The following is a 143,602-nucleotide window of genomic DNA, read 5'->3' as shown; positions in this document are numbered from 1 at the left end:
CTTCTCAGTACAGGAAGCCATGCTCTGTGTGTGGAGTTGTTAGTTTTTGCACCATCTGATGGGCAGGAATAGGCTGAGCGGACAGTATGGAAGTCAGGGTGGAAACTGGAGCAGACATAACATAAGATCTGAGCAGCCCTGAGTCAGAAATGAGAGAAGCCTTGGAAAGCAGAAGGCCTTGGTTTCCGTCTCTCCAACCAGCCCTTGCTAAGGACTAGACTTGGGTTGGGATGGGGAGAGGGATGGCTACACAGAAATGTGGTAATTGTGTTAGGGGTACCACTGACTGAAACTGCCCGCCCCAGCCGGCGCCATAGTAACCACTTGCACCAGTTATCTTACAACAGGAGGTCCTGGTAACGAATGAGGAATTGACAAGCTACCACCAACCAGAAGAATTTGGGAAAGATCAAAAGGAGAAAGGAGACACCAGTCCAAATGTCCTCCTAGAATCCTCCTCGCTGAGGAGGAGCCATTATGGCTGAGTGATGCATGTGCCACCAGGAAGGACCCTGAGTCGCAGTGACTGGCCAGAGACAACCCAGAAACTCACCCCATCACCATAAAACCCAAGACTTCGAGCCACACGGCAGAGCAGTCCTCCTGAGTTCCCTTACCTGCTGCTCTCCACCCGGGCGCCCCTTCCCAGTAAAGTCTCTTACTTTGTCAGCAAGTGTCAGCAATTCCAAGTCCTTGGACAATGCATTTCTGAATGAAAGGCAAGAGCTCACTCTTGGGCCCTGGAAGGGGTCCCCCTTTCTGCAACAATCATTCCAATCCCTCCAATGACTCAGTATTGTGCCCATTTCCCCTGAGGACATGAGGGTTTATGAAGGCGAAAGAGACAGGTCCAAGGTCACAGAATTGGTGGCTGAGTGAGGAACAGAATCTAGGCTCTCGCTCTCATAATGGGAGGAGCTGGCATACTGATGTGAGAGGAAATTCAGAGAAGAAACTTGTTTCCCTGGAGGAGGGAGTGGCTGATCTCAAAGTTAGGAGAAAGAATAGAATCAGTATTGTTGGTGATTTTAGGTTCACGCTACCTAGAGAGAGAAAGAGATGGATGAAGAAAAGGGAGAAAGCCAATGGCATATGTGGGTGCTTCACAAGGATGGGGACTTTGCCAGTTTCATTTACTACTGGCCTTAGAGGAGGGCTGGGCACACAGATCTTCAATAAAAAGTGGCTGAATGAACACTAAAGGAATTCTTGCAACAACTGAAGGCTGAAGGAAGAACACGATAGGAGTTTAACCATGTGGATTTAGGGTCTCAGTAAAGACTAAAACATCACATAATAAGAGCTGTGAAGGACTGCCCAAGATTTATCCAAATAGATCCCATGCAAGCTTTGGGAGGAATCCAGGCTAAGATACTTAAGGTCTGATGCATTTATGAAATTAAGCTTGCATTATAAGTCACTTCTATGTTCTTTCCTTTTATTCATAAGAATCTGACTGATGAATGGTTACAACACCAAAACTCAGTATCTTGGGACTTGCCACGTGCTCCAGTGGCTAAGACTCTGAGCTCCCAACGCAGGGGGCCTGGGTTTGATCCCTGGTCAGAGAACTAGATCCCATGTGCTGCAACTAAGAATTCGCATGCCGCAACTGAAAGATCTCATGTACCACAACTAAGACCTGGCACAGCCAAATAAATAATTAATATTTAAAACCTCAATATCTTCCCAAACTCCTCCCCAGCCCTCCGGCAAGGCGCTGCCATCCACTTTGCGGCTCTATCATTGTTTACCCCGACTTGCTTCTGCAGAGGAACGTTCTCAGTATCATTACATAGAGCGATGATCCTGCAGCCAGGGAAATTAGTGCTAGTTTATTGTTGGCAGATAGTTTTCTGTGGGACTTTGACATTTCTGGCTGTCTTACAAGCTAAGACCTCTCTGCTTGTTCCAGACGGTTGTTTTTCAATGATGTTTACGAAGTGAACAGCTTTAGAAGATAGAGATTGTGTTTCTGTCTGGAGCAAAGGGCAGGCATGTTTACTGACCATTAAAAGATGCTCAGGTTCCCTAAGTTCGGGGTTCCTGTCTGTAAATGCAGGTGTTACTTTCTGTCACCTTGAACTTTTTACATCACCCTGTAGAAGCAAAAAAAAAACCCAAAACCAAACAAACAAAAGCCCCCGCTATCTCTCTGGCTATTGTTAATACCATGAGTCCCCAAGTCCTTTCTCTGACCCAGGAGATTTGTGGTCTTCTGCCACCATCAGTAGAACTCTGACAGGATATCGTAGTAGCTTGCAAGATTTTACTATGAATTTGTGCTTGCTTTAAATGAATACAACAGATTTGATTTATATATATATACTTTTTTATTCACAGGATATTGCTGATTAGGAAATAATTTGTTTTTAAAGTGATTCTTTGTGGGAATTCCCTGGTGGTCCAGTGGTTAGGACTCAGCATTTTTCACTGCCTGGGTGAGGGATCAGTCCCTGGTCATGAAACTAAGATTCCACAAGCTGTATGGCATGAGCAAAAAACTTTTTAAATAAATAGATTCTTTGTGCTTTCAAAGTCACAATGTTAATGGCTTTTTGAACATTCCCATTATAAAATAAAGATTTTAAGAAATCTAAATTTAGCTTTATAGATGTGTGTGTTTACTGGATTCTTTTTGTATCTAAATTAAAGGCATGTGAACACATACTTCAGTTAGTGAACAAAATGCATGGACATTTGTTTTATCAAGTCTTTAGAGGACATGAACAAAGATGTTTAGTATGTGAGTGCATGCTCTGCTCAGTCATGTCTGACTCTTTTTGACCCCCAAGGACTGTAGCCTGCCAGGCTCCTCTGTCCATGGAGTTTATCAGGCAAGAAGGCTGGAGTGTGCTGCCATTTCCCTCTTCAGGGAATCTTCCTCACCCAGGGATCCAACCAGCATCTCCTGCATTAACAGGCAGATTCTTTACCTTCTGAGCCACAAAGGAAGCCCCAATGTTTAATACAGTGTTGTTTCAAGTGACCAAGGGTTGGAGGGCATCAAGGTGTCCATCCCTGGCAGAATTAAAAGGTGGTAGGGGCAGATGAACATCACGGAATGTTCTATAGCAGTTACAATCAAAAGATCAGTGGTTCAGATAACTACATAAATAGATCTTAGAAACATAGTGCTGAGTGAAAATAAGCAAGAAACAATGGGATTTATAACATAACACCAATAACAGCACTTAAAAATACATATCTACTGGGACTTCCTTGGTGGTCCAGTAGTTAAGAATCTGCCTTCCAATGCAGGGGACGCAGGTTCAATCCCTGGTTGGGGAACTAAGACTCCATATTCCATGAAGCAGCTAGAGAAACCCTCAAGAGATCTCTTAAGTTGCAACTAAGACCCAACGCAGCCAAATACATAAATATTTTAAAAATTGTTCTGTATCTGGTTTAAAAAAGCATATCTACCAAGCAGCGCACATTTACAGGAACACATACATATAAACCAATACACGTTAAATATATTAGAATGGTCTCCTGTGGGGAAGAAGGTAATGAGAGTGGAGAATGGGGATAAAAAGGGAGTAAAAGGAAAAAAAGACTATTTTATAATAATTTTCCCATTTCTTTTTCCTTTATGTGTACTTCGTATTTAAATTGTGCTTTTCCCCCTTCTAAATCAGGAAAAAAGCTTCCCACCCACACTATTCTAGGGAGAGAGATGAATATTCACCATCTAACTTTTGAAATTGACATTTATTTTGTGATTCAAGAAGAAAAGGTGGTGGGAATAAATAACCGGAGAATTTAATCCATAAAACTGGGAAAACAGGTTTTATTAATAAAATCTGATCTGGGTACATTCATCAGTTGGGGGGATTTATTTAGTTGATGATCTTAATTTGGATGGGGAGAGATTTTCATTAGTAACTTTGCTCACTTTTATGGGAATTAAGTTTTTTTTTTTCGTGTACTGTGGGTATACCTTCACCACTGGATGCAAAACCTGTTGCTCAGACATGATATTTGTGTTTGGTGGTGATTTTTGCATGCCAGTAGCAAAGGAACCCGAGTTTCCCTGGTGGCTCAGACCATAAAGAATCCACCTGCAATGCAGGAGACCTGGGTTTGAGCCCCGGATCGGGAAGATCTCCTGGAGAAGGGAATGGCAATCCACTCCACCATTCTTGCCCGGAGAATCCCATGGACAGAGGAGCCTGGCGAGCTACAGTCCATGGGGTCACTAAGAGTTGGACATGACTGAGAGACTAACACTTTCACAGCGATGGAACCCAAGGAGCAATCCTACAGAACTCTGAGCTCCAATACTGTTTTCTGCTTCTCCTGGGATTGGCCCTGTGATTTCAGCAGCCTCTGTGGCTTTTCTGAGCTGGTTCTAAGACAAGATTGTGAGCAGCACCTGGGTTCAGCTGAGCCTCCTGAAGAGGTGAGGCCTCTAGCTCCGATGGGTTTGGGGAGAGATCTCGAGCTGGCCTATGACTCAGGGCTCCCTGTGGTCTCTTTCTGCCAGGCCCTCAGAATTGGGCATCCCATTCTTGCTCTCTGGTGAGAGGTCAGTAGTCCAGAGAAAGGCAGGGAATTCACCATGAGACAGGCTAGAACCCGGGACCCTTCACTGCAATGCTTGTAAACACAAAGAAACTATATTGGACTAAAAATAACTGTGTGCATGAGCAATTGGGGCAGACTCTGGACCTAAAGCTACAAAGAGACCAAAAGACCCAACTGCCACTTTTGAAGCATGTATAAAGTCACTTCAGTTGTGTCCGACTTTTTGCGACACCATGGACTGTAGCCCACCAGACTCCTCTGTCCATAGGATTCTCCAGGCAAGAATACTAGAGTGGATTGCCATGCCCGCCTCCAGGGGATCTTTAAGACCCAGGGATTGAAGAGCCTGGAGCAAAAGCAGGGTGGGCAAAGCACCTAAGCCACCCCTTTGGCCCAACCTCTGGACCCACCCTTACCCTCACCCCATAAAAGGAACATCCTCACCAGCCCCTCAGGGAGCAAGCAAAGGAACCTACTGTTTGTTCTCACTCCCCTCTGCTGCATCAGGGACCCCAGTAAAGTCTCCTCTCCTGAATCTTTTGTCTGACCTCTATCAATCTCTACTGATTGGGGAAGGCCAAGAACCCTGGTGGGTAATGACCACAGGGCTTGCTGAGACCTTCTGTGGCATCTCTGGGCAGCGCTGCAAGGCTGCACCATCAGACCTGCTGCTAGAAGGCCCAGGGGGCCTTTCAGCAGGAGGATGCCCTTCCAGAGGGGATGCACTTACTTCTCAGACTTGCAGTGGTGGCTGCCCTAATGCACCACTTCCTCCAACTAGCAGCTGAGTGTCTCTGGGTAATCACCCCCTCGACTTACAGAGTCAGTACATTTCAGGAGCTGCAAAGATGCATACGGCAAGTGAGTGTGCAAGGTCTTAAGTGCTAGTTCAGTTACCTATTGAGGTGTAACTCCCCAAAACTTAGTGGCTTCAAACGACAACCATTTTCATTTGCTTGAGGTTCTGAGGATCAGGAATTCAGACAGAGCACAAGTCCTTCTGCTCAAGGACCATCCTGGCATGGGTGACTGGGCTGAATAGGAAGGTCCTAAAAGGCCTCACTCACCTGTCCAGGTGGTTTGTCTCTCTCTCCATGTGTTGGTTTCTTCATCTGATATCTCTCCAGAGGATGGCTTGGACTTCCGTATGGCACTGCAACTGGGTAAGAAAAAGCAGGAGACAAAAGCATTTACTTATCAAGCCTCTGTTTGCATCACACTTGCTGGTGTCCCATTGGCTAAAGCAAGTCATGGAACCAAGCTCAGAATCAATGTGGGAAGAGACCACACCAGGATATGAGTACAGTAAGTCCCGTACATAGGAACCTTCAAGTTGCAGGCTTTCAAGGATGCAAATGCACCCAGAGAAAGGGCAAAGAGAGACAAGAGGAAGAAGAAGTAGCTGAAGAACCGAAGAGATTCATGAAACAGGAAATGGCAGGGGGATTTTCTTTACTTGAGGAGGCACTGTTAGCTTTTGAGACACAAGACCCAAATGTGGAACAGTACATGAAGGTTGCAATAGCTGTTCATAATGCAATCCAGCACTACCGTGTCATCTATGATGAGGAGAAAAAAAAAAAGAGCGACCACCTAGACATCACTGAATCATTTTTTCAAGAGGGTAGAGAAAATTGTCTCCAATAAGGAACCAGTGCCATCAACATCAGGCATGAGTGACACCTCAACTTGTCCTCTGTCTCCTATTGCTGATGACCCTTCAGCTCTACCAACTCCTACCTCCTCCATCAGTAACTCTTCTTGCCTGTTCACTCGATACCGTCCCCTGTGTGCCAGCTGTTATACTATGCTACTTTACTTTTCAAGGATGTACCATGAGATTAAAAATGTTTTCTTTATTTTCTGTGTTTGATTTTTATGTATTATTTATGTGAAAAATGCAAGGAGATCAAACCAGTCAACCCTAAAGAAAATAATCCCTGAATATTCATTGGAAGGACTGATGCTGAAGCTGAAACACCAATACTTTGACCATCTGGTATGAAGAGCCAACTCACTGGAAAAGACCTGGATGCTAGGAAAGATTGAAGGCAAAAGGAGAAGGGAGCAAGAGAGGATGAGATGGTTGGATGGCGTTACTGACTCAACAGACCTGAGTTTGCACAAACTCCAAGAGATACTGGAGGACAGAGGAGCCTGGCATGCTGTAGTCCATGGGGTTGCAATCAGACATGACTTAGTGACTGAACAATATGTGAAAAATATTATAAACCTACTACAATACAGTACTATATAGCCAAATGTGTTACTTGGGCACCCAGATTAACTTTGTTGGACTTAGAAACAAATTGGACTTATGAACACGCTCTAGGGCTGGAAACTCTTTGATATTTAGGGGACTAAATACTAGGAGGCATAGATCTTTGGCAGTCACCAAAGCATCAGTCTACCACAAGGTCTAATTACAGCTCTTACAGCCAGGCAGGACAGCCTACGGGTACAAGCAGAGGGAACTGTTTGTCATTCTAGAAAAGTCTAGAGTTTCATCAGCTGCTAAAGAGCTCAGCCAGGTTGTGGCATGTGGCTCCAGAGTAACCAGCAGTAAGGCCTCTCTAGCCAATAAGAAACCTCTAGAACTGGGAGTGAATGAAGCTGTCCTGAACAAGCCCCAAAAGGAATTCAATCACCAGTTCCATGAGTCTGGGATGGGATCTAGGCAGGAGAGTAGGAAATGGGAGGATGAATATACCAGCTTCCTGGCCCCTTCAGGAGAGCTCCACACTACCTCCCAGAAGTCCCTGGCAAGACTGAGCTCTGGTTGCCACAATGTCATCTGTTCATTTAATAGTTCCCATCCCTTTCCTGTTTTGCTTCTCCACTTATCTATCAGGGTTTCCACCCAAATAAGCCACTGATGCTCAAACTGGGCCTCAGGATCTGCTTCTGGGGAATTTCAGGTTAAGACATTGAGGGTTGTGGACCACTGTGTGATCTCAAGTCATTTCCAGCTGGAAAAGTCTATGATGCGATCAGTGATGTGGAGGTGTGGACTTGGTATCAGACAGTCATGGGCGTGAGCCCCCGCACCCCTGCTCACCAATTCTGTATAGAGAGCTTTCCTTCTCCAAGATGGCCACCAACAAGGCTTCTCATCCCTGTGTCCACACGCCATTCCTCTCAGCAAGAGATGAAGTCTGTTTCTCCTCTCCTTGATTCTAGGCTGGCCCTATGCCTTGCTTTGACCTGGAGGGAGAAAAAAGTGATATTCCAGGACCTCTGAGCCCAGACCTTAAAAAGCCTGTAGCTTCTACTCTTTGGCCCTTTTGGAAGCTACCTGTCATGTAAAAAGCCCTGCCACCCCGCACGAAAAGCTGACATGGAGAAAGAGGGGCCCAGTCAGTTCCCAGTTATTTCCAGGGGGTGGGTACTGGGAGCTTCTGAGATGTCCAGTTGAAAATGTCAAAAAGACAATTAAGATATAATTAACACTTCTGTATTTCTCTGAAGAAGAACCAGGGCCTTGCCTGGCACTTTGGCTTGGGCAAAAAGCTGCGTTGTGCCATCGGAAGAGCTCACAATTGTAAACGGGCAAGGCTGTACGCGTGTACGGGTACGCGCGCGTGTGTGGTGTGTGGGCTGAGTGTTTGAAACAGGCTGTTCATTTTCCCGTGCCCTCACAGGCTCCCTCCTACAGACCAGGCCTCAGCCACACCTGCCCCCGCGATGTCCAGACTGCGAAACCATCAAGCCTCCAGCATCGCCAGGACCTCCCTCTGCCAGCAGCTAATGTAACACTTGAGACCGGCGCGGGAAGCCTTTGGAACCATCCCAGGGTGCTAGCTTCTCCTCTAATGCGACCGCGGCTCTCCTGGAGGATGCCCTTCCCCGAGTCCCATGGAGGGGTCGCTGCTCAACCTTGCACACATACCCCCCATCTCAAGGTCTGGAGCTTGAGTCACTATGCTCCGTGGCTTAGCATCCTCTGCTTCATCACACCACCGGGCCCAGGACAGATAACCTGAAGTGGTGAGCCTAAGCCAATCACAGAGTTTCTGGTCTCTTGCTAGTGATTGGTATAGGAGTGAGCATGTGACTCAATTCTGGCCAATGAGATATGAGGGCAAGTCTGCTCAGGAGGTTCTGGGAAAGGATTCTTCGCTCTTTCTGGAAAGGAGACCCTGAAAGCTTTGGCTTATCTTTACTAATGACGGCTGGTGGGCCTGGCTGATTTGTGGAGCTTCTTGCTGCCAGCATCTTAGAATTATGAGGGACAACAATGACTAGAGGAAGCTGAGGCAGAGAGCTAGGAGGAAGCTTGATAATATGATTATATTACTGAGTCCTATTAACCTGGAAGTGGAAAGGCCTTACCTGCCTCCTGAGAAACCTGTACTCAGGTCAAGAAGCAACACTTAAAACCAGACATGGAACAATGCTAAGTCACTTCAGTGTCCGACTCTTTGCAGCCCTATGGACTCAGAGCCCACCAGGCTCCTCTCCATGGGATTCTCCAGGCAAGGATACTGGAGTGGGTTGCCATGCCCTTCTCCCAGCCCAGGGATGGAACCTGTCTCTTATGTCTCCTGCATCGGCAGGCAAGTTTTTTACCACTGGCATCACCAATCAGTTCCGTTCAGTTCTGTCACAAGTCGTGTCGGACTCTTTGCGACCCCATGGACTGCAGCACACCAGGCTTCACTGTCCATCACCAACTCCCAAAACTTGCTCAAATTCATGTCCATCGAGTCGGTGATGTCATCTAACCATCTCATCCTCTGTTGTCACCTTCGCCCACCTTCAATGTTTCCCAGCATCGGGGTCTTTTCCAATGAGTCAGTTCTTCTCATCAGGTGCCAAAGTATTGGAGTTTTCAGCTTCAGCATCAGTCCTTCCAATGAATATTTAGGACTGATTTCCTTTAGGATTTACTGTATCGATCTCCTTGCAGTCCAAGGGACTCTCAAGGGTCTTCTCCAACACAACAGTTCAAAAGCGTCAATTCTGCGCTCAGCTTTCTTTATAGTCCAACTCTCACATCCATATATGACTACTGGAAAAAATATAGCTTTGACTAGATGGACTTTTTTTGGCAAAGTAATGTCTCCACTTTTTAATATGCTGTCTAGGTTGATCATAGCTTTTCTTCCAAATAGTAATTTCACGGCTGCAGTCACCATCTGCAGTGATTTTGGAGCCCAAAAAATATTCTCTCACTGTTTCCATTATTTCCCCATCTATTTGCCACAATGGACTGGTTCAAAATTGGGAAAGAAGTACATCAAGGGTGTATATTGTTACCCTGCTTATTTAACTTTTGCCAGCAGAAATATCAACAACTTCAGATATGCAGATGATACCACTCTAAGGGCAGAAAGCAAAGAGGAACTAAAGAGCCTTGATGAGGGTGAAAGAGGAGAGTGAAAAGGCTGGCTTATAACTCAACATTCAAAAAACTAAGACCATGGCATCCAGTCCCATCACTTCATGGCAAATAGATGGGGAAATAGTGGAAATGGTGACAGATTTTCTTTTGTTAGGCTCTTGAATCACCGCAGATGGTGACTTCAACCATGAAATTAGAAAACACTTGCTCCTTGGAAGGAAAGCTATCACAAACCTAGGCAACATATTAAATAGCAAAGCTATCACTTTGTCGACAAAGGTGTGTATAGCAAAGCTATGGTTTTTCCAATAGTCATGTATAGATGTGAGCGTTGTACCATAAAGGAAGGCTGAGTGCTGAAGAATTGACGCTTTTGAACTGTAGAACTGGAGAAAACTCTTGAGAGTCCCTTGGACAGCGAGGAGATCCAATCAGTCAATCCTGAAGGAAATCAACCCTGAATATTCATTGGAAGGACTGATGCTGAAGCTGAAACTCCAATACTTTGGCCACCTGATGCAAGCAGCCAACTCACTACTAAAGACCCTGATACTGGAAAAGACTGAGGGCAGGAGGAGAAGGGGCGACAGAGGATGAGATGGTTGGATGGCATCAGTGGCTCAATGGACATGAGTTTGAGCAAACTTCGGGAGATGGTGAAGGACAAGGAAGCCTGGCATGCTGCAGTCCATGGGGTTGAAAAGAGTAAGACATGACTTAGCAAGTGAACAGTGAAAAACAACATTAACCTGGAAGCTCTTTTACTTCTGGATGTATAACATGAGGGTGTGCTGTTTGTTACCTCTAGTCACCCTAGTGAGGCAGCCCTGAGCTTCTTTCCCACCTCCAAGGGCTGCTTCCCTGGAGGCCTCCCCTGTGCACTCAGCCACCTGTGTCAATCCAGAGGGTCAGTCCCCCTGGGTGTGCTACTGCCAAAATCTGCCTGCCAGGTTGAATATACACGGCAGAACAGGTGTGGGTTCAGGTTTTGGCATCACCCCTTCCTCACTGTACTGCCCTGACTTGTCTATCATCATCCTCTCTGAGCTTCAGTTTGTCTGTCTATAGAATGGGGGCAACACCTCTCCCACAGGGTTGGTAGGAGAATCAAATGAGAGAGGCTTTATACACGGTCCAGGGTAGGAGACTGTGCTCCTCTCCTTCCGCCATGATAGCCGCAGGTTCTCTATCATCATTACAGTCCCTATCTTCCTGGAAGTCCCAGAGCCTGACTGTTCCATTGCCCCATGGACACACTGCGGGGGGGGGGGGGGGGGGGGGCGGGCACCAGTGTTTAGAATGGGCACCTCACAGTGCTATGAGATTCCTGCCTAAGCTCGGCTCTCTTGTCCTCTCTGTCCAATTCCGACCTGACAGACCAGTGAGAGCTATCTGTTTGATCCTGTCAACAACCAAAACAGAAACCCCAATCCAGCGACCCTGGATACAGCTTGTCACTGTCTTTAGAAGACACACATAGTGATGGGCTTGCTTCAGATTCTCTCTAGTAAAGGAAGGCGTCTCAGAAGCTAGATGTTGAGTCCCTTCATCCAGGTGTGTGGTGGCAGAAGGAGGCATGATAATAAACTGGGGGATGGGTGGAATGCCCCCTTTGCCATACAGAAAGCTGTTTGCTAGTCGTACCTGTACTGCACTCCAGCACATTTTGCTCAGATTAATGGGAGCCATCATTTAAGAAAAATCTGCTCGGGGACTTCCCTGTTGGTCCAGTGCTTGGGAGTCCCCCTTCCAGTGCAGGAGACAGGGTTCAGTCCCTGGTCAGGGAACTAAGAGCCCACAAGGGGCAGGGCGACTAGGCCAACTCACCGCAACTACTGAAGCACCACAACAGACCCTTCATGCTGCAACTGGGACCTGATGCAGCCAAGGAAATAAACATTTTTTTTTAAGTGCTAGGACGGCACATCCAACACTGCCAGTGCTCAAAGCTACTCTGCGAAGCCAAGACTGTCGTGTTCCTTTTATGGATGAGGAAACAGAAGCTGCAGAGAGGGTTAATAGTTTGTCCAAAGTCACTCAGCTGCAGAGGGCCCGCCCCAAGCTTAGCTCACAACACCATACTGTCTCCACCTCAGTGATGGACAGTTCCCATCCCTGCCTCCTGTCCCTGGCCTCCCTGGGTTCTGGCAGGCACAGCTGGTTAAAGTGAAAGTCACTCAGTCATGTCCAACTCTTTGTGACCCCCATGGACTGTAGTCTGCCAGGCTCCTCTGTCTATGGAATTCTCCAGGCAGGAATACTGGAGTGTTCTTTCCACTGCCATTCCCTTTTCCAGGGGATCTTCCCAACCTAGAGATCAAACTGGCATCTTCTGCATTGCAGGCAGATTGTTTACTGTCTGAACCACCAGGAAAGCCCAAGAATACTGGAGTGGGTAGCCTATCCCTTCTCCAGGAGATCTTCCCAACCCAGGAATTGAATCAGGGGCTCCTGCGGTATAGGCAGATTCTTTACCAGCTGAGCTACCAGGGAAGCCCTGACCCCTTTGAGACTCATCGTTGTTAAACAGACTCAGGGAACAATGCGCCAAGTGTTCCCAGGGGCCCCTATGTCTGTGTTGACTGAGTCCCCACCTTGATGCCTACTTCTTAGTCTGACCTTTGCCCTGCTAAAAAAAAAAATCAGAAAGCGTCTGGGACACACAAGCAGAGTCTGCCCCAGGCCACCTGTTGATCTCCATCAGCCAGTCACCATCTCTCAAGCCTTCTAACTGGCCTGTGCTTCCAATCACACTGCCACAAGGATGGCGTCCAGCACTGGGGCATGGACTACTCCACTGTTTGGACCCTGGAGCTCAGGCAGCCCTTCTGTCTTGTTTAAAGTCCCAGAATTCTGTTACCAGAAGTCCCCTTGAGAGTATCCTGCCTTTACTGACGTTTCTCTGTTGATAACCAGCCTCCAAGTATAAAGGCAGGAACCATCGCTCTGCAAGAAATGATACTCACCTAGATTGCTGATGGAAGAATGGTCTTTACCCATCTTGCCCACTCCTACACTGCAGAGAGGAGACCTAGGCCCAGAAAGGGGAAGAAGCACAGGGTCTCCTTGACCCAGAGTAAAATCTAGAACCCAAATCAGGTGGCAGCTAATCGATTATCAGGACATCTATTTGTGATTAGCAACTGGAACGGTTTACAGAAGCTAATGCTATAAAAATGTGGGGCTAGAGCACTATGGCCAGAATGGGACTATATAGGTTTTTCACCGCCTAAAAAAAGTACCCCTTCTTCAGTCAGACCTAGCTCCTCACAAGGCAAAGGCCCAGCAAGCAGACCAAGGACCAGATTTCAGGTCCTGCTTGCCCTTTCAGCTGAGCATATTTGTGCAGTGAAGCACCTGAACAACTGTACATGGCAGTCCTGCATATAGAACATTGAAGTTATTTGCTTAAGAGTCTGTTTCTTTTACCAGAATGAGGGCTTGAGAGGGGAATTCTGTTTCATTAATCTCTGTATTGGTCCCCCTCTTGGCAAAAAGTCTGGCACACAGGGGCTCGTGGAAGCTTGCTGAATTGATGAATGCATGAAAAACAAAAACAAAAATGAGTGGATAAATAAATGATTCACTCTCCCAACTTCACTACTTCCCTTCTTAAATATTCACTTAAGCAACTCGCATCTACATCTTAGTTAACTTTCTATAAGTTTTAATAACATTCTCTGTATCAGGGTACCCATGCAACAGGGAAGCACCAACTTCTGCTTGCTGTCCTTCTGACAGGAGTGCTGAGAAGATGGTTGGAAGTAACAACAGTTTTCTTATCTCCTTGGAGAAGGATCCAAGCTATTACTGGATTATTATAGATGAGATCCCCACTGTTCTCCATAAACTCATGTTTTGGAGCTTCTGTCTCCCTGGTTCTGCATTGCTGACTGGCTGAGGTTATTCTGGGCATTTCTTCAAGTGTCACCGGTAACTTAGAACTCACCAATGACAAGCTGGCAGATTCACTTACAGAATGCAGCTCTTGAAAACGACTAATGATGCTGCGAAGAGACAGGAGGCAGGAACCAGCAGTATTTGGTCTTCGGTTTAAGGCATAAATATCTGAAAATGAGAAATTCCTTGGAGCCAGCCTCCCAGACGGAACATTTAGTACTTGGGTTACATAAAGAGCCACAGAAGTCGAGAGGTCAGGGCACAGATGCAGTAAGGTGGGGATGGGGGTGGGGGGGTGGGGGTGATGGGCCCCCAGAGGAATGAGCATCGCAGGCGGGGGGGGGGGTGGTGGAGGGGGTTGAGGGCATGACCCAGTTGACTGTGAGTGGTGAGTGCTGAAATTCCTTCCATGCACTGTCCTGTAACCTTGCTGAGGTCAGAGCACAGTGCCAGGCACTGCAGGGAGGAGGTGGGGAGGGTGGAGGGGACTTTGAATGTGGCAGAATTTAAAAAATGAGCAAATCAGTGGTACTTTATGACACTGCAGGGCTTCCCTGGTGACTCAGAAGGTAAAGAATCCACCTACAATGCAGGTTCGACACCTGGGTTGGGAAGATTCCCTGGAGAAGGGAATGGCAATCCACCCTAGTATTCTTGCCTGGAGAAACCCATTGACCGAGGATCCTGGCTGACCACAGTCCAAAGGATCACAGAGTCAGATACGACTGAAGTGATTGAGCACCATGATACTGCAGATTCATTTGAAAGAGAAAGCCTCATAAAGCAGTATGAGAGGAATCTCCTTTTTCCTCTCCTAAGAGCCAGCAGGGCTCTCTTTGAGGTCTGCCCTAGGGCAATAGGGAGAGGCTTTTAATTTTTCAGAGCCAGACTAGGCTCTGGGCGTGTACAGATGTGAGAGTTGGAGCATAAAGGAGGCTGAGCACCAAAGAACTGATGCTGTCAAACTGTGATGCTAGAGAAGATTCTTGAGAGTCCCCTGGACAGCAGGGAGATCAAACCAGTCAATCCTAAAGGAAATCAACCCTTAATATTCATTGGAAAGACTGATGGCTGAGGCTGAAGCTCCAATACTTTGGCCACCTTATGTCAAGAGCTGACTCATTGGAAAAGACCCTGATGCTGGGAAAGATTGAGGGTAGGAGGGGAAGGGGTCAACAAAAGATAAGATGGTTGGATGGTATCACCGACTCAATGGATATGAGTTTCAGCAAACTCTGGGAGATAGTGAAGGACATGGAAGCCTGCTGTGCTGTTGTCCGTGGGGTTGCAAAGAGTTGGACATGACTGAGTGACTGAACAACAACAACATATTTTGTTAGACTTACACCTGAGTGTATGGGCTTCCCTGATGGCTCAGTGGGTACAGAATCCGTCAGCAAAGCCGGAGATGCAGGTTTGACCCCTGGGCTGGGAAGATTCCCCTGGAGCAGGAAATGGCAACCCAATCCAGGATTCTTGCCTGGAAAATCCCATGACAGAGGAGCTTGGCAGGCTACAGTCCAAAGTGTCGCAAAGAGTCGGGCACAACTGAGCACAGAGGTGTATATATACATATATATATATTTATGTATATACACCTAAGTGTGACCTGTCTACTCAACTGGGCTAAGGGATGCTCAGATGGCCTGGGTGTGTCTGTGATGGTGTTTCTGGAAGAGATCAGCATTTGAATCAGTAGACGAAGCAAAGAGCATAGAGTGCCCTCAGAAATGCTGATGGGTATCATCCATCTGTAGAGGTCATGAATACAACAGAAAGGTAGAGGAAAGGTGAATTTGCCCTCTGTCTGAGCTTGGACATCTATCTTCTCTGCCCTTGGACATTGGTTCTTAGGCCTTCAGAATCAGACAGGGTCTTACACTGTTAGCTCCGTTGGTCCTCAGGGTTTGAATTCAGACTAAATTCTACCAGCAGCTTTCTTGGTTCTCCAGACTAATACACTAAGCCTTTCTCTCTCTCTCTTTTTTTTTTTTTGGCAATAGTAAATGACACTATTTTTAATCTTGTTTTTCATGTATTATTGCAATTTTATAGAAATGCAATTAATTTTTGCATATTGATCTTGTAACCTGTGACCTTGATGTACTCATTTATTAGTTCTAAGATTTTTTTCTCTTTGTAGATTCCTTGGGATAGTCCATGAGACCATCAAGTCATCTGCAAATAGGTTTAGTTTTATTTTTACCTTTCTGACCTATATCCATTCTATTTCCTTTTCTTGCCTTTGAGCTATGTAGGACTTCCAGTACTATATTGAATTGTTCAAGTAAGAATTACTGCCAGTTCTGCCACTTCCCTGGTGGTTCAGTGGTTAAGACTTCATCTTCCAATGCAGGGGGTGCGGGTCTGATCCCTGGTTGGGGATCCCACATACCTCTCGGCAAAAAAACAAAACAAAACAAAATGTAGAACAGAAGTAATATTGTAACTAGTTCAATAAAGACTTTTAAAAAATTAATGCCAGGTCTATACAATCTCTTCCAGAAAAGAGAACACTTTCTAACTCATTTTCTAAGACCAAAATTACCCTTATACCAAAATCAGACAAATACAGTTAAAAGAATGAAAACTACATGTCTCCTTCATGAATAAGTGCAAAAATTCTTAAAATATTAACAACTAATATTCAGCAATATATAAAAATAATAAAGGGTTTCTTTTAGTGATGCAAGGTAGGTTCAGTATTTGAAAGTCAATCAACCATATTAACAACCTATCATATGAATAATCCATCACATTAACATGCTAAGGAGAAAAATCATTAAAAATTCACATTTTAATATCAACCAATACCCCAAAAGCACTCATTTTAATGTATATTTTCCTTTATGACTCACCCACCTACTGGAGAATGGTCAATAAAGAAACCCAGAGACTTTGATTTTGAGATGTCAGAATCCTTTGACCCACTTAGGTGACCTTGGGGAAGGGTAAACACTCTGCTAAAGACAAGATGGGTGGTGGGAAGATCCTTACATTCTGGACATAAGAACCCAGTGCCATTTTGGACTTGAGTCCCAGTGTCCATAAAGCTTGGGGGAAAGTGTTAGTTCCAAGAAGGAGCACAAAGCTCCCCTTTGCTCCTCAGTGCTCAGAATTGCTGTAATTCAGTCCCCTGCAAGAGAAAGTCCATGCTTTTATTTAGGAAGCCATGTACCAAAATTCACACCAGGAAACATCAATAGAATTGGAAGGGTTTGGACAGTCTGAAGCAAAAGTCTCTTATTTCCCACATGGACCTGCGACCAGTGAACTGGCTGGTTGAAGACTGAGAGGTCCCAAGTCATAGGCAAACATCAACCCACCATGGCTAAGAAAAAACCCCTAGCAGATTCAACCTTCTTCTCTGACAGATGGCAGACATCAACCAGTGACCCAGAAAAAAAAATATGAATGGCCCCAAAGCTCAGACTTTGTTTTGATATGACTCTGGGTTCTGCCCTCAGGTTCATGCACAAAATGGCCTTTTGTGTACCTCTGTCATATCTGTCATCCACGGCAGACAGAGAATCCCTCTGTGAGCCTCAGAAATCCCATCCCAGGGACCAAGAGTGTTTTTTTTCCACAATGTGTCACACCCACTAGATGTGAGGGAGGGACACAGCAGGGCAGCAGTCAGCACCTGCTGCAGAAACTCTGTGGAAACCCTGAAGTTGCTGTGTTTGGATGTGACCTGCCACACACTGGCATGTAAGTCATTCCAGGCAGTCAGTTCCCCTTTCTGAGCCCGCATTTCTTTACCTGTCGAGTAAGGTTGGCAGGAAGAGGGATTCCCCAAGAAAGCCTGCCTCTTCAACAAGGGATGGTTCCAGCTTTTTTAATACTTAATTTCTAATTTTTAAAATTTATTTACTTGGCTGTGCCATATCTTAGTCGAGGCATGCAGGATCTAGTTCCCTAACCAGGAATTGAACCCAGGCCCCCTGCATTGGAAGCTCGGAGTCTTAGCTGCTGGACCACGAGGGAAGTCCCCAGGGATGGCTCCAGTTTGAGCCACACATGGCACATACAGAAGGCAAAGCCATTCACATCCCTGGTGCTGAAACAACTCTGGAAACAGAAGACAAATGTCTACTGTGTTCTAGCCATAACCTTTTAGATTCATTTGTGATAGAGCTCAGTCTATACCAACTTAGACTCTGAAGCTGACCTGGGGATTCATTTTCAGTGCCTCTGGGTCATGAAAAAAAGGCTCCTCTTTCTTGCCCATGTATCCCAGTAATTGTACAAAGTGTAAGGTTTGATATATACACTACTATGTATAAAACAGATAACTTGGGACTTCCATGGTGGTCCAGTGGCTGAGACTCTGTGTTGCTAATGCAACCCTTGGTTCAGTCCCTGGTCAAGGAACTAGATCCCACGTGCCACAACTAAAAGATCCTGCATGCTGCAACTAAGACTCAGTGCAGTCAAAATAAATATAATATTTTTTAAAAAACAGATGATTAATAAGAACCTACTGTAGAGCACAGGGAATGCTCAATGCTCTACTCAGTGCACTGGGGTGACCTAAATGGGAAGGAAGCCCAAAAAAGAGGGGGGTATATATATATATATACAGACAGCTGATTCACTTTGCTGTGCGGCAGAGACTAACGCAACATTGTGAAGCAATAAACATTAATTTAAAAAATATTTTTTAAAAGTGCAAGATTTGGAAGGGTGGAGACATCCTAAAAAGTTATCAGATGATTATCCAATTTGGTCGCCTCAGCTATAATGAGAAATTCCCTCCTTGGTTTTTCTTTCTTTATTTAAAATACAGAAGAGTCTGATGATACTAGATTGATTTTTAGATCCATCTGAATTCCACGTCTTAATATCCTCTCTTATTTTGGACTCTGCACAAAGAGACCCCCAAAAATCTATATGTAACCTTGGGACAACAATTCTTCATCTAATAACTCAGTATAATCTCTCCTCCAGAACATTCTAGAACTGTGCCACACAAATAGATAAACTCTCTAAGTAGCTGAAGATTTGTCTCCTCTTTTAAGCACCACATGGTTTTTACTGAAGCCATCTCTCAAACTTTTTGCATGTCCCTGTCTTATTTCTTTAGTAGGGTAACTTTTTTATTACAAAAAGTAGAAAATTCAGATTTAAAAAAAAGAATACTGAAGGAAAATGGAATCAAAATGAGGAGCAGAGCACATATGCCTCTTCCCCTCCCACTCCCCTAAAATGATTCAAAAGATCAGATTAACTGGGCCTGATTCCAATGAAGGGGGTGGGAAATCTTTGACTTACTGTTCCTATTCCTCCACTGTCCATGGAATTCTCCAGCAAGAATGCTGAAGTGGGTCCACCATTCCCTTCTCCAGGGTATGTTCCTGACCTGGTGGCTCAGACAGTAAAGAAACTGCATGCAATGCAGGAGACTTGATTTCGATTCTTGGGCTGGGAATATCCCCTGTGGAATATTAGAAGGGAATGGCTACCCACTGCAGTATTCTTGTCTAGAGAATTTCGTGGATAGAGACACTTGGCAGGATACAGTCTGTGGGACACGGCTGAGCAGCCAGCACTTTCCCATTACTTTTCCACACTTTCCTATTCCTCTGTGGTCATGAGTAAATCCTAGCCCTCTGTATGCCACAAAATTTATCGAGTTGCTAGATATTTGTCAAACTCCATACGCTGTGAACAGAGCATGTATCTTCTTTCCCAGAAGCCTCAGAACAATCACTAAATCGACCACATGCAGGGCATGATGATGAGGGCCAGATTTCAAAATAGCTGGTAAAGCAGTGAGAAACAGAAATCACTGGGATAAGAACAGACCGGGGAGGGTGGGACTAACTGAGTACCAGTGACGCACACACACTGCCCTTGTGTAGATAGATGGTTAGGACAGCACAAGGAGCCCGGCTCTGTGCTCTGTGATGACCTAGGGGGTGGGATGGGAGGCCAGGAAAGGGTGTCCAAGGAGGGGGCATACGTACACACAACTGATTCACTTTGCTGCACAGCAGAAACTAATACTATATTGTAAGGCAACTATATCACAATTAAAAAAAAATAAGGACAGACAGAACAATAGGACAAAAAGCAGCATCTTGAAATAGTCCTAAATATTGACAAGAATTTGATCGCTGATAAAGATGCTACTCCTCATCAGTGGTAGAATTTGGGTTATTCAATCAAGGGTATTGGGACAACTTGCCAGCTCTTTGGGAAAAATAAACAATAAGCAAGACCCCAGTCTCACTCTTAATGAACTAAAAGCATAAGTGAAAAAAATAAAATTGAAAAAATGAAGGAGAAAATATGGGCACATATGTTTCAATCTTGAAAGAACTGGCACAAGAGGGCAGGAGATCTAAAATAAGAAACCATAACGAAAAAGATATATTTATCTGCACCCAAATTTTAAAATTTCTTACAACCCAAATAAAGACATATAAAATATATAGTTGTGAATGCATGCTCAGTCACCTCAGTTGTGTCTGACTCTTTGTGACCCCATGGACTATAACCCCCAGGCTCCTCTGTCCATAGGATTCTCCAGGAAAGAATACTGGAGTGTGTTGCCATGCTCTCCTCCAGGGAATCTTCCAGACCCAGGGATCAAACCCACATCTCCTGCATTGCAGGCAGATTCTTATCACTGAGCTACTGGGGAAATCCCTACAATATATAGATACATAGCATTAAAGATAGGCAACAAACTGTGGAGATTATTTGCAACACAGATTAAAACTGATGGTTAGTATCAATATCCAGGACTGACAAATAGATGGAGAAATGAATGCTCTCATCTCTGTGGACAGCCATGTCAAGAATAAAAGCTCTCTTTGGAAATCTATTAATAGGTATTAATGTTTCAAATGGATGTTTCATTAACCTAGAAATTTCAGTTTTTCGCTTAAGGGAGGGAAATGTATATACAAATATACTAATTGCATCATTATTCCAAAAGCTTAGAGAAGGGCATGGCAGTCCACTCCAGTATTCTTGCCTGGAGAATCCCATGGACCGAGGAGCCTGGAGGGTTACAGTCCATGGGGTCACAAAAGAGTCAGACACGAATGAAGTGACTTGGCACGGCACAGCACAGCACAGTATTCCAAAAGCTGTGACTTGAAGATAACCCAAATGCCAAATCATAAAGAATCTGTTGATTAAAATTTGCGGTAATATTGAGACAAACCTGGAACCCTTTGCTGCAGTGCTTGCACCTGGACACACCTCTCCTCCAGCAACAAAATACAAAGAAACTGTATGGAACTAACAATAACTGCATGCAGGTGTAGTTGGGGCAAATTCTGGACCAAAAGAGACCAAAACCCCCAACTGCCACGTTTGAGGAGCCCGGAGCAAAAGCAGGATACTGCACATGCCCCCTGCACACAGCACCACCTAAGGGTGGACAGACCACCTAAGCCACCCCTCCAGCCCAACTCCTGGACACAGCCCTACCCTCACCCCATATAAGGAACCAGCTTGTCCCCCAACCCATGCCAGGGAGCAAGCAAGGGAACCTGTTGTTTGTTCTCACTCCCCGCTCTCTCCCACTGCAGCAGGGACCTCGATAAAGCCTCGCCTGAATCACTTGTCTGGCCTCTGATCAATTTCTATTGATTAAGAAGGCCAAGAACCCTAGTCCATAATGATATGAAAATATGTCCTCACATACTGTTAAGTAAAGAGAGATGATAAAACAGCATGTGTTTCAGAATCTCATTTTGGTAAATATGTTAGCAACGAGGAAAGTCAAGGACATTAAATAGAAAAGAAGAAAATCAATGGAGGAGTAATCTCTTTATTTTCTACATTGCCTTAATACTTTACAAAACGCCTGCATTACATTTACAGTCCGACAGTATAATAAGGCTATTTTCACTGGTCAGAAAGCAAAAGTATAAACCCCTCACATCTACATATGGATCCTGGAGCAAAGCTAACAACCGAGCCCAAAGTTGGAGGAATGAATCCCCATTGGCAAAGCCTCTGTTTCCAAAACTCCTCTGACTCAACATATTAAATTCTTCACTTTTTTAGGTGATGTGAAAAGTACATTTTTCTTTTGGAGTATGGTGCCAAAAGACCAAAGTTTCTCTAAATGTTACACCTACACCACACATGCACCTCTCATGTGTACATCACACCACACTTACACACACACACACACACACACCCAAAGACTCCCTCTTCCCAGGGCCTAAAGGCAGGTCAGACTCACACAACTCCCAGGTCAACAAATGCCCAAGCTGAGCACTCTTCTGAAGCCCCACAGAAATCTCCCCATAAAGACTTATTAGGATTTTGGACTAAGCAATGTCCATGTCACTAGCTAGTCATTTCTAAATGCAGATCTCAAACCCACCAAAATACTCCTTAATTCTCCTATTGTTTCCTTATCTGCAGAGACCTCAGCCCAGAGAGCTGGAAGTTGGGAGACCCAGAGAGCAAGTCCTCTGTGATGAGCTGTAGTTGAGCAGTCAGGATCCCCATCACAGCGCCACCCTACAAGATTCTTTGCAAATGTTGCTTCCACTCTCCAGCCTCAGTTTCTCCATCTGTGAAATGGGGTTATTAACCATTGTCCAAAAGCCTTATGGAGAGGATGGAATGAAACAAGGCAAAGCCCAGATGCACTTGTGAGGTCTGGTGGGCATCTTTTCCACCTTCGGAGAAGAGCTGGTCTCTGGCCTGGTAGACAGCATACGCCATAGCTAGACATGCCCATCTCTGCCTGCTATGGCAGGACATGCCTACCTGCTCCCTGGCACCCCCACCCCAACCCAAACTGCAGCTGATGTCTCCTTAAGCAACTCCTCTGAGTACGTTCCAGTGGTCCTGAACTCTGGCTGGAGACCAGGGGGATGACCAGAGGGCCCCTTCACAGGCTCTGCTCAGGTTTCTGCCAATGGAGATTAGAGAGAAAGCAGTGTGTTTGCCGCTCAGATGGACATAATTAAAGTCCTAGGGCTGCTGTCACTTCCTCTATCCCACATGAATACTTTGAGCCACATCCAACCTTTCAGTGTGGCCTGACCCACAAGGAATTCCTGCAGTTCCCAGCAGGAACTCCAAAACCAGCCAGAGGGGGCCATGTGGCCTCCCCAGTGCCAGCTGTGGAGAGCGAGGAGGTTGAGAGGGGATTTTCTTCATCCAAGCTTTAGATTGATGCTTCTCAGCCTTGGCTATGCATCTGAATCAACCGGGGAGCTTTCCAAGTACTGATGCCCAAGTCCCACACTCAGAGGCTCCAATTTAACCAGCCTGGGGTGCAGCCTGAGCACAGAGATTTAAACAATCTCTCCGGAAGCTCTAAGCCCACCAGAGTTGAGGCCCACTGCAGTGCATTCAGCCCTTGTCTTGATTTTCACCTCTTCCCCAGAACCATAAGATGGTTTTCCTCCTGCCTTCCTAGAGAGAAGGAACTCCTGGGCTGGTCTAAGCTCCAGGAAGCAGGAACTGTGTTTTGTTTATCACCATGTCCCCAGTGGCCCAGCCTCAGCCCTGACACAGACTAGGGGCTCAGTGAACACTGGTGGGATGAGGTGCATGTGACTGAATGAATGAAATGATGAACAAATCCTATCCCTTTCACCTTTTGGGTACCTGAAATTCTCGAAAGTGTGGTCTGCAGACCAGCACCGTCATATCAGCTGGGAGCTTGTTAAAAATGCAGATTCTCAGTCCAAGGCCCAGCCCAATCCCAGGTGGTTCATGGGCAACAACTATATTACTGGTTCTACCATTTATTAGTGGTTCTCCCACTTTGCTGCACATTAAAATCACCAGTGAAAGTATATTACCTGCCTGTGGCCTTTTGGGTCCCCAGGTGATGGCTAACTGTCCCCAAGTGATTCCAGTGTGCTGTCCAGGTTTGGAACTCCAGTACCATAAGTCTCTCTGGCCACAACAGCCTCTAAGCAGACCCGATCTTTTTCTTTTCTTTTTTTTTAACCAGAGTATAGTTGCTTTTGAATGTTGTGTTAGTTCAAAGTTTCAATGTTAGTTTCACTTTGTGGCTGTATCACAAAGTGAATCAGTCATAGGTATACGTATACATATATCCCCTCCTCCCTGAACCTTCTTTCTATCCCCTTCCCATCCCACCCTTCTTGACCATCACAGAGCACTGAGCTGAGCTCCCTGTGCTAAGCAGCAGCTTCCCTCTAGCTATCTGTTTTACACACAGTAGTGTATATATGTCAACTCCAATCTCCCAGTTAATCCCCCCTCCCCTTCCCCCACTGTTTCCACATGTCAAGCAGACCCACTCTTGGCTCTGGCCCACATGAGAGAGGCCCCCTTTTAGGATAAAGGCCAAACCCTCTGCAACACAGCAACCAGTCATTCAACTCTACATAGCCAGTGGGGAGAGACCACCAAGTTCAAATCCTGCCCCTGCCACTTTCTAGCTGAGTGACTCTGAACAAGTCACTCAACCACCCCAGGCCTCCATTTCCCCCTTCTGTAGCATGGAGCTGATGAGGGGAGAGGGGAGGGGATGGACACTACTCCTAGAGCTGTGTGACAATTAGATGGCTTAGTCAATCTGAAGCACTTAGAACTGAGGCTGAAATTTCCTTGGCCTCTGCATCAGGCTTCCTAAGAGAAGAGTTTAGAGGAAGAGAGACTGGATTAAGAAACTCACTTCTGGAAACTCTGCTTTCACAAAGAGGGCAGAAGAGAAGTAAAGGTGGTCACAAGTGCAGGGACCCTCTTGGGAAAATCGAGACTAAATGAAGAGTTTTAGCCATCACCCTTCTTTGCTTTCATTATTCGTGAAGAAAAATCCTTAGAGAGAGTTCCCAAGCCCAAGCGTGGGAGCTGAGAGGCAAGAGTAAGGCTAACTCGGTCAGTTCCTCCCTCAGAATGGTCCCCATCTTAAAAAGGCAGGCTTTCGCCATTGTGCCCAGGACCGGGGCTGTTTCAACTTAGGCACGGTCGGGTGTCTCTCCGTGGATTTCCCGGGGCCTTCCCAGAGCTTATTCCCAGGCCCTTCCCTCGCTCCAGACCAGGGTGAGTGGGTGTGGGGTGTGAGTGTGGGAGTGGGGGGGGGGGGCGGGGCGGGGTATGTGCATGTGTCTGTGTGTTGCGCGTGCGAGGGAGGGAGGTGGGGTGCCAGCAGATTCTGTACTGAAAAATGGTGCCCTTCCTTCCTTCCTCCCGAAGGCTGCGCTCCCGCCTGTCCCCGCTGCAAACAGACCAGGCCGGGCTGGGGGGCGCCGCTCCCGGCCTGAGCGGGGCCGCCCTCTGCGGCAGACGACGGTGCGCGATTCCAGCTCCAGCGCCCCGGTTGCCCGGCGGCCAGCGCGCCCTCCCGGTGCAGCAGGCGGGCGCTGTGACGTTCCCGGATAAATGCCGTGTAACTGTGTAGGCGAATGCGAGCTAAAAATAAGAACGGAAAATCTATCATTAAGGTATCATTGCGCCAGCGCAGCTATTTGAAGGCTCCCATGGTCCCTGGCGCCTGCGTTTGAAGCCCGCCTTCAGGCTTTGGAGGGTATTTGCAGAAAACTGCCAGCAGCGGCTCGCTAGCCAGACCTCGGGGCGCAGGGGTGGCGCCCATAATTATGGCAACACTCAAAATAAATTAAAATAAATGCTCACTTCCCCCCTCCATATCTCCGCCTGTATTGTCCTCAGGTCGCTGGGGAAGCCACGAGAAGTAGGGTTGGATGCTGAAATGATGTGACCTGGCCGGTTAGGCAAATATTAGAACTGAAAGCTCTTTCAGGTCCATTTCGCCATCCACCTTCCTCCATGCACCTCGGAAAAGAAAAATAAAAGTACCAGGAGGAAGCCTCTGGAGGAGAAAATGACAAATGGGACTTAACCCCAGGTCTACAGTGCGCTGCGGCGGGGCGCAAAGACGCCAGCTCCCAGGATGGCGAGCCTCTGTTGTTCCTTGGGTTAAACGAAAATTGATCTGGTTTGTTAACACCCAAAGAGGAGAAGAGGAGATCGGGGGAGGGAGGACAGGATTTGTGTTTGTGCGTGTGCGCGTGTGTCCGGGGAGAAGGAGGAGGCGCCAAGGTGCAGCCTGCGCGCGGCTCTGCGCCTCGGCGGGCTGCGTGCGTGTGTCCCTGTCCGCGCTGCTGAAACGGGCTCTTCGAGGGATCAGCGTCACATGACTCCGCCTGCCCCTCTCCAGCGCGCAGCTCGCCAGTCCCTCCGTTTGCCCGGCGCCGGGGGAGGGTCGGGAGGCATCTCCAGGGCCCGGGGGCTCTGCGGAGCTGAGAAGAGGTTCTGGAGGGGAATGGTACATCTGGATTCCAGCAGCCGCGGCTCGGCGCCAGATCCCGGACTGTAGAGATTTGGTGGGGGGAGGGGAGAGCGCGAAGGAGCGAGCGACAGAGAGAGAGCGCGCAGCGCGCACGGACCGGGGCTGCCGGGTTCCGCGCGGAGAAGATGTAAGCGCGTGGAGTCGAGCTGGCCTCCGAGCACCATGCAGAAGGGGATCCGGCTGAACGATGGCCACGTCGCGTCCCTGGGGCTGCTGGCGCGCAAGGACGGAACGCGCAAAGGCTACCTGAGCAAGCGGAGTTCGGACAACACAAAATGGCAAACCAAGTGGTTCGCGCTGCTGCAGAACCTGCTCTTCTACTTCGAGAGCGACTCGAGCTCGCGGCCCTCAGGGCTGTACCTGCTGGAGGGCTGCGTCTGCGACCGCGCGCCCTCCCCCAAACCTACGCTCTCCGCCAAGGAGCCGCTGGAGAAACAGGTGAGGCCAGCCCCGGGGTTCCGGGCCTTTTGCCGGCCGAAGGCGCCCGAACTTTATTCCCTCTACTTTCAGCGCCCTCGGAGAGATGGGAGGGTTGGCCTAAGCGGGCTGTAACCCGCGGTGGCCAGAGGGGGCCGGGACTGCAGGCAGGGAGCGGGTGTGGGCTGCGGCTGTCCTGCACCCGGCGAGCTCGGCAGGAGGCGGGCACACAGCGGGCGAGACGCGGAGGTGCGGAGGGAGACGCGGTTTGGAGGGAGCTGGGGTTTCTCGGGACAGACAGAAACAATGAATGTAGAAGCACATCTAGCCAAAAATGGTGCTCCCACCCCGGAGAGCCCCGGACAAGGTAGCTGAATTTCCCCGCGCTTAGGCCCAGAAAGAGTGAGACCGAGACGTCCGAGCGCCGCGGCCCCTACCTCACCGCGGCGGGAGCGAAGACGAGCCAAGTTAGGGACTGCGCGCAGGGGTCGGTTCGGTACCATCGACCGGTGGTGAATTCCCAGCCGTCTCCAAGACCAAGCAACAAACCGAAGGGTTCCGGGGACCCTTCTGACGCGCTGGGGCCGGGTCTGGGGCCGGGGCCGCTGCGGAGGCCGCGGGACAAGTGGGCACATCTCTCACCCCCGCCCCCTGCGCCGCCGCCGCCGCCGCCGCAGTCGCGCCTCTAGCGCTGCCCTGGGGTTTCCGGAGTTGCGAGGCTGAAAGTCGAGGCCTGGATGGACCGGGGACCAGGGTGCCTTGGAGGTGAGCCTTTGCCGTGGGGGTATGGAGTAGGACCTGCGGCCGCCGAGTGAGAGCCGCAGACAGCCGGAGAACGATTTTTATGCTTGCTGCGGTCTCCAAAGGCATCCATCCCGATGCCTCGGGGAAGGTAAAGTCAAAGATAGCTGATGCTAAAATGTCACCGCTGCGAGGGACCTGCGATCCGACGACGGGACCTAACCAGCTGGTTACTGCGTGGATGAAGACCAGAGGCCAAAAGAGAGAAATTTGCTTGCCCAGTGTCATCCCAGGAGTTAAGGCCACCTTAAGGTTCTGAGAAGAGAACTGAGGGCTCGAAAGCCATTACTGCAGGCAGACTGGCAGCGATTGAATTGAATTAAATAAAAGCATCCTTGAAGTCGCCCTGCTGATGGTCCAAGACAGAGCTCTGAGCTCAGACCCTGCAGCATGTCTCTCCCTGCCCTGCCCACAGCCCATAGGTGTTGGGAGATGAATTGGGAGGCTGGGAAAGGTGGACAGGAGTATTTGAGGATGGATCTCTGAGAATGATGTGCTGCCTGGCAGATAGGGGCCCTCAGAAGGCAAAGTGATGCAAAGAACGGGCAGCTCCTTAAGCTCAAGGCAAAAATGGGGCCTGGAAGACTCCCCTGGGAGAGGCACACCCAGCCTGGGCCAGAGATGCTCTCACAGCCCTTGACAACCTGCTCTTTGCTGGCCTTCCAGAACAGTACCAACACTTGCCGGCCAAAGTTCACCCATGGCCTAGAGCCCCAGGGGCGCCCATCCTCAACCTCTTATACCAGAGCACAGAGCTGAGCTCCCAGGCAGGCAGGGAGAAAGGGCTGGAGGAAACTGAGCTGCTATTGGGCTCACAGTGTCTGCTGTCAGCCCCGTGGACCAGGGACAGGCCTGAGATGATTCGCAGCTCTGCAACTTCCTGTCTGTGTGACCTCGGTTAACGCACTAAACTTCTCTGAGCCTCTGTTTTGTAATCTACAAAGTGGAGGTAATAACATTTATCTTTTGGGGGTTTTGAGAACACGTATAATGTGTATGCAAGGATGCTCACAGTCCATTTTAGTTTGATGTTTTAGTTTGAATCTGAATGATACCCACCTGGCCAGGGAGTAGAGGCCTCACATAAAATGTTGAAGCTGAAAGGAACCTCGGAGAGATCATGGGACGCACTCCTCCCATTTTACAGACAGGGAACCCTGGAGAGCAGATTGGGAAGAGCATTATCTACCTTATTCAGATTGAGTGGCAGAATTAAGACCTAGAATTCATCCAGTGTCTAAGAATTCCTAAAAATGCCCTCTTACATAGATTCTAAATCATTCACCTTTGGGCTCAGGTGTTGAATCATGCTAGCAGTGGATTATGGGAGGGATGAGTGCAAAGCCAATTGGTGGTGTCCTCACGTGATCCAAGCCATTTTCCCAGAAGAGCAATGGTCAAGAGATCCTCCAGTATGGTCATGAGAGTAGCCTTCCTGGCACAGGAGAACAGAAGAGGGTTGAGAATAGTAGGTGGCCATCTGGTACTGCCCAGCTCAGGTGCAGATTTCTGTTAAAGACGTGTGCTTTGTCTTATACACTTCTGTAGATGGTCCATTTGACTCCAGGCCAAATATGGCTGCTCCTTTGCACTGCATGTGTCTATAAAAATTTATAGCTTTTTGTTTTCTAAATCTTTGAGTAAAATTGATGGTGCCAGCAGCAGATCAGTGTTTCTCCTTGAACTGGAGTCCCTGTGGCACCCACGGTGCACCAGCATGAGAGGCCCAGCTCCAAGCCATTCTGTGACTAGATTTGCCTTGCAAACCACAGGAAACCTTGATTCAAAACCAGCTGGGCATGTGGCAGAGAACCCACATGTGAGGGGCCACAAAAAGGCTATGAGTTTGACTGGACTGGCCAGTATCTAGTGAAGACTCGATTTTAGCAGAATGTCATTTTTATCCAGGTCTAAGCAGGCAGTGGAGAAGGACATGGCAACCCACTCCAGTACTCCTGCCTGGAAAATCCCATGGACAGAGGGGCCTGATAGGCTACAGTCCCTGGAGTCTCGAAGAGTTGGACACGACTGAGCGACTTCACTTTCACGTTTCACTTTCATGCATTGGAGCAGGAATTGGCAACCCACTCCAGTATTCTTGCCTGGAGAATCCCAGGGACAGAGGAGCCTGGTGGGCTGCTGTCTATGGGGTCACACGGAGTCAGACACGACTGATGCGACTTAGCAGCGGCAGCAGCAAGCAGGCAGCATGTCCACCTGGGAGGATCAGGGTTAGTTTCTCTAGAAATAAAAACCAAGTCTTGGCTGGAAACTACCCCAGTGACAGGGATGCGTGAGGAATGAAGCACACAGTAGGTGCTCAGGAGGTACTTATGAAGCTGAACTTATTGGTGTGTCCTTGTTAATTCCACACTCCATGTCCTCAATACTGATTGTACAGCAGTCCAGGCCCTGAGCTGTGCCATAGGCCCAGGAAGCTTGGGTGTCATAGTCCCCAACCCCCCAGGCCACCCTAACATGATGTACTGTCTTCTGGCTGCTTCTGTGCTGGTCTGACTGCCTCTGGTGCAGCCCTAAAGTCTTCCCTGACTTGGGATCCCAAAGCCTCATAAAGTCACAGGGGCTCAGCCATGCTCCCCTGCCAACCGGCAGTTGCGAGCACTCCCTACACACTGGCCTGAGCCCTGCTTGTTCAGTCCTGACCCCCTCCCCTCTGATCCTATGGACCACACACTGACGACCAGGAGGGCTCTGAAAGGAAAATTTGGGTTCAGAAATTGACCCTGGATGTTCTTTTTTTAAGATTTTTTTTTATGTGGGCCATTTTTAAAGTCTTCATTGAATTTGTTCCAATACCGCTTCTGTTTTATGTTTTGGTCTTGTGGCCACAAGGCATGTGGGAATCTTAGTTCCCTAACCAGGGATCGAATCCATACTCTTTGCATTGGAAAGTGAAGGCTTAACCACTGGACCACCAGGGAAGTCCCAACCGTGGGTGTTGTTGCTCTGCTTTGGCATGGAGGCACCCCACACTGGCTTTTTCTACTGTCATTCCCAGCTCTCTGAAACAGAGCTGCCAGCCCCAACTTCTCAACAGAGCTGCCAGCCCCAACTTCTCAGGCGTGGACTTGACCAAACCAACCCAGGACTCCCTTATCACCCCACCAGGGAGGGTCAAAATGTAGACCCCAGGCTCTTCCTGATCTCTTCATCCAGAACCTCATCACTGGTATGGGCAGAGGGTCCAGAAGCTGGGGGCCCACAGTACCTGTTGTCCACCCATGGGTGCCTTTCCCTGGAGACCAGATGAAGGCCCTCTCCTGGTCCTTTTTTCTGGGTGGCCTGGTGTCTCCATGTTAAAGACAGCCGTAAGTCTATGAGCATTCCCGCTTTGCAGATGAGGAAACAATCTCATCCGCACCACCGAGCAAGGTAGTGGCCGAAATGCTCTCTGGCTTTCTCTGCAGCAGCACTGTCTTCACCACAAAGCCTGCCCTCCAATTGCTATAGCTCATCCTGCCTCTTGGCCAATCAGAAAAGCACAAACCTGGATGCAGGGAAATAAGCTTACTCTAAAAGCAACACCCCTCAGACACAGGGACGTTACACACACACACACACACACACACACACACACACACGTGGGGCTGGCAGCTCAGCCTGCCATACTTGCACCTCTGGAAGGACCAGCAGGGCTGTCCCCTTCTCCGGTTTCAGACCAGGGCCGGGCCAGGAGATGTGGGACCCCAGGGTTCACTGTGGAGGGGACTCATGTCCCCATCCCAGCCCCCAGATATTTCTAGCACTGACACGAGGTTGAAGAGCCTCAATAATTACACCTTGTGTGTGTGTGTGTGTGTGTGTGTGTGTGCGCACGCGTATTCAGTTGTGTCCAACTCTGCGACCCCATGGATTACAGCCCACCAGGCTTCTCTGTCCATGAGATTTACCAGGCAAGAGTCTAGAGTGGATTACCATTTCCTCCTCCAGGGAACCTTCCTGACCCAGGATCGAAGCTGAGTCTCCTGTACCTCCGGCACTGGCAGGCGGGTTCTCTACCAGCTTAGCCAGTGGGGAAGCGCTAGTGACACCTTAGTTGGGATGTTTATTTGCGCAGTACACAATTTGGCTCTCAGTGTCAGGCCGATACACGGTCCTGTGGATACAGAAAAAAATGAAATTGATTCCCTGTCTTTAAAGAGCTCACCATGGAGTAAAGCACACCGTAAATGCCAAGTGCCAGAATTCTCCATACTCAGGAGTCCAGACTCTCTTCCCACCCCTGCCTTGGGTCAGGAGCTCACAATGTCAGGCTTGATATGTTGGACTCGCTCACATGGTCCCTCCTTGCCCCACATGAGTCCCTGGCCACATGGCAATCCTTGGGACTGAGCTTCTAGAGGATAAACGTGACTATGTTCTAGGTCCCTGAGCATGTCACTGTCTTCCATTGCCTTTGGGAAAAAATGCAGGTTCTCCAGCATCACCCAGAGCACCCAGCAGGCTCCAGCTTCCACCTGCCCTGCCAACCCTGCCCCATCCCCCCCCAGCCCTCCTTCCTCACCTGATCCTGCCTCCTCTTCCCCACCTGACCCTGCCTCCTCTTCCCCACCTCAAGGCCTCTGCAGAAGCCGCTCCCTATGCCTGGAATGATCCCCCCATCCCCAGGTTTAGTGACCAACTTCTCCTCCTTCAAAGACCTCCTTTTAGGTCTTAGCCTAAAAGTCATCTCCTGAGCCCCCCCACCACCACCCTGTGGGAGCTAGAGGAGCCCCAGATCCCCCATCGCAGGCTTGCACAGCCCTCTCTCCTTAATCCACATGGCTTATCAGGCTAGGCTTATTTGATGTATTTAGCTGGTGGTTTGTGAAGGGTCTTCCTTCTCCCTATAGAATGTAAAGGCTGGAGGGCACGTCTTACATCCAGTCCCTTCCCCTCATTGTCTTGACAGCCCCATGAGGTTATCCCTGATAACCATTTTTGAGGTGACAAAACTGAGGCTCAGAGACGGTCAGTAACTTGTCCAAGATTACAGAGCACATACTTGGCAAAGCTAGCCTGTGAACCCAAGTCCGTGCATGTGTGCAGTTATGTCCAACTCTTTGTGACCCCATGCACTGTAGCCTGCCAGGCTCCTCTGTCCATTGGATTTCTCAGGCAAGAATTACTGTAGTGGGTTGCCATGCCCTCCTCCAGGGGATCTTGCTGATCAGGAATTGAACCCAAGTCTCCTGCATTGCAGGTGGATTCTTTACAGCTGAGCCACCGGGGAAGCCCGAACGCAGGTCCATGTGACTCTAAAACCTGCGCTTTCCAACCACAAGCATAGCATAGAGACGGGCTGAGGGACTGATTGAGTTTAGCATCCTCTGCCAAGAGAAATGAAGAGAGAGAGAGAGAATTAACAGCAAGCAAAAGGATGGTGCTGTCTCTCTGGTGACACCTGGGAAGCAGCTTTTGTTTCTGCTTGGGTGGGAGACTTGCAGCCTGAGTCCCTGGAGTTGGGGATAAGCCCCCCAAGGCAGGCATCCATACCCCATGGGCTGTCTGGCATCTGTGGGAGCCTGGAGCCAGTGCCTGCATGCACAGAGCCAAGAACAGGACTCAGCCCCCTGGTGTTTATGCAGGAGAGTCGGTGACGCGTGCACTTAAGGGGGGCCCAGAACACTGCCAACGCCTAGACGCCTCCGGGAGGGCCCCTGTCGTGCTGGGAGCAGCTGTGAGCCTCGGACACCCCCGCTGCCCATCCCCTCCCCAGGTCGGAGAGGAAGGCGCAGCCCCCAAGCACATGGCTTCAACTCCCGGCTCATTCACTGAGGGGTTTGTCCACCCCCAGCAGTGACGTGGAATTGGGTAAAAGCCACATGGACTGACTTTGGATTCTGGCTCTGCCAGCTCCCAGCTTGGGAAGGTCTGCAAGCTCTCTGAGCCTCAGCATCCCCATCTGTGAGATGGAGTCTGTAACTCGGCCTGCCCCTCCACTTGTTCTGAGTGTCCTACTGGGTGCTGTTTGTAAAGCCCTTGCTTAGTATAGTTGCTGTTGTTTAGTTGTTCAGTCATGTCTGACTCTTTGTGGCCCCATGGACTGTAGCCCACCAGGCTCCTCTGTCTGTGGGATTTTTCAGACAAGGATGCTGGAGTGGGTTGCCATTTCCTTCTGCAGGCGATCTTCCTTATCCAGGGATTGAACCCAGGTCTCCTGCGTTGCAGATGGATTCCTTACCACTGAGTCACCGAGAAGCCCCCCCATAGCACAGTAGGTCCAATCAATACATTATAACTATTGTGGCTTCCCTGGTGGCTCAGACTGTAAAGAATCCGCCTGCAACACAGGAGACCCAGGTTTGATCCCTGGGTTGGGAAGATTGCCTTGCAGAAGGAAATGGCAACCCACTCCAGTATTCCTGCCTGGAGAATCCCATGGACAGAGGAGCCTGGCAGGCTACAGTCCATGGGGTCACAGAGAGTCAGTCACGACTGAGCAACTAACCCTTTTGCTTTCATTGTGGCTTCACCTTTCATCGTTATGACAAGGCTCTTCCTCCACAAAGCAAAGACCCAGATTCCCTGTGTCTCTGGAAGGTTTGAAGTGAGCCAACACAGGCCCATTACCCTGGATATAAAGATAGGATGGGAAATCTTAACTCAAAGAACCTATGGGTTTCTGAGAAGGTATGAGTGATCATGCCCCTGAAAGAGGGAAAGTGGCTGTAGGAGCTTCCTTCATCCACACCATCACCCAGCCCTGTGGATTTCACCTCCTAAATCTCTCCCAGACCATCCTCTCTGGTCCCTCTCTTCCTCCAGTGCTCCAGTCCAGGCCACCGTCATCCCGTCTGGACTTAGGTGCAGGCCTCCTAACGAGTGTACTAGTCAGCATGGGTGATGTCATGCTGCAATAACAAGCAAGCCCCCAATCTCCAGGAACACGACAGAGGCTTATTTCCTGCTCGGGCTTTAGGTCCCATATGGTTGGCAGGATGGCACTGCTCACTGTGACTGCTCAGGGACACAGCCTGACATAGATTCATCCTGACGCCTGCCTCCACAGTCACCTCCACCAAGGGCAGATATGTGGCCAATCTCTCCCTGGTTCTTAAAGCTTCCCCCCACACCCAGAAGTGGACCACTCTGGCCACAGTTCAGGGTGACAAGGCAGGTCACGTGGCTTCAGTTCAGAGGTGGTAGGGACATGCAGACCTACCATGAAAGCCGGGCTCTAGAGGTGTTGGGAGAACCATCTCCATACATTCACCGCATCCTGCCACGTATGTGCCTCTTTGCCGCCAGAGCACTTTCCAAAACGCAGATCTAGTCATCACACACACACACACACACACACACACACACACACGAGTAGCTGAGAGAAAAGCAGAAGCGCCGTCGTGATGGGTGTAAAGACAGGAAGCAGAGATTGTGCCCAGCAATGTGTGCTCACACCTACAGGGCATCTCTTCCCAGCCTGGGGGCATCAGAGAGACTCCACCCAGAAAGGGGCAAGTAGGACGGTGAATGAGGCTTGCAGGGAAGGCAGAGCTGGCCCCTAAAGCCCATGTGCAGGTTACAGAGCACAGTGAGGAGCTGGCACAGGTCTCGATGTTAGAACGGACTGCTGTCAGCTCCAGGCTGGAGAGATCGAGAAAGGGGGAGGAGAGAGAGGAGGAAAACCCATCGGGAGGCAGGAGGTCAGGTCGGAGAAGGCTGTCGAACGGAGCCATCACAAAGGCCTGAATTTGGGGAGTGTGAGAGCACTGAAGATTCCACCCTCTCTATTAGGCGTCACCCTGCACTGTGTCCCTGAAACCATCCCTGGCTCCCACATGCCCTGGACTGCACAACCTCTGGATCTTCCTACCTCCTGGGCTCGGTAGTGAGCCCGTGCAAGCTCCAGGTGGTCTCCATACCTTCTCCTCCAGCCACCACTCGGATAGAGCACCTTTGCAGCTGACAGCTTACAAAGTTCTTTCCATGCCTGGCGTTTCGTGCAACACCAAGGTAACCCTGCTGCTCCTGCAGTTGTACATGGGAAGAGCTCACCCTTGCTCGGAAGAAGCTCAGATAGATGGAGCTCATCTCTCCACAGACACCTAGGTGTCTGTGTCAAGCCAGACCCCGAGCCCTCGCTGCTAATAAATGTCAGGCCTCCTGGTTCTGGTTGTTAAGAGCAGAGGGCATCCAGGCCTCTGTTGTTAAATTCAGCAGTTTATACCACATCTTACCAAACGAGCAAGGCTAATGCAGTTTCTTTCCCCTGAAAAAGAGAGAATTATTTTCGAGAAGATAATTCCCAGTTGAATTTTGATTTATTTTTCAAATTGGAAAATCTAACTAAGACCTTAAAATGAAATTAATTTTAGAAGTGTGAATAAATGAATTTTTAGCCACTGTAGCTGGCATTCCAAAAACACGTCTGGAAATTCAGACAGACTTGATTGACTTTTCCTCTCTCAGACTATATGAGTGAAATATAACCAGCTTTGTGGAATTTCCTCTTAGACTCTTAGCCAAACTCAAGGAGTTAGTGAAATAGCTTGGAAACACTAGTCAATCATGCAGCATTCTCTGTGTGCCTGTTAACCTTACCCCTAGCCTGCTGCTGCCCGTCTACCCTTTCCCCAACAGTGGGTCTTCCCTGCCCTCTAGCTACACTGGTTGTCGCCTGGACTACCCTCACCTCTCTGTCAGATCCACAGACTTTGGGGAGCTTGGGGGAAGGACTGGTGTTCTGGATGGAGAGCCCATACAGTGTGGGCACAGGTGAGGAGAGGCAGGCGCGTAATTACATCTGAGAGCTTCCTGGTAGCCTGGGCACAAAGGGAAACCAGCCAATTATGGAACACCCATTGCCTCCCAGAAAGTCACAGTGCAGTTCATCCAGTAGGAGCACTTGTATACCCCCAGGGGCTTACATATGGGAGACCACTGGGGAGTGATGAGGACTTCAGGGGCGGAGTCACTGCAGAAACAGAGGTTCACCCCCCATCAGTGGCTCCCACTGGCTCTCAGGGCAGGCTGAGTGTGCTCACTGAAGATCACACTCCTTGAGGCTACAATGCTGAGGTCCAAAAGATAGTGTCCTGGTGACTGGACAATGCAGGGGGCAGCTTGGAGAACCTGGGAAGTGGATGGTCAGTTAGGCACTCTCAAACAGCCACTGCCTTTTATTTTAAAATTTTAGAATTGGTAATATAGTCCCATGGTTTGACATTCAGAAGTTACAAAGACATATACAGTGACAATGCTGCTTCCCACTGCTAACCCTGGCAATCTAGTTCTCCACAGAGGATTTTAATGTTACCAGTTGCTTATGCATTCTTCCAGAGAGATTGTACATGCAAATATATGCAAAGGTATATAGATGTATGGCCATATATATGCATGTCTGTATAATTATATAAATGGCAACATACTGCAAGCACTATTCTACACGTTTTTCTCACTATATTGTGGAGATAGTTCTCTATATTGATTGTCTTCATCCTTTTTTATAGCTGCATAGAAGGAATTTTTGCTTTGCTGAAAGAAGGAAAGAATTCCAATCTGGCTAGGTCTGTCTTTCACCTTCTGTCAAAAACCCAGTTAGAAATGACCTATGTACAAAGGTGTTTACTAATTTCAGGTATGTTTATAAGAAAAAAGACTATAAATTACCCAAATGTCCCTCAAGAGGAGATTAGCTAAATAAACTGCAGCACATCCACACAGTGGAATACTATGCAGCTATAAAAAAAAGGTGAGGGCAGTAAATATACTTATAGAGAACTATCTCCACAATATAGTCAGAAAAACACATGTAGAATAGTGTTTGCAGTTTGTTACCCTTTGTATAATTATACAGACATGCACATATATGGCCATGTATCTATATATCTTTGTATATATAATCTTTCTGGTGTGGTAACCAGGCCCTAGGAGGACCATGACTTGAGAACTCAGAGGCAGAGGTCAGTGAAATGTGGCCACTCACAGCAGGGTAGGTGGGAGGGCAGGTAGGGAGAAAGTCATGAAGTGGCTTCCAGACTCCAAGTGGAGTCATGTCAAGTGAGGTGGAGGGTGTGAGTAGGCAGGGTCCTTTCTGGGTTGGTGTGAGAGTACCAGTGGGGCTGGTCGAGGCCAGTACTTCTGTTGAGTAGGACCATTTGGAACACACTGTACCCAGGGACACCCCTCTGTATGCCCCAGACAGAAGGGTGGTGCAGCCAGGGCAGGGAGGAAGCAGCCTGAAGAGCCATTCACTGTGCTACAGACACTGTGAGACAGGGCAATGTGCAAGCGTCTGAGGGGGCCTGGCCTGAGTCAGCAGGACCTCTTCTGCGAAATCCAGAGAGCAGACGTACTTCCCCTGGGATCTCAACGGTGAGAGGTGGAAAGGGACCTCAGCTGATGGGGAGCCTGAGTGGGTGGCCCCTTATGGAGGGAGAGGTGGACTTCAGGCAGAGCACTGCACATACACACACACATATATATACACATGCCAATGAGGCCCCTTCAGGTCCTCTCTAGCACAGTCCTGTTTGCACTGGGACCTCCGCAGCATCAGGCAGAGAGGGCTGACTGAGGGACAGGGCCAACTGGGACCATGGTCCCAAAGATGGACCAGGAGGGAGGAGCCAGGGCCCGTGGGAGAGAAGCTGACTGTATCTAACCAGGCCACTGGAGTGGACCTACCAAGAGGAAGGGGTGGGGCTGACCAAGAGTGATGGCCTCCATCCTGCCGCTGACCCCAGCCCACTTCCCTCTTGGAGGAGACAGCGAGCAGAGGCCCAGACAGGACAATGGGTCTGGTTTCTGGTCAAGGAGCATGAATCAGAGGGGATAAGACCAGGGGCAGGGAGACCAGAGGGAATGGTTTACCCAGTTGGAAGATGAGGAAACTTGGAAGCAGGCACAGCGGTGAGGATGGGAGAACACACAGTGCCAGAGATATCCAAAGCGGAGAACTTGGTGGCCCATTGAATATCAGAAATGAGGAAGAAACAGGAGCTGAAGGTGTTGGAAACAACACCCCAAATGGCTGATTCAGAGTAATCCTTTGAAGCTCTGACGCTTCAGTTTCTAAGCCTCTCCCGTGCCTCTTGTGTGTGTACCTGTGCATGTGTATTGTTTATTTAAGGAGGGTTAGTTTACAACAACAGCAGTGTATTCCCTCATAGCTCCAGAGGCTAGAGGTCTGAGACCAAGATGCCTGCGGGGCCATGGTCCCTTTGCAGTCTCTGGGGAAAGAGTCTTTCCTTTCTTCTGCTGGCTCCTGATGGCTGCCAGCAATCCTTGGTAGTCCTTGATGTGTAGATTCGTCTCTCCAGTCTCTGCCTCCCTCTTCACACGACTTCCTTCCCTGTGTGTCTGTCCAGATTTCTCTCTTTTTATTAAAGCCTCTTCTTGTTAATCCAGTATTATTATTATATTATAATTATATTATATTATAATCTTCATCTTCCCTTGCTTACATCTGTAAAGATCCTATTTTCAAATAAGGTCTTTTTTAAAAAAATTTTATTGGAGTAGAGTTGATTTACAATGTTATGTTAGTTTTAGGTGTACAGCAAAGTGAATCAGCTGTACATATACATATATCCCCTTTTTTAGATTCTTTTCTCGTATAGGCCATTACCGAGTATTGAATAGAGTTCTCATTAGTCATCTATTTTACATAGAGTAGTTAGTATATATCAATCCCAAACTCCCAATTTATCCCTACCTCACCTTTCCCTGTTGTAACCATAAGTTTGTTTTCTACATCTGTGACTCTATTTCTGTTTTGTCAATCAGTTCCTTTGTACCATTTTTTTTTACATAACACATATTTGCAAATAAGTTCTTAGTCACAGATTCTGATGGACATGAATGTTAGGAGGGCACAATTTGTACCCAGCATGTATATGCACAAGTGTGTGGTTTTTCTAGTAATTGGTCACTGACTAGTTGTTTTGCTGGGGCTTCCCAGGTGGCTCAGTGGTAAAAAATTCCTCCTGCCAATGCAGGAAACTCTTCCATGGATCAAGAAGATCCGCTGGAGGAGAAAATGGCAACCCCCTCCAGTATTCCTGCCTGCAAAATCCCATGGACAGAGGAGCCTGGCAGGCTACTGTCCATGGGGTCACAAAGAGTCAGACATGACTGAGTGACTGAGCACACAGCTTGTTTAGACCCATCACTTGGACCTGGCAAATGATTCGTGTGGTTTAAAAACCATTATTGAGCACTTTTATGAACCAGGAGCTTTCATAGCATCATATATTTTGCACAACCCTGTGAGATTTGTAATATCCTCCCCTTTTTGTGAAAGAGAAAACAGGTCCACAGAAATGAAGAGACATATTGAAGACACCAAGGCTAATAATATGTAATAAATTTAAACCCAAGTGACTCCAAAGCCTAGCATGTGCCACAGCTCCAGGGTCCCAGAACACTGGTTTTATGGAATGTTGATAGATCTTCCAAAAAATGGAAAGTGTTCCATGGTGAGATAAGTTCTGGAAGAAATTCCTTCAGGGACTTCCCTGGTGCTCCAGTGGCTAAGACACTGCACTTCCAATGCAGGGGCCTGGATTTCAATCCCTGGTCAGGGAACTCTATCCTGCATGCCACAACTAAGACCTAATGCAGCCAAAAAAATAAATATTTTTAAACAACATGCATCAATAAACATATTTAAGAAAAGAAGTCCCTTCATTGCACGACTGCTCAAGGCCTTTGTGAAGTGAGCGGGCCTCCTCTCCCTAAAGAGACATAAGCCTCGTTAATGGAAAGCCATGGCCCACACCTTTCCAGACAACTCACCCACCTGAGAAGTAAATGCAATGCCACCTGCTTTGTGGCGTTTGCTGTGCATCAATTAGTGATCTGGGCTCCCGTGCCGTGGTGACACATGCATTCAGTCACCCATTCAGCAAACGAAGGCCATTCCAAACCATTCCAAACCCAGGCCAAGGCATAGTGCCAGGCTCTGGGGACATTCTTGGTCAGGAATCATTTGTTTGAAAGGAGCAGGAGCCCATTCAAAGCAGCTTAAGCAAAAAGGACTGCTCTTGGAATGGTTACTGTGGTAATTAATGGAACCCATGGAGCAAACCTGTGTCCGGGTCTCCAAGGCCTGGACCAGAAATATCTCTCTCTGCCCTGTCTTCCCCACCCCCACTCTAGTTCCATGCTCTGTCTCCGCTTCTCTCTGAGACGTTTCTGCCTCCTCCTTTGTTGTTGGTACTTCAAGTTCAACACACATTGCTCATTAATTTGGTCTCTCCCTGTCACTGTTCCAAATAACTGAAAATTCCTGAATGGATGGCATGTGTCTATGGCTGCTCCAGGACGAGGGGCTCCAGGAGAATGTGGGGGGATGAGTAGGGAAAAGAGGTGCTTCTTCTGCAGACACTGCTCCCTGTTAGGGGTTCACAGCACTGGATGAACACTGGGACCAACAGGAAGGCTTTGAAAAACACCAGTGCCTGAAACCTATCCCCTCCCTATTCTCTGCTCCCACGTTCTGGTTTAATGTGCCTAAAAACGGCTCGAGCATCCATGTCAGCTTAGATTCTCAGGTATCTCTACTGGGAGGCCCAGATCGAGACTCTCTGCTCTACAGCAAGTCCCCTACATACCAACCTTCAAGTTGTGAACTTTCAAAGATGTAAACGTGTGTTCGCATGTCCAGTCACATGAGTTAGTTCACGTGTCTGGCGTACCTTGTCACGTGCGTGCATCCTCTCCAAACGGTTGTGCTTCTGTGCACTTTACTGTCCAGTACTATGTAGAATACAATAGTGCAGTGTCTTTTTTGCAAGCCCAGGATGTCTGGAAGCAAGTGTAAAAGCAGCGGTGATGTGGCTGGTACTACTGTGCTTTTCAAGGTACTGCATTGTTAAGACTAAAACTGTTTAATTTTTGTGTTTGTTTTTTATGTATTGCTAGTGGGAAAAGTATTCTACACCTATCACAGTACAGTACTATGTAGCCAATCATGTCAGTTGGGTACTTAGACTTATTTTGTTGGACTCATGAACAAATTGAACTTACGATCGTGCTCTTGGAACAGGACTTGTTTGTATATAAGGGACTTACTGTGATACGAAAGACAGTAAAAAGTCATCACAAGAGGACAATGGCTTTGATGGAGAAGCATAGGGGCTGGCACGCCGGACAGCCCAGAGGGAGCAGGAAAGAGATCCGTTAAGGCCTGAGGGTGAGATGTGCCTGCACCTTGCAGAAAGCACTAGGCTTCGCAGGCTTCCACGTTTGTCATTGATTACTACCATGAGATGGACAGTGTATGGGTTTACAGTGGGGACAAAGAACATAGGCTGAATTCACAAAGGAGAAGTCACTCAGGTAGATAGTTACAGGAGGAGAGACCTTGACTTTGCATGACTGAGCCACTCATGCGTATTGACCAGGCGGGTGTCAGAGTCATGCCCACTTGCCAGGAAGCTTCCCAACTGGCTCAGATGGTAAAGAATCTGCCTGCATGCAGGAGACCCAGGTTCAATCCCTGGGTCAGGAAGATCCCCTGGAGAAGGGAATGGCAGCCCACTCCAGTATTCTTGCCTGGAGAATCCCATGGCTAAAGGAACCTGGCGGGCCCACACTCCATGGGGTGGCAGAGTTGGACACGACTGAGTGACTAACACTTTCACTTTCCACTTGCCAGGGGGAGAGGCAGAGGCAGCCCAGAGTCCCTGGTTCTGAGTCGCACAGCCAAGCATGGACCCCACTGTTGGGACTTCCACCTGCTCCACCTTTTGTAGGGTGACCAGGGGTCCTGGTGTGCTCAGGACTATCTTGGTTTTAGCTCCAGAAGTCCAGTGCTCACAGAAGTGCCTCAGTTCAGTTCAGTTCAGTCACTCAGTCATGTCCAACTCTTTGTGACCCCATGGACTGCAGCACGCCAGACATCCCTGTCCATCACCAATTCCCAGAGCTTGCTCAAATTCATGTCCATTGAGTCGGTGATGCCATCCAACCATCTCATCCTCTGTTGCTCTGTTGTTCCCTTCTCCTCCTGCCTTTGATCTTTCCCAGCATCAGTCTTTTCCAATGAGTCAGTTCTTTGCATCAGGTGGCCAAAATATTGCAGTTTCAGCTTCAGCATCAGTCCTTCCGATGAATATTCAGGACTTATTTCCTTTAGGATGGACTGGTTGAATCTCCTTATAGTCCAAGGAACTCTGAAGAGTTTTCTCCAACATCACAAATCAAAAGCATCAATTCTTCAGCACTCAACTTTCTTTATAGTCCAACGCTCACATCCATACATGACTACTGGAAAAGCCATAGCTTTGACTAGATGGACCTTTGTTGGCAAAGTAATATCTCTGCTTTTTAGTATGCTGTCTAGGTTGGTCATAGCTTTTCTTTCAAGGAGCAAGCATCTTTTAATTTCATGGCTGCAGTCACCATCTGCCATGATTTTGGAGCCCAAGAAAGTAAAGTCTGTCACTGTTTCCATTGTTTCCCCCGTATTTGCCGTGAAGTAATGGGACTGGGTGCCATGATCTTAGTTTTTTTAATGTTGAGTTTTAAGCCAATTTTTTCACTCTCCTCTTTCATTTTCATCAAGAGGCTGTTTAGTTCCTCTTCACTTTCAGCCATAAGGGTGGTGTCATCTGTGTAACTGAAGTTACTGATATTTCTCCCAGCAATCCTGATTCTAGCTTGTGCTTTGTCCAGCCCAGCATTTCACATGATGTACTCTGCATATAAGTTAAATAAGCAGGGTGACAATATACAGCCTTTGATGTACTCCCTTCCCAGTTTGGAACCAGTCTGTTGTTCCATGTCTGGTTCCATGTCTGGTTTCTTGACCTGCATACAGATTTCTCGGGAGCCTGGTAAGGTGGTCTGGTATTCCCATCTCTTGAAGAATTTTCCACAGTTTGTTGTGACATATAGTCCCAGGCCAACTGGGATGTTTGGTCACCGCATCTGTCAGTGGTTCCCCCATGTTCTGCACCCTGTGGAGGTGCGGAAGCCCCCCAGCCAGTTGGGATAGGCAGGAGGCGAGGGGGAGGCCAAGCACAACCAGGGTCGCTGGTCATCCCTAGAAAAGATGGATACTGATAGCGTTTACCCAGAACGCACAGAGACGCCCCATCTACCTTCTGGACTACAAGCCTGTGAGATCCTCAGGCGGTCGCTGGCGGTGGAGCACTCTCTGGTTCGCTATGGTAGTTACAGAGCTCCAGGGAGCTGGGCTGGCCAAAAAGAGGCCTTGACCCCAGGATCTGGAACCAAAGCAGGCCATTGGGTCCCCTATTCCTGCCTAAGCCCAGGCCCCTGTCACAGGTCATAATTCTCTGGCATCTAGAAAGTCTGTCCCCAAACACCCAAACCAACTAGAAAGGAGTTTAGAAAGGGGAGAGTGTGTGGGGGCCCAAGGACGTGTGTCTGGGCTTCCCAGACAGGGTAGAGAAAGAAAGAGGAGCCCCTAACCCTGGAAGCAGCCAGTCACCAGCCTGAGCAAGAGGAGCCTGAGCAACTCAAGGAAGACAAGGGCCCCATATTTGGGCTGTTTTCTGCAGCTGGTGATGCAGCTGTGGCCAGGTGATCTCACCTGCCATGTGGACAGAGGCTGGGAGAAGGGGCAGAGGGACTTGGAGGGATAGAGAGGAGAGAGGCAGCGAGAGAGATACAAGGGGAAAGGGACAGAGAGGTGCAGAGGTTCAAAAGGAGCCAAGAGACAGAGAACAATGGAAATAACAAGATTAGGTGACTTTCCTGGTGGTCCAGTGGTTAAGACTCTGCCTCCAGTGTAGAGGGTGCGGGTTCCATCCCTGGTTAGGGAATTAAGATCCTACATGCCTCATGATGGTTTAGTTGCGAAGTCATGTCTGACTCTTGTGACCCCATGGACTATAGCCCCCCAGGCTCCTCTGTCCACGGGATTTCCCAGACAAGAATACTGGAGTGGGTTGCCATTTCCTCCTTCAGGGGATTTTCCCAACCAAGGGATTGAACCAGAGTCTCCTGCATCTCTGGCATTGGCAGGCAGGTTCTTTATCACTGAGCCATAGTGCAGCTGAAAAATAAGAACAAAATCAAAGAACCAGAGAGAAGGGGAGATGGTATTTTTCCTGCTCCAAGAACCAAGAGGTAGGCTCCTTGGAGCAGCCAAGCCAAAGGCAGCCCCACTCCCCACTGAGGATTCAGTGATGGGAAACAGCCTCACCCTGGGTCCTGAGGGCCATCATCAGGACAGAACTTCAGGCTCAGGCATACCAGGCCAGCCGCTCTCAACCTGGCATCCTGTCTCTCGTGCACACCCGTGGGCAGCCAAGCCCAAGGGTGGCATCCAGGGATGGGGGTGGGGTGGGGTGATCGCAACCAGCAGAGGATGGGAGGTCAGTCTTGAACATCCTTTGGGTAGGGACCAGCCTGTTTCTTGCTATGCGGCAGTGCATCTACCCACAAGATGGGCAGTTGTTCTTTGATGTTGCCCTGAGCTGCTGAAGTGGCTCAGGGCTGGACAGTCATCACATTTTTGCTCCCAAGTCCACAGCAACCCATACAGGCCAAGAAGTCACCTATTTTGGGAACTCCCTTGGTGGTCCAGTGGTTAAGACTCCACTCCCAATGCAAGGGGCCTGAGTTCCATCCCTCATTCAGGGAACTAGATCCCACGTGCCACAGCTTAAAAAAAGAAAAAAAAAAAAGATACTGTGTGCCACAAGGAAGATTTGTCACAGTCAAATAAATAAATTGTTTAGTATCTGGCCTTCTCTAGTTGCTCAGATGGTAATCTGCCTACAATGCAGGAGACCTAGGTTCGATCACTGGATCGGGAAGACCCCCCTGGAGAAGGGAATGGCAACCCACTTCAGTATTCTTGCCTGGAGAATCCCATGAACAGAGGAGCCTGGTGGTGGGCTACGGTAAACTACAGTCCATGGGCTTACAGAGAGTTGGACACGACTGAACAACTAACACAACAAAGCATCTAAAACATCCTTCTTTCTTAGCATCCTCCTGGAGCCTCTGGCTCACCCGTTCTCTCCGTAGGTGTGGGTTTCGTTCTTTCACGGTGAACTGCACTTCCTCTCTCAGTCTCTGTGCCCCTGTGTGCTTTTCCTTCTGTCTCTCTGTACTTCCCTGAAGCTCTCCCTCGTCCTTTGTCTCCATTTCCCTCATCTCCCAATTCCCACGTCCAGAGAAGTCTCATTTATTTGGCTGCCTGAAGTCAGGTGGGGTGATGACTCAGAATTGCCAGGTAGAAGTTTTACTTTCCCTTAGTGAACACTTTCTGCTAGTCAGTCAGGCAACGTGGTTGTACAGGCCAGCTCTCAGTGGGGAGGTTTACAAGCACAGAGGGAACACTCTAGTCATCTGAAGCGCTTACATTCCAGCCCAGGGCAGCCCTCAGTCCTGGCTCAGCTGGGCCGTTTCCTGGCTGGTGACCTTGGGCAAACCATGGTGCTTGCCTCCGCTTCCCCAGTTAAGTGGAGGTGATCCATTTCACACCTGGGGTTGAGGTGATAATGTGTGCTGAGAACCTGGCCTGATGCCCAGGGCCTCTGATTTCCCCTTTATCTACGGCCAAGCACCACCACCCCTCCCCGCTGCCAGCACTGCAGGTCCTTTGGTTTCTGCCCTGAAGATGCTCTGCAAGTTCTCCAGAGCTCACTCTGGCATCCGTAGCCAGCTTCTTTGGAGATGCAGTGGCTCTTGCCTGCTGTTATGGCCGTATGCACATCCCTCCAGCCAGTGGGCTACTTCACCTGCATTTCTAGCCAGTCGGTTATTCAGGGTCTAGGTGCTATCTCTAAGGATGAGAGATGCAGGATGCTTGTGGGAGAAAGGTCCCAGGACCTGAACTGGAATAGCGGCAATGGGGACACATGCCAGGCCACACAGTAGTGGGATGGACGGAGGGGTAAACTGACAGCTCGCGGTGGAGGGGGTGTGAGGGGCTGGGGAAGGGGCCTCTGGGAGCCCTGTCTCTGGTCTGAGGGACAGAGAACTGAATATCAGCACCTGTCGAAAGCCAGAGGACTCTCCTAGAGACTGCCCTACGGAGTGAAGTACGTCAGGAAGAGAAAAACGAATATCGTAACTTGACACATATATGTGGAATCTAGAAAAATGGTACTAATGAAGCTATTTGCAGGGCATAAATAGAAAGGCAGATGCAGAGAATGGGCTTGTGGACACAGGAGGGGACGGACAGGTTGGGATGAATTGAAAGAGTAGCACTGACATATATACACTGCATGTGTAAGACAGATAGCTAGTGGGAGGCTGCTGCACAGAACAGGGAGCTCAGCCCTGTGCTCTCTGATGACCTCGAGGGTGGGCTGGGGTGGGGTGGGAGGGCGGCCCAAGAGGGAGGGGGCATGTGTATAAATAAAGCCGATTCATTTTGTTCTACAACAAAAATTAACACAACATTGTAAAGCAACTATATTCCAATAATAAATAAAGTTTTAGATGTTAAAAAAAGAAAAAACAAAGCCAGATGTTTCTGAAGGCCAGATTCAAGCTGGGGCTGGGGAGGAGAAGGGAGGCGACTTTCCTGGCTTCCTTCCTCACAGTCAGTCGTCCAGCTGAGGTGAGGTGGCAGGGGGTTACAGTACACAGGGTGGCAGGTAGACATCTGCTTATCCGTGAAGCAAGACTGCTTAGAAAGAAGGTTCTTTTTAAAATTATTTATTATTATTTGGAGGATAAATGCTTTACAATATTGTGTTGGTTTCTGCCATACATCAACATGAATCAGCCATAGGTATACATTTGTCCCCTCCCTCTTGAACCTTCCTCCCACCTCCCACCCCATCCCACCCCTCTAGCTTGTCACAGAGCACCGGTTTTGAGCTTCCTGCGTCATACAGCAAATTCCCACCAACTATCTGTTCTACATACGGTAATGTATATGTTTCAGTGCTGCTCTCTCAATTTTTCCCACCCTCTCCTTTCCCTCCTCGTGTCCACAAGTCTGTTCTCTAAGTGTGCGTCTCCACTGCTGACCTGCAGAGAGATTCATTAGTACCATTTTTCTAGATTCCATATATATGCATTAACATACTATTTGTTTTCCTCTTTCCATAATATTTGTTTTCCTCTTTCTGTCTTCACTCTGTATAACAGGCTCTAGGTTCATTCACCTCAGTAGAACTGACTGGTGTGTGTTCCTTTTTATGGCTGAGTGATATTCCCTTGTGTACGTGTACCACAACTAGAAAGAAGGTTCTGCTGGGAGGGAGGGGCCTCAGCCAAGCCCACCACCTGCTTGCAGCTCTGAGCAGCCAGACTCGGGGGCCTCCACCAAGCCCGGCTGGCTCCTCCCCAGGGTGAGCAGCTCCGGGTCCCCCCACGGCTCTTGGGGGAAGGAAACTACGCCTGCCCTGGGAATGGCCAGGGCCACGGGTGAGTCCAGCCAGCTCTGACTGTACTGAGTTCCCCTGGGGACTCTTTGGGGACCCGGCAGCCCTGCTGAGCCCGTGTGGAGCTGAGAGAGCCTTGTTTTGGAGTTAGGACCCTGAGCCTCCCCTGGCCAGAAGTGCCTTCAGGTAGGGACCTTGCCTTTTCCATCCTTCACCCCAGCATCAAGCCCAAGATCTGAGTGGACGGTAGGTGCCCGGGGGAGGTGTTATTCTGGCTCCTTTCCTTTCCAGCTATGTGACCTTGGGCAAGTGGCCTGACTTTTCTACACCTCACATTTATCTGTGGTCAACAGATCACAAGACCTGTTCCACTTGATGCATTTGGGAATACACAAGATCACAGGGCTCCCAGAGGCCCCTTCCCCAGCCCCTTCTACCCCCTCCACTGGCATTTCATCGTATAGCCAGATCTCTGAACCTGGAGCCTATTAGACAGAGTGAAGTTAAGTCAGGCATGTGTGAGCTCTCAACCCCTGGGGATATGGGGAATGTGCTAGCTTGTCGCCTGCAGCTGCATGTGTCACCCGCTGCCTTCTCCAGGGAGGGGGGAGTGCCCACCGGAGCCTTCCCAATTCAGTTACGTGCGGCTGCAGCTGACATTTCATTCTACAGCCAGATCTGTTTCCTAGGAAACGAGTGAGAGACATTGACTGTGCAGCTCACACGCACATGCACACACACACACCCCCCGGGCTGCCACCAAGAATGACAATGAACAAAAAGACAGTAATGTCAGCGGAAGCAAAAAAATAAGTTTATGCCCTTGTGCTGTTGCTCCCTGATGCCCGGGCTGCAGGGGAGGGAGGAACAGGGGACAGCACTCCCTGACCACACAGTGGCCTGCAGGGCATCTTCTGAACAGGCAGGTTTTGGGGGGCCCCCTCTGCACCTCGCAGCCTCTCTCCTCCAGGGCCAGACCCAGGTGGCCTCCGCAGGTGGGGTCCCAATTCGTTGCTTATGCACCTTCTCTCTGACTGAGTCTGCTCCCAGCTTCCCTCTCCATCCTGAAACTGGCACCCTAGACTCCTGTCTGCAACCAGAAAGACACAGTCCTCCAGGCACACACAGTCTGCATGTCCACTCCCATCCTTGACTCCCTGACACCTGCCCTTTATCCTGCCAGTGCCTCCTCCAGTCTCTTACATCCCACCCTCCTAAGGTGCTCAAGCCAGAGACATGGGAATGGTCCTTCCACTCAGTTCCACCATGCAGGCCTCTCCTCCCGCCCAGCCTCAGCTCTGGCATGCCTTATTCCCACCCCTGGTACATGCCGTGCACTCTAGATGTCCATGCTCCCTCCATGTTCTTCCATCGACTGAAGTAAAACCTGGACAAACACCTCGTCCTCTGGGAAGGCCTCCTGCTTTTCCTGGGCTGAATCAGTGCGTGACTTTCCCTGGGCCCTTTTTGCTTACCTCCATGAGGGTAATGATCATTGCACTACATTAATGATAGCAAACATGTGGGCTTACTAGATTTCCGGTGTTCTAACAGCTTAACAGGTGTTCGTTCATAGAATGATATTACACTTGTGTCTATTGTTGGCTCTTTGCTGGCCTGGCAGTTTGGAGAGCAGACCCCCCATGTGACCCAGCTCTAAGTCGGCCACCAGCTCCCAACATGGAGCTGGCTTCTGGTGAGCTCTGCTAGGGTCTGTTTCTTGCTCTAAGGCCAGGACATAGTAGAATACACAGAATGTTTTTGTGGAGTGAATGAAATGAATGCTGCCCTGAGTGGGTATCCAGTTCCCAGAGGGGATGCTCTCTTGGTGTGTTTCCTCTGCCTTTCTCCCAGCATACCTGATGGTTTAAAACTGGCTTTTGTGCAGTCTATTGGCAAAGAGGGCTCTGTGGGTTTTGCTTCCTTCTTACAATAACCTAAGCATAGGTTCTATTACATTGTACAAAGCCTGCCTTAATCAGAGTTTGAAACTGCTAAATAGAATGGCATTGAGATGATCATAGATAATGAGTGCGTGCCTAGCAGATGTGGCAGCAGAGGGTTTTGCAAAGCAGCCAGATGGATGACAGGAGACGCCACTGATTCCCTGCCCATCACCCTGGTAATCGGGGCTGTCTTCTTTTTCTTTGGGCAGCACTATTTCACGGTTAACTTCAGCCACGAGAACCAGAAAGCCTTGGAGCTGAGGACAGAGGACGCCAAGGACTGTGACGAGTGGGTGGCGGCCATCGCTCATGCCAGGTACGCCTCGGCCACCCCAAGGTCCAGGCGGGAGACTGGGCCCCGTCCTGGGCAAACTCAAACCCCGGGAGGGGAAGACATGGAGAGGGAGCACATGGAGGGAACATGAAGCTGTAAGAAGGGCATCTTGACGGGTCCACCCTTAGAGACCCGGGGCTCTGATGTGCCTCTCCGGGGTGCACAAGGAACCAAGCGCCCCTGAGGAACAGCAGGGTGGCCTCCTGCCTCCAACCAGATGAGCTTCTTTTATTATCCCAGGAGAACTGAGTCCAATTTGATTGGATTATAGGGTTTTATTACAGGACTTCCCAGGTGGCTCAGACGGTAAAGAAGCCACTCACAGTGCTGGAGACCCGGGTTCAATCCCTGGTTTGGGAAGATCCCCTGGAGAAAGGAATGGCTACCCACTCCAGTATTCTTGCCTGGAGAATTCCATGAACAGAGAAGCCCGGTGGGCTATAGACCATGGGGTCACAAAGAGTCAGACACAACTGAGTGACTAAGCACAAGGTTTTATGGTCACCAAAAGCTAAGACTACCTGAGTTCTAACCTGGATACTGCAGGAATGTGCTGGTCCTGTCTTTTTTCTGGGCCTTGGTCTTCTCTATAGACTGAAATTCTCTGTGCTTAGATGTGCAGATTCTTGGCCAGCTCTTCCCCTCCTTCCCATCCATGTGTGCCCCTCTCTGGAGGGACTCACTGGGCCAGGTGGGGAGAAGAGCAGAAGGAGAGTGCATGCAACAGAGAAAACAGGGGCTTCAAACTGAACGGAGTCTTCCTAGGTTTGGGGGAAATGATGGGCTTGGGGGCTGGGGTGTGGCCCCAGAGCTAGCAATCCCCAGCAGGGCTGAGTACTCTCAGGGAGGATGGACACCCAGACTCACCCCTTCAAACAATAGACCTTTCTGGCTGAGTGGATAATGCTGTGTTTCTGTATCTACTTTTCTACAAAATATAAGCTTTTGGGAGCAGGGACCAAAGGCCTTATACAGACAGTTCAGTTCAGTTCAGTCGCTCAGTCGTGTCTGACTCTTTGCAACCCCATGAATCACAGCACGCCAGGCCTCCCTGTCCATCACAAACTCCCGGAGTTTACTCAAACGCATGCCCATCGAGTCAATGATGCCATCCAGACATCTCATCCTCTGTCGTCCCCTTCTCCTCCTTCCCCCAATCCCTCCCAGCATCAGGGTCTTTTCCAATGAGTCAACTCTTCCCATGGGGTGGCCAAAGTACTGGAGTTTCAGCTTCAGCATCAGCCCTTCCAATGAACACCCAGGACTGATCTCCTTTAGGATGGACTGGTTGGATCTCCTTACAGTCCAAGGGACTCTCAAGAGTCTTCTCCCACACCACAGTTCAAAAGCATCAATTTCTCGGCGCTCAGCTTTCTTCACAGTCCAACTCTCATATCCACTGGAAAACCATAGCCTTGACCAGACAGACCTTTGTTGGCAAAGTAATGTCTCTGCTTTTTAATAGGCTATCTAGGTTGGTCATAACTTTCCTTCCAAGGAGTAAGCGTCTTTTGATTTAAAATAGCTGTGAAAAGAAGAGAAGCGAAAAGCAAAGGAGAAAAGGAAAGATATTCCCATTTGAATGCAGAGTTCCAAAGAATAGCCAGGAGAGATAAGAAAGCCTTCCTCAGCGATCAATGCAAAGAAATAGAGGAAAACAATAGAATGGGAAAGACTAGAGATCTCTTCAAGAAAATTAGAGATACCAAGGGAACATTTCAGGAAAAGATGGGTTCGATAAAGGACAGAAATGGTATGGACCTAACAGAAGCAGAGGATATTAAGAAGAGGTGGCAAGAATACACAGAAGAACTGTACAAAAAAGATCTTAACGACTCAGATAATCACAATGGTGTGATCACTCACTTAGGGCCAGACATCTTGGAATGTGAAGTCAAGTGGGCCTTAGAAAGCATCACTATGAACAAAGCTAGTGGATGTGATGGAATTCCAGTTGAGCTATTTCACATCCTGAAAGATGATGCTGTGAAAGTGCTGCACTCAATATGCCAGCAAATTTGGAAAACTCAGCAGTGGCCACAGGACTGGAAAAGGTCCGTTTTCATTCCAATCCCTAAGAAAGGCAATCCCAAAGAATGCTCAAACTACTGCACAATTGTACTCATCTCACATGCTAGTAAAGTAATGCTCAAAATTCTCCAAGCCAGGCTTCAGCAATACGTGAACTGTGAACTTCCAGATGTTCAAGCTGGTTTTAGAAAAGGCAGAGGAACCAGAGATCAAATTGCCAATATCCTCTGGATCATCGAAAAAGCACAAGAGTTCCAGAAAAACATCTATTTCTGCTTTATTGACTACACCAAAGCCTTTGACTGTGTGGATCACAATAAACTGTGGAAAATTCTTCAAGAGATGGGAATACCAGACCACCTGACCTGCCTCTTGAGAAACTTGTATTCGGGTCAGGAAGCAACAGTTAGAACTGGACATGGAACAACAGACTGGTTCCAAATAGGAAAAGGAGTACGTCAAGGCTGTATATTGTCACCCTGCTTATTTAACTTATATGCAGAGTACATCATGAAAAACGCTGGGCTGGAAGAAGCACAAGCTGGAATCAAGATTGCCGGGAGAAATGTCAATAACCTCAGATATGCAGATGACACCACCCTTATGGCAGAGAGTGAAGAGGAACTAAAAAGCCTCTTGATGAAAGTGAAAGAGGAGAGTCAAAAAGTTGGCTTAAAGCTTAACATTCAGAAAACTAAGATCATGGCATCTGGTCCCATCACCTCATGGGAAATAGATGGGGAGACAGTGGAAACAGTGTCAGACTTTATTTTTTTGGGCTCCAGAATCACTGCAGATGGTGACTGCAGCCATGAAATTAAAAGAGTTACTCCTTGGAAGGAAAGTTATATAGACAAGGGCTCAGCAAATGTTGAGTGCAGGAATGCAAGGATGGATGGACAGAAGTTGGATGTTGAGTGTATGTGTGGGTGGTAAATGATGGATAAGTGGATAAATGAATAATAAATGAAAGATGGATAAGTGGTGAAAGTAAAAGTCGCTCACTTTTACTTTCAAAAAGTCGTGTCCGACTCTTTGCGTCCCCATGGAATTCTCCAGGCCAGAATATTAGAGTGGGTAGCTGTTCCCTTCTCCAGGGGATTTTCCCAACCCAGGGAATGAACCCAGGTCTCCCACATTGCAGACGAATTCTTTACCAGCTGAGCCACCAGGGAAGCCCAGATAAGTGTTAGAAGTATACACAAAGGGGACTTCCCTGGTGGTTCGGTGGTTAAGAATCCACCTTGAAATGGGGGGGACATGGGTTCGATCCCCAGTTGGGGAACTAAGATCTCACACACAGAGGGGCAACTAAGCCTACGAGCCAAACTAGAGAGTCTGTGTGCCACAATGAAAGATCCTGAATGACCTAATGAAGATTCCTCCTGCCACAACTAAGACCTGATGCAGCCAAAGAAATTAAAAAAAAAAAAAAAAAGACAGTAGCAAATGTTGGAGAGGGGGTAGGGTAACTATAAATCACACGATGCTGGTGGGAGCATAAAGTGGTTCAACCACTTTGAAAAATTGTTAGGCAGTTCCTTTAAAAGTGAAACATATACCTCCTCTGTGACCCGGCAGTTCCACTTCCTAGTATTTATCTCAAGAGAAATCAAAAGCATCCACAGAAAGTCTTACATGCAAATTTCCTTAGCAGCTTTATGCACAATAGCCCCCAAACTAGAAATAGCTGAGGTGTCTATCAACAGGCAGATGTAGGAAAGAACCTTGATGCATCCTTGTGATGGAATACCGCTCAACAATAAAAAGGAACCCACTGCAAATATGTGTAACAAAACAGATAGCCAGAATGCGGAGTAAAAGAGCCAGACACAAGACAGTACATGCTGTCTGATTCCTATTATCTGAAAGTCTAACAACACAGGCAGAACTAAACTGTGGTGACAGAAATCCAAACAGTAGCTACTTCTGGGGTGTGGATTGATGAGGAGGGGCACAGGGGAATTCTGGGGTGTTGGGGATTTTCTTTATCTCAATCAGGGCATATGCATGTATCCACCTCAATCAAACTGTACATTTATAGTCTGTGCATCCCATTCCCAAATTCCCCTCAAATTTGTTTAATAAATTATGTCTATTAGTGTGTTTTAGTTCTCTACTGCTGCAGAACAAATGTTCACAAACTTAGTAGCTTAAAACCATACCCATTTCTCACAGTTCTGTGGTCAGAAGTCTGGACTGAGACTTGGCTGTGGTCTCTGCACAGAGGTCATGGGCTGAAGTCAAGGAGTCAAACTTCTGACCTCGAAGTTCTGGAGATGTCTCTGCTTCCAAGCTCACTCCTATTGTTGGCAAGGGTCAGTTTCTTATAGGACCGCATCCCTGCTGGCTGGTGGTCAGGGAAGGCTCTCAGCTCCATCCTGTAGCACAGCAGTCTGGCGTTCTGTGCCATGTGGTCCCCTCCATCCTTGAGCCAACAGTGATTCACCAAATCCTTCTCCAGCCCCAAATCTCTGACCACTCCTTCTGTGACAGCCAGAGAAAGCTCTCCATTTTAAGAAGTTCATGTGGGGCCTTCTCTAGTGGTCCAGTGGTTAAGACACTGCCTTCCAGTGCAAGGGATGTGGGTTTGATTCCTGGTTGGGGAGCTAAGATCCGACATGTCTCAGGGCTGCAACTAGGACCCGGTGCAGCCAAATAAATATTGTACAAATTAGATGAATAAATAAAATAAAGGCTTATGTGATTAGGTAAGGCCCACCTAGAGAATCTCCCTATCTTAAGGTCAGCCCAAAGAGTGGGCGTCCCAGGTGACTCACTGGTAAAGAATCCACCTGCCAGTACAGGAGACATGGGTTCGATCCCTGGGTCAGGAAGATCCCCTGAAGAAGGAAATGGCAACCCACTCCAGTATTCTTGCCTGGAGAATCCCATGGACAGAGGAGCCTGGCAGGCTATAGTCCATGGGGTAGCAAAGGGTCGGACACAACTGAGTAAGGAACACATTCACAGAGGAGCATCTTCTGATCCTTTTCTGAGGGAAAGTTTTATTTTCAAAGAGAATGGGAAGAGAGGTTGGGAGAAGAAAAAGGAGAGACCAGAAGTCCCAAACCAATTCTGACTCCTCAACTCTTGCCAAGGCCACACTGGACTCAGACACAGGCTTTTTTGCTTTGGGCCAGCACATTTAAGGGGAAGATAAAAACTAGCTGCTGAGGCTACAGTTAGGTTGTCTAAGAGATGTGGGCATTTTGGCCCATGAGATAACTGCAGAGAGACAGTGAGCTGTCCCCGGCTGGTGTCAACCCAGAAGTCATGGCCACCCAGAAGCTCTTCAGGTCAGATGTTATTCGGATGGACAACCGTAGCACAGACTGAAGGGCTGAGAGAAGCCAACAGGGTCCAGTCTGGCACCGAGCGTGCAGGTCTAGATGTGTTTTCAGAGGCATCTTTAATTTGTGGAGCAGGTTGGCTGGCCATAGGTCTTCCATGGTGGCCTGGAAGGCTACAATCTGTGAGACCACAAAAAAGTCGGAGACGACTGAGCGACTAACACTTTCACTTTGACACAACATAGTAGAAGGTATGTACAACAAGGTATGTACAAAAATAAGCACATAGTATAGGAACAGGTATAGAGACACAATGTACTCTGCCGCTGTATGCATAGTAGTCTAGTATTATGGGATGCCTTTGGGCTATGTGTCTGTACAGCAATGTATAAAATGTAACACCAAGTGTGGCTTATGGTCTGGAACTCAGTAAGGAGAACTAGATGGAAACTGGACGGCCACGTGGAGAGCGCAGACCTGACTCTTTAGGAACTGTGGTGCGATTCCAGCTCCAGCTTCAACGCTCAGTGATTGACTGTCATTCAGGGGGGCAAGTCACCTCCCCTCTCTGGGCCTCAGTTTCTTTGTTTATAAAAGGAGACAGTTGGCCTTTCGTGATTCCGGAGTGTCCTTCCAGCTCTGAGAGTCTGTGAGTCTATAAAGACAGTGCTGCACAGAGGTGCAGATGGGCCTAGCGTGTGTTATACAGAGTCAAGGAAGTCAGAAAGAGAAAAACAAATTTCATGTAGTATCACTTATATGTGGAATCTGGAAAAATGGTACAGATGAATTTATTTGCAACGCAGAAATAAAGTCACAGATATAAAGAACACACTTACGGACACCAAAGGGGCAGGAGCAGGGGGAGGAATCGAGAGATTGGGATGGATATATATACACTGCTGTGAATGAGACAGATGACTAACGAGAACCTGCCGTACCGCACCGGAAACTCTACTCAGTGCTCTGCGGTGACCTAGAAGGGAAGGAGCTCCAAAGAGGAGGGGATATGTGTACACATATAGATGGATCACTTTGCTTATAGCAGAAACTAACACAACATGGTAAATTTATGCTCCAATAAATCGTGTTTTTAGAACAGGAAACTGGGGGAGGAGGAGGCAAGGGAGGCAAGCAGAGGAGACAGGGGAAGGGGAGAAAGGGAGGCAAAAACCGACCAAACTCTCCTGCCAATAAGACTCCAGATCCCAGTTTTGAAGCACCACTAAGAACAAACTGATGAAGGCTCTGAATCTTCACACTGGTGGAGCAAGGAGGAGAGACCAGCGGTGTGAAAACGGACTCCTTCCTGCTCTCGACTGCATCTCCTTTGCAAGTCAAGATAATTAAGCCTCTTGGGAAGTTGGGAAAACATTAACACCTGATACTCTAGTTTAAATTCATTATAAGAGATGTACCAAAGCCTTATTTTAACCAAAGAGTTCTCTCTTGTAGCTTGTGGTTTACCTCTAGAAGGGGATGGGGGAGCAAGCATGGAGCTTTGATTTGAGGATCAGGTGTTTTCCTCCAGGTACGGGCTCCAAGTCCTCTGCTCACCCTCTGCCCCTGCCACCCCCCTGAGGAGAAGCTGCCAGCTCTTTCCACCACCCCTCCCTGCCCCTTCAGAGCACCGCTGGGCAGAGTCTCCTTCTCTGACACCATCAAGGGACCAGTCTCCCGTGCCCACCGCCTTCGTCACATAGCCCCTCTCCTAGAGCAAAGCTGTTTCCCTGTCCTCAGCCTCCTGGGATCCTCATCTCCATCCTGGGGGCTTGTAGGGAAGCAATTATTGTCCCATTTTGCCATGAGGGTCTCCCCCATAAGTTCTTTGGGACTTAAAGAACTTGTGTGAAGCGGCTTCTGAGTTTGTGACAAAAGCCACTGTCTCTAAGCAGGCTCGCCACTGACCAGCTGCATCCAGGGAACCTGGAAGGTCACGTCAGTAGATTCCAGACTGAACAGTGTCCCCCCAGTTTAAGTGGGAGGTCCTTGAGAGGCAGCCGCTCCTGTGGGTGCAGTGTCCTACCTGCCCTTTCCCTCTGTCCACAGCTACCGGACCCTGGCCACGGAGCACGAGGCGCTGATGCAAAAATACCTGCACCTGCTGCAGATCGTGGAGACCGAGAAGACGGTGGCCAAGCAGCTGCGGCAGCAGATCGAGGACGGGGAAGTGGAGATCGAGCGACTGAAGGCAGAGGTGACCACAACCCCGGGAGCAGAGGAGGCTGGCCAGGGATCCCGGCCTCCAGCCTCACAACCGGGCTTCCCAGGTTCAGGGAGACACAGGGTGGGCAGGAGGGACCAACTCCCAGCCACAGCTGTGTCAGCCCCAAACTTAAAAGGTCGGGTGGTCAGATCTGAGTTCAAAGCCCACCTCTGCCTCATAACAGCTGCAACCTGAAGCAAGTCCCCCAGTCTCTCTGCACCTCTGTCTATGTTGTTGTTTAGTCGCTAAGTCATGTCCAACTCTTTGCGACCCCATGGACTGCAGTACACCCAGCTTCCTTGTCCTTCACTGTCTCCTGGGGTTTGCTCAAACTCAGGTCCTTTGAGTCGATGTTGCTATCCAACGATCTCATCCTCTGTCATCCACTTCTTCTCCTGCCTTCAATCTTTCCCAGCATCAGGATCTTTTCCAATGAGTCAGCTCTTTACATCAGGTGGCTAAAGCATTGGAATTTCAGCTTCAGCATCAGTCCTTCCAATGAATATTCAGGGTTGATTTCCTTTAGAATTGACTGGTTTGATCTCCTTACTGCCCAAGAGACTCTCATGAGTCTTCTCCAGCACCACAGTTCGAAAGCATCAATTCTTCGGTGCTCAACCTTCTTTCTGAAGAACAGGCTTTTTATCGTTAGCTGACAAGGTTGTGAAGATCAAGTGAGGTCACTGATTGGCAAGCTCCTGGTTACTCTGCTGACAACCACATGGACTAAGGGGGCGGGTGTGGGGCCAGAGTGTGGCTGGTAAGTCCTCAGAGTGTGGGCTGAGAATCAGCTCCAAGACGGTCCCTTCCTTCTGTCTGCTATGGCCGTCTGGAGGCTGGTTAAGTCTTCTAGAACTTCTAGAACTAGTCTTCTAGCCTTGCTAGGTTAAGTCTTCTAGACCTTCACTACTCAAAGTGTGATATGGCCCATCAGAAATGCAGGACCTGGGGTCCCACTTAGATATGCCGAGTCAGAACCTGCGCTTTAACAGCATCCCAGCAATTCTTTACCTGAGAGATGCTAACTCTCAGCCCTTAGATGCCCCTCGCCAGCCATTCTTCGCCTCCACACGATGATCTGATCACCTCTCACTGCCCCATCTCACCAGGAGGTCACAATGTGTGTGTTAATTGCTCAGTCATGTCTGACTCTTTGTGACCCCTATGGACTGTAGCCCACCAGGCTTCTCTGTCCATGGGATTCTCCAGGCAAGAATACTGGAGTGGGTTGCCATTCCCTTCTCCAGGGTATCCTCCTGACCCAGGGATCGAACCCCGGTCTCCCATGTTGTGGGCAGATTCATTACCATCTGAGCCACCAGGGGAAGCCCCCCAAAATGCAGGGGCATCAATTCTTCAGAGCTCAGCCTTTTTTATTGTCCAGCTCTCACATCCATACATGACTACTGGGGGAAAAAGTCATAGTTTTGACTATATGGACCTTTGTAGGCTACAGTCCATAGGGTCCCATAGAGTCGGACAAGACTGAGTGACTAAGCACACATGCACAGGGAACTAGATCCCACATGTCACTGCTGCTGCTGCTAGGTCACGTCAGTCGTGTCCGACTCTGTGCGACCCCATAGACTAGACAAGACCAAAAAACTTAAGGAAGGAAAAAAAAAGGAAGGAAGAACTGAGCTGTGTGGCAGCTATCTGAAAAGCAAGAACTACAAAGGTCTTTAGTAAAACCTTGGTGGGTAACAAAGAGGAAAACACCTGGGTTAATTCCACCATAAATAACTGCTCTGACTAAATGCATTCTGGACTAAAGACACTGCCTCTTGAGGAGGGAGCAGGATGGGGCAGAAGCTGATGCACCGTGTCTCAAAGTTGGGGTGGCAAGCGGGGTTTTTCTCTGATGGATCAAGGAAGCCAGACCACCGGTGGCGAGTGGGCAGGATCCAGCAGAGACACCTGGCTTTGAGCCTGGTCAGGCAGCCGAAGCTAGACTCTAGCCGGTGAGTTGGGCGTGAGCCAAAGTCCCCACCCTGCATGGCCTTCATCAGCAAGGGTCAACTGAGCAGACCCTGGATGTCTAGCAAGCAAACCAAGGTCCAAAGCAGAGCCATCTCCAGAAGAGACCTGCCAGGGTCAGAGAAAGGCTGCCTCCGTGGACTCACCTGACCCTTGCTCCAGGCAGAGATGGGCCACAGCCCAGGACTTGTGCGGGGTCCCAGGCTTGCAACTCCCTCACTAGAGCTTTGCCCCCGACCCTGGACCTGATGATCCTTGAACAGAGGCTCCAAGGCTGCCAGTGCTACTGTGCATGCAGCATAGCGCCTGACCTAATTGCATCTATTTTTTGCCCTGGTCCCTGCTGAGTGGATGTCCTGGAATGCCTCTTTCTGAGACAAGTGCCAGGTTTAAATACAGGACGGACACACACACACACATATAGCACACACACACACACACACACACACACACACAACCCACCATGCTAAAGAAAAAAAAAAATGATTCCACATGCAAAGCTCAAAAGTGGCAAAGAAAGCAGAAGGTGATAATAATCAGGTCGAATGTGGGTATTGACTGGGCATTCCTGCATCTCTCAGCTCTCTAAGAGCCTGCCTGTGCGTCTGTGTGTTCGCATTTGTTCCTCAGCCCTTTAAAATACAGATCAAAGAACCAGCCTTTATTTCACTGTGCAGATGTTCCCAGAGAATCGAAAGAAAAGGTGGGGGGTGGGGGAGAAAGAAGAAAAGCCTGTGTCGGCACTGAATATGTCTCAGTTAGATATTTTCAGCCGCTCTTCAAGCATAGGCCAGGGTAATTTTAGCAACCCGCGAGTGGAGAGCGGGTAACTGTTCCATTTTGCTTTCAGAGTGCTCAATTCGCTCAATTGTGAGAGCCCATTCATTCTGCAGTTCAGCAAGTGGCCTTGAGGGGACAAAGCCACGTGCTCTGAAGAGGAGCAGAGGCTTTGTGGCAGTGTTTGTGGAGTCCCCTGGGCTGTGTGGGGCTCGGTGACTGCGGTGTTTTCCTGTGGTTGAGGTTTTTGTCGCTGCTGTGGTTCTGACCCTTCTCTAATTGACTTATTTCTGTAGCCAATGACTATCTTTCAGGTGCCAGCCCCATGCTAGGCACCCAGAACCCGTGAATGAATGAAACGGTGTGGTCCTTCCCCCATAGATACCATAGTTGTGATGGCATACACAGGCAGTATCAGCATTTATCACTAGTGGCACTAGTGATAAAGAATCTGCCTGCCACTACAGGAAACCAAGAGACACGGGTTCAATCCCTTGGCTGGGAAGATTCCCTGGAGAAGGAAATGGCAACCCTGTCCAGTATTCTTGCCTGGAGAATCCTACTGACAGAGGAGCTTGGCGGGATACAGTCCATAGAGTTGCAAAGGGTCAGACAAGACTGAAGCGACTTAGTATGCATACATGCCAGCATTTTCACTGGAAAGTACACAGCCCTGGGAGCCCTGGTGAGGGATCCCCAGCAGAAACTTGCGGACTCTGGGGTGGCATGATGGAGTCCCACCAGGGAGGCTGCACCCCTGGCCTGTCCACCTGAGGAGTGCCTGAGGCCCCCGGCCACAGTGTGGCTTAAGGCGCCTCTTCTCCTGGGCGCCACCCTGTTGGCTTTATTCTTGCAGCTGGGCAGACCTGTCTGATCCCAAATCTGGCAAATATAGATTCTTAGATCAGCTCCAACGCTCGTTTAAAGGGCTGTTCCATTTTTCTAGGCCAGCAGTTCCCAGGCTGTGTTCCAAAGAGAGCTCCAAGTCAGAGAAGTCCTTCAGGGTTTTCCCGGGAGGGGACAGCCAAGCCAGCAGCACTTCCAACTGAAGTCCTGCTGGGGTTCCAGGACAGTTTTGTTTGAAAAGACAAAGGGACTACCCAAGTGTCCATTGATGGATGAATGGATCGCAAAATAGGGTTTGTACATACAGTGGATGTCCTCCCTAGTGGCTCAGCGGTAAGGAATCCGCCTGCCAGTGCTTGAGAACAGTTTGATCCCTGGGTCAGGAAGATCCCCTGGAGAAGGAAATGGCAACCCACTCCAGTATTCTTGCCTAGAAAATCCCATGGACAGAGGAGCCTGGCAGACTACGGTCCATGGAGTTGCAAAGAGCTAGACACTACTGAGCAACTAAACAACAATACAGTGGATATTACTCAACCTTACAAAGGAAGGGAAGTCTGACACCTGGTATGACATAGGTGAACCTTATGCTGGTGAAATAAGGCAGACACAGGTAGACAAATACTGTCTGATTCCACTTAGGCAAGGTACCTAGAGACATCAGATCCACAGAAAGTAGAATGGTGGGTGCCAGGGGCTGGGGAGTTAGTGTTTAAATGGGGACAGAGTTGGGGAGGATGAGAAAGTTCTGGAGACAGATGGTACAGATGGTTGCACAGCAGTGTAAATGAACTTGATGCTACTGAGCTGTGCACTTAAAACCGGTTAAAACAGTAAATTTTATGTTATGTCTATTTTACCACAATAGAAATTCGAAGATAAAGGAACTGAAGGTTTAGGAAGTAAGGAAGATGATCACAGATTTGGACCAAAGCTCCCAGATTACAAAGGGATTGCCTGCAGCCCTGAGGGTGCCCCGCCCAGGGTCACTCAGAGTCAGATCCCAGCTGCCCTGGACCCGGGTGGACGGGCACCAGGTCCAGTGCTAACTCACAGATGTCCGGCTTGTAACCTCGGGCGGACAGGAGCTGCAGTACCTCCGTTCTCATGGAGTTCGTGGGACGGCACTTGCCCACCACGCCGCACCTGGTGGTGCCTGGAGGGGTGGGACTTCCGCCGCTGCCGGAGCACCCCCACCCCCAGCAGCTGACCCATGTTTCTGTTGCAGATCGCATCTCTGCTCAAGGACAATGAGCGCATCCAGTCCACCCAGACCGTCACCCCCAATGACGAAGACAGTGACATCAAAAAAATCAAGAAGGTCTGTACCATCCCTCAGGGCTAGCAAAACTGCCTCAGTCCTCTTTAGAGAGCCCCACCCCCAGCACAGCCCCATGTCCATAGTGTCCCCCTGCTGTCCCCCTGCTCCCAGTGTGTCCCTCCACTTCCACTCCAAAGGCAGAACCAATAGCCCCTCACCTCTGACTGGCACCTCATCGAGCCATTTCTTTGGGCTGTCTCTGTGAGGTAGGGTGGTTCAGCCCATTTGATAGATAAGAAAACCCAGGTCCCAAAAGATGAAAGAGTGGATTGAGCCAGGGCAGGAACCCAGGCTATGAGACTCATAGCTGAGAGCTTTCCTCACGACCCTGGGCAGCCTCAGTGAGACCCCAGGCCACTCTTCCATCCTCCCAACCTTGCATGCCTGCCCGCCCCCCTCACCCCAGCCACTGTCCTGCAAACACTGCTTCTCCCAACTGTACCCTTTGGTGCCCAGCAGAGGTCAGCATGGCAACTGACCTCTGTGACACACCAGAGTTGGCCCAGCTGGTTTTACTCTGTTGGAGTCCAGGAGGGGTGGACATCTCAGGAGGTACCAGAAAGCTGCCCAGTGGCAGGGATACTGACCAGCACCGTGGGCCACCCTGTGGAGGGGAAGAACATGGTCTGTGTTTGCAGCTGGCCAGACTTGAAGCAGGGGAGCCTGACTCACCCTAAGAAAAACAAGTGAAACCAGAAAACCCTTCTTGTTAAGAGCATAAAAGGACCCCAGCACCATCCAGACCAGAAGCTGCAAACTGGCTTCCCACAGGCCAAGTTCAGCCTCCCAGCGTGTTTGGGGTTTTTAGCCCATACGGTGTTTTTTTTCCCCCCTTTTTAATGTGTTGCCAGTGCTATAAACGCTAAACATTTCACATTAAAAAAAAAAGTCTATATTTCTGGTTTCTCAGAAAATAGAAAAAGCTAACATCCATTACGCACTTTCTATGTGCCAGACACTATTCTAGGAGATGTATGCAGATTAATCTCTTCCGAACTGAGAGCCCTCTGGAGTTTGATTATTATCTGCATTTCACAGATGAGGGTACAGAAGCCCATAAGGGCAAAACGACTTGCTCAGGTCACACAGCCAGGTATTGGCAAAGTGACATTTAAACCCCAGTCGCTGAGCTCCAAAGCCCACATCCTCAGTCACTGGAACACACCATCTCTTGGAAAAGCAGGAGGTCTTGCAGCCCCAGGCCCACCTCCTGCACACAATGTCTGCTGGCTCTAGGCCAGGTGCCTGCCCACCTATGATCCATAGGACCCCCTGGTACCCCATGGACATTGGACTTGCCACCAGGGGTCTGAACCAAGCCCTACCCACACAGGGATGTGCAGACCTGCCTTCTCTTCCATGGCCCCACTGGACTTCCCGGCCCATTTTGAAAGCCATTCTGGTGGGAACACTTGGTTAAGTCCCAGCTGAAATGCACTGTCCTCCTTTTATTGTCACCCTCCTGGGGCCTCTGAGCGAGGCTTCCTATCTTCAGAGAGAGCTACTGTGACAAGGTCAGACCGCTCCTCCCCAGGGCAGTCGGCCCTGGCCACAGGTCTGCACTCAGAAGGCCACACTTGCTGTTCATGGTGAGTGCCCTTTTCAGCTGATAGTGTTTTGATGAGCACCTCAACAGGCATCCCCTGGATCCCCAGGATCCCCCCTCCGACCCAGCACCATGCAGCACCCTTGTTCCTGGGGCCCTGGTCCCTCCCCGTGTAGCCCCTGAGCTTGCCCACAACTCAGCAGCAGGAATGGTGAGGAGCCTTGATTGGAAGCATGCAGATCTTCACACAGTCCTCTGAGTCTGGGAATCAAGGCCCTTCCCAAGTTATCACCAAAATGAGGCCAAGCCAAGCAGCCCAACTCAAGTGACCATGTTCTTTTCTCCCCACGGAGGCAGGGGAGAGCCTCTAGCGGCGGCCAGTGAGTTCCAAGCATGAGATGAACTCATCTGCCATGTTCAGTTCAATGTGATAATCGCCCTCTGACCAGACAAGCTTAAATGGAAACTTCTGGGCTCTCAGACCAGTCATTAGATGAGAAGTGTGAGCTCCACCCAGCACAGCCTGGCAGCTCTCTCTTCTCGCGGCCCCTCCCATGGTGGGGACTTGGAGCCGCATTTTCCCTCTGTCTGGGGATGCTACCAGAGCAACCTGGGGGACCTGGTTTGAACACAGAGGTCTGGGGTGGGGCCTGGGGTTGGCATTTCTAACAGAATCTCAGGAGATGCAGCGTAGGCTGATGGGCGGCTCTCCTGCCGGTCTCGGCACCCAGGTGCAGAGCTTCCTGCGGGGCTGGCTATGCCGGCGCAAGTGGAAGACCATCATCCAGGACTACATCCGGTCGCCGCACGCGGACAGCATGCGCAAGAGGAACCAGGTGGTGTTCAGCATGCTGGAGGCCGAGGCCGAGTACGTGCAGCAGCTGCACATCCTGGTGAACAACTTCCTGCGCCCGCTGCGGATGGCCGCCAGCTCTAAGAAGCCCCCCATCACGCACGACGACGTCAGCAGCATCTTCCTGAACAGGTGAGCACCTGAACCTCAGTCCCTGCCTGCACCCACCCCCACCACCACCACCACCGCTGCCTCAGAGCGCTTGGCCAAGGTGGGAGGAGGGAGCCTGGCCAGCAATGAACTTGACCACAAGCTCTCCTCTAGTTCCCGCCAAGTGTGGAGGAGGAAACCGAGCCCAGAGAGGAAGGCGGCCACCTGAGGTCTCAGGCCTAGAAGCCAGTGTTCTGACCCTGACGGGCAGGATACAGATAGAGGCCCACAGAGTAGATGTCTGAACCCAGGGGTTCAGCTGGAGCAATGTCAGGAGACGTTTTTGATTGTCAGAACTTGGTGAGGGGGTTAGGGGAAGAGTTTGCAAGTAGCATCTAGTGGGTAGAGGTCAGACATGATGCTCAACATCCTGCAGTGCACAGAGCAGTCCCCCCCACCCCAGCAAAGAATTATTCCACCAGAAATAATCATGCCAATACCCTGGTGGTCCAGTGGTTAAGACGCCAAGCTCCCACTGCAGGGGTGCAGGTTTGATCCCCAGTCAGGGAGCTAAGATCCTATGCACCAGAAAAAAAATCAATCAATAAAAATAATCAAGCCAAGGTTGAGAAACCCTGGATTAAATGTTTCCTGTATTGAGAGGCGGGTTCATTGCCACTGGCACCACGTGAGACGAGTTGAATTACATGTTTACAAATTATCAATCAAGCTACAAAAAACCAAGCGTATTCCATCCCTCTACCTTAATATCATCGTCATAATGATCAAGAAACAGGCCTAAATTTTTAGAATTCTCAGGCTCGTTAGAGCTCAGCTCTGTACCATGTTACCCACATACCATATGAAAGTGGTTACTTTTCCCAAATGGTGACCCTGGGCGTTTGTGTGGATTTGGCAGTGCCTCAAAAGGCTGAACTGATGGTTGCCCTTCTGCTGTCCACCTCTTTTGAAAAGGAAAGTCTTAGGAAGTGGCTTAAAGGAGCTTTGTGATAGCCAATAAAATGGAGTAAACTAGGTAAAAGCAACAAACATAAAAACATCAACAGAGTGCTATTTCCAAACGATTCTCATCTAGGAATTAAAGTAAATCATATGTGCTTCAGGTTATTCATTCAGCTGCACTTCCTTTAGCATAGTCATCGTTCAGTCACTTCACTAGTTCCAACTGCCTCATCCAGGTATTATGCAGAGATGTTTGGGACCCGGGGTCACCTCCCCTGGGGCCTGCTCTGCCCCTTTACCTGCCAGGGTGCTGTGGCAAGTTTAAGGACTTGTGTGTCACCCGGGAGGAGATGGGGGAGCCAGTGGACACGGGTCTGATTCTGAGGGGTTGAGCTGAGATGCTGAAGGTGGCTGGGAGAAGGACCAGGCTGACATCATGGATGTGGAGGAGATGTCAGAGTACAGGGACATGGTGGAGGTGGGAGCAGAGGAGGGGAGCAGCTTCTAGCCTCAGAAAACCTTGTAGAAACTGAATCACTGGGCCTTACAAAGTTGCTTTATTTTAATGTATTTATTTGGCTGTGCCAGGTCTTAGTTGCAGCATGTGGGATCTTCCTTGTGACATTCAGGCTCCTAGTTGCAGCATGTGGGCTCTAATTCCCCGACCAGGGATCCAACCTGGGCTCCTGAATTGGGAGTGCAAAGTCTGAGCCACTGGACCAGTTGGGAAGTCCTGAGCGTGACTGCCTTCTTAGCGTTCACACCTCACTACATGAGCCACTGTGTGCACAGGACAGTATAAGGGTCGCTGTCTTAAACACTTTGCTTTTTGTGAGCAGAGACCAGCTTAATTGTTTTTTTCTTTAAAAAATAGCAGCACTGCACAGCTTCTGTGCATGACTGAATGTTCTGGACTGCCCTCACCTCATTAAGTTTTGCAGGGCCAGCTTTATGCCAGGCTTTCTGAGCACTTGGCCCGAGTGATTTCCAATCCTGGGAGATGCCCCATCAGGCTGGCACCAGAGCTCAGAGAGGTGATGGATGGGATGTGCTCGGGGTTCCAGTGGGCTGTGATTTTAATCCAGTTCCGTTTTACATCAAGGCCTCTGCTTGCCCCTGCTGCCCTATTAAATGATGGGCTGGATCTTCGCTTACCCCCATCCTCCTTTTCCCCAACGTGTGCTCATCACAACCCAGGTCTTGGAAGGCACTGCCCCCACCCACTTCTGCGCTATTGAGAACTTTCTGTTGTGGGTGAGCCCAGCCTCCCCTCTTTCTGGGGAAGTGCCTCCCCTCTTGCTGGGGAAGTGCCTCCCCTCTTTCTGGGTAAGTGCTGTGATCTCTGGGGTCTCCCTGCCTTGGACCACAGCACAGAGGTCCGTGTGTACCACAGGCCAAGGGCAGAGGCTGCCAGCCCACTCACTAGAAGGCATTTCTACACGTGACTTCCCCCTGGGTTTGCTTTTAGACCAAAATGAATTCAGTGATTCAGCCACACTAGAAACCTGATGCTACTTTGGTGATTTCATTTGCCGGAGCGCCTTAAAAGAAGTCCTTGAGAAGAAAGAGGCCTCTCTCCAGGCTGGGAGATTCCTGGAGGGTGCTACGGAGCTGGGGAGGGGGTTAATTGTGTGTTTCTACAATAGTGGAGGGTGGAGGGGAGGGGAGGAGCAATCTTGGAAGTAAACACCTGCAGCAGGTTTTGTTTACCCAAGACAATGAGCACAGAGACTTGGACTGTTTCCCTTTAATAAAAACATTGCCCTGCGACATGTGCTGAGAACCACAGGCATGGCCCCGTGATGAGAGCATCCCGCCCGGGTGACAGATGGTTGATACCTTGATGCCGCTCTGATTGATCAGCGGTGGCTGGGAGTCCCAGGCTGAGAAGGATGGTGAGGCTCCGTGGGGGAGTGTGCTGCCATCCATTCGTCATGTCTGCATGGGCTGGGGAGTGAGGAGGGACGGGTAGAGGGCAGGGCAAGAGTGAAGAGGCCTGGTTCTGCCGCCCTCCTCCGGCCCCAGATCTGAGAACGGCTTGGGTGAGTTACACTCCTTTCTGGGCTCAAGAAGGGGACCAGAAAAAATGAGTGCTTCCCAAGTAGATAGGTCGCTTCCTCTCCCTTGAATTCTCCCCACCCTACTGTCCTCCCTGTTTTCCTTATGACAACTCTCTCCTACTCTTCCTTCATGTTTTTCTTGGATGTCTCCGATCACCCCATGCCCCTTGTCGCCATTGGCTTTCTTTTCTCTGGTTGTGTGCTTCCAGGGCCCCCTTTTGTAGCATTCATCACACTTAAACAATGGTTTCTTTTGTGTAGATTCCCTGCTGCACTCTAAGTGAGCTGTGGGGAGGGATAGGGCCGGAGAATACAGTTGCCCTAGCTGTGCACTGCACAATTCAGGGACAGCACTCACATAAACTGGGTCTCGGCAGAGTTCTGTCAAGGGCCAGATGGTAAATATTTTAGATCTTGAGGGCCAGAGGGTCTCTGTCAGAAGCAGGTGGACTTAGGCAATCCTAATGATTGGTTGAATGAGTGCGGCTATGTTACAGTAAACCTTTACTGATGGATGCTAAAATGGTAATTCTATATAATTTTTACTTACCGTAAAATACACTTTTGATTTTTTTCAACCATTTAAAATTATAAAAGTCCTTCTAAATGTGCAGGCTGTACAAAAACAGAAAGTGGGCCGGCATTCTGGATGGCAAGATTCCATGTCACAAATGTCATTTCACCCAAAACATGCTATGAAGTTAATATAATTGCAATTGAAGTTCAGCCTAGCAGAGTGATTTTAAAGTCCATCTGAAGGAATAAATACATGTAAATTGATAATCATGTTCTGAAAAAAGAACAATGAAAGTAACATTTCCTACATTAATTAAAATATATTGTAGGCTTATAAATATATTAAAAGTAACAAAAACAGCCTGACATTATTGCCATAACAGGCCAATAGACCATCAAAGTAAAATAGAAAGTTCAGAAACAGACATACCCATGTTTGAGAATTTAGTGACAATAAAGTCAGCTTTGAAAGGCAGGGGAAACAGCTGGAGTATTGGATAAATAAAATGGGGCAGTTGGCTAACCAAACTGAGAGGAAGATTACATTTATATCTTTTATTCACAAGCTACACCAAAGTAAACTGGAGTTAAGTATTTTTAAAATTATTTATTTATTTTGGCTGCACTAGGTCTTCGTTGCTGCGTGGGCTTTCTCTAGTTGCAGCGAGTGGGGGCTACTCTCTAGTTGTGGTGCTTAGGCTTCTCTTGTGGTGGCTTCTCTTGAGGCTCCTGGTCTCTAGAGCACAGGCTCAGTAGTTGTGGCACATGGGTTTAGTTGCTCTGAAGCATGTGGAATCTTCCAGACCAAGGATCTAACCTGTGTCCCCTGCATGGCAGGTAGATTCTTAACCACTGGACCACAAAGGAAGTCCCCTAGTTAAGTAGTTATATGTAAAAAATAAAATTATAGATGAGTGTGTATGCAGTCTAGGAAAAGACATGCTCAAAGCAGAAAAAAAAAAAGAAAAGAAAGAGAATGGTACACCCCATGGCAAAGTAGAAAAACTTTTAAAGACACTAAACACAAAATCAATGGAAAATAGCTGAAAAAAAAAAGTCTGCAATGTAGATGTTCGATTGTACACTTAACATGAAGAGTTAGTTTAAATTAATAGAACCGAAAATAGTAAATGGACAGGACTTGGCAGTTCTCAAAAGAAGATGTTCAAATGGCCAATACAAAGGAAAATGGAGCCTTCATCAACTGTATTTTTATAGTCCCGGCTTATGATGTTCCTACTGTGCTACTCTACCAGTCCGTGCCTTGTTGGAATCTAAGAGGGTGGGTTTCCTCCCTGGTGTTTCCGGCAGCCGTATAAGGGGACTCCCTGGGACTGGGGCCCTGAGTCTTGCTGTCAGTGCTTGGGGTCATTCGTCACCTCCTGGCTCCTCAGGAACCCCTGATAGTCTTTCTACCTCCACCCTCCCCCACCTCAGGGCCCACGTTCGCCCTTCTGTGCACTACCATGCACCCCGGACTCGTCTCATTTGAATTTTCCAAAGGCTCTTCCCATGTGGATGACTAAAGCTCTTCAGATTGGCACAGTGCCTATTTATCTGTTCAATAACTAGTTCAGGGGCCATGGACAGGCAGAACCAGCCTGGTCACAGGTGCATCTGTTGCAGACTCGAGGCCTGAAAACTGAAGATGACTTCAGCCATCAAAGGGGAACCCTAGTCCAGAAATCACTGTGTCACCACCCCTGGAGGCCTGTTCTCTTGGGACTTTAGGGAAATGATAGTTAATTCATGGTAATGACTGAACCACACTCAGGAATGAGAACTCGGAATGTTTCCACGACTTTGTTGTTCAGTAGCTCGGTTGTGTCCGACTCTTTACAACCCCCATGTACTGCAGCACGCCAGGCTTCCCTACCCTCTACTATCTCCAGGAACTTGCTCAAACTCATGTCCATTGAGTCAGTGATACCATCCAACCATCCCATCCTCTATCATCCACTTCTACTTTTGCCTTCAATCTTTCCCAGCATCAGGATCTTTTCCAATGATACCTGTTAAAGGCCCCCCTGGCCCCAGCCCTTCCCTTCTGAACATCCTGGGTGTGTGATCAGTACAGGCTTTGTTCTGCAGTGCCCAGGCACTGTGTTCTGTTCTCTTACCACTACCACCACCCCACCTCTCAGCTTCCTTCTCCCTTTTTCTCTTGCAGTCTTTCCCTCTTTTCTTTCTCTCTTCACACAGTATGTTTTCTCTGCAGAGTGGGGGTGCTCAGGGCATTCCAAACCCATCTGGGGTCCAGGAGCCCCGTGCCTCTCAGGCCTTCCGTGCACGTGAGGTCCAGGCCCCTCACTGGCCTCCTGTGCCTCGCAGCCCAGGGGCGCCCACCCAGCGCCTTCCACCCTTTGCTCTTGTCCTGAGAATGAGACCTCAGGGTGGTGGGGGTTTGCCTTCAGGGCACAGACTGCCGGGAGAACGGACAGCACCCCAAGCTGGAAAACACCAGGGCCTCAGTGACCACCCAGGGTGCTGGGAGAGCCTGGGTGATGGAGCAGAGAGTGTAGCCATGGAGGGGTGGTGATACGGCAGAGAAAGACAGAGAATGTTCCAGGAAGAGGGGAAGACAGGGCCCAGAGCACAGAGTCCCAACTCATGGGAGCTCACTCTTCCTCTCTGGGCCTCAGTTTCCCTTTCCATGAGTGGAGCGCACATTAAAAAAGAATTTTTTGGCTGTGCCACAGGTGGGATCTAGTTCCCTGACCAGGGATTGAACCCCGTGACCCCTGCTTTGGAAGCACAGAGTCTTAACCACTGGACCACCAGGGACAAGTCCCTATACTTTGGCAAATTTGGTTCTTTTGGCTTCCCCTGTGATTCAAAGCAAGCCCAGACATGCTGGGGAGACCCCCAGGTCTTCAGGGTGTAGGAGCCAGGATGATGAGCAGGAGCAAGGGAAGAACAGAAGGAGGGGGGCCCTGCAGAATGGAGCAGAAATTGGCCCATCTCTTGGGTTCTCTGCGTTCTCACAGATTGGCTGTTCTCTGGAGCCAGCCACTTGGGGAGCAGTGGGCAGAGAGGAGGGTGTGGGAGAGGAGCCACGGCAAATGTGGCTGCCTGGGAAATGTTTTGAGGCCTAATGAGAGTATGTGCACCCCCAGCATTCCAGGTAATAACAAAGCAGGCACTTTAGAGACTCTGGGTTTCTGTCCTTTCCTCAGTGATTTTTTTTTTTTTTTTCCTTTTCTAACCTTTACTCAAAAAGGGGCTGGTGGAGAGCTAACGTTTGCTGAGCATCACTCTGCTCTAGTAGATGTACAATACTTTCAGAAGAACCACATTTCACCTCTGTGTTTTCCATGGAAGGACCTGTGGTTCAGAGATGTTAGGCATCTTGCTCAGGGTCACACAGCTGGGAACGGGCAAAAGGCAGCAGATCTGAGCCTCCATCTGTGTGGGTCTCAAGCCCTAGCTCTTGTCATGTCCTCATGACATGAGGACATTTTCCCTGAGTGGCTTTTCCTCTGAGTTCTTCAGAGCCCCGGGTTCCTCCAGGATCCCTCAGGGGCACCCCCAGGCAGCAGGGACTTGAGGGAGCTAGGGAAGCCAGCAGCCAGAGCACTACCCTTCTTGGCCAGCTTGACTGGCATTTGATTGCATGCTGAGAAGAGCCCTTCTGAATTGTACGCTCTGCTGTCACCATCCTGAAATACACTTTATTTTTTTGGAGACCATTTTTTTCTTAATTAATTAATTTTTTTTTCAGCTGTGGTGGGTCTTCTTGCTGTACACAGGCTTTCTCTAGTTGCTATCAGTGGGGGCTACTCTTCATTGAGGGTCACGGGCTTCTCGTTGCAGTGGCTTCTCTTGTGCAGCACGGGCTCTGTGGCGCGCAGGCTTCAGTAGCTGCAACTCACGGGCTCTAGAGCACAGACTCAGTAGTCGTGGTGCACGGGCTTAGTTGCTCTGCGGCATGTGGGATGTTCCCCGACCTGGGGTCCAGCCGGTGTCCCTTGTGTTGCAAGGCAAATTCTTAACCACTGGACCGCCAGGGAAGCCCCATCCTGAAATTCTTAACCATTTTGTTAACAAGGGGCTCGCTTATTTGTTTTGCATTAGGCCCCACAAATTGCATAGTCCATCCCACTGAACTGGTTTTCAGGTTAAGCATCACCTGAGAAGATTTCCTTAACTTGCGGGAGGGGACGCTTGGAGGGACAGGACGTCCTGGCCTGAGCTTACCCTGTGGTTTTTCTTGCAGTGAGACCATCATGTTTTTGCACCAGATCTTTTACCAAGGCCTGAAGGCCCGCATCTCCAGCTGGCCCACGCTGGTCCTGGGTGAGTAGCAGCCCTGGCAGGGGTCCTCTGCCCCTCCATCCCCACCCCAACCTGGGAAGTCCATCTACAGTGGCCACCCCCTCCCCCCCCCCACCCCCAGCTGGCAAGACTTTTGTCCTTGCAGAATATACCAGAAGGGCCCTTTAAAAACTCCCAGGAACCCTCAGAGGGCTCAGAGGAGGAAAGACAAATTGGCAAAAGCTACATTTCTGGGAGGAAGTGATATATTTTTAGTTTATCTGTTTTCCCCTTTTAAAAATAAAATATATGTACCCGTTTGAGAAAATTCGAGAATCCAGAAAAGTAGGAAATGGTTAAAAATATCAGCCATAGTTCTGCTTCCCAAAGATAACTACTGTAAACACTTGGGTTTGTTTCCTTCCAATTTTTTTTTTCTATGCATAGATCTTGGTGTGTTTTTTTTCCCATTTTACATAATTGCAAACATACTGAATATAGAATTTGAATCTTACTGTGGGGTTTTTTTTTTACTTAACGTTATTGCATAAGCATTTTCTCAAGCTAAAGCACACTTTTTGATGACTGTGTAGTGCTCCAGGGCCCTGTGAATCTGCCACCGTCTATGTAGACATCTCCCCCTTCTTGGCTCTTAAAGATGTTCTGCCTTTTTGCTGTTACTAGAAACAATAATGTCTACACATGAGGTGGTCTCCATATTAGAGAGCAGTTCCCTGAGATAGGTGTCCAGAGGCTGAATGACTGAAACAAGGGGGGTGGACTCCCCGCTCTGTACCCACCGTCATATTTCTCTCCAAGTCCTCATTCCTGAGAGTGATGTATAGGGGTACCTCTCGCTTCTTGTCTCTCCCACCCTGGGTAGCATCTTCCTTCCACCTAATTCAACAGGAAAAGGTGAGTGTTGTGTCACTTCTGCTGTGAAGTCAAGGAAAAAGGCTCAGGAAGGTGAAGGGACCGCTGAGAGAGGAGAGGCTCCCCTGCCCACAGGCCAGGAGACTTCCACGGGGAGTGAGCGCTATTTCTGTTTTTCTCAGGTCAAAGAGACCTGTTTTCTCCAAGATCAAAAGAAGAAGCAGGTGACTCAGTGGTAAAGAACAGGCCTGCCAATGCAGGAGACATAAGAGCCGTGGTTTGATCCTTGGGTCAGGAAGATCCCCTGGAAGAGGAAATAGCAACCTGCTCCTATATTCTTGCCTAAAAAACACCATGGACAGAGGAGCCTGGCAGGCTACATCCCATAGGGTCACAAAGAGTTGGACACGACTTAATGACTAAGCAAACACACACACATACACTAGAAAGAAGAAAAAGGCTGTACTTTCTGTCCTCATAGGATTGATGAGGTGATCCACTGGGTAGGTGGATGCCTTGCGTAAGAGCTCCCAGTTAAGAGTTTGTTACAAGGAAGTTTTTTCCTTTTATTGAAGTATAGTTAACTTACAATGTTGTGTTCATTTCAGCTGTACAGCAAAGTGATTCAGTTATATCTATATATACGTTCTTTTTGTAATATTCTTTTCCATTATGGTTATTATGGGTTATTGAATATAGTTCCTGGTGCTATACACTGGATGTGTGCGTGCTCAGTCGTGTCCGACTCTTTGCAACCCCACGGACTATAGCCCTCCAGGCTCCTCTGTCCATGGAATTTTCCCAAGAAGAATACTGGAGTGGGTAGCCATTTCCTCCTCCAGGGGGTCTTCCCTACTCAGGGATCAAACCTGCGTCTCCTATGTCTCCTGCCATAGCAGGCAGCTTGTTTACCACTGAGCCACCAGGGAAGCCCTGTGCTATACAGTAGGACCTTCTCATTTATCCGTTCTATATGTAAAAACTTAGAAATGCTAAACCCAAGCTCCCACTCCATCCATCCCCATCCCCCTCCCTCTTGGCAACCACAAATCTGTTCCCTAAGTCTGTGAGTCTGTTTCTGTTTTGTATATAAGTTCATGTCATATTTAGATTCCACATATAAGTGATATCATATGGAGTTTGTCTTTCTCTGTCTGACTTACTTCACTTAGTATAATCATCACTAGCTGCATGGTCTTTCTCTTTAATGGGGTTAGTAAGCAGATGTTTTAGAACAATGGTCCCCAATCTTTTGGGTACCAGGGACTGATTTCATAGAAGACAGTTTTTCCACGGACCAGGGTTAGGGGGATGGTTTCAAGATGTTTCAAGCACAGTACATTTATTGTGTACTTTATTTCTAATCTAACACTGCTGTTGATCTGACAGGAAGTACTGGCCTGGAGGTGGGGGGACCCCTGTTTTAAAGGCTCCATCCCATCCCATCAAGTGTTGAAGGGCAGGTCTGGGCTTTCGAGAGCTGGAAGGACAGGATGCTAGACACCCAGGAGGTTGAGACTGACGGGCCAGCAGGGGCTGCAGAGCTGGGAGGGTGGAGACAGGGGACCCACCTGTGAGGGAACAGAGACTCAGGAAAGCATGTCATGGGGTGGAAAGCCCTGGAACAAAGGAGTCAGGAAACCTGGTTCCAAGCCAGCTGCTGACTCACCTTGTGGCCTCTTACAGGTCCCAGTCACAGATGGGACACTCTGGGAGGGAAGCCCCCTGGAGGGAGGAGGGCACTGGGGTGATGTAATTACAACAGAGGCCAAGGGCAACCCCACAGGTGCTCTGAGACCCAGGTGGCCCCTCAGAGAGGGGCATTGACTGGCCCGAGGGGCTGGTCATCGAGGCAGGGGCTCGGACTGTCATGGGCCCAGCTTGTGCAGGGCAGCTTCCTTCAGCGGAGAGCAGTTCCCACGCAGGGAGGACCCAGCTGATAGCCAGGGGAGAAGCACCTGTGTCCTAAAAGGGGCCCAGGGGCCCCCCCACAGCACCCTCCACACCTGCTTTCTCTGGCCCTCTAGGTGTCAGACTAGATAGGGCTCCATCTCAAAACCCTGTGGTTCTGATGTGATTGATCCTGGTGCCTGGGGCCTCCCTGTCTCTCCTAGGAGAGGGCGGTGGGTCCAGGGTCGGCTCTGAAGGCAGGGTTTTCTCTGGGACCTCCCGGGCAGGGCTGGGGAAGCCGAGGGCCTGGGGGAGGGCGTCAGCCCCTCACCCCACAACGAGGGCACCCCCGCTGCCCGCTGAGCCCCGCCTCCTTGCAGCCGACCTGTTCGACATCCTGCTGCCCATGCTCAACATCTACCAGGAGTTCGTGCGCAACCACCAGTACAGCCTGCAGATCCTGGCGCACTGCAAGCAGAACCGCGACTTCGACAAGCTACTCAAGCACTACGAGGCCAAGCCCGACTGCGAGGAGAGGACGCTGGAGACCTTCCTCACCTACCCCATGTTCCAGGTGTGCCGCCCCACCTGCCGCCCTGCCAGGGCGCATGCGCACATGGGTGGCTGGGTGGTGGGGCCGGGAGGGGTGCGACCGGCAGAGAGCCAGGCCTGTGGGGCAGGGCAGGGGTAGGGGTGGAGAGGCTCGTCCCACCCAAGACCCTGGCTCCAAGTCTGAGATCGGGAGAGTCTGAGATCGGAAGTGCAGTGGGGGTCCTTGGTGCTGAGAACCCTTGTCTCTGCGCCCCCATCCCTTCCCGGGCTCTGTCTCTCCCCTGTATTTCATTTCATCGCCACCTCTCTCCTGCCTCACCTCCCCGCCCCCGCAGATCCCCAGATACATCCTGACGCTGCACGAGCTCCTGGCGCACACCCCTCATGAGCACGTGGAACGCAACAGCCTGGACTATGCCAAGTCCAAACTGGAGGAGCTGTCCAGGTAAGCCCAGCAGCGGGTCCCCACACCAGGGAACCCAGGTCCCCACATCACGGGGCAGGCCCAGGCTTGAGGGTGCCCCCACCAGGAGTTCGCTGAGCCCAAATGGCCAAAACTCATGTTTCTGGTTAAGATTGCGAGGGGTGGGGACCCATAGCCTGTCCCACCTGGAGGCAGAATCCCCAGGAGCAGTCTGAGGGGTTTACAGCTCCAGTCCAGGTGGGCACCGGCGAGATGGGATGGGTGGCTTGCTGTCCCTGGCATAGGTGGGGCCCAGCAAGGGCCTGGGTGGTCAGTGGGCCCATCTCCGGGACTCGCAGACACTCTCTGCCCATTTACTTGGTTCTCCAGCGTCAATGTGTCAATGCTTGTGGCTTTAGGGGCTCCATGGTGTCCCGAGTGTTGGGCCCTCATGTATCCCAGGCTCTGTTCAGCAGTAGGCAGTGTCCATGAGTGGACAGGCCATGGGCGGGCCATTGTCAGAGGCCAAAGCCCCATAGTCAGGGCCTCCCCTGCTCTCCCTCAGTCCCTGGAGCACGGTCTCTGCCCAGGCAGGAGCAGAGGGACCAGGGAGGAGGGCTGCCACACCCAGGTGGTGGGGAGGGGGATTCCCCATCTGTGGGGGCAGGGTAGCATGGAGGGGAGGAGCTTCAGACTCTAGTGTTTCCTGAAAATGGAACCCACTAGAGTTTCTGATGCATGAGGTAAGAGGACAGAGAGAGAACATAGGAGTCGAAAGGGAGTCTGAGCCTGAGCAGCCTCAAGGATGGCACCGCCACGATGCAAGGTGTAGAAAACCGCTGGAGGGGCAGGTTTGAAGGGGTCTTCTTCGCTTCATGGGAGCTCTGTTGGGGGTGTGTTGGGCCTGAGATGGACGACAGCAGTGGAGATGACAAGGAGGGAGAGTCGGTGTTTGACTCTGGAGTTTAGGGAGGCGAGGTGGAACAGGTCATCAGCTCAAACATGGTATTTAAAGTCACCAGCTGGGACTTCCCTGGCGGTCCAGAGATTAAGACTCTGCACTTCCACTGCAGGAGGTGTGGGCTCGATCCCTAGTCAGGGAACTAAGATCCCACATACCACATGGTGCAGCCAGAATTTTTTTTAAAAAGTCACAAGATTGATGAGATCACCAAGGGAGTGAGTTTAAGCAGGAATGAGGTATGAACCAAAGGTTGAGCCCTGGGGCGTCCCCCAGCGGAGGCCAAGAGGTGAGGAGGGGCCTTATGGTCAGAGATGGATGGGTCTGCACGGTGTGGGGCTCAGCCACCAGCCCTGCTGGAGCCCCGCCCACCACCCAGAGCCCTCAACAGCTTCCCGAGTTCAACGAGTGGAACTTGTTGGGCAGCTGGGCAGAGGGAGGACCAGTCTGGCCTGGGGCAGGGCACAGACCCCACAGTGAAGAATTCGGGAGAAGGTGTAAGCAGGGCGTGACTGCAGACTAACAGAACCATTGTGGGGTGTGGACCCCAGTTCTCTCAGGCCACAGGGAGTCAGTACAGTGTACTCTTCCCCGGAGAGAAGATTTGGACCCCGCTGTGAGTTCCTGGACCCTGCGGGATGCCCTGTCCCAGTGCAGGCAGGGGTACAGGAGGCACGTGGGTGCCAGGGAACTTGGCCCAAGACCCCAGTCCCCTCTCCCCCCTGGTGCTGGGTGTACAGACTGCTCTTCCTTTGTCTCCCCGCCCATCACCTACACCTGGTCCTGAGCCCAGCCTGAGCAGCACAAAAGAGGGTTTTCCCATGTGACAGCAGCCCTTTCATCCTCCTCCCACCTTCCCTGGGGTCTGAGGAAAGCTGCAGCTGACTAGAAGCCAGAAGATAACCAGCCCCTCCCTGGCCAACCTCAGAGCCCTGCACCCCTCACCTCTGGGGGCATTTGTCCCACTTCCTTTCCTGAACCCCTCACTCCTAGGCTCCAGGATAACCCAGGTCATCACTTCCAGTTCCCCCAGGAGCCTCAGGCCCTGGAAATCCCAGGCCACCTTCCCAGAGTCCCCAAACTTCCCTAACCTAGGCTCCCCCATTGCAGACTGCAGCCTGGGTCTGCCGTTTACCCTGAGCCGCTGTAGTTTATACATGTCTAACAGCCATCCCCAGATGGCTCAGGGGTAAAGAGCCCACCTGCCAGGGCCAGAGACATAGGAGACCTGAGTTCGATCCCGGGGTCCAGAAGACCCTTGGAGGAAAAAATGACAACCCACTCCAGTATTCTTGCCTGGAGAATCTCATGGACACAGGATGCTGGCTGGCTATAGTTCACAGGGTCCCAAAGAGTCAGACACGACTTGGCAACTAAGCAACAAAGTTTTTATTTTTTTTGATGTGGACCATTTTTTAAAGTCTTTATTGAATTTGTTACACCATTGCTTCTGTTTTATGTTTGGGTTTTTTATGCTGAGTCTGACAGCACCAGGGATCTTAGCTCCCTGATCAGGGATCAAACCTGTGACTCCTGCATTGGATTGTGAAGTTTCAGCCACGGGACCGCCAGGGAGTCCACCCCCTCATTTTGAGCACCTCTAGCCTCTTGAGCCAATCTCTCACTCTCTGCAAGAGAGTCTGATTGCCTTGGGCTGCTACCAAAAGTGAAGTACTTTTGGAGGCTGGAGGAAGGATGGCTACTTCCATCCACAGAACTACCTGAAAGGTCCCTCCCTGGCCCGTGCCCATGTGTTTTCCTGAAGAAGGCTAAGGCCTGGAAAGAGAAGAGCATTGCTGGGAAGGTGGGGGTGGGATGGGTAGAAAACCAAAGCTTCTAAGGCAGAGACCTCATCTCGATGCCCCAGTCTGATAGCCGGCAAAAATGACAAGTTATCATATATCAGCTTTTTTTAACAGTAACATTTTCGCAGCCCTGATAAGGGCAATGGTCACCACCTTTTATTTAAGCACCTGTCATTGCATGAGGTCAGCCCATGCAATGCATTATTTTCCATCCTCACCCCAACAGTTACAAATGGGAAGCTAAGTATTCGAGGGGTTGAGTAATGCTTTCAGCATCAATCACGCTGATTCCCCTGTTCACAGCTCCAGCTCCACCCATGTCATCTCTCATTGTTACGGGGTTTAAATTGGATCATGTCTACGAGAGAACTCTGTTAACCACTGGATATTCGTCAGCTCTCTGAGTGGTCTTACTTGTGGAATTTCAGGCATCAGCAAAGAGGAGACTTTGTGCTTTCCTTAGAGTAGGTGGGGTACTTTTTCCAGACCTCCTTCCAAAAAAAAATATATATTCACTACTTTCCTAAGACTCCTGGAAACACATGGAGCAAAGTTGTTAAGTCACTCCTACCTTTTCCCACCAATGCTATTTTAAAAAGCAGTTAAGTACTGCCACCTCATGGAGAGGAGCAGTGTTGCAGCAGTCAGAACCAGAACAGAAAGTTGCAAGTGTTCTTAGATGAAGGGGCAAACTGTGTCTTGCTTAAACCTCCTAGTTGTGCTGGAGCCTATAGAAATAAACTGCAGTCAATCTTTCCTTGAGCCAACTGGATTTCCAGGTGGTCCAAAAATAAGTCATTCTGGAACCCAAACATTAAGGAAACAACCATATAAAGAGTGTGCAAGGGGGGAGAAGGAAGTGTGACAAATTGAGATAGTAGCATTGACATATACACACTAGCACATGTAAAATAGCTAGTGGGAAGCTGCTGAATAGCACAGGGAGCTTAGCTCAGTGCTCTGTGATACTCTAGAGGGTGGGTTACTCTGTGATACTCAGTGGGAGGAAGGATCTAGAGGGAGGGGACATATATGTGTGTGTATAGCTGATTCATCTGAATATTACTACTGGAAAAACCATAGCTTTGACTATACAGACCTTTGTCAGCAAAGTGATGTCTTTGCTTTTTCATACGCTGTTTAGGTTGGCCATAGCTTTCCTTACAAGGAGCAGGTGTCTTTTAATTTCATGGCTGCAGTCATTGTCTGCAGGGATTTTGGAGCCCAAGAAAATAGTCTGTCACTGTTTCCACATTTCCCCCTTACATTTGGCATGATTCATTGGAAAAGACCCTGATGCTGAAAAGATTGAGGGCAGGAGAAGAAGGGGGCAACAGAGGATGAGATAGTTGGAAGGCATCATCAACTCGATGAACATGAGTTTGAGCAAACTCTGGGAGATAAAGGAGAACAGGGAAGCCTGGTGTTCTGCAGTCCATGGGGTCACAAAGAGTCACATACAGCTGAGCGACTGAACAACAACAAATAGCTAATTCAGATTATTATATAGCTAAAGCGACTGTACTCTGATTTCAAATTTTAATTAATCTTTTTAAAAGAACGTGCAGAGGGGAGAAACAAACACATTTCCCCGAGGCAGGAGTGAGCTTGGTTTGTTTTCTGGATGGAAATGAGGCCGGTAGTGGGGTAAGAGGCAGGTAATGAACAAAGAATGTCTTCTATATGCCCATCTTCTTCCCAGCTCTGCTGTCTCTCCTCCATGTGGGTCAGACCATCTTCTCAGCCTCCCAGAGCTGTTGGAGAATTAGAGGAGCCCACGCCTGTAAAGTGCACGCACACAGTGGGCTCTCTGTGCGTGTAGGCTCTCTCACCTTTGGTGACCACAGGTTCTATCCGAGAATCCAGGCTCTCTTCCCAGGTCCAGCCAGAGACCCGGCATTGCATCCTCCCTGGGCTGGTCTCTGACTGTTCATCCTCACAGGATAATGCACGATGAAGTCAGTGAGACCGAGAACATCCGGAAAAACCTGGCCATTGAACGCATGATCATTGAAGGCTGCGAGATCCTTCTGGACACCAGCCAGACCTTTGTGAGACAAGGTATGGCCTCTCTACCCTGTGTCCCCCACCCATCCCCGGCCAGGTGGGCCCCGGCAGCAGGAGGCAGGCCACACTCAGTGACACCACCAGTTGGCTTGGCTGCCGCGTGCCAAAGCCTGCCGGCATGACTGCGGCGTATTCCGGGCCTGCCGGGGGAAATGTGACAGCTATGTGTAGACGGCGGTGTCTATACATACAGACACCTGATATTGTCAGTTTTCACAGTTTCCTTGTCTCTAGATGTAAACACAATTCTTCCCAGATGGCCTTGGTTTATCTACTGTATACCATCGTAAACACCGGCATGTCCTTTGAAGGAGAGAATACGGGGTGGAGGATGAGGCCAGGTTCTGACTGACCCCCTGAGTCGTGAGCAGTTGCAGTGTCCAAGGTGACGTTGACAAGGGTCAGTCCCTCTGTCCTGTACTCAGCCTCCTTGGCCTCTTGGGGAGGCCGTGATCACAATGGTTCTGGGTGCGGTCCCCTCACTCTTGGGCTTCAGCTGACCTTGGGGACACTGTTAAGAGGCTCAGCCCTAGTGAGAAGGGTGGGTGAAGCTCTCTGGAGCCCAAGGGACTGACTTCCAACTTGGGGATGTTAGAGCCACAGTGCCTTTAAGGTCAGCTCCTTCAGATTCGACGGCCTGTGGGAAATTCAGTGTCTCCTTTCATGCCCAGAGGTGATGCCTCAGGATGGACCTCCACCTTCCTTCCTTCCTTCCTTCCTTCCTTCCTTCCGTCTAGTCCTGGAGGTCTCTGACTACATGAAAGGCTGGCCTGAGCAGCTGGCACTGGTCCCCGCTGCCCTTGGCCTGAACCCCCTCTACTGGGAGTTTGTTCTGAGCCCCTGTGTCCTTCCCCAGGGTCTACCCTGGGACCTGCTGAGCCCAGAGTCAGCCTAGCCTGTGACCCACTCCCCTGAGCTGTGCTGTGCCCAAACTGAGGGGCTGGGCTGGACCTGGAGATTAAACAGGGAGCCCAACAAGCCCTTTCTCATTTATTCTGTCTCACCACCTCCGTGGATGCCTGCCCTATTCATGCCAGTCCAGCTCATATCTCCAGGGATGCCCAGAGAGTAGACCCTGCTCCTCCCTCCAGGGCTGAATGTGCGGGGGAGAGGGGCTCAGGATATAGGGAAGGGGGTCCATGCAGTGATGAATGTGGGCAGGACGCAGAGAGGTGGCCCAGAGCAGGACTAGGGAGAATCAGGGAGGGCTTCCCGAGGAGGTGGCATTGGACTGCAGCAGAACACACCGTGATCAATTGGCCATGTCAACAGTGGCTGCATGTGGCAGCAGGGTGTGTCTTGCTCATCTCTCTGGGCCACAGCCAGCTCCCCACTTCTGCAGTCTCCTGCCACCCCCAGGCCCCAGCCTAGTCCTGCATTCTCACCCTAGGGGCTATGTCCTTCAGCGTTCCTTTGCTTTCTAAGGTCCTGGCCCTGGCTGGGTGGGTCAAAGTTCTGGCATGGAGCTTCTCTCGTCATCCCCCGCCCCCCTAAACCCCACCATGTGGCCCCAAGGAAGGGCTGGAGGGGGTGGCTGAGTCACCTGTCTGCTACCAGGAGCCAGGATTGCCTGGTCCCACTGCCATGGCCACCGGCATCGCCACCCACGTGCAGCTTCAAAGCTGGCTCAGAGGCACAGGTTGTCCTGGGAGATGGACTCAGGGTCTCTCCTCCATCCACAGGTTCCCTCATCCAGGTGCCCATGTCCGAGAAGGGCAAGATCACCAGGGGGCGCCTGGGGTCCCTGTCCCTGAAGAAGGAGGGCGAGAGGCAGTGCTTCCTGTTTTCTAAGCACCTGATCATCTGCACCAGAGGTTCTGGCGGAAAGCTTCACCTGACCAAGGTAAGGCCGGGGCTGGGGAGCTGCTGGGGCTGGAGGTCGGACACCACAGTGACCTGGGGGTCCTGACCAACACTGACCAGGGCCCAGACAGTGGGCAGGGGTGTCAGAGATGCTCAAATATACACACACACACGCTGACTGCTCCAACTGGAAGCTTGGAATGAGCGAACCATTCATGGATTTTCTACTGGAGAAGTCATGGGAAATGGGAAAGTGAGTACAAAGGGGCCCCCCCCCCCACAGCTGGGAGCTGGGTCAGAGGAGCCAGGGGGTTCTGAGAAGCTCTTTCTTACATTTTTATTTCTTTATTTTTAATTTATTTATTTCTGACTGTGCCGGGTTTTTGTTGTTGAGAATGGGCTTTTCTCTAGTTTTGGCAAGTGGGGGCTGCTCTCTGGTTGCAGTGCCTGGGCTTTTCATTGCAGTGGCTTCTCTTGCTGCAGAGCAGACTCCAGGCCCACAGGCTTCAGTAACTGCAGCGAATGGGCTCAACAGTTGCAACTCCTGGGGTCTAGAGCACAGGCTTAGTAGCTGGGGTGCACAGGCTTTGTTGCTCCAAAGCATGTACGATCTTCCTGGACTGGGGATTGAACCCATGTCTCCTGCATTGGTAGGCAGGATTCTTTACCACTGGACTACCAGGAAAGTCCCCAGATAAGCCCTTAAAAGTCCCGTGTGTGTATGTGAGGGGCCAGTGGAGGATGGTCACATCTGGCTGAGGCAGAGCAGCACCCAGAGCCTTTTTCTCATTTCCAACCAAAAAGGAGATCAGACAGCACCCATTTCTGACGCCTTTGAGCACTCACACCCCCAGCACCCCAGGCAGAAGCTACTGCTCCCCAACACAGCACATGGCTTATCCCACTGTTGAGAGCTCAGGATTTGATCCCACCTCTGTTTCTCACACTGTGTGAGCCCGGACACTTCCCGCGCCGGTCCACACCTCACTTCCTCATCTGCTTTGAAATAAGGGTGGCTGTCCTCACCAGGGGCATGCACAGATGCAGGGAGGTGCCCATAGACCTGCTCTGGGAGGTATGATGCCCTTGCCTCTGTAGCGACAGCCTCCCCAAGCTGTGTTCATCCCCATGAAGGCTTGCTTCAGCAGATTTCAACTCTGAACACGCTGTGGCCTTGAGAGGGCCAGAAGGAGCCCTTAATTAAAGCAGAACATCAGGGAAACCATTCTTCCAGACCCTGGACGCCTGGCCCGTAGCTTCCTGCAGCGCTAATAGATCAAGCAGTGGCTTCAGGGAACCTACTGCTTATGTTAACATGTCGACAAATTAGCTGGTCGGCTGCATGGGGGGAAATTAATTTACAAACATGGAATACTCCAGTTTCAACCAAATTGTGTGTCGAGGAAAGCATTCATTATTTATTAGCTCTGGAGTTTCTTTTGGGAAGATCTCTGTCCAGGCTGGAGGAACGGTTCTTCCAGCAGGTGGGAGTCAGTAGGGGTGCTTTGGACTGGAGACTTGAAGGCAGCTTTTCAATCTGAAAGCACATGCCTTTGTGTTTGTTCATTTTATCTTATTTTGGTTTGGGGGGTTGTTTATTTATTTGTTTGAGTTTTAAAAGTCTTTTAGTATACTGGTAAAGATGGAATGTGGGCACTACTCAAATTCTAGCCTTGCTACTTACCCGTGGGTGACCTTACTAAGCCCCAGTTTGCATGCATACTTAGTCACTAAGTCATGTCTAATTCTTTGCAACCCCATGGACTGCAGCATACCAGGCTTCCCTGTCCTTCACTATCTCCTGGAGTCTGCTCAAACTCCTGTCTTTTGAGTGGGTGATGCCATCCAACCATCTCATCCTCTGTTGCCCCCTTCTCCTCCTGCCTGCAGTCTTTCCCAACATCAGGGTCTTTTCCAATGAGTTGGCTCTTCGCGTCAGGTGGTCAAAATATTGGAACTTCAGCTTCAGCATCTGTCCTTCCAGTGAATAGTCAGAGTTTATTTCCTTTAGGATTAACTGGTTTGATCTCTTTGCTGTCCAAGGGACTCCCAAGAGTCTTTTCCAGCTCCACAGTTTGAAAGCATCAATTCTTTGGCGCTCAGCCTTCTTCATATCCAACTCTCACATCCCTGCATGACTACTGGAAAAACCATAGTTTTGACTAGATGGACCTTTGTGAGCCTAGGCTGAGGGATTTCAGACTTCTGCAGACTTGGGGCCACCAGGTGATGCCTCGGAGCTGCTGTGAGACAAGAAGCGACGTGCAAGCTCTCCATCCCCAGCCCAACCTCACCCTCCTCCAGGAGAGGCATCTCTGAGCCAGTCCCAATTGAGTCACTTCATTGGGCTTCTTTTTAACATTTAATTTTCTTTTGAGATTTTTTTTTATGTGGACCATTTTTAAAATCTTTACTGAATTTGTTACAGTATTGCTTCTGTCGTGTGCTAAGTCACCAGTTATGTCCAACTGTTTATGACCCCATGGACTGTAGCCTGCCAGGTTCCTCTGTCTGTGGGGATTCTCCAGGCAAGAATACTGGAGTGGGTTGCCATTTCCTTCTCCAGGGGATCTTCCCAACCCAGGGTTTGAACCCATGTCTCTTACATCTCCTGCACTGGCAGGCGGGTTCTTCACCACTAGCGCCACCTGTTTTGGTTTTTTGGCCAAGAGACACATGGGATCTTAGTTCTCCAACCAGGGACAAAACCCATACCCCCTGCATTGGAAGGTGAAGTCTTAACCACTGGACCACCAGAGAAGTCCCTGGGCTCCTCATATGAAGATAAAATTCTCCGACTTAAAAACCAGAATACCCTCTTGGCTATGATGTGCACATACACGTGTGTGTCTGTCGCTTTTAGAGTCCCTCCTCGTACTGACATTCTGGAACTCCGAACCTAGAGCATCTCCCCCCCGCCCCCACCCCTGATTCAAGGTGGCCCCGCTCTTTTTCAGAACGGAGTCATATCCCTCATTGACTGCACCTTGCTGGAGGAGCCAGAGAGCACGGAGGAAGAAGGTGAGCGCGAGGCCACGTGCAGGCCAGTGTGTCCTCACACAGATCACACACTCTCACCCCGAGAGGTGGAGCCCAGGCTGTGGGAGGAGAGGAGGATGCTGAAGTTCGGGGATCATTGTCCTGGATCTGGAGAGGCCAGTCTGGGTCTTTAGAGAAGGAGCTCCCTGGCCCAGTGGGTGACCACCTCCACCCCCTTCCTGGTTCCTTCCAAGCTCCTTGGGTCCCTGGGTTTGGGGGTCCCGCAGGTCAGAGAGCACCTTCATTAATGCATCCATGTGCTGCATGCATCGTTGCTCACTGGAGAGCCAGGAAGATGCCAGGGAGGTGCCAGACCCAGCTCTGTCCTCCAGCACAAACAGGTGGGGTGTGCAGGGACACACGTGCTCCCACCAGAGGGAGCGTAGGGGACCATCCCCCACAGTGAGGCTGGCGGGACCAGGACCCAGGACTGGAAACAAGACTCGGGGAGAAGGGAGCATGTGAGGGGGACCTCAGCACACCAGAAGGGCCAGGTAGGGGGGCCCAAGTGCCTGGAAAGCCTTGGCATGGGGCTGTCTCTGGATTTCTGTCTCCCGGGGAATTAGAGTTGGGGGATGGGCCTGTTATTTGGGGTTAAGGGGTGGCGTCACTGCTCTCTCTCGATTGGACCCAAGTTGCTCCTCGTCTTCCTGCTTCGTGACTCCCCAGCGAGGCTCCGGATCCCTGCCCTAGGGGTACACCGGCTGGATGGGCCATCTCTGCCCTTCTCTAGTTCAGGACTCCATGGGCGGGGCTGTGTCTGAGGACCTCAGATTCTAGTCCCAGCTTGGTCTCGGGCTCAGGTTTTGCTGGGAGCTGGGAGCCTCATCCACACACTCACATACACACACGCATGCCCTGGTCAGCCCCAGGGAGCTGAGCTCTGCACCCCTCATGACCCTCCACCCAGGGCAGAGCCAAGCAGCCCCCACAAGGCAAGAATAAACCTGTAGTAGCTCACCCGAGGCTCTTACCAGCATGATCGTCTTCAGTCTTGGCCACAGCCGGTCCAGACCCCGGTGGAACTATCAGTCCCCAAGCCCTTTTTCCTCCAAGTCCAGGAAAGGTAGAGACACAGCCCCAAGCACCCCCACTTGACATGCAGACACCCCACTTCCGAGCAGCTGAAACCATCGCATCCCCGGGTCACCACACGGAGCAGGAACCCCTCTCCCCAGCAAGGCACCTTCAGATTCTCAAGTGTCAGCACCGGAAGGGTCAGAGAACTCAGAGCCATCACATCCCACTCTACTTGTGGAAAGACGTCTGAAGCCCAGAGCAGGAAGGACACCCCCTCCACCCCAGAGTCACCCAGCAAGTAGAGCCCAGAGCTGTAGCAGGCCCTCGGCAACACTCAGGCCAGTGAATGTGGAGACATTGGAAGGAGTCCCTGAACTGTGATCTTAGTCTTTCCAAATAAAGAGAGTTCAAGGAGCCCTACAGGTTAAGAGTAGAAATAAAAATACCCAGGATTTACTTTGGCTTTGGGGACCTCTCAGCTGAGATAAATGTCCAGCCCAGCAGCTCAAGATCTAAGGTTCTCCACCTGGCCCCTGGATCACCTTGGCAGAGCAGGAAGTGAAGTGAAGTGAAAGTCACTCAGTCGTGTCCGACTGTTTGTGACCCCATGGACTATACAGTCCATGGAATTCTCCAGGCCAGAATACTGGAGTGGGTAGCCTTTCCCTTCTCCAGGGGATCTTCCTAACCCAGGGATGGAACCCAGGTCTCCCTTTTTGCAGACAGATTCTTTACCAGCTGAGCCACAAGGGAAGCCCAGGATGCAAAGCAGGAGGACCTGGCTTAACCCCTGCCCAGCAGGGGGTGGGGGTGTCTTACAAAAGTCCTCCCTGAGGACCTCAGACCCTCACTGGGGTTAGGAGAGCAGAGTCAACTGGGGAATCCTAAAAGCTATTCCGACATGGAATCAGAGCTGTCCCTGTGTGGCTGGAAGCTACTCTGTACTCCAGGTCTGTCTTACCATCTTTGAAATGGGGATTCCTCGCCTTAAAAAAGAAAAAAAAGTTCTGATTTAGAATATGAACTTACGGTTTCTGGGAGGAACAGGATTGTTAGAGACTTTGGGAAGGTCATGTACACACTGTTATATTTTAAATGAATAACCAACAAGGACTTCCTATATAGCACAGGGAACTCTGCTCAATGTTATGTGGCAGCCTGGATGGGAGGGGAGTTTGGGGGAGAATGGATATATGTATATGGATGGCTGAGTCCCTTTGCCATTCACCTAAAACTACCACAATATTGTTCATCGGCTGTACTCCAATACAAAATAAAAAGCTTGGAGTTTGGGAAAAAATAAAAATACACCAAGGCATGAATCCAAAGAAGACAAAAATATAGTTCTGAAGCTAGCAAGAGGCCTGATGCCTTAGCGATGCCATGCCTTCACCACCAGTTGTTTTCCAACTCAAAAAAGGCCCACACTCATCCTGCTAACTCTGTGTTTTGCAACTGGAAGCCAAAGGGTCTGGCCAAGATGTAGACCACTTGGATTTCAAGATCGGGGTGGAACCAAAGGATTCACCACCCTTCACTGTCATCCTCGTGGCCTCGTCCAGACAGGAGAAGGCGGCGTGGACTAGTGACATCAGCCAGGTGAGTGGTATCACCTGTCCCTGAGGGCAGGTGTTACCTTCCTTCATGCCTGCACTGTTTGGAGGAAAGGGCAGCTGCAGGGTCCTAATGGGAAAGACCCAGGTATCAACAGGAACAGCCCCATCCAAGGCTGAGCCCCGCTAGCTGTCTACTCCCCCAAGGCCCCTAGGCCTCCTGTAGGTGTGGGGGCCCCTTGCATCCAGAACATCTGTAGGGCAGGTTTGAGAACCCCAGGTTCCTGGGCTCCCTGTTGGTCCCCTGAGTTTACTACATTCACATCTCTGGTATGAGGCCTGGGAACCTACACATTAGCCCTGCAGTGGGCAGAGGACAGAGGAGGCTGGAGGCCCCACTGAGTTGGCCTTCAATGAGAGAGACCCCAGATCACTGTGGATCTGATCCTGTCCTTGACGTTGGACCTCAGAAATCACCCCGAGAATGGCCAGAGTGAGACACTTTCACTTTCACAAACACCCCGGGGGAGGGGGTGTAGGAATCATTATCCCCATTTTGTAGATAGGGAGGCTGAGGCCCAAGTAGGTCAAGTAAAGTCCCAAAAGGTCACTGAGCTCGGGACTTGACTTCTGGCCAGAATCCACAGGACGCTCTGTGTTGACCCTGCCCTTGCCTGGATGGTGCTCTTTGACCCTGTGTCAGGCGGGGGCACGTGAACCCTCACTGAGCAGAGCCCCTGCCAGGCCTGTCTCAGCACAGAGACTGAGGCTCTGACTGGGAGCCCTCTCTCTGACTCCAGTGTGTGGATAACATCCGGTGCAACGGGCTGATGATGAACGCCTTTGAGGAAAACTCCAAGGTCACGGTGCCACAGATGATCAAGTAAGTGCCCAAGCCCCATGTGGTCTGGGCTGAGCTCCAGAGACCGAAGGTCACACAGTGACGTCAGGGGGCTCGGGAGATGCTGAGTGTCACCTCTGGGGTGCTCTAGGCATGTGTTCTGAGTTTACGTCTATTTGGTTGATGGCTTTGATCTAGTTTTTGTAGTTGTTTTTGTCCTGAAAATGTGTATTTTTTTATTGTTGTTCAGTCGTCTGACTCTTTGCAACCCCATGGACTGCAGCACACCAGGCTTCCCCGTCCTTCACCATCTCCCCAAGTTTGCTCAAACTCATGTCAGCGATGCCATCCAACTATCTGATCCTCTGTCACCCTCTTCTCCTGCCTTCAATCCTTCACAGCATCAGGGTCTTTTCTAATGAGTCGGTTCTTCACATCACCTGGCCAAAGTATTACAGCTTCAGCATCAGTCCTTCCAATGAATATTTAGGGTTCATTTCCTTTCTGATTGACTGGTTTGATCTCCTTGCAGTCCAAAGGACTCTCAAGAGTCTTCTCTAGCACCACAGTTCAAAAACATCAATTCTTTGGTGCTCAGCCTTCTTTATAGTCCAACTCTCACATTCAATTAGGCTGTTTAAAATAGAATATCAGGAATGACACTTAATGCATTCTTTTTTTTTTTTTTTTTAGGAGATGGCTTTTTTAAAAAATATTTATTTGTTTATTTGGCTGCACCGGGTCTTAGTTATGGCATGTGGAATCTAGTTCCCTGACTAGGGATTGCGCCCCCTGCATTGGAAGTGAAGAGTCTTAGCCACAGGACTACCAAGGAAGTCCTTATTTTTTTGTAATTTTTATTTTTTCTTTATTTTTTAATTGAAGGAAAATTGCTTCACAATATTGTGTTGGCTTCTGCCATACATCAAGTTCCCTATTTTTTAAATAGCTATTTTTCTTTGGTTTGAGCACCCCAGGGAGGAGGGACCAGGGGGTGTCCTCCTGCTGAACTCAGCTTTCTGAGCCCCACTGGGCAGTGCAGCCCTGACCTGTACCAGGCCTGCTTCTCCTCCAGCATCCACTCACCTGACCCCCTCATGGCTCGCCCTACCACGGGTGGCCTGCTGGCCTCTGACCTCCATCTGAACCTCTGAATCCCCAGCCTGCTCTGTCCCCCTTACAGACACCAGGAGCCAGCTGACCCACCCTGGGGATGTTGTCCTGCCCAAAGCAAACATCGGGACCCACTGCCTCTTTGCCTCTTGAAGTACACACTCTGGGGAGCTGCAGACCATTGTGGAGCAAGTGTGTGAAAGGGTCCCCCCACATACCCGGTTTCCACGGCAGGCCTGATGGAGCGAGCGCGCCAGGAGCTAGGGGCTAGCCAAGGCAGTGTGATGTCCATCAGGTGTTCTAAGCATCTGGATGAGTTTATGAGGACTTCTCCCCACCCCAGTGGGTTTCAGTGTATTCACAGTGTCATGCTACCATCACCACTAATTCCAAAATATTCCCATCACCCCCAAAAGAAACCTCATGTGTGTTAGTAGTTATTCCAGTTCCCCCCCGTTTCTATCCCTGGCAACCACTAACCTACTTTCTGTGTCTGTAGATTTGTTCGTTCTGGACAGTTCATGGAAATGAAATCTTGCAACACGTGGACTTTTGTGACAGGGTTCTTTCACCTGGCATGTTTTCAGAAGTCATCCATGTTGCAGTGTATATCAGCATTTCATTCCTTTTTATGGCTGAATAATATTCCATTGTATGAACAAACCACATTCTGTGTATCCTTTCATCAGTTGATGGACATTTGGGTCGTTTCCACTTTTCCACAATTATGAATAATGTTGCTCTGAATATCCATGTCCAAATCTGCTTTGTGAACAGATTTTCTTCATAGTTTGTGAACTCGGCAGCACATTATTCATTAATTTATTTATATTTAGTTTTGGCTATACTGGGCCTTCACTGCTGCACTCCGGCTTTTTCTAGTTGCAGCGAGCAGGGGCTGCTCTCTAGTTGTGGTGTGCAGGCATCTCACTGCAATGGCTTCTCTGGTTGCAAAGCACAGACTCTAGGTATTCAAGGGGTCAGCAGTTGTGGTGCACAGGCTTAGTTGCCCCATTGCATGGGGGATCTTCCCAGACCAGGGATTGAACTCGTGTCCCCTGCATTGGCACACAGATCCTTAACCACTGGACCACCAGGGAAGTGCAAGCAATATATTATTTTTAAGTTTATTGTATTTTATCTAGCACTTCTAGGAGTTTTATAATGTCAGGTCATCAGGCATGATTGGGAAAAAGAAGTTGTAGCCCATTCTTTCACAACTTCAGTTTTCCAAAGCTTTCCTTGTTCCCATCATAAGCCACTGCATCCTTGATTATTGGTGTGTTGGGGAGACAGTGATGGTTGGGCCGTGGTCCAGCCCTCAGGGAGAGCGCGGCCTGGCTGGGGAGACAGCCATGGACTCAGGCACCTTCAGACCCAAGTCCTTCCTCCATCCCTCCCTCCTCCCTCCTCAGGTCCGACGCTTCGTTGTATTGCGACGACGTGGACATTCGCTTCAGCAAAACCATGAACTCCTGCAAAGTGCTGCAGATCCGGTACGCCAGCGTGGAGCGGCTACTGGAGCGACTGACCGACCTGCGCTTCCTGAGCATCGACTTCCTCAACACCTTCCTGCACTCTTATCGCGTCTTCACCACCGCCGTTGTGGTCCTGGACAAGCTCATCACCATCTACAGGAAGCCCATCAGTGCCATCCCTGCCAGGTGGGCAGGCTCCTCCACACCCCCCACCTGACCCCACCCCCCAACCCCGCCTCGGGCTGATCCACAGACTTCCTGGGCCCCGGAGGGAAACTGAGTTCAGCCCCAGGCTGAAACTTAAGGGGCAGATGTGAGCACTGTCCCAGAAACGAGCCTGCCCTCTGCAAAGACGTGGGAGAGGGCTGGCCTGCCTGACGCTCCTGCTCGGCCCCAGCTTTCTCCTCCTGCCTTCAAGCTCCAGGGGTGGGGTAGAGTTTGGTGGTCACCGTGTTGTATCCTCCCTAACCTCCTTGAACCCTAGGGCCTGCTCTTCTTTCCACCTTCCCCACTGAAGAAAGGAAAAAAAAACAAAGGGTGGACTCAAGAAAAGAAGGGGGGGGGTGGGAGGAAAGTCCGAGAAAGGGAGAATCTTATCCCTTTTCTGCTTAGACCGCATCTTGCTGTAAAGAGAGCAGGTAGCCCCTTTTTGCACACTCGGGCTGGTTCCGCCTGTGGAGGGCAAGCACCCAAGTGGAGTGGAAGGGACACTGGGTTTAAGGTCAGGAGGCATCAGAGGAGTCATTTCCCGTCTCTAAGCCCCAGCTTCCTTGTCCATAAACTGTGTGGACCTGGGTGAGGTCAGAGCGTGTAGGTGACACCAGGCCTGTGCGGGAGACAAAGGGAGCTTTCTTAGAAGCCTACAGGTCAGGGGGACCCACAGAATGTCAGGTCAGCCGCTGCTGCTGACCAGAGGGAGGTGAAGAGGGAGCTTTAGGCAGACCCGCTGCCCCACCAAAGCCCATGCCCACCCCCCAGAGCAGGACTCTTGGGCCCAGAGAAACCTGGCCACTGGCCATTGAAGCACATGGCCCCTCTGGTGTGGCCTCCTCTCAGACCTGCCTGCTCAGAGGACCCGCCTGGGGTCAGGGATCATGAAGATGAAGGAGCCACCACTGCCCTCTGGTGGGGACCAGAGACAGAGGACTCCGCGGCCTGGGCAGGCAGGCAGGCTCCACTGGGCTGACCATCTGTTTTCATCCCCCACCCCACCCACCCCTGCAGGTCACTGGAGCTCTTGTTCGCCAGCGGCCAGAACAACAAGCTCCTGTACGGGGACCCCCCCAAGTCCCCACGTGCCACCCGCAAGTTCTCCTCACCACCGCCCCTGTCCATCACCAAGACGTCATCGCCCAGCCGCCGGCGGAAGCTCTCCCTCAACATCCCAATCATCACGGGCGGCAAGGCCCTGGATCTGGCCGCGCTCAGCTGTAGCTCCAACGGCTACACCAGCATGTACTCGGCCATGTCACCCTTTGGCAAAGCCACGCTGGACCCCAGCAAGCTCTACGTGTCCAGCAGCTTTGCCAACAAGATCCCAGATGAGGGTGACGCTGCCACCGAGAAGTCCGAAGAGCCCTCTGCCCTCAGCAAGCAGAGTGAGTGGATGCCCCCAGGCTCAATGGCCACGGAGGCTGGCCAGCTCCCTTGGGACAGGAGGGGTAGGCTGAGGGGGTACAGCCAGATTACGGTGGCCATGCAGAGGCTGGGTAGGGGAGAGGCAGGCAGAGACACCCAGGAAGGTGTCCCCCCCATCATCAGGTGTCCCATTGCCCTGATAACTGCTTCCTCCTGCATCCTTATTTCTGTCCATCTCTGCAGCAGACATGCCCTGGGCCAGGCCTCGGTCAGGGCCTGCGAGAGAAGAGGGCAGCAGACCTGGCTCCTGCCCCCAGGATTCACAGTGTGGCTGAGAATCAGGGCTAGACATGGAAATAGGATATTGTGTTGGAGGGGTGCTCAGGAGACCCTGGGGAGAGTCAGAGAAGGCTTCCTGGAGGGCCCGTCAGATCTAGATGTGTCACATATAGAGGAATGGAGAACATTCTAGACCAGTGGAATGGAGTGGGCGAGACTAAGGGGCGAGGAAGAGTGTTGTGTGTTCAGGGAACAGCGTGAAGCGCAGCACACACCTGCGATGCTGGGTGTGGAGATGACGGCTACAGGTGATGGCGGCCAGGCTGGGCCCTCACTGCTCTCAGAAACCTGACCATTCCAGGACGGTGTCCCTTTGGAGGGTTGTCTGGCTCTGTCTGGGGTTAGGTCAGCCCATATCCTGGGTGACACCAGCCTTGCAGTGGTTAGCATACATATGCATGCACACACACACACACACATATACTCAACCCTGGGCTGGACAGAAGCCCCCAGCCTTCAAGGAGCAGGCCTTGGAAAAAAATTTAAGATGGTTGGAATTTCTCTCCTCTGAGTTGAGAAGGTGGAAGGCAGGGGAACCTCCAACAGAGGGCATGGCTGGGAAGGGGTGAAGCCCCCAGGACCTCCATACCAGGTAACATTTACTGTGGCGCATGCAGTAAACGGGATGCACACGGCTGAAAGTCAATTACCAAAGTGACAGCCTACCAGAGAGCCCAGAGGCCATCCTGCAGGACCAAGGGGCAGAATCCTAGCCAGGAAACACGGCAAGTAAATGTCATTTGGTTTCCGAGGTGGAATCCTAGACTACAAAGGGGACACTGGGTAGAAACTAAGGAAATCTGAATAAAGCATGGCCTTTAGCTGAAAAAAATGACTAGGGACTTCCCTAGAGGTCCAGGGGTTAAGACTCTGTGCTTCCAATGCAGAGGACCTGGTTTAGATCCCTCGTTGGGAAACTTAGGACCTTGAGTGCCACATGGTGAGGCCAAAAATATTAAAATCTTTTTGAAAAAGTCAACGATTATTTGAGAAATACCAAATTGTTTCCTTCTTTCCTTCCAGGCTCAGAAGTCTCCATGAGGGAAGAGTCAGACAATGATCAAAACCAGAGTGACGATGGTGACGCTGAGACATCCCCCACCAAATCTCCAACAACACCAAAATCAGTCAAAAGCAAAAACTCCTCAGGTACAGCTCACCAACCCAGAACTGCAAATAGATTCCAGACGTTGTGTGAGATGCAGGTGGGGGAGGGCAGCAGGTCAGGCTGAGGGAGACCAGTGGGTGTCACGCCTTGTGTTTCATGAGTGACTCCTCAGTGCAGGAACCCGGCTGCACTTCCCAGCCTGGGGGCGACTCTGGGGGCTGCAGCGCTGGCTGGGAAATCCTGCTGTTCTTCTCGGCAGTCCCCCCACCGACCTCAGACAACGCTGTGTAACCCACCCTGTCCAGGTGGGCAGGAAGGCCCATCTTTTGGCTTCATTTATGGAAGATCCGGGTTTCCCTGGTGACTCAAGACGGTAAAGAATCCTCCTGCAATGCAAGAGACCTGGGTTCAATCCCTAGGTCAGGAAGATCCCCTGGAGAAGGGAATGGCTGCCCACTCCAGTATTCTCGCCTGGAGAGAATTCCATGGACAGAGGAGCCTGACAGGTTGCAGTCCACGGGGTCATAAAGAGTCAGACACGACTGAGTGACTCTCACTGACTCCCTCATTGAATTTGTTGCAATATTTCTTCTATATTTGGGTTTTTTGGCCCTGAGGCATGTGGGATCTTAGCTCTCTGACCAAGGATCAAACCAGCAACCCCCACACTGGAGAAGTCCTAACCAACCGGACCACCAGGGAAGACCCAGAAGGAGCTTCTTGAGCTGCTGCTACATGTCAGGCTCTGTGTTGGCTCTTTAATCATGTGACACCTTGCAGCGGGGCCTTCCTGTTTTTCATCTGACGGAAGAGTCTCTGGGAGGTTGTGATGATGCCGGGTCCAAGTCTCAGACCCAAGATCCAGGAGGGCTCTCAGGGGGCCATCCGGGTCTCTGGTTCCCGTAAAGCACCTCCCCACACATAAGGGGCAGGGGCGGGGGGTGCTCTGACGAGCCCAGAGTTGAGGCATGAGCTCATAGAAGCCCCTTGTGTCTCCAGCTGCCTCCTCAAGCCCCTGCTCCCACATACAAAGCGCAGCCTGAACCCCAAACTCCCCGATTTCCCAGGAGACCCAGTAAGTCACAGGGTCACCCACCAGCAGAGAGAGACTGCCAGGACATTGCATGGAAGCAGAACTCACAGACAGCCAAGTTCCAGAAATAAGCCTTGAGTTTTAAGATCAATCATTTGCTCCTCAGTGCCTAAGGACTAGTACTTTGTCCTAAGAATGGCTGCTTTCCAGAGATTTCTCCAAGATGAAGCTAAAGGTTTCTGGAGTGAGATTCTACTAATATCACTGCTTTAAAAAAAATGATGATTGTTATTGCGTTGATATTCCATGGCATATATGTGTTGTTGTTCAGTCACTAAGTCTTGCCCGACTCTTTGCCACCCATGGACTGTAGCCCACTGGGCTCCTCTGTCCCTGGGATTTCCCAGGCAAGAATATTGGAGTGGGTTACCATTTCCTCCTCCAGGACATCTTCCTGACCCAGGGATCAAACTTGCATCTTCCCGCATTGGCAAGCAGATTCTTCACCACTGAGCCACCAGGAAGTCCATGGGCATATATATATATCTTTTCATATATCTTTTCACATATATATATATATATATATATCTTTTCATATATTTTTTTTTCACACAGTACTAAATACTTTCATCTGTGTTAACTCCTTTAATCTTTACATCCATCTTTTGAAGCAGGTATTATCCCGAGATTACATAGACTCAAAGAGGTTAGGTAATTTACCCAGGGCCACACAGCTAGTAAGGGGGGTGAGGACTTGGACTGCGGTGCTCTTTCCACCCCCACGATGATGCCAGGGAGCCCGTCAGTGTGAGTTATCCATGTCAGACTTTGCACAGGTTATGTGTTCATTCCAAATAGGCATAAAGGGTGAGATAATACACCAGGCTGTCCCTGAGTAGGCCTGGGCCCAGCTGAGCCTACAAGGTAAAAAGTTTGGGGCTGCAAAGAGATGCAAGGGGTGGCTGGACTTTCTCCAGAAGCAGGAGGGCTGGTGGGACCGTCTCGTCTCAGCAGGAGAAGCAGAAGGAGGCAGACAGGGGCTTTCTCTGCCCTGAGGCAGCCCTGGGGTGACACAGAGTGGCATGGGTGTGTCCCTCCCCGGGGACCGCAGCAGGAGACCAGACCCCATGCCTGCCACCTGGTTAGCACCTGCCACCTGCAACCAGCCCTGGTTGCAGTGAACACAGCCTGCCTGTCCAGAGGCCTTTCTAGCCTTGAGACCCATGGTTTCCTGAGCCAAGGTCTGGATCAGTGATGGCTGAGGCTTGATCCCCTGCTCCCCACAGAGTTCCCCCTCTTCTCCTACAATAATGGAGTGGTCATGACCTCCTGTCGTGAGCTGGACAGTAACCGCAGCGCCCTGTCAGCAGCCTCTGCCTTCGCGATAGCAACTGCGGGTGCCAACGAGGGCACCCCGAACAAGGAGAAGTACCGGAGGATGTCCTTGGCCAGTGCAGGTACAGGGTTGGCTCACCACCTTGATGACAGCACCACCCCAGGGGCTTGTCCCCCTTCTGATATGGAGTGCCTGCTGCCCCAGGCCCTGGCAGTGCTGAGCCTCCTGCCTGGGGGCCCCTTCCTCCCCACCCATCTGCTCTGAGACTTGGCAAACCTTTGCTTGGAGTCAAGCCCACTGCCTGACGGATGCTCGGCCACCTGCTCTGTCTCCCACTTTCATGGTGGAGTAGAGGCCGCCAGAATCCTCCAGCGGCCCCTGAAAGCTGCAGAGGTCCGGGAGAAGCGGGCCTGTATGGACTGTGTCCACAGGAAGTTGAGCCATCCGGACTCCTTGGTCAGAACCTGGGCTGGTTGTCAGATATTTTTCTCATCCCCCACCTAGAGCACCCCTGTCCTTCCCCCGGCTCCCCCAGATCTGGGGTGTCTTATCCTCACTACCCTCTCCCCTCTCTGTCACCTGTGTGTCAGGCTTCCCCCCCGACCAGAGAAACGGAGACAAGGAATTTGTGATTCGCAGAGCAGCCACCAACCGCGTCCTGAACGTGCTCCGACACTGGGTGTCCAAGCATTCTCAGGTGGGTGGGACCCCCAGGGATGCCCCACAATCCAGGCGAGCTGCTGGGGACCCAAGATCATTGACCCAGGAACCAGCTGCCCTGATATTCTCGGGAGGGCCTGCTCAGATCCCCTACAAGGGGACCTAGGACATTCCAAGGGGACAAGGGGCCTCTGCTCTCCACCTCTGTCTACATCAAGGCTACCTCCCAGGGCCTGGCTTAGGGCTGTAGCAATCAAGGGATGCTCCTTGACCTTACAGCGCCTTTTACCTCCAGATCAGTCGGCTCCACTGATGCCTGGCAGGCAGCTGGGGAAGAGGGAGATGAGGCAGGAAGCCTGAGTGGGCAGACCCTGCATCCTTCCGCCCTGGCCAGGCAGGGACCACCTCAGGGCAGCTGGAACAGTAGCCAGAGCTGCCCTCCTGTCTTCCCTGCAGGACTTTGAGACCAACGACGAGCTCAAATGCAAGGTCATCAGCTTCCTGGAGGAGGTCATGCATGACCCAGAGCTCCTGACCCAGGAGCGGAAGGCTGCAGCCAACATCATCAGGTGGGGGCTGGGGACAGCCTACTGAACGGGGGCCCTGCCCTCTGCCTGCGCACGGCCAGCCAGAGGCGGGGGGCAAGGGGGAGGAGGGCCCTCCCCAGACCAGAGGACTGTCTCAGGCCGTTGCTCTGGGAGGATCTCAGAGCCCTGGGCAGCCTGGGGGCTGGACAACACCCCTGCAACCAGGATCTGGAGTGGCTTTTCCATGTGTGTCCTCCCCTCTACCTACCCACCTCAGACCTGAAGACAAGAATGGTGCCTGCTTCCCCATCCATACCCACTGCTGATACCCAGCTATTCCACACTGACCTGTGTGATAGCCACTAGTGATGTATGGGTGTTAAATCTAAATTAATTAAATAGGGACTTCCATGGAGGTCCAGTGGCTAAGACAGGGTGGCAGGGGGGCGGCCAATGCAGTTCCCCTGGTCGGGGAACTAGATCCCACATGCCAAAACTAAAGATCCCATGTGCCTCAACTAAGACCTGGCACAGCCAAATAAATAAAAATAAATATTTAAGATTAAATACAATTTAAACTCTAGTTCCTGAGTCACATGAGCCACAGGGAGCTGGTGCCTCCACAGGGGGCAGCTTAAAGAACATTCCCAATTCAACTAAATGGGAAGTAAATCCAAAAAAGGGGGGATATGTGTATGCATATAGCAGATTCACTTTGCTGTACAGCAGAAAGTAACCCAAATGTATCCCGATAAAAATTTTGAAATAAAAAAAAAATCTAAAATGCAAAATTTTGTTAAAAGAACATACTGTCATGGAGGAGGGCTTTGTCCAATTGCACTGGCAAGCCTGTCTCCAGGTGCTCCAGGGAATATGGTCGAATTGAATTAAATTGTCCCCAGACCTATCCTTTTTCCTCCTGTGCCAGATTGGGCCTCTCCTGGCAGAGGTCAGAGGTCAGGCGGCACATATCCAAGCCCTGCTGGCTGAGTGATGCACTGTGTGACCTCAGGCAAGTCCTGTCTGTGAACCTCGTTTTTCCGCCTCTGTAAAATGGGTGAACAACACCCACTTCCAGGGTTGTGGTGAGGCTGCGGTGAGATCACCTCTGCAGGTCTCAGGGGTGTCAGACGCAGGCCCTGGTCCACCCACCGCCCACCCCTGCTGACTCAGGCTGCCTTCTGGCCCTGCCCAGGTGCCTGGACTCAGGGTTAGGCCTCCCGACCTCACTTCCTGTCTGGCTTCAGCTTTCTCTCCCTGCCCCGTGGTCATAGACTTGCATCCACTTTCTGGCTGACAACCCAGTCTCCAGGCTTCCTCCAGCCAGACCATCCAGTTTGCTTTCCTGAGGCCCGGGCTACAGGCCCATAATTCCTGCAGGCTCCACATCCTAGCATCGCTTCCAGACCACCCTCCCTGCCATACCCACTGCCTAGACACACACACACACACACGTGCACACACACAGTCAGCCCCCAGGTCCTCCATGCCCTTCCTTCTCATCCTAGGAGACGTGCAGGACTGTGCTAGACCTTAGGTCTACGGGTCAAGTCAGGTCAAGTGACCCTCGGACAGGGAGCTTGTTTGGACTGCTGCTGAATGCAGGGAGTCAAGTGGGCCCTGGTGTGGATGGTGGACCCAGAGAGCCCCAGCTGTGGGTCTGCTTCCTTGGAGGGAGAGTGTGGGTGGTTCAGCCAGGCCCTATGGCCTCCACACTGTCCCCCAGCCATGGCCTGGCTCTTTGGCCCCGTCCCCCAGACTCACGATTGCTGTCAGAGTGAGGGCTCAGCATTTTGGCCTGACGCAGGAGCTCTGCCCTCATCCACACCAGTGTTCAGGACCCACTGCTCAGTCGCTGTGAATGGCCTCCCACCTCTGGGCCTTTGACCACCACCTTGCTGCTTTCCCCTGTTCCCCCTGCCCTGTCTGGAAGGCTCCCCAGCACCTCTGGCCTCTCTGATGCTCCAGCCTGAAGCTCCTTCCACTCATTCGTCCCATCACCCCACCGGCCGGTGCATCGGCCACATGCCAAGCCCAGCCCCAGGTACCTGAGCTACAGGAACAAAAGGGACACCAGCCTGCTTTCAGAGGCTCCTGGTGGATTTGGAGGAGTGGACCAGGCACAGGCATGGCCGTTCCCAGCTGGGGAGCCTAGGGCTGAGACCACAGGAAGCCTAGGAGCTGAGGGAGCCCCAGGAGGGGGCCTCACCCATCCAGGAGGGTCAAGGAGCTGAATCATTGAAGACATCAATGACAAGAGAGGGGCAAGGGGGCTCCTGGCCTTGGAAATGGCAGATCAGAGACAGAGGCGGGTTGCGTGTGGGGGCAGGAAGGGGACTGCCTGAAGGCAAGGGGTGTCACCAGCTTCTCGGGGCTCATCATTCCCTCTCACCCCCCAGGACTCTGACCCAGGATGACCCGGGTGACAACCAGATCACACTGGAGGAGATCACACAGATGGTGAGCCAGGCCTGCCCTCTCGCTCGCTGGCCAAGTCTGTCCTTCCCTGGCCACCTGGCTCCCAGGATCCCACCCCCAAGACCCCCCAGTGGAGCTCAGTCATCCCCTGTATTGGTTCCTGGAGCTCCCCTAATGGGGCACTTAAAACAGCAGAATTTTCATCTCGCATAGTTCTGGAGGCCAGAAGTCTGGAATTGAGGTGTTGCTGGGCCCATGCTCCATCTGGAGGTTCCAGGGGAGGGTCTTTTTGGGCCTGTTCCATGTCTGGTGGCCCTGGGCATTCCCTGGCTCATAACAGAGGATCACCAGTCTCTGCCTCGGTTATCACATGGCCATTTCCTCCCCAGCTGTCTCCACGTCCTCTTCCCTCTGTGTGTGTCGGCCCTATGTCCAAATTTCCCCTTCTTAGAAAGACACCAAGATGGTTAGATAGCATCACCGACTCAACGGACATGAACTTGAACAAACTCAGGGAGATAGTGGCAGACTGGGAAGCCTGGTGTGCTACAGTTCATGGGGTGTTAAAGAGTCAGATATGACTGAGCAACTGACCAACAGTAACAACATACTGGATGAGGGCCCCCTCTAGTGACCCCATCATACCTGAGTACATCTCTGAAGGCCTTATATCCAGTAAGTTCATGGTCACAGGTCCCAGGGTTGAGGACTTCAACATACAGTATGTCCCCTACATACAAAAGAGTTCTGTGAGCATGCTCCTAAGTCCAACTTGTTCATGAATCCAACAAAGTCAGCCTAGGTACCCGACTAACACAGTCAGCTATATAGTACTGTAGGTCATAGGTTTATAATACTTTTCACACAAATGATACGTAAGAAACAAATACAAAATTAAAGAAGACCGTTTTAATCTTACAGTACAGTACCCTGAAAAGTACAGTAGTACCAGCTTCCTCACCTCTGCTTGTTTGCTTGCTTCTGGACATCCTGGACTTGAAATAAAGACACTGCCCTGCTGTCCTCTATATAGGACTGCACAGTAAACACACACAGCACAACCACTTGTAGGATGCACGCATGTGATAGTGTACACCAGACACGTGAACTAACTCACACGACTGGACCTGCGAACACATGTTCACCTCTTTGAAAGTTCACAGCTTGAAGGTTCATATATAGGGGACTTACCTTATCTTTTGGGGAGGGAGATTCAACCGGTAACACCAACTCCTCTGTTTTCTTCATCTTCTGCTTTCATCTCTCCCCTAACCAGCCGCCTCTGTCTCTGCTCACCCTGTCCCTGGAAGGAGGAGGGTAAGAAGTCAAGCCTGGTGTGGACAGGCTCCCCACTGTGTGCCAGAGTCTTAAGGACTCTTCTCAATAGTGCTGTGGATCTGTATCTTTATCCCCATCTTCCAGATGAGGCAACTGAAGCAGGGGGAGGTGGTAGGTGGCCAGGTCATGGTAGGTGGCCACCTGCCCGGCAGTGAGGGGACCCCGGGCAGAGCTCGAGGCAGGGTTCCATGCGGTGGAAGGGATGATGGTCTATGTGCTTCCAGGACCTGGCTGGGCCCCCTCTGGGCCCCTTTTGCCCTTCACTGCGATCAAGGAAGCTCAGGGCCACCTTTGACCTCCCCGGAGGTGGAGGCCCACTCATCAGACTGAGTGATATCCAGCCTGTTCAGAGTAGCTAATGGGAAGACTCAGGCCTCTGAGTCCTGCACCCACTGCTTCCCTCCCATCCCCGCTCCTGACTCTTAGAGTGGGTTCTCTTGGCCCTGGGGGTGGGGACAGCCATCCGTGGGGCAGCTGGCGCCCTGCCTGCACCCCAACCTCAAGAGCAGTGCTACAGGGCTGTGCCCCAGGCACCCGCCCAAGGACCCCGGCCAGGACACTCAGGCAGCAGCCACACTGCTTGTGTTTCCCAATAGGGGCCTGACCGGAACGTTCACCCGTCAAGAGCCTGAGGGCCCTCGTTCCAACTTCATGTGTAGCCAAGTCTCTTCAAGAACAAAGGGCCGGCCGCCCACCCAGCTGCACCCCCAGCTCCCCTCCTGCAACCCTGACGTGGTTCCCAGAATCTGAGGGCCTGCGTGGGGCACGTCCAGTCTGGAGGAGGTCCCAGGGCCCTCCAGAGAGCAGTGGGGCTTCTTGTGACGATGCTCACAGGCCTCTGCTCCAGGCCCTGCCCCTCCTGGGGGCCGGCCAGCTCCTCCTGGGCAGCGCGCCTCCAAGCCAGGCCCATTCCTCAGGTGTCCATGCCCTGGGCACCCACCCCAGCTCACGGCCTCACCCCAGGACAAGCCTGGGCCTTCAGGGCGGGCTGTGCTGGTTGCCTGTCGCCCCTGCTTCAGAGGCTGGGGGCTCCTCCTCATGAGGGTCCTGAGCATCCCAGGTGGCCCATGCCACTTTCATCCCCACGTCTCCACTGCCTTCCTGAGATCTGTCATTCCTGATGGCATCGTGTCCCCACACCCAGGCTCCTGTATCTGGACTTCTGCCCAGACCATGCCTGGCCCAGGGCGACTCTGTTGGGGGGAGTACATGGATGCCCACCACCCGCACACACACCCCACACACACATGTACACATACACACCACACACATGTACACACCACACACATGTACACAGTACACATGTACACACACCATGCACACATACACATCATGCACGAGTACACGCCACACCATGTACACTCCATACACACCATGAACACACACGTACATACCACACACACACCATGTGCACATCACACACATGTACACACCACACACATACACACACAATGTCACACACACCACACACAGACTGCAGTAGGAGCTCTTTCCTCAACTTGCCCACACTCTATCCCTGCTCTGAGCCTGTGCCTGCAGCTCCTAAAGCCAGGACTGTGTTTTCTGGTCTTTTCTTCTCACAAGGATCTGCCTGGGCGGTTCTCAATGACCGTTTGCTGAGAAGTAGGCAGGAAGACTCCGTCCAGGATGGAGGCTTGTTCCCCTGACACGGGGTCACCCCCGCTTTCCTTGTCATTAATGCTACTGGCTGGGCCCTCTGGGTGGGGTAGCTAGCTGTCTCCTCCTATACAGCCCAGTCGGCACCCAGGAGGGGAGCAGGGGCATCCATGTTCCTGACTCTCCTCCCATGAGAGCCCAGTTACCCTTTCCGGATCCACCAGACTTTCCCAGAGGCCTCTGGGCCGCAGGCCTCCTCTTGTCTGATCCCAGCCATGGGGACATCGCTTCCCTAGAGTGCTTCCTGAAGATTTCCCCAGTCGAGGGCTTGGGGAGTGGTCACCTTTAAACGTGGTGTCCATTGTGGCCCTGGGGCAGGGACTTGTACCCAGGACAAAGGCAGGCAGCTGTGTTGTGGACATGGGTCGGGGGTACAGGAGGTCATTGCACCTGTGAGTCCTCCCCTAAGGAAATTTAAAAGGAAGTTCTGTGAAGCAGGTGTGGACAGACAGGACCCAAAGGAAGAAACAGGTTCCAGCCTGAATCAGACGGCCTGGGCTCTGTCCCCATCAACCTGGCTGAGCGCCTTGGGCTAGTCATTAACCTCCAGACGCCTTTGTGGTCTCACCCGTGTGTTGGCGTAAGGATGACCTCATGAGTGACTGAAGCGCAGCACAGGCCTGCAGACACACACACACACGCACACACACAGACGGGGCACAGCAGATGATGGTTCCCAGCTCCCACCGTCCCCTGCTGGCCAGTCTCCCAGGGAGGGGGAGCCTCCCCAGTCACGCCTCACCCTCCCACTTACCAGAATCGAGATGGATGTTCCCTCTAGGAAGGGGCTCCAAAGCCAGAAGGGGCCCCTCGCGGGCCTGACTGGGACCTTGCTCCTCTCAGGCTGAAGGCGTGAAGGCCGAGCCCTTTGAAAACCACTCAGCCCTGGAGATTGCGGAGCAACTGACCCTGCTGGACCACCTCGTCTTCAAGAAGATCCCTTATGAGTGAGTGGGCATGGGTTCCAGCCCCCGCCTTCCTCCTCAGGCACCATCACAGCTGAGTCCCCCTCCTGAAGCATGTGCGCTAGATTTCCAGAGCTGCATGGTTGATGCTCCACAGAGAGAAGCATAAATGCATGTGCCGGCAGGGATGATGAAGGATTCCTGTCCCTTCCTGTCTCCAGGCTCCCTCCTTCCCTACCAACTGCACCTGTGCACGCACACACATCTGCACACACGCACACATACACATGCACACACGCACACACACGTACACATGGATACACACACACAGTTTTCCAGAAGCATCTCTAACTCCGTACTCCTTTTCTGGAGGTCTAGAAAGAGTATGTGTTCACATATGTGCACGTATGTACGTGTGAGCAAATGTGTGCACACGCATGTATATGTGTCTGTGTGTATGCATGTGCAAGAATGGACTCTGGGGACAGCTCTGGCCTTTGAAGAAGCCCCAAGGCCTGATCAATACCTCCTCTGGCCTGTAGTCAGTCACTCCCAGGTAGTCGTAACTGTACCACCTACATGATTTATATCACCTTTTCTTCATCTGCCCCTGTGCCAAAATGGTATCTGTGAACACCACCTTTACTAAGTACACTGTATCCCTAGCAGTGCACCAAGCCTTGAGGTTGTTTTCAGATTTCACTTTTATACTTAAAGGTGGAGGTCAAAAAGCCTCTTCATAACTAAATGTATCTCTGGGTTTCTGACAAGTGTCCTAGAATGGTTTCCTGAAATTGGAGTCACCAATTCTGAGGTCATAAATCATCTCAGGACTCCGGATCTCTGCCTTCTAGAAAGGTAGCCCCACCGGACACACACAGAGGCCCCCTCTGACACGGGTGCTGCCCCTGCTGGTTGTGGAGTGTCAGCCTTTTATAAACCTGCCACATCTCCCAGGCGTAGAGGCAGTAGTTACTGCTCACTCTTGCCCATGGAACTCTGTCACGGTCACTGTCAAATAAGGAGCTTGTCCTGGAGGCCTGGACAGCCTGTGGTCCTGTGAGGTCGCCATTCCCAGAACACGCTGTGGCATGGCTTGTAGGCACCTTTATCTGTCTGTCTGGCCCTTTCTGTGGCCTTCTGTCCTTCCTGTTCTGCAGACCAAAGTCTGCAGTGTGACTTTAAAATGGAGGGTTTTCCCTGTCAGAAGCAAGATCCAAAACCAGACCTGACGTGCTCTCAGCACCAAATCTCAGTTCGGCCTCTCCATGACCCTGTAAGAGTATTGTCATTATTCCCATCTCACAGATGAGGAAACTGAGGCTCCAGGGGCTTAGCCAGAGCCACACAGCTGATATGGGGCACAGCTAGACCTGACCCCAGGGTCCCCTCCTCTCAAAGGCTCTGCAGAAAGTCACTTCCCAGTAATGACCACTTCAAAAAGCAGAGAACTCAGAAGAGAAATCAGTAAGAACAAACCTAACCCCACCCACTCTGGGTTTCTCCCTTACTTCCTACAGGGAGTTCTTCGGACAAGGGTGGATGAAACTGGAAAAGAATGAGAGGACCCCTTATATCATGAAAACCACTAAGCATTTCAATGATGTGAGTATAGGGGTGGGGGGTGCAGTGCCTTTTTCTGCAGGTTTCTCTTTGGTGGGACCCTCAGAACAGGCTGTACACCTGCTGGATCCATAGCAGCTGTGTCCTCTCTGAGCCTGTGAATTATATGCAAAATAATTTCTTTCAAAGTTTACACTCATCCCAAAAGATGGGGCTGTCATCACCCTTTAGATATGAAGACACCAAGACTCTGAAAGGCAAATGCCTGAGGTCTCCTAACCTATGTCTGGTAGCTCATGGCCTTCCTCCCCTGCAAAGCCCCAGTCCTGGGGAAAATATCCCTTCCTGATTTCCCCACATCTGTGCTAGTTCCAGCGCTTGAACCACAGGGACCCGTCCACTCCTGGCCTCGTGACAACCTCAAGGGCGTCTGCACTTAGCATCTTCATTCCTTTGCATTTAATCATCAACACAAGAGCCTTTGATGGCTGGAAGTGGGAGCGCATGATCCCACTTGTCCTGACTGCCTGGTCAAAGCCACATGACGCCAACCACAGCCAGGGGCGCACCCTCATCCCGGGAGGAAACACAGACAATCCAGGCTTCGGAGCTCGGAGAAGGAGCCCTGTCACAAACACAGCTGCAGAGTGGAAAGCAGCATGTGTGGCAGGAGAGAGGACGTGATGAAGTGGACGGGGCCTTCAGGAAACACACACGAGGCCTGAGTCTGACCACACCTGACTCACAACTCTAACCACAGCAGGAGGCAGCAAAAAAGTCCCTCTTCCCCCCCCCCCCCCCCCCCACTGTGTGCCCAGGACTCAAGTAAGTGAAGGACGAGACGATGGAGTGAGCACTTATTACATGTTGACTACCTGCAAGGCACTGTGCTCAGGATTTCATCAGCCTCATCTTATTCTCTGTTATGGATGAAGAAACTAAGGTTTGAGGAGGTTAAATTTCATCCCCAGTCATCAGCAGGAGAGCCCACTTTGAACCCACACAATCCACCTCCTGCGGAGGACTGCCGTCATCACCACCTGGCGTGTGGCCATCTCTGTTAAAAATTCACCTTTTTTTTCAGGTGCACAGAAGGGGTGCCCCTTTGATGGTGATAATCATGGCCTGAAACTCTGGTTCTTAATCTCTCCCTGACACAGGGTTTGGTTTGGTTTTGTCTTTGCTGGGTTCCAGCCCTATTGGCCTTAATTCTTTGTCTTACCTTTTAAAACAAATCTTCTTTTAAATTTTTAAAATTTTATTTAATTTACTTATTTTGGCCTCATTGGGTCTTGGTTGCTGCACCCTGGCTTTCTCTAGTTGGAGTGAGAATGAGGGCTATTCTTTGTAGTGGTGCATAGGCTTCTCTTGTTGCAAAGCACGGGCTCTAGAGCTTGGACTCAGGAGTTGTGGCACATGGCCTTCTTTGCCCAGTGGCATGTGGGCTGTTTCCAGACCAGAGATCGAAACTGTGTCCCCTGCATTGGCAGGCAGATTCTCAACCACTGGACCACCAGGGAAGTCTTCTTGGTGTTATTGAATGGTACTGGCTGGAATCTCCAGGATCAGGGCTGAAACTGGTATGAGTCAAATGAAGTGCTCAGGGACAAATTTAAGGAACTTCTCACCTTCAGGTGCATGCACTTGCACTCTGGGTGCCTCTAGACCTGGCCCCCGGACCACAGTCTTCAACAGAGATGGTAATAGTGAGTCTTGTTCTTGGTTTTAATCTCTATCAGTGTTAGTCACTCAGTCATGTCCAACTCTTTGCCACCCCATGGACTGTAGCCCATAAGGCTCCTCTGTCCATGGAATTCTCCAGGCAAGAATACTGGAGTGGGTAACCATTCCCTTCTCCAGGTGATCTTCCTGACCCAGGGATTGAACCCGGGTCTGCCACATCGAAGACAGATTCTTTACCATCTGAACCACCTTAAAGAGTGCTTCTAATATTTCCCCATTTAGGATAAAATTTGTTTGTTTATCAAGTTAAGGAAATTCTTTTTCTTATTCCTTGTTTGCTAATAATGGTTTTTACCATAAATAAGTATTGCATTGTATCAACATTCTTCTGCATCTATTGAGATGGTCATATGGCTTTTCTCCTTTCAGTCTATTGATGTGATGAATGACAGTTATAGATTTTTCTCTAATAGTCAACACCCTTGCATTCCATGGACAAATCTAACATAGTCATATTATATTAAACAAAAGAATGTGTACTTTTTCCTTCTTTTAAGGTTATCTTTATCTGGTGTTGGTATCAAGATTATACTAGCTTCATAGAATAAACTAGCAAGTATTCCTTCATTCTCTCTTCTCTGGAAAATTTGACTAATCTATTCCTTTTTTAAAAAATTACATAACGTGTAAAACTGTTTTGAATTCAGTATTTTCCTTATGGAAAAAAATTTCCGTTTAATTAAGGCTTATAATATGTGTGCTATTTTGTGCTATCATTCCTTCCTGATTCACTTCAGTAGTTTTCCATTCTTACATCATTTTATAACTGATTCTTATTTATGTATGTCCTTTAGAAATTTTTCTAAAGAATATTTCTGGGTGGTAGAGCCCTATAATTTATATTCATCTATAAGTGTCCTCTTTATTTTTTAATAACAAGTCATGTTTTTTGTACTTTTTATTTTAAAACAATTGTAGACTCAAAGGAAATGCAAAGAAATGTACAGGCAAGGCCAGTATTTCCTGCTGCCCCAGTTCCTTGCAGTTCTAGTTCTCTGATGTTTGAGCTCCAGCTTCCACCACCTCCCCAACCCCTGGCTGCTCCAAGTCCAGCCCGCATTTAGTTTGTTTGTGTATGTGTGATTATTTGCTTTGGAGGCAGGGTAGAGGAGTCCTTGGATATGTGAACGAGACAAGGGTTGCCCCAAAGTGTGTATCTTCTCCAAGCTTTAATTGTATGGTGGGAGATTCCCTCAGACATTCACTCTTGTTAACTGTTCTTCCAGATAAACTTTAGAATCACTTTGTCAGACTTTCAAGATAACTCCCATTGCATGTTTTATAGGATTGCATTAAACGTGCTTGTTAGTTTTGAAAAAAGACGTATTTACATTCCCATTTTGAACTCTAATCCTTTTCTTCCTTAATCAATCCTCTTATTATCTTTGACAACTTTATTTTTCATGGAGCATCCTACATAGTTCTCATTAAAGTTTCCAGGTAATTTACAGATTCCCACTGGTATTTTGAAGGTGATGTCTTTTTCATTGTATTTTCTAATTGGTGCTGTTGTTCAGTCACTCAGTGGTGTCCAACTCTTTGCAATCCCAAGGACTGCTGCACATCAGGCTTCCCTGACTTCCACTCTCCCAGAGTTTGCTCAAACTCATGTCCATTGAGTCGGTGATACCATCCAAACATCTCATCCTCTGCTGGCCCCTTCTCCTTCTGCTGTCAATCTTTTCCCCACATCAGGGTCTTTTCCAGTAAGTCAGTTCTTCACATAAGGTGGCCAAAGTATTGGAGTTTCAGCTTCAGCATCAGTCCTTCCAGAGTCAGTGTTGATTTTCTTTAGGATTGAATGGTTTGATCTCCTTGCTGTCCAAGGGACTCTCAAGAGGCTTCTCCAGCACAATTTGAAAGCATCAGTTCTTCAGCAGTCAGCCTTCTTTATGGTCCAACTCTCCTATATGTACATGACTATGGGGGAAACCATAGCTGTGACTATACAGACCTTTGTCCTCAAAGTGATATCTCTGCTTTTTAATATGCTGTCTAGGTTTGTCATAGCTTTATTTACAAAGAGCAAGCCTCTATTAATCTCATGGCTGCAGTCACCATCTGCAGTGATTTTGGAGCCCAATTTGGTATTGCTACTATATTTTTAAAAGTTATTTTTGTATACTGAATCTTTAAACAGCTGATGAGCTGATGAGCTCTGTTGGTTATTCTAGCAGTTTTCCAATTCATTCTTCTGGGAATTTTCAATCATTTTATCTGCAAATAATGGTGATTTATCATCTTTACAGTACTTATTCCCTTTACTTTTTTCTCTTGTCCTATTGCATGGGCTTAAAGATCAGTAACTTGATCGCTTCAGAAATCGTCCGCAACGAGGACATCAACGCTAGGGTGAGCACCATCGAGAAGTGGGTGGCCGTGGCCGACATATGCCGATGCTTACACAACTATAATGCTGTTTTGGAGATCACCTCGTCCATGAACCGGAGCGCAATCTTCCGGCTGAAAAAGACGTGGCTTAAAGTCTCTAAGCAGGTACCAGCAGGAAGGTGGGCTGGGCTGGGGCTGGGGCAGGGAGACCAGAGACTGCCACCATTCATAGGCGGATGAAGGACAGGGTGAGGGCCAACACTTCAGGTAAACTAGAGAACTCGTCTCCCGTTTCACCTGAGACCAGATATCAGGCCCACAGTGTGGCAGTAGCACTTTGTGGGACTTTAATTCCCACTTGAATAGTCAGTACCTCAGAGTGGGACATATGACAGTAATTGTTGCTCCCAACATGCTGATCCTTGAGTTGGGACAAAGGAGTGGTGACTTTTGGGGGATCTCAGTCCAATCCTGCAGGTTACCAAGATGGTGGTCAGATGATCCTGCAAGTCCTCTCCTCAGACTTTGATTTCACAGCCCTTCTGGCCCCGAGAGAGTTAACTTGTCCCTGTTACCCATTAGACAGTTGCTGATCTTATAAATGAACTTAACAGTTATTCACTCAGAACCTGATTCTGAAAAACCATAAGGCAGTGTCTTCCTCAGGAGTAAAGCTCTATGCCCTGGGGTCATGAGGAGACAGCTCTCCTGAGAGGAGGCATTTGGGCCACCTCCTAGGTGCACTGGATGTCCCTGAAAGCTGGACAGGGACCACCAGGGGTCAGGGGATGCCTCCAAAGGCATCAGTAATATAGTGTCTGGTCTTACAGCCAGGTGAGCTGTGTGGGGCCCAGGGTCTCCAAGGAGCCTGCTTCATCTGGGCCATTCTGAACTAGCATGCTGTGTCCCCTCATGGTTCTGTTCATCACCCACTCCTCACTACTCTTCTAATGCCAATGACAGCTCATGATTCCATGCCCCAGGGAGGCAGCAGGTCCATAAATCCCTCCTCTTTAGATAAACAGCCAGACTCAGGGTATCCTGGGACATCTCTGCTGCCCTTCCACTGCCAACCAGTCACTCCAGCTCCAGATGACAGCAGGACTGCAGAGCACCCCTACCATCCACACCTCACCCAGTGAGGCTGGGCCACTTGCTTCTTAGCACACAGGGATGCCGGGCTCAGGACAAAAGCTGAAAGATGCCGCCCTTGTGAGTGGAAGAACAGGGGCTGGCAGTGCAGGAGCTCAGGGAAGCAGGCCACATCTGTTCACCTCGTGAACTCTTGGAGTCTGAGGTTGAGCGAGGCTGCCATAGAACCTCCAGGTCACCTAGGCTGTTCAGTCTGTCGAGGTTCAAACATGGCTATGGGCAGAGTCCAAGTGACCCATTTCAGGTCAGCATCTTTCTTCTTCTGCCCTGTTCCATCAGAATGATGTCATCTTTTCTAGAGGCCCTCTGACCAGGCTTTGTTTTCCCATCCCACTGGGGGTTTGGGAATTTTTTGGCTTCATTCTCTACATCACCTTTGTCGTAGAGTTGGGAGGGAATTGCCTAGACCATCCTGAAGTCTCCCATTCTCTTAGGAGAGTGCAACTTGAGGGCAGTTAGACGGCAAGGTGTGTGATCTGGCCTGCCTCCAGGATGTCATTCAAGACATAGGGCCAGCCAGTGTGTGCATGTGCTCAATTGTGTCCGACTCTTTGAGACCCATGGACTGTAGGCCACCAGGCTCCTCTGTCCATGGAATTCTTCAGGCAAGAATTCCGGAGTGTGTTGCCATGCCCTCCTCCAAGGGATCTTCCCAACCCAGGGATCAAACCTGCATCTCTTACATCCCCTGCATTGGCAGGTGGGTTCTTTACCACTAGCACCAAAAAAAGGCTGAGCACCATAAAATTGATGTTTTCAAATTGTGGTGCTGGAGAAGACTCTTGAGAGTCCCTTGGACAGCAAGGAGATCAAACCAGTCAATCCTAAAGGAAATAAACCCTAAATATTCATTGGAAGGACTGATGCTGAAGCTGAAGTTCCAATACTTTGGCCACCTGATGTGAAGAGCTCACTCATTGGAGAAGCCTCTGATGCTGGGAGAGATTGAGGGCAGGAGAAGGGGGCAGCAGAGGATGAGATGGTTAGGTAACATCAATGACCCAATGGACATAAGAAACTCCAGGAGATAGTGTAGGACACAGGAGCCTGGCATGCTGCAGTCCATGGGGTTGCAAAGAGTCAGACACAACTTAGCAACTGAAAAACAATGACAACGAGCATGGTGATGCCTCACCTGGAGCCATGTGAGTGTGTAACTGCTGTGTCAACCACAATTCTGGACTATCTGAATGAGCATTGCCCTTAAGGAACATCTGGACCCACCCTTCCATTTTCTGGATGTGTGTTGAGTGTGAACTTGCCTATGGATGTATTGAGTATGGAGGCAACAGAGCCCACCAAGGGCTCTGACCCTCAGTCCCCACATCTGGCCTCAGCAGCATCTCATTTCTCTGCAGGTGGAGGGGACAGAAGAGGAAGCGAGGGCACAGCTCTGGAAAGAGGCCAAGTGCAGGAGGGTGGCTGGGAGCCTGGGGTGGAGGTTGGCCTGGGCATCTGAGAGCAGCCATCTTGAAAGCAGAATCATCCACCCTTGGCCTGGTGGGGCTTCTTCCTTCCTAGCATGTGTCTCTTTCATCAGACCCAGAATACATTTTTGCTTTGAGCAGGGTTGGTCCAAACCAGGCGACACATTTCTAATTGACATGGAGGGACCAGCATAGAGGGACGGTGTGTTTTGCCATTCTCTCTCCTTGAAGAGCAACACTGATCTCTTCTTCCATCCGAATGAAGACTTGGCTTATTGTTTTCTGTGGGTAGGTTTCTCATATAAAAATTAATCCTATGGTGCCCGGCAGGTCTCTGGCCCGATTTCTCAACCATGTTCTGGATCTTGGAAAGGAAGTCACTACTCATCACATCATTTTATAAATGAGGGCGCTGAGGAGCTCCGAGGTGAGGGACTTTCCCCAGGACGTGCAGGGGAAGAAGCACAAAGCCAGGCTCAACCCAGGACACGCTTCGCAGCACCCACCTGGACCCTTAAGACAAACACCAGCCACCTGAGTGGCTCCACCTAATATGTGGGCAGGGCCTTCCTTGGTTGTTTGGCAGAGAGGACCCTCTGCTGCAGACTTTACTCTTCTCCATCAAGGTCTTTTCTTCTTTGATGATAAGTTTATTCACTATCTTTTTTTTTTTTTATTAAATTCACATGCTAAGTCGTTTCACTCCTGTCTGACTCTTTGCAACCCTATAGACTGTAGCCCACCAGGCTTCTCTGTCCATGGGACTCTCCAGACAAGAATACTGGAGTGGGGTTGCCATGCCCTTCTCCAGGGAATCTTCCCTACCCAGGGATCGAACCTGAGTTTCTTATGTCTCCTGCATTGGCAGGCAGGTTCTTTACCACTAGTGCCACCTGGGAAGCCTGTTAAATTTGGGTGGTGCCCCTGATATATAAAAGTGAAGGTGTGAGGAGATGGTCACATCCTTTGGGTACAGTGATGAGAAAGGTCATGATGGTGAAACATCAGTGATGCCCTGTTCTGGGTCCGGCTGTCTGGAGTTACCCATCACATCCTTCCCAACAACCCAGATCTCAGGACCCCAGCACTTGGACCCTCCTGGCCCCACCCACAGTTTCTGAAAGATGTATGAACATGGGCACACAAAGCAAAGATCTTTGTCCACCTCCTCACGAGTTCAGGATCAAGTTTCTAGACCCAGGAAGTCCCCGAACCCCCCTGCCCCATCTCAAGATGGAACAAGGCCCTGGAGTGTGGGCCAGAGCCGCAGGCTTTGATCTGTGCTGTGTGCTAGTAAATGCTTCTCATTCCTTCCAGACTAAAGCTTTGATTGACAAGCTCCAAAAGCTTGTATCATCAGAGGGCAGATTTAAGAATCTGAGAGAAGCTCTGAAAAAGTAAGTTGTGTGTCATTTTGTCACCATTATTTTTTAAATCATAGAACTGCATTGCAGTGGCGTTCGTGTGCCTCACCTGGCCAGAGCAGGAGGCCTGTCTGTCTGTCTGTCCATCTGTCTGCCCACAAGACCAATCCCTACACATCCCCAGACCCCCAGGGCAGGTCAGCTTTGTCCTCCATCATCTCCCAAAGAAAACTCATGGTGTTTGGGCATTTCCAGAGAGAGACACAGGAATAGTCTTGAGAAGTGTGGTAGGTGTGATGGCAATTATAGAGGCGCCAGATTCCTTGATTCCAAAATGTACATTTTATTTTATATTTTACCGTTTCTGATGTCAGGCTACATCTCATAGTCAATGCGTTTATTTCATATGATTACATTTCCTTTTTGTACCTGATAATTAGTCATCAAAACAAGAGTGCATTTTATAGACAACGGCATCTTGGAATCAAACAAATACGATTTTACTAATAATTGACACTTTACAGTTTGCAAAGTTGGTGACTTCCCTGGCCCCGTTAACACTGCCCAGGAGGTGAACCTTCTCAACCTCGGTCCTCTTGTCCTTTTGTTGTTGTTAAGTAGCTCGGGCATGTCTGACTCTTTTTGACCCCATGGACTATGGCCCTCCAGTCTCCTCTGTTCATGAGATTTCCCAGGCAAGAATACTGGGTTTCCATTTCCTTCTCCAGGGGATCTTCCCAACCCAGGTACTAAACCTGCATCTCCTGCATTGGCAGGCAGATTCTTTTACTTTTCTTTCCCCAGTCTTGGGGCATGTGGAATATTAGTTCCCTGACCAGGGATCAAACCACACCACCTGCAGTGGAAGTGTGGAGTCTTAACCACTCAACCACCAAGGAAGTCCCCAGACCAGGATAGTTTTTGTGGTGAGGGCTGTCCTGTGCATGAAAGAATGCAAACATCCCTGGCCTCTATGCATGGTACCAGTGCCCCCGTCCCTCTCACCCCTGCCGAGTTATGAGGACCAGGAAGGTCTCCAGACATGGCCAGATACCCTCAGGGAGGCACAATTGCCCCCACTGAGAACCACATTGTGAGACAAAAATCTCCCATGATGTTTGTCCAAACGAGGACACTGAGGAGCTAGTGGCTGGCCAGAGGATTGGGGGAAATGGTGACAGAGCCGGGCCTTGACCCGAGCCGGTGCCCTGTGGTTTGCCTGAGAGGCCAGGCCAGCTGTCTTTGGGCAGCAGTGACTTGGCCCCTTGTCACATGCCGAGGCTGCACACCCACCTGAAACATGGGTTTGCTGTCACTCTCGTTAGATGCTCACTTGGGGTTCCTCCACTAGTCTCTGCCTCCGTGTTCCTCTTGGACACTCGAGCACATGGCCTGTTGGGCTGGCCCTCACCCTTGCTCTCCGTTCCTAGGTGGCCACTTGCTCGACCTTCCAGTGCCTGGGAGATCCCAGGGCCTTGGCTCCAATGGAGCCCGGGAGCGCCTCTCCTCCTTTCCAAGAGGGACCCCATGACCACTGCCCACACCAGGCCCGCTAAAGCCCCCAGCACCTGGGGATGGAACCCGTCACACCTCCAGCCCCTCCAGGGACTTCAACACCCCACACCACCACCCTGCCAGCCCCGTCCACCTTTCTCATTTCTCTCCTGTCATCCCTGGTGTGTCCCTCGTGCCGGCTCTGTGTCCCATCGCCTTGACCATCATCTCCACTTTGTTTGTGTCCTCAGACAGATGTTCCACCCATCTGTGCTGTCCGGCCGTGTCTTCTCCGCCCGGGCTCCGCGAGCCCCCGTGGACTGTGCTTGTGGGGAGCTGCCCCCCGCATTCACCAACCTGTCCGTCCGTCCGTCCGTCCGCCCCCAGGTGCTGCTCCATCCGCCTCCTTCACATGGCTTCCTCGCCCAGCGCCACCACAGCCTCACCGCCTCCGTGGTCCCCATTCTGTCTGCGTCCCCATCCTGACTGTCTCCCCTCTTTTAGGTTCCCCGTGGGCTTGTGTAAGTGCCTCTCCTAGATGCCTCTTCACCCAGCCATGCAGGGCACAGGTGGCCTTCAGGCATTCTGGCCACTGAGACCTTTATGCAAACCAGGTTCCTGCCTTACGGAGATGCAGGCCAAGCCAGGCAGGGGAAGGACAGATTGGGACATGTGTTTATCCCCCTTTAATCCGGAAGCACCAAGATTTACGCATAAAGCAGCAGTATGTGAAGACTTGGGGGTCATCTCACCAGGCGGGGGGCAGAGGTCAGAGGGCATGAGGTGGTGGGTGGGCACAGTTGGTGTGTTGCCCAGACAAGGAGCTCATGATGGGCCTCACCGTGTGGGTCCATGGGTCCTCAGACCTGTTCTGATGTCCCGGGTGTCCTTTTGAGTCTGTCATCATAATATACAGCCTTGTGCAGCACCCAGGCTAGCACATGGCCTTTTAGCTTTACCAGCCAAGACTGCACCCCCAAATCCTACCTCCTGTCCCCAGCTACTCTCTTAAATATCTCCTGGGCCACCTACAAGGCTTGCTGTGTGCACCCCATCAGTCCGCTGCCCCAATGCCCCCACATGGACGTGATCTCCCCCTTCTCCTTCCTCAAACCACACCCTGGTGAAAACCACAAGATTGTCCCCTCCTATCATCCACCAAGTGACCAGAAGCTGCCCACAGCTCCACTCAAAACATTTTGTTGTAAAATTTGGTCACAAGCTCTTGAGAGGCCAGTTCCAGCTTTGCCCATCTGTGTAATCTTAACCCAGCAGATGCTTGCTCATTGGCACATCTGTCTTTAGTTTGAATAGGATGCCTGTGGAGGGCACGCAGGAGGCAGGCTCTCGCTGCTCCTGTCACAGCCCTTCCCCTCTATTCCCCTAAGTGGAGGATGGAAACAACTCTGGGGGAGCAAGTCTGCTGGCTGAGCAGCAGGCCACCCCATGCGACCTCCTGATGGTGCGGACATCCATCTATGTACGTGGATGTGATGGATCCACAGTCCTGGAGTTTCAGGGGCTCCAACTAGAACAAATATCTGTTTGCATCTTTATTTTCAGCCTGTGGCCACAGAGCGAAGCCCAGTCTCTTGCTCATGAAACTACAGAGCAGGTAGAATCCAGATGGCAAAAATCAACGTTGGGTTCTGAGCCCCACCCCACTCCCAATCCATTACCAAAAAAAATTTCCCCAAAATCTGAGGACCTGATTTCCCTGCACCACATACCAGAACTGTTGGTCCTGACCCCAGGGATTCCAACCCAGCCCATGATGTCCCTCATCCCCTCCTTGAGAAAGAGAGGAGATCCCAGACTGGACACTTGTAAGAGAGGGCAGTCCATCCCACAGCCAGGGGTGGGGGTGGGGGATGGAGCAGAGGGTGACCCCTGCTTGTCACCACCCCTTTCCTGGGGTTCGGTGGAGAACCCCATCAGGCAGCTGCATCTTGCTTTCAGTCACTGGTGCCAGCTCATTTCTTTCATCCCCTTTGACATCATCAGGAATTTCTTGGCAGAACGTCAGGCTTGGGGGCCCCAAACGATCATAGATAAGATCAAGGTGCCAGGAGTCACCAGGTGTTGGCATGCATGTCTAGGTGCTGCCTGGGAAACCAGAAGCAGCTTTTAGACTGGGGGGTGGGCACTTTCTTTCTGCTCCCTAGAACGTCAGGTACAGGCATGTGAGGGCTCTGCCCCCGCCCATAATAGCCTTGTTGGCCAGGCCCTGATGCAAGGCAAGGTTGGACCCCACCCGACAGGCCAGATGCCCACGTGGAGAGTTAAAAGCTAGCCGCACATTGGGTGTTTTGCCCACACGAAGCCCCCAGTGTGCTTCCCGGTATACTCAGATGCTCAGCACGGTCTGTGTCCACACAGTACTGCCCTTTGGGGGCCCTCCTCCAGCCTTCTCTGCCCCCACCGCCCCCTACTCTGGCCACTCTGACAACACCATATATTTCCCTCATGGCTCTGGACTCTGGGGCAGGGTGTGTGTGTGTGTACATGACTGAATGAAGTGTGCTGTTCCCTAAAGCCCCTCACTATGCAGGTGATGAACAAGAACAGAGTCCGGGACTGGCGGTGCCACATGCAAGTGACTAAATTGCCCACCCATCATCTTTCCACACCTAGAACATAACCCCCTGTAAATCATTCAGGGAAATCACCGAGTGGCCTGAGGACCCCAGACATTTTTTCACTGATCTGGGTGGTCAGGACCCCGTGAGGCATTCAGAAACATCCTGCTTCCTTCAGTCATTCACAGTCAGCGAGCAGTCACTTGGCCTTCCCTCTGCCTCCGTCTGAGATAAGAGGCCCTTCAAGCTCTCCAGGCTGCCTGGTGCCCACCAAGGGCAGGAGGAGTGGAGCACCCCCAGAACCCACCAGTCAGCCCTCCAGCCCCAGAGTGGCTTCTCAGACCTTTGAACTCTTTCTCCATCATATCCACCAGCCTGTGCTTCAGATTTGGAGTTTGATGGAAAACCAAGCATGTATTGGGTTGGCCAAAAAGATGATTCTGGTTTTTCCATAAGATGTTAAAAACCGGAACAAACTTTTTGGCCCACCCGATAACAATCATGGACTATTAATGGCTGGAAGGACTGAGAGAGGTCTGCCGGTGACAGCATGATTCTTGCTTTTTTTTTTTTCCTTTTTTACAACCTGCAGTAAAGAAAAAAATAAAATTATATTTGACATTGTTACCCTGTATACAAACGCATATATACCTAACAGGGACAAAAATGTCTCAAAGCAATTTTAGACCGTGCAATGAACTCAGATATTCCCTATTCTCTCTTTTTTAAAACTTTTAAAAAAATCTGATCAACACTCACCAAATTGATTTTAACACCCATGAGTCAAGACCGACAGTTCAAATAATATTTCTCCTCTCCACTGTTTCTCAAACTCCAAAAATCCACCTCCTTTAAGACTTTGCCATACTCATGTGTCAGCTGTATGTGCTTGTACTTAATAGTCTCCTTTAGATTAACTATTTCCCAGAAATAAATATTTAAATTTATTTTCTTTATTTAAATAAGAAAAACTATCATGACAGCAAATGGGAAACCAGCGTCTTTGCCATAAATATACATGGTTACCATAAAAAATAAATACAGTGAAAACAAAACAATGTTATTAAATTCTTACCAGATCCTGATGTATGCCAAGGTTCTGATCCTTAATGAGTCCTGTTAGTGTTTGTTCAAAAAAGAAAAAGAGTGAGGGAAATGGCAGGTGTTAGGAAATGTCAAAACCATGATGCTGATACTCATGATGCTGGGTGGTGGGGGTGAAAATCAAATGTTTATCATCATATGAATCAATTTATCTAAACAGTGTCTGAGCATCACCTAAAATCAACTCTCAAATCACCTAAAATTGTCTCAGCTAATGTGAGCGCTGTTGTACAGGGGAGCCTGAGGACCAGAGGGAAAGATATGGCTCAGGGTCACACATCAAGCAGACAGGGGACTGAGACCAGGTTCTGTCCTTGCTCTACCATCCTCCCTGTCTTGACCCCCTCTGGAGAGGCAGAGTTGCCACCAGGAGACAGAGGTGAGATGGGCTTGAAAGGAGGGTCGCTGTGGCTGTGTGCTGAACTGAGAGGAGTCTGTAGAGCACTGTGTGGGGAGTCCCTCGAGGGAGTTATAAGGAGCTCTGCCGGGGCAGAGTGACCACCAGAGCCATCACAGCATCAGCCCCTGACCCAGCACCCCGTAAGAGGCACCAGACGGAGCATGAAGGACCAGTGACTGGAATCCTGCTTCAGAGCCACAGATCAGAGAGGCCTGGTCCGTCCCCCACAAAGGCCGTCAACCCCCACGCAGACCACATCCAGGATGGAGATCTCAGAGAGCAGCGCTTTCTATGCTGGTAGCTCAGTGCCTGGGTGGGCAGAGGTCCCAGTGGGGCGAGAAACAAAGGCAGAGACATCTCGGGGAGCGAGTGCTGGGGTGACTGGCGGGAATGGGGGTGGCGCAACAAGGCACCCCCAGGACATGATTCTGGGATGGGGTTGTGATGGAGCGTTCCAGGGGAGAGACAGAAAGGAGAGCCTGGCGGGGGCTGGTGGCCAAGCCCCAGGACTCCGTCTGGGAGGGGGAGCAGACAGGTAGAGGGGGACCTTCAGGCTTGGGGTGGGAGGACCAGAGGGAAAGGGAGAAGCCCCAGCTGGCACCATGTCACCCCCACCATCTGGAGGACCGACCCTCTCGCCCAGCTGGTAATTCAGGCCCAAGCGCTACTGTTAACTGTTGGCGAATAGAAACCCCTTTCCGTCCAGCAAAGCGAGCGATCCACAGGGGTGTGTCTGTTCTTGGGAGAGGCGCCAGCGTTTTAAGTGAAAAACCTCTGTCAATGCCGTTTGCTTCAAAGTTGCGACCCGCCCTGTGTCCCTTACCTGGGGATGTACCTCACTGACCTGGCCTTCATCGAAGAGGGTACGCCCAACTACACGGAGGACGGCCTGGTCAACTTCTCCAAGATGAGAATGGTGAGTTCCCCGCAGCAGAGGGGGGCAGGGGCAGGGGGACATCAAAACCGAGCCCGGGCCCACCGGAGCTCTGCCTCCAGGAGCAGGCCTCCAGGCCTGGCCAACTGGCAGGGAGCCTGAGCCCAGCTCCTCCTGTAAGAAGAGACACCCCCTTAAGTGGCAGTTAGCATTGGCCTGCCCTGAGCCAGCTGTACCTCCATCCCCTCCTCTAAGGCCTATAGGCTGAGGAGTGGGTGTTGTCTACTTCACAGGGGAGCAAGCTGAAGCTGGGAGTGATCCAGGACCAGCCCAAGATCACCCCTAAGTAAAGGGCAGGGCCGGGTCTGGGGCTCTGTCTGACTCCAAAAGGTGTATCTTTATTCCAAGCCCATCCAGTGTCGTTCAGATAAGCACTTTTTTTTTTTTTTTAACTTTATTTTATTTATTTTTGACTGTGTTGGGTCTTCATTGCTACACATGGGTTTTCTCTGGTTGCGGTGCACAGGCGTCCCATCGCAGTGGCTTCTCTTGCTGCAGAGCACATGTTCTCAGGCACACGGGCTCCAGTAGTTGCAGCTCACAGGCTCTAAGCACAGGCTCAGCAGTTGTGGCACATGGGCATATTTGCCCCGAGGAATGTGGGATCTTTCCAGACCAGGGATCAAACCTGTGTCCCCTGAATTGACAGGCGGATTCTTAACCACTGGACCATGAGGGAAGTCCTAAATAAGCCCTTGCTTTATGTGGCCGCAGCAGAATCATTTCTGCAACACCTCCTAAGCAAGTAGGTTTCCAGTTTCCCCAGGGAAGTCTAGGACCTGGGAGGGGAGATGAAGACCCCTTTCCAGCAGGGAGCCTTGTTTGTACCCATCCTTCTCCCCTGCTGTCTCCAGCCAGAGAGCCTCTTTTTGTATTGGTTCTGTGTCCTGGGCTTCCTCCTAAGGTTTTGTTTAATTGGTAAGATTTCTCTATCAAGGGCAAGTTGGCAGCACTGTCCTAGTGGCAGGATGGGGAGACATTGTGTGGTCTTTCACAACATGGGCACATGGACAGTGGCCTTTAGCTGTTGCTGGAGTTGAGGGGAGACGTTTTAGGATGTTGGATAAGCTGGCACCACTGATCAAGTGATGTGTTTCTCTCTCAATCACATACTGTAATTTTTGTTGTTGTTCAGTCCTTAAGTCGTGTCTGACTCTTTGTGACCCCATGGACTGCAGCACACCAGGTTTCCCTGTCCTTCACCGTCTCCCGGAGTTCACTCGAACTCAAGCCCATTGAGTCAGTGGTGCTATCTAACCATCTCATCCTCTGCCACCCCCTTCTCTTCCTGCCCTCAATCTTTCCCAGCATCAAGGTCATCAGGATTTTTTTTTAGCAATAAAATCACTCATTTATTTTCACTACTTAAAGAAAATGGTAATTTTCTCTTACTATATTATCTGTGAGTCTTTAAAATAATTTTCATCATCTTTAGTGTGATCTGGCTGAATATATGTTTTACATTTCAAATATGCATCTTTTTATTGAAGTATAGTTGATTTACAATACTGTGATAGTTTCACGTACATGACATAATGATTCAGTGTTTTTATAGATTATATGAATGGATAAAGAAGATGTGGTGGTGGTGGTGGTGGTGGTTTAATCACTAACTCCTTTCTGCCTCTTGCGACCCCATGGACTCTAGCCCACCAGGCTCCTCTGTCCATCGAATTTCCAAGAATTCTGGAGTGGGTTGCCATTTCCTTCTCCAAAAGAAGATGTGGTGTGTATATGTATATGTATGTATGTGTACATACATATATATTTATATATATACACACACGCACACACATATGCTGAAATGTTATTCAGCCCTAAAAAAGAATGAAGTTCTAAGAGGTACAAAATGTTATGTATAAAATAAGCTATAAGGATATATTGTACAACACAGGGAATGTAACCAGTATTTTATAATAGCTACAAATGGATTATAACCTTTAAAAATTGTAAATCACAAAAAAATAAAAAATAAAAAATAAATTGTAAATCACCGTACTGTGCACCTATAACTTATATAATAATGTGCATCAGCTATACTTCAATAAATAAATAAATTGAATGAGGTTCTGCCATTTGCAGCAACGTGGATGGACCTCGAGGATATTGTGCTTGGTGAAATAAGTCAGATAAGGATAGATAATCTGTGTTACCCCTTATAACCTATAGATTTATTGATTCTCACCAAGGATCAGCCTTTGAGGCAGGTTGCTGGTATAAGGAAAATCATGATGCTTCAGTAGCATCTCCCAGGAGGTGAATTAAGAGGCTGAGTTGATGGCTATTGATGTCCCTTCTGTTCTGCAGGGGGAGGGGGTCCAGGGGTGGTACTAGGAGCAAATTGTTTCTAAAACTCGCCTTCCTGGGACTTCTCTGGTGGCCCAGTGGCTAAGACTCCATGCTCCCAATGCAAGAGACACAGGTTTGATCCCTGGTCAGGGAACTAGATCCCACATGTGGCAACTAAGACCTGGCACAGCAAAATAAATAATAAATATAAGTTAAAATAAATATTTAAAACTCTCCTTCCTTCCTGCAGATATCTCACATCATCCGAGAGATCCGCCAGTTTCAACAAACTGCCTACAAGATCGAGCACCAAGCAAAGGTGAGCTGGCAGCATTTGCAGTCACTTCTGATTTCTCATGAGTGCTGTGGCAGCACCCCCTTCTTCCTGCCTCTTCCCCTCCCCCTCCAAACCCAAGCATTTTCTGCCTTGAGTTCCCTGGGCCCCACTCTTCCAGGAAGCCCTCCTCCCTGTGTCCTGTCCCCTGACCCACCACGAGTTCCCCCTCCTTCAGACAGAGCTTCTGTTCATCCCATAGCTCCCATCTGATCTTTACCTGCCACAGGATGGCTTAGAATCATGCCTGGTCTCCCTGGAGGCAAGAGAGCCGTGTTTACCACATCTTTTTGAAATGCTCACCAGTTTCAAAATTCACAGCTAGAAAGGGCACCCAGCAGAAAGTCCCCCAGCCTCCAAGTAAGTTCCCCTCCCAACGCCAACCGCATCACTCATTCTTTGTGTATGTTTGCAAGCACAACAAAACTTTTTTTTTACTCTGTTAGTAGGCTATACACATGCACATATTTCTTTGGGGCTTCCCACATGGCTCAGTGGTAAAGAATCTGCCTGCCAGTGCAGGAGACCTAAGAGATTTGGGTTCAATCCCTGGATCGGTAAGATCCCCTGGAGGAGGAAACAGCAACCCAGTCCAGTTTTCTTGCCTGGGAAATCCCATGGACAGAGGAGCCTTGTGGGCTACAGTCCATGAGGTCATAAAGAGTCGAACACTACTGAACATGCATGTACTCCTTTGTGATAGACTTGCGCTGTCTCCTGCCAGGTTCCATGAACTCACTCTGTCTTATAGCTGATAGCCACAGGGAGAAGAGAAACCTTAATCAAGTGTGCCGCTTTTTCCTTGTCATTCACTCATTCTTTGATTTGGCAAGTGCTTATTGAACACATACCAGGTACCAGGCACTGTATTAGGCCTTTGCCCCCTTCTTAAACTTGCCCTTGAGCCCCAATATGCAAAACAAATAAATGTTACTGCCCTTTAGACTTGGAGAAGGAAATGACAGCCCACTCCAGTATTCTTGCCTGGGAAATCCCTTGGACAGAAGAGCCTGACGGGCTACAATCCATGGGTTGCAAAGAGAGGCACACAGCTGAAGAGACTTAAGCATACTAAGCATGCCCTTCAGGCTCCTTCTGTTAACAGCTTTGCAGTGGTGGTGTTTGCTGCCAGTCTCAACAGAAGCAACACTCTTAGGGAAACAAATGCTCATGATGGAGAAAACTGACCAGTCTGCTGACTTCCAGTATATTTGGAGGGTTGAGATTTTGTGCTCTATAAAGAACTGTTCGTATGAAGCTACTAACTAGATATAAAAGTCTGGTCCTGGGACTTCCATGGTGGTCCAGTGGTTAAGACTCTGCCCTTCTACTTCAGGAGGCATGGGTTTGATCCCTGGTTGGGGTACTAAGATCCCACATGCTACATGGCATGGCCAAGAAATAAAAATAAGTAATTTTTTAAAAGACAGAAAAAAATAAAAGTCTGGTCTATTTCCCATAGCTGTAATATTGCCACGTCTTTATCAGAGTTCGTCTAGACATGAAATCTGAGGTCATCTTCCTGGAGGTGCTGGTTGAGAGCCATTAATCAGACACAGTAACCTTTTCATTGGTGACTAATGGTCAGCATCCTAGACAGCCAGGTCAGTCCCTCACAGTAGCAGAAGGTCAACTAGCAAAGAAGCTCACAAGGACTTGATTTTTCTCCTGCAGCTATCAGAAGGTTCCCAATTACATACTAAGAAATGAAATTGTTTTCTTCATCCTGATCTAAGTATCTGTGGAAAAACGTGAACCTTCAGCTCCAAACAACTGACAAGTCACTGAAACTTGGAAACGTGAAAGTGTTTAGTTGCTCAGTCTTGTTCCACTCTTTCTGACCCCATGGACTGTAGCCTGCCAGACTACTCTGTCCATGGAGTTCTCCAGGCAAGAATACTGGAGTGGGTTGCCATTCTCTTCTCCAGGGGATCTTTCTGACCCAGGGGTGGACCCCAGATCTCCTATGTTGCAGACAGATTCTTTACCATCTGAGCCACCGCTGAGCCTTGAAGAGATTCTTCATGAAGGGTAGGGGTCTACCTGTGAGATGTGGGCTCTGATCTCTCATTGTACATTTAACATGCAGGAGTCCAGCAAAGCACTCAGGAGCTGGGTGAAGTGGGGCACATGGAGTAAAGAGAATAGTTTAATCCATGTGGTGACTCTTTCTGATTTTCCACTCTGAGATTTTGCCCTGGAGTGAGCCTCGTGAGGAGAAGAACAGGGAGCCTCCTTTCTCACACAGCCTCAGCTTCCACAGTCGGCTCCTGGGGGATTCTCTCTCATGCTCCGTAATCCCGATGTTTAAGAACATTTTTCCAACATATGGAAACGCTGAAAGAACTGTTTCTGGAGTTGGAAATGATAACCCACTCCAGTATTCTTGCCTACAGAATCCCATGGACAGAGGAGCCTGGCGGACTACAGTCCATAGGGTCACAAAGAGTCAGACACAGCTGAAGCAACTGAGCACACATGCATGAAAGAACTCTGAACACCTGTACATCCACGGCCTAGATGCTACAATCGACATTTTAGATATGTAGATATAGATGTGAATGTGAATGTGAAAGCTGTTCATTCATATCCAACTCTTTGCGACCCCATGGACTATACAGTCCATGGAATTCTCCAGGCCAGAATACTGGAGTGGGTAGCTGTTCCCTTCTTCAGGGGATCTTTGCAGGTCTCCCACATTGCAGGCGGATTCTTTACCAGCTAAGCCACCAGGGAAGCCCATAGATAGAGATTATTATATTTTGAAATATCTATTTATTTGGCTGCACCGGGTCTTTGTTGCACCATGAAGGATCTTTAGCAGCAGCACTTGGACTCTTAGTTGCAGCAGGTAGGGATCTAGTTCCCCAACTGAGATGGAACCCCAGCCCCTTGCCTTGGGGGTGTGAAGTCTTAGCCACTGGACCACCAGGCAAGTCCCATAGATATAGACAATTTTTTGATATGAGCCTAAAATATGTCTTCTAACACTCAACCACAGGAATGGTGGTCAAGAGTAATTTTGACCATATGTGATTTTCTATTACTATGAAGACAAAAAATTAAGACAATACTAAAAAATAGTATTAAGACGCAACAGGGACTTCAATGGTGGTCCAGTGGTTAAGAGTCCGCCTTCCAATGAAGGGGACACAGGTTCAATCCTGGTTGACGAATTAAGATCCCACATGCCTTGTAGTGCAGCCAAAAAACAATAATAATAAAGAAGCAAAATCATAAACATTAAAAACACGCATTGTTTTTAATGCATTTTTGCCTCATGTGCAAGCCTGATGCCCCTCTCTCCTTGATGCTGCCTGATTCCTGGGAGACACTCAGTGACCACCTAGTATATTATGGAGATTGCATCACGTTGCATTCCTTCTTCTCTTTTCCTTTCCTCAGGTAACCCAGTATTTACTGGACCAATCTTTTGTAATGGATGAAGAAAGCCTCTACGAGTCTTCCCTCCGAATAGAACCAAAACTCCCCACCTGAAGCCGGTACACAGCCCAGATCCAGCCGCTCCCATGGACATGTGCTATATGATACTGTACATAGTCGTTTGGTTTCTCTGGGTTTTCTTCTTTAGTATGTGCTTCTCCAAGAAACAAATCCGTTCTTGTTCTTAGATTCCCATAGAATCAGAATATGAATTTCTGCACCGTTTAAGACTTGGTCTGCCCGCCCCACCCCTCGTCTCCTGCAGTGCCTGGTTCTTTTCATCAACCGTCCTTTCAGTCTGTCCTTCCCGGCCTCTTACTCTTCTCCGAAGGGAAAACAGACCCGCACATACACGACTCTTAGGCACCTGTCCTGCTTCTGTCTGTCCCCAGCCCAGGCCCCTGGGCTGAGTTGGCCAGGCAACATCCTCCGGCATGTTCCATGTAGTTGTGATAACTGGGTGGGGGGTGGGGGGAGGCGGGAGGGGGAACCATACCCCGGAGTCTGGTCATTGACAAATCTTCCTGCTGATGGTGACGCCGATTTCCAGAGCAGCTTTTCCAGCCCAAATCGCAGGTCTCCAAACTCCGCACCTCCCAGTGACCCAGAGGGAAGAGGGTCCTGTCCGCTGAGAACCACGCCCCACAACAGCCCCCAAGGCCACCGCCTCGTTCAGGCGCCATGCCGCTCCTGGTTCTGGAAATAGCACCAGGGGGCATGACCATCAGTCTCCGTAACCCTGGACAAGGCCCCAGAACTTCCCGAGGAAAACAGAATCACAACACCAAGTCGTGTCGGCTTTGCCGAAGGCGGCCAGCATCCTCTGCAAGTCGGGAACACGTGAAAAATGTCACTTTTCCTCTTTGAGCCGCCTAATGGTCACGACAAAGCTTACGTTGAGATGCTCCCAGTCTGTATGCCTTGTGAAAAATAGTACCACACTGTAGATTTAGAAACTCAATAACCAAGTGTTTTTATTGCATATACTGTAGTCCTGTCTAAATGCCTTCTAGCAGGAATATAGTACCGTAGTGCTTATTCTGTGAATACTACCATCTATTTTTTACATTGTACAGTATAGAAAACACAGGTCAACTCTGAAGTGGCAGGCATGCTCCACTCCGACAAACAGACAACTTTTGCTGTAAGCAATACCTAGTGGTATGAGAATTCTATTTCAAGTCCTATAATATTTCAACTTACAGCTTGTTTGGAAAACAATTTCCATTTTTGTAAAAATATATGTTTCCTGATTACCTCTTGCTAATAAATCTATTCTATCTCAGGGTGAACGGTGGAATTTTGATGGGTTTCATTTATTCACTCGAGGAATGTTTGATGAACACTTGGTCCTTCTCAGCCTCTGGACTCAGACCAGAGGTCTGGAGTCGTCAGGGCACCCATTCCTGCTTTTTGGGGGAACTCATAGTCTGATGTCAAAGAGCATGAATTTGAGCAAACTCTGGGGGATAATGGAAGACAAGGGAAGCCTGGTGTGCTACAATCCATGGGGTTGCAAGGAGTCAAACAAAACTAAGCAACTGAACAACAACAACATAGTCTGATAAGGGAGACTGTTGCAGTTTTCTATTGTAGCAGGAACAAATAGCTCCAAAACTTAATGGCTGAAAACAGTTTTATACAATTCTGTGGGTTGTCTGGGTCCAACTGGTGGTCCTTGCTTGGGGTCCCTTGTGAGGTGAGGATCTTGGTTCTCTGACCAGGGATGGAACCTGCACCCCCTGCATCGGCTGCTGGGGAAGGAGTGTCTGGAGAGGTGGGTTGTAGTTGTCTCAGGAGTATGGCCATACCAATGGTGGGTGGTGACGCACCCACCAGCCCCCCAAGAATTTATATCTAACCTCTGGGCATGCATACCTCAGTAACTATAAGCCTGCCCTGATCCTGACCTCCTAGAGCTCATGACCTGGTTGAAGAGAAGAAACACAAAGCAAATAACCCTCATGTTCCTAACTGCAGCTCACATCTCCTCCAGGCTCCTCAAAACAAACTACCTAGAGGGCTTCCCAGGTGGCTCAGTGGTGAAGAATTTGCCTGCCAATGCAGGAGGATGCAGGTTCTATCCCTGATCTGGGAAGACCCCACATGCCATGGGGCAACTAAGCCTGTGCACCACAACTACCTGTGCTGTAAAGACTGGTAGCTGCAACTCCTGAAGCCCACGCTCCCTAGAGCCTGTGCTCTGCAACAAGAGAAGCTACTGCAATGAGAAGCCAAATATTCTCCATCACAGCTGGAGAATAGCCACCGCTCGCAGCAACAAAGACTCAGTGCAGCCAAATAAATAAATAAACAAACTACATAGAAACTACCACCACCGGGTGCCCTAAGGGCCCCTCACTCTACTGGACCAACCTGACCTCATCAACTCCCCCACTGCCCCAGGTCTCCTTAGCACCCCTCCCTGTGTTACGAGCTAGAAACCCAGAGGTCATCCTGACTCTCCCTTTAAAGGGTCACCTGATCCGGGCACTGTTAACCCCTAACTACCTCTCCACACTGGCCACAGCTCTTCATCGCCTCTGCCACTACATTGGATGAGCAATTCCCAATTTTTTTTATCTAAGGGACCCCTCTATACTCGCAAAAACTATCAAGGACCCCTCCCAGAAAAAGATCATATAAGTGGGTTACATCAGTAGGTATAATTGTATTACTGGTTATTTTATTTGAAAAACTTCAGGAAAATTTTAATAATTATTAATTCATTTAAAAATAGCAGTAACACCAGCAATCCCACTTGTGGGTATTTGCCCAAAAGAATTGAAAACAAGATCTCAAAGACATAATTGTACACTCATTTTCATAGTAACTTATTCACAATAACCAAAAGGTATAATCAATCCAAGTGTCCATCAACAGATGAATAAACAACCAGTGGTAGAAAAACAACAGAATGGGATTCAACCTTTCAAAAGAAAGAAATTCTAGGACTTCCCTGGTGGTCCAGTGGTTAAGACTCAGCTTGCAATGCAGGGGGCTCAGTTAGTTCAATCCCTGGTTGGGGAACTAAGATCCCACATGCTGCACCATATGCCCTCCCAAAAATAAAATTAAAAACGAATAAAAGGACACAAACTATTGTTGTAGAATATGAAGTCACAAAACACACCTCAGAGGACACTCAAGACCACGGAGAACAGTTTATCACGCCAGCGGGTCCAAGGGGAATCGCTTCCCAACAAAGCCCATGCTGATTTCGGAGGACTCTGGTTTATACCCTCCACTACATGACTGGTTACACATTAGTAATTAGTTTTACAACATGCAGGTGTGGAAGAATTAACAATTACAACATGCAGGTGCAGATGCTATCATTAATCTGAGACAACCTGACCCTTACTTCCAATCATTGTTTGCCACCTGTGAGAAGGGGGTTTCCTGGTTTTTCTTTAATGATGGCTAACAAGGTCCGTCTAGTCAAGGCTATGGTTTTTCCAGTGGTCATGTATGGATGTGAGAGTTAGACTGTGAAGAAAGCTGAGCACCGAAAAATTGATGCTTTTGAACTATGGTGTTGGAAAAGACTCTTGAGAGTCCCTTGGACTGCAAGGAGATCCAACCAGTCCATCCTAAAGATCAGTCCTGGGTGTTCATTGGAAGGACTGATGCTGAAGCTGAAGCTCCAATACTTTGGCCACCTGATGTGAAGAGCTCACTCATTGGAGAAGCCTCTGATGCTGGGAGGGATTGGGGGCAGGAGGAGAAGGGGACAACAGAAGATGAGATGGCTGGATGGCATCACTGACTCGATGGACATGAGTTTGAGTAAACTCCAGGAGTTGGTGATGGACAGGGAGGCCTGGCGTGCTGCGATTCATGGGGTCACAAAGAGTCGGACACAACTGAGCGACTGAACTGAAGTGAACTGAACTGAACAGGGTTCAGGCCCAGTTCACATCCTGCCTTAAGTCTTCAAGATGGAATCCCTCTTGCCCTCCTCCCAGTGACCCCAACACTACCACTTGGATAAAGCTTGAAGATGTTATGCTAAGTGAAATAAACCAATCACAAAAAGGTAAACACTGTACAATTCCACTTATATGAGGTCCCTAGAGCAGTCAAATTCATAGAGATAGAAAATAGAATGGTGGTTACTAGCATTTGTTGTTGTTGAAATTTTTAAAATTTAAAAAAAGAAGTTCACTAACTGATAGCTCTCTTCCAGTATTTTTTAACCATTCAGATGTATTTCATGGGAATATTTATTCACATAATTTTCCTTAATACATTTCTTTCTACACAAGAGTGAATTTAGAAGTCTCTGTAACATTTTCAATTACAGCAATAACACTTTAATAAATTATAAATTAACAGAATCTTCATGTTTGCTTTAAAAAAATCATTTATCAAATGTTAAATTGCACAAAGGCAAAAACATGGCTCATTTATCCACTTCTGCTCAGCACCAAGCCTGACATGTCGTGACATTCTGCACAGAATGTTGGTTGAATGAATGAACCACATCACTCTTCAGATTGTGAACCCTGAACCAGCAACACTAACATTGCCTGGGAATCTGGTAGAAAAGCAGGATTGCCCCACCTCAGACTTCTTGAACCTGAATCTGAACAAGCTCTCTAAGTGATGTGTGAGCACATGACCATTTTAGAAGCACTGGATTTGACCAGCCACACATCATTCCAGTCCCTGAATATGTCAGTACACTACCTCTCCAATTGCACCACCCTCTATGCCAGTTAGACCAAACTACTGACTGCTCTCATAATCAATTTTTTATTTTTATGTCAGTCAATTCCACTGTTCTTCAAATCTCCTTCTCAGAAGACTTCACCAATTTTCTCCAATCAGGGGCTTCATCTGTACCCATCTCAGGTTGATCTCTGCCTCACGTCAAGGACCTGTGTCACTTCCCTCCTGTGAGATTCCACAAGGACTAGGTGGTCTGACTCAGCCCGTGTCTCCCGCAGCTCCCAGTACCACACCTAGCCCATGAGAGATGCTCTTGTCAGGTCTGATTCAGAGTGGGGCTGCCAGGAAAAAAAAGTGAGAGGAAAAATAAAGTAAACTTCATCAAAATTAAAAACTGTTGCACATCGAAGAACATTCTCAAGAAAGTTAAAAGACCACCTACAGAATGAAAGAGAATCTTTCTGCAAATCATATATTGGATAAGAGTTTAGTATCCAGAATATATAAAGAACTCTAACAACTCAAAAGCAAAAAGACAACAAACCATTTTAAAAAATGGTCAAAGATGGGACTTCCCTGAGGTCCAGTGACTAAGACTTCTAATGCAGGCGGCCCAGGTTTAATCCCTGGTCAGGACACTAGATCCCACATGCTGTAACTAAGACCTGGCCCAACCAAATAGATAAATAAATAGGTGCGGGGGGTTGTTTTTTGCTTTGAATGGACAAAGAACTTGCATAGACATTTCTCCAAAGAAGATATGCAAATGGCCTATAGGCACATGAAAAGATATTAAACAACATTGGTCATTCAGTTCAGTTCAGTTCAGTCGCTCAGTCGTGTTCAACTCTATGCGACCCCATGGACTGCAGTACACCAGGCTTCCCTATCCATCACCTACTCCCAGAGTTTACTCAAATTCATGTCCATCGAGTAGGTGATGCCGTCCAACCATCTCACCCTCTATCATCCCCTTCTCCTGCCTTCAATCTTTCCCAGCATAGAGTCTTTTCCATTGAGTCAGTTTGCATCAGGTGACCAAAGTATTGGAGCTTCAGCTTCAGCATCAGTCCTTCCAATGTATACTCTACTCAGGACTGATTTCCTTTAGGATGGACTGGTTGGATCTAGTTGCAGTCCAAGGAACTCTCAAGAGTCTTCTCCAACAACACAGTTCAAAAGCATTAATTCTTCAATGATCAGTTTCTTTATTGTCCAACTCTCACATCCATACATGACTACTGGAAAAACCATAGCTTTGACCAGATGGACCTTTGTTGGCAAAGTAATGTCTCTGCTTTTTAGTATGCTGTCTAGGTTGGTCATAGCTTTTCTTCCTGGGAGCAAGAATCTTTTAATTTCATGGCTGCAGTCACCCTCTGCAGTGATTTTGGAGCCCAAAAAAATAAAGTCTGTCATTGTTTCCATTGTTTCCCTATCTATTTGCCATGAAGTGATGGGACCGGATGCCATGATCTTGGTTTTCTGAATGTTGAATTTTAAGCCAACATTTTAACTCTCCTCTTTCACTTTCTTCAAGAGGCTCTTTAGCTCTTCTTCGCTTTCTGCCATAAGGGTGGTGTCATCTGCATATCTGAGTTTATTGATGTTTCTCCCAGCAATCTTGATTCCAGCCTGTGCTTCAGCATTTCTCATGATGTACTCTGCATATAAGTTAAATAAGCACGGTGACAATATACAGCCTTGATGCACTCCTTTTCTGATTTAGAACCAGTCTGTTGTTCCATGTCCAGTTGTAACTGTTGCTTCTTGACCTGCACACAGATTTCTCAGGAGGCAGGTCAGGTGGTCTGGTATTCCCATCTCTTTAAGAATTTTCCACAGTTTGCTGTGATCCACACAGTCAGAGTCAATAAAGCAGAAGGGGTAGTCAATAAAGCAGAAGTAGATGATTTTCTGGAACTCTCTTGCTTTTTCGATTATCCAGCAGATGTTGGCAATTTGATCTCTGGTTCCTCTGCCTTTTCTAAATCCAGCTTAAACATCTGGAAGTTCACGGTTCATGTACTGCTGAAACCTGGCTTGGAGGATTTTGAGCATTACTTTGCTAGCATGTAAAATGAGTGCAATTGTGTGGTAGTTTGAGCATTCTTTTGCCCTTCTTTGGGATTGAAATGAAAACTGACCTTTTCCAGTCCTGTGGCCACTGCTGAGTTTTCCAAATTTACTGGCATATTGAGTGCAGCACTTTAACAGCATCATCTTTTAGGATTTGAAGTAGCTCAACTGGAATTCCATCACCTCCACTAGTTTTGTTCGTAGTGATGCTTTCTAAAGCCCACTTGACTTCGCATTCCAGGATGTCTGGATCTAGGTGAGTGATCACACCATCGTGATTATCTGGGTCATGAAGATCTTTTTTGTATAGTTCTTCTGTGTATTCTTGCCACCTCTTCTTAATATCTTCTGTTTCTGTTAGATCCATTCTGTCCTTTATTGTGCCCATCTTTGCATGAAATATTCCCTTGATATCTCTAATTTTCTTGAAGAGATCTCTAGTCTTTCCCATTCTGTTGTTTTCCTCTGTTCCTTTGCATTGATCATTTAGGAAGGCTTTCTTATCTCTCCTTGCTATTCTTTGAAACTCTGCATTCAAATGAGTATATGGATGCAATCTCAAAAACAACAGAATGGTCTGTTTGTTTTCAAGGCAAACCATTCGATATCACAGTAATCCAAATCTATGCCCTGACCAGTAATGCTGAAGAAGCTGAAGTTGAACAGTTATATGAAGACCTACAAGACCTTCTAGAACTAACAACCAAAAAATATGTCCTTTTCACCATGGGGGACTGAAATGCAAAAGTAGGAAGTCAAGAGATACCTGAAGTAACAAGCAATTTGGCCTTGGAGTACAAATTGAATTAGGGCAAAGGCTAACAGAGTTTTGCCAAGAGAATGCACTGGTCATAGCAAGCACCCTCTTCCAACAACACAAGAGAAGACTCTACACATGGACATCACCAGATGGTCAATACTGAAATCAGATTGGTTATATTCTTTGCACTCAAAGATGGAGAAGCTCTATACAGTCAGCAAAAACAAGACCGGGAGCTGACTGTGGCTCAGATCATGAACTCCTTATTGCCAAATTCAGACTTAAATTGAAAAAAGTAGGAAAATCCACTAGACCATTCAGGTATGACCTAAATCAAATCCCTTATGATTATACAGTGGAAGTGACAAATAGATGCAGGGGATTAGATCTGATACACAGAGTACCTGAAGAACTATGGATGGAGGTTCATGACATTGTACAGAAGGCAGTTATCAAAAGCGTCCCCAAGAAAAAGAAATGCAAAAAGGCAAAACGGTTGTCTGAGGAGGCCTTACAAATAGCTGAGAAAAGAAGCAATGTGAAAGGCAAAGGAGAAAAGGAAAGATATACGTTGGTCATTGAGTGAGTGAAGGAGTGAAAGTCGCTCAGTTGCGTCTGACTCTTTGCAACCCCATGGACTATATAGTCCATGCAATTCAGCAGGCCAGAATACTGGAGTGGGTAGCCTTTCCCTTCTCCAGGGGATATTCCCAACCCAGGGATCAAACCCAGGTCTCCTACATTGCAGGTGGATTCTTTACCAGCTGAGCCACAAGGGAAGCCCACATTGGTCATTAAAGAGATGCCACTCCAAACCACAATGAGATACTATTTGACACCCACTAAGGGGACGACAGAGGATGAGATGGCTGGATGGCATCACCAACTCGATGGGCATGAGTTTGAGTAAACTCCAGAAGTTGGTGATGGACAGGGAGACCTGGTGTGCTGCGAATCATGGGGTCACAAAGAGTCGGACACGACTGAGAGACTGAACTGAACTGAACTGAAGATGGTGATGATAAAAGACAAAACGAAGACAAAACAGAAAGTAACAATTCTCTGAAAGAGAAATAGGAATCTTCATACATTCCTTGTGGGATGTAAAATGGTGCAACCACTCAGTCACTGTGGAAAACAGTCTGGCATTTCCTCAAAAAGTTAAACACAGAATCACAATATAATCCACTAATTCCACTCCTAGTGTATACCCAAGAGAAATAAAAACATAGGTTCACTCAGAAACTTGTACATGAATGTTTATAGCAGCATTATTCAAAATAGCCAAAAGGTAAAAAGACCCCAAATACCCATCAACAAATTAAATGGATAAACAAAACATGGTACACATACCATGGAATATTATTCAGCTTTTAAAAGGAGCAAAATGCTGATACATTCCATAAGTTGGATGAACTTTGAGAACATTATGCTACATTATAGAATCCAGACACAAAAGATCACAAGGTGCATGATTTGTTTCATAGAAAATGTTCAGAACAGGCAAATTCATAGAGACAGGAAGTGATTAATGGTTGCCAAGGGGATGGAGGGAGGGAGTGTGGTTACTTAAAGGACAAGGCTGTTCTTTAGCAGAGGGTTTTTTACAAGTTTTGAAACTAGAGAGAGGTAGTGCTTGCACAATGCTGTGAAGGCACTAAATGCCGTTGAATTCTATACTTTAAAATGGTTAATTCATGGGACTTCCCTGGCTATCCAGTGATTAAGACTCCATGCTTCCACTGCATGGAGCATGGATTTGATCTGTGTTCATAAAACTACAATCCCCCCCCCCAAAAAAAAAAAACCTACAAGCCCACATGCTGTGCAGTGCAACCAAAAAAATAAAAATAAATAAAACAGTCAATTCATGTTATGTGAAATTTACCTCAAAAAGAGAGAGGAAGAACTGACTGTAGTTATTGTTCAGTTTCTCAGTCGTGTCTGACTCTATAACTCCATGGACTACAGCACACCAGGCCTCCCTGTCCTTCACCATCTCCCAGAATTTGCCCAAGTTCAGTGCTCACTAAAAAGTACTCCTGATGTAAATTTTATCAGTTATTGTATCAGAAATTATATCAGTTAATGGGAGAACTCTGAATTGTATGCTTTAAAATGGTGAATTATATATACTACATAGATTTCACTTCATTTGAAAAAAAACAGTAAGAAATAAAACAGGGAAAGGGGCTGGTCAGAGAGCGCTTCTCACTTCTCCCAAGTGTCCCAAACTGGGCCTTGAAGGACTAGAAACCCCAAGTTTTCTGGCTGAGAGAAGAGGGGGGCCTGAGTGTCTCTGATGAGGGACAGCCTGAGTGATGGCTGAAGAGGTCTGGTGAGATGCTCAGAGAGAGGGCAGGGGCCGGGGGGGGGGCCTGCCGGGGTCCCTGAGCAGCTGGCCGGGGAGTCATGCAGGGCCTGATGGTGAAGTGGCCCAGCCTGATTCTATTTTCAGTCCATCAGCCCCTTATCAGCACTTATCACACATATGCCGTAACGTATGTTTACTGTGCAATTATTGCCCACACTCAGATCAAGTGACTCCCAGCCCAGGAGCAGTCAGGGTCCACTTCTCGTCGCTGGGAGGGGAAGTCAATCTTGCTCGCACAGGACAGGGTCCAGGCAAACCGGCTGCTCCTCTTCCAGATCTAGAGCCTCCCAGCGGCCCCTCCAAGCTTCGTGCCCACCCATAAACTCCCTACACCCATTCTTGTTACTCCCCAGGGGTCTCATGCAACAATCCTAAAGGAAATCAATCTTGAATATTCATTGGAAGGACTGATGATGAAGCTGAAGCTCCAGTATTTTGGCCTCCTGATGCAAAGAGCCAGTTCACTGGAAAAGACCCAATGCTGAGAAAGCTTAAAGGCAGGAAGAGAAGGGGGCGACAGAGGATGAAATGGTTGGATGGCATTACCGACTCAATGGACATGAGTTTGAGCAAACTCCGGGAGATAGTGAAGGACTGGGAAGCCTGGCGTGCTGCAGTCCATGGGGTCACAGGGAGTCGGACACAACTGAGAGACAACAACAACGTCTCTCACGGCCACTGGAAGCCTCATCAGGAGAGGAGCATAGAACCTCCAAGCCTCTCTCAGCCAGGACCCGAAGCCCCTCAAATACCACCATTAATGCCACCAGCGTTTTATCATCTGACTCACAATAAATAACAATGACTACTGCTGCTACCACCTCTGTCCAGCCTGCAGCGTTTCCGGCTCTGCTTCTGAGCATGAACTCCTGGGTGTTTTTAACCTCCATTTCACAGAAAAGGACAAGACACAGGAAACCTGATTTTCAAAATATTTAACTGCCATGAGTTATGGCATGAGTACTGACCACCAAGACTAACGGCCAAGAGGGTGCAAACTGGCTGAAAATCAACCAGTTCTGCAGGGCACCCTCCAAAGTCATACAGGCTAAAGCATCACATTGCGGATACAGATGATGAATTCAGGAGTTGAGGAAGAGAAAATTCATGCAGAGGTGGGAGGAAGGGGTTGGAGGTTGGGCTGAGTCAGGACAAGGAGCTCAGCTATGGACTGGTGTGAGGAGTGCAGTGGAGCTGGACACTGCAAGCAGAATAGGGATATATCAAAGAAGGTCTTAAGGGAAAACAAAGGAGTGCAGACCATGACAATTTGACATGCTCTGGGCTCCAGCCCCCAAGTGCCAGGGGCAGGAGTGAAGCCAACTGAACAAGGATAAGTGTCACCACACAGGAATAGCTTACAGAAAAGTCCGGAAACTGGTGCTCCCTCATAGGGTCAGGACAAGGGTGAAAGAAGTGAGACATACACCCCAGATGCAAAATTTAGGATGTGCGTGCTCAGTCGTTAAATCTTGTCCAATTCTTACAACCCCACGAACTGTAGCCTACCAGGCTCCTCTGTCTAGGGGATTCTCCAGGCAAGAATACTGGAGTGGGTAGCCATTTCCTCCTCCAAGGAATCTTTCTGACCCAAGGATTGAACTTGCATCTCCTGCATTGGCAGGCAGATTCTTTTCCACCGAACAAGCAGGGAAGCCCACAAATTTCAAGGGAATGTCAGAAAACTCAGTCATCAAGATACATAATATTTTAATACAATATATAAAATAACAGAAATTAGTGCAAAAATCTTTGATGAGTAACGTATCACATGTTAATAAAGAAAACAATGACAGGATCAAACCCTGTACTCATTCAGCATAGCCTTACTGTATTCTCCCAAATCCTCGCCATAATGACATATAGCTTCGGGACTTCTCCACCAGCCCTCACACTTTCTTGGATGTGAATGCAGCATCTTCAGGACTTCACCAAGCCAGTGGTGGTTCCTGTGTTCCCTGACTTCTTAGGGGACAAACAATGCCTTCTCAAGCAGCTGGAGGACATTTTTCAGGCCCACTTCTCTGACTCAGGGCAAGGGAAATAACCAAGATGGTCAAACAGGATGTCTCCTTGTCAACAATGGAACTTGGGATATCTGTTTCTGTGAAAGTGAAAGTGCTCAGTCTTGTTCAGTCATGTCTGACTCTTTGTGACCCCATGGACTGTAGCTGGCTAGGCTCCTCTGTCCATGGGCTTCTCCAGAAAAGAATACTAGAATGGGTTGCCATGCCCTTCTCCTGAGATTGAACCCAGGTCTCCGCCATTGCAGGCAGATTCTTTACCATCTGAGCTACCAGGGAAGCCCAGGGATATATATATATTAGGTATATATATATATATATATATATATATATATATATACACACCTAATTCTCTTTGCTATACAGTAGAAACTAACAGCATTGTAAAGCAACTATACTCCAATAAAGATTAATTTAAATAAATAAATAAAAATATAGAGGCAAACTATTATACGTAGGATGGATAAATAACAAGGTCCTACTCTAGAGCACAGGGAATCATATTCAATACCCTGTGATAAGCCATAATGGAAAACAACATGAAAAAGAATGTATATGTGTATAAGTGTGTGTAAGTGAATCACTGGGGCTTCCCTGATAGCTCAGTTGATAAAGAATCCACCTGCAGTGCAGGAGACCCTGGTTCAACTCCTGAATTGGGAAGATCCACTCGAGAAGGGATAGGCTACCCACTCCAGTATTCTTGGGCTTCCCTTGTGGCTCAGCTGGTAAAGAATCTGCCTGCAATGCAGGAGACCTGGGTTTGATCCCTGGGTTGGGAATATCCCCTAGAGAAGGGAAAGGCTATCCACTCTAGTATTCTGGCCTGGAGAATTCCATGGACTGTACAGTTCATGGGGTTGCAAAGAGTCCGACACAACTGAGTGACTTTCACTTTCATTAAGTGAATCACTTTGCTGTACAGCAGAAATTAACACCATATTGTAAATCAACTATCTACATTCAATAAAAATTAAAAAAAAAAAACAATGGAACTAGCAAGAGGTGCAAGTTCATACTACAATCCAATCGAAGTTGCTCTTTGATGCAGAATTATACACTTCCTGCATTCATTACCTTTCTCACTCTACAAATTCTCTGGTCACTCATCTCTATATCCACTGATCCATCCTTCCACTCCTCCATCCATCTACCCACCCATCCATCTATCCATTCATCCACCCATCCATCCATTCATCCTTGTTTCTAACCAAGCATCCATTTAGTCATTCAACCATAAAGTCATTTACCCATATATCCATCCATCTATCCTTTCATCCATTTATGCATCCCTATAGACCATCATCCACCCAAACCCCTTAATCAACCCTCCGCTTACCTACTATGCAAAATCAGCATGTGGGTGTGAAAAGAGCCCCATCACTTACCAGCACACCTACTTAACTCTTCAAATCTAATTTCTTCATCTAGAAAGTGGGTGTGTGTCTTCTCAAAGAACCTTCATAGTGTTGTTATGAGCATGAAAGAACAAGATCCATGTACATGGTAGTTATTATATTATTATGGCAATTATTATTGTTGTAAGATGCTAAAGACAGAAAGAAATAAATCTGGTGAGGGGCCCAGTTTTCCAGCCAAGGTGTTCACTCTGACAAGTGATCTGGAAAACCAGTTAAAGCCATAAGTAACAGTTGCAAAAGGTATAAAATTCTGAGGGGATGAGAGGAGTGACCAGCAGATTTGGTTTAAAGAAAAAGGACAAATGAAGGTGGGCTGAGCAGTGATCCCTAGAACAGTAAGCAGGAGGCAATCTTTTTTTTTTCTTTTGGCCCCACCATGAGACATGCGGGATCTTAATCCCCTGATTAGGGATTGAACCCATGTTCCCTGCCATGGCAGGCAGATTCTTTACCACTGAGCCACCTGGGAAGCCCCAGATGCCCACTTTGTGGAGAACTCTGGACTCAGTTGGCCAGGAGTTCAAACCCCAGCACTCTTAGGTATTAGCTGTGGGGCCATAGCTACTTAAGTGCCTCTGTCATCTCATCTCTATCTTGGGAGGGGAAACAGAGAGAATTAAGAAAGTTTATTCACGTAGAGTACGCACACTGAGTCTAACACATCCCTAGAGGAGGTTGTTGAAAAAAATTTACGCGACATGAGAGTTGGAAGTTAAGTTTTATTTGGGCCAAAATGAGGACTGCAGCCTGAGAGAGCACCTCAGAGCTCCGAGAAACTGCTCCAAGGAGGCGGGGAGGGAGCCAGGTTATACAGAAGTTTTGCAACAAAGGGCAGATAATCAGAAGTCAAAAGGAAAGAAAAAACAGATATCCCAAGTTAAGGAATTAAGTGGTTTTCCATGTATGGGGAGATGCAAGAGTCTGGGCTCACTGAAATCATCCTTGATGTGCAACTCAGCTATCTAGGGCCAGTATCCTGTGTTTGAACATCCTGTTTCCCAGGGCTGCAGTCTGATGGCTTTGAGATGGCACATGTTCTTTCCTTCCTGAGTTTCCCAAGGCTCACCAGCTTACACCAGACTGTGATATCCTTTGTTTACTGATAAGGCAGGAAATATTTCATTTCTCAAGGTAATGACTCCTGGGTGTGGAGGATGAGACCTGCTGTCCCCTCTCAGCCTGCCCAGACTCCAGAAATGCAGCAAGTTGGCACCGGAGCCTGAGACCACACACATCCAGCCCTCTGTCCCCAGAGGCACCAGTCAGCCTGGGCATGTCACCTGCTATACTAGTTTCCGGTTGCTGTGCACGAGATCACCACAAATGTAGGCACTTAAAACAATGCAAATTTATGACCTCACATGTAGAGAAGTCCACATTGTCAACTACAAATTGGCACTTGCCATCCACCTCTACAAGGATTAAATCATGTGTTTCTGCAGCTGCTGACCTTCCACACCCCCGGGAAGGCATTCAGGGTGGAGAGCAGAAATGAGGCATGCTGTACTTGGGGGTGGAGGGTGGAAACTGGCAGGACAGGTCTTTGGATAGTTAAATATTTTCAAGAGCCATTTTGATAAGCTCAATTCTTGTGTCTCCTCATATCTAGAAAAGCAGTAAATTCCTTCATGGTGATATCTGCTCCCCATGACTAGCAGAAACCTTCTGCAAAAAAATATATACTTGATTGCACATACTCCCCCTTCCCCAAAATCATGTCTATGTTGACCTTCCCCCCGCTGCCTCTTTGGAGCAGTTTCTCAGAGCTATCTGAGGTGCTGACTCCCAGACCCCAATTAAGCTTAACTCACAATTCTCATATTGTGCTTTTTTTTTTTTTTTTAAGTCAACCATATGACTTTGGCCAGTTCCTCTCCAGGTCTCACACAGCTGAAAGCAACGGATCAGTGAGGCTGCCTTCTTTTCCAGTGGAAGTGGTGGAGATGAATCTGCTTCCAAGTTTATTCAGGTCATTGGCAGAATTCAGCTCCACATGATTGCTGGACCAAGGTCTCCATTTCCTTACTGGTTGTGCACTGGGGTCATTCTCGGCTCCTAGAGGCCAATCACCTTCATTGGCTCATGGCCCCCATCAAAGTCAGCAATGGCAGGGACAGTCTTTCTTTCTTTCTTTTTTTTATAATTTAATTTAAATTTATTTGTTTTTAATAGGAGGATAATTGCTTTACAATATTGTGTTGGCTTCTGCCATACATCAACATGAATCAGTCATAGGTATGTGTATGTCCCCTCCATCTTGAACCTATCTCCCACCTCCCACCCCTTCCCACTCCTCTAGGTTGTCACTGCTGCTACTGCTTCAGTCGTGTCCGACTCTGTGCGACCCCACAGACGGCAGCCCCACCAGGCTCCTCCGTCCCTGGGATTCTCCAGGCAAGAACACTGGAGTGGGTTGCCATTTCCTTCTCCACTAGGTTGTCACAGTAGAGTCTTTTTCATGGTTCGAAGTTCTCTGACCTCCCCCTGCCTCCTTCCTCTGACCCTTCTGCTTTCTTCTGCTGCTTGGAAGGACCCCCATGATTACATCAGGGCTCTTCAGCTAATCCAGGATAATCTTTCAAAGTCAGCTGATTGGAAGCCTTCATTCCACCTGCAAAGTCCCTTCCCAGCTCTGTGTAGATCATGTTTGATCAAATAACCAAGGCACGGAAACTAGAATTCTGACTGCCACCCCTGGCTCAGGGCTCTGTTGCCAGCACCAGTCCTCAACCACCCTCTGTAGGAGCACAGAGAACCAGAACTGCAGAGACGCCCTCGCAGAGGTGATGCCCAGCTGGAGCCAGAGGAGCCCATGAACTCACCATGCAAGCGGGTGCAGGCAGCGAAGGGCAGAGACAGAACCCAAAACTGAGCCCACATCTGGGTGAATCACTATTACAGTGCCACGTTTGGGGCCAGTGTTTCACCTATAACTAAAGGGCACGGATGTGACAGTCCGTAAAAAGGCTGAGGGCTGAAGAATTGATGCTTTTGAACTGTGGTGCTAGAGAAGACTCTTGAGAATCCCTTGGACAGCAAGGAGATCAAACCAGTCAGTCCTAAAGGAAATCAACCCTGATATTCACTGGAAGGACTGATGCTGAAGCTGAAACTCCAATACTTTGGCCACCTGATGCAGAAGAGCCAACTCATTGGAAAAGATCCTGACATTGGGAAAGACTGAGGGCAGGAGGAGAAGGGGGTGACAGAGGTTGAGATGGTTGGATGGCATCACCCACTCAATAGACA

The 143,602-nt window shown here is 49.4% G+C and overlaps 1 protein-coding gene across 3 annotated transcripts; it reads left to right on the top strand.

Moving 5' to 3' along the window:
* Positions 1 to 25,789: 25,789 nt before the first annotated feature.
* RASGRF1 (Ras protein specific guanine nucleotide releasing factor 1) lies at positions 25,790 to 128,313 on the top strand. Of its 3 annotated transcripts, none has more exons than XM_043922500.1 (27): positions 25,790 to 26,483; positions 49,689 to 49,795; positions 57,187 to 57,334; positions 62,172 to 62,264; positions 64,542 to 64,795; positions 72,509 to 72,588; positions 75,690 to 75,883; positions 76,197 to 76,306; positions 80,973 to 81,091; positions 82,780 to 82,940; positions 85,858 to 85,921; positions 88,422 to 88,558; positions 89,313 to 89,395; positions 91,882 to 92,130; positions 93,169 to 93,542; positions 94,885 to 95,010; positions 97,289 to 97,459; positions 97,929 to 98,035; positions 98,455 to 98,567; positions 100,925 to 100,985; positions 104,802 to 104,905; positions 106,384 to 106,468; positions 110,468 to 110,665; positions 114,397 to 114,476; positions 120,819 to 120,936; positions 123,494 to 123,562; positions 126,983 to 128,313. In XM_043922500.1, the coding sequence occupies exons 1-27, from the start codon at positions 26,208 to 26,210 to the stop codon at positions 127,073 to 127,075; spliced, it is 3,774 nt and encodes a 1,257-aa protein (XP_043778435.1). In that variant the 5' UTR covers positions 25,790 to 26,207; the 3' UTR covers positions 127,076 to 128,313. The 3 variants fall into 3 exon arrangements, with proteins under 3 accessions (XP_043778435.1, XP_043778436.1, XP_043778438.1); XM_043922503.1 differs by lacking the exon at positions 25,790 to 26,483 and adding an exon at positions 28,185 to 28,212; XM_043922501.1 differs by lacking the exons at positions 114,397 to 114,476; positions 120,819 to 120,936; positions 123,494 to 123,562; positions 126,983 to 128,313 and adding an exon at positions 113,410 to 113,711.
* Positions 128,314 to 143,602: the final 15,289 nt, after the last annotated feature.

Source organism: Cervus elaphus, chromosome 13 (genome assembly GCF_910594005.1).
Source record: "Cervus elaphus chromosome 13, mCerEla1.1, whole genome shotgun sequence".
Classification (NCBI taxonomy): domain Eukaryota; kingdom Metazoa; phylum Chordata; class Mammalia; order Artiodactyla; family Cervidae; genus Cervus; species Cervus elaphus.
The sequence above is the reverse complement of the archived record's forward strand: the minus strand, read 5'-3'. Positions and strand labels throughout refer to the sequence as shown.

Coding starts and splice junctions, on each gene's coding strand:
- RASGRF1 (XM_043922500.1), top strand. CDS start 26,208: ATGCAGAAGGGGATCCGGCTGAACGATGGCCACGTCGCGTCCCTGGGG. Junction 64,796..72,508: donor AGCAGCATCTTCCTGAACAG/GTGAGCACCTGA, acceptor TTTTTCTTGCAG/TGAGACCATCATGTTTTTGC. Junction 72,589..75,689: donor CTGGCCCACGCTGGTCCTGG/GTGAGTAGCAGC, acceptor GCCTCCTTGCAG/CCGACCTGTTCGACATCCTG.